Consider the following 101388-nt stretch of genomic DNA (forward strand, 5'->3'; position numbering starts at 1 on the left):
AAGTCCAGCTTTTGGCTAATTTTGGATTCCCTTCCATAGCATCCCTGAAAAATAAATGGTAATCCAACTTGAACTCTTCCAGTGGAAAAAGGCAGCCCATTGCGGTTCTGGCTGACAGTCATGGTGCAAAAGTCCCACTCAGTACTGAATCGCAATGTCTCCCCTATTTTGACCTTATTCCGATCTAGTCTTCACTTCTGTAATTACACAAAGTAAGTTTAATTCTTATGCATTGAAGTCAGACAGATAAGGTTTCCACTTTCCCACGAGTATGACCTTGGGCAACTTAACCTATCTTACCTCCTGCTTTCTTGACTATTAAATGAGGAATAATAACAGCATCTGCCTCGTAGGAATGCGAAGTTTAAACAAGAGAACTTGGCCCAGCGCCCATTATGCTAACGCTGAGCCATTTGCCAAGCTCCTTCTAGCATTCCTTATGACTTCCGCAGTTGACCTTCCCGGGGAGGCTCTCCCAGGCTGTTAGTCTGGTAGCTGATGGCAGCGAGCCTCTTGCTGGAGAGATGCCAGGGGCATCCATGAGGTTTAGACCTGGAGGACAGCCCACACGTGGAGAATTCTCCAGAATTCCCAGCAGCTCCTCACTCTGCTGGGGAGAGTGGGGGCCCAGACAGAGGCAGACTCAGTGACTTGCCCAAGACCATTCGGTTAAGGCAGAGAGAGAAATAATTCTTCGTGGCAGGAGATGAGATGAAGTTTCTGACCCAGTATTTATTTAAAACACACACACACACACACACACACACACACCAGACTTCAGTTAGCCACATACGCTGTTTTTGCCTGAAAGTGTTAGTCGCTCAGTCATGTCCGACACTTTGGGACCCCATGGACTGTAGCCTACCAGGCCCCTCTGTCCATGGGGATTTTCCAGGCAAGACTGCTGGAGCAGGTTTCCATTCCCTCCTCCAGGGGACCTTCCCGACCCAGGGATTGAACCGGGGTCTCCTATATTGCAGGCAGATTCTTTACCAGCTGAGCCACCAGGGAAGCCCACTGTTTTTGCCTAAGGACATGTAATTTCAGAATGACTTAAAGATCTAAGAGGGTATAATCCACGCAGTCTTGCAAAATAATATTAATTGTTATCCATGATGACTGAAACCAGGGCATTGGCACCATGTTCTGTAGAGTAGTTACTTCCCTGGCGGCTCAGATGGTAAAGCGTCTGTCTACGATGCAGGAGACCCAGGTTCGAGCCCTGGGTTGGGAAGATCCCCTGGAGAAGGCAATGGCAACCCACTCCAGTACTATTGCCTGGAAAATCCCATGGACAGAGGAGCCTGGTAGGCTACAGTCTATGGGGTCACAAAGAGTCAGACACGACTGAGTGACTTCACTTTCACTTTCTGTAGAGTAAGTGGAGCAAACGTTTATTTACATGATTTTGGTAAATGTTTTGGGATAGTTTTTAAGACTGCTAAGTTTTGTATCACTGGCTATATTAAACACATATGTTTTATTTCCTATATTCTTAAAGCTCTGGCACCTGGGGACTCCTGGCTGGGGAGTCACGGCCTCTCCCAGGGCTGCTGAGGGACAGCAAATGGCTCTCCTACACAGGCTCACCAATCCAGAGCCCACACTCTGAACCACCTCCTCTGCCCTGTTCGTGTACCTTGGGAGTACTTCCCTCCCTAATCATCCCAGGACCAGGACCAGACGAGAGACCGCCCCTCTGCCCCAGAGCCCACTGAAGTTACTCCACCAGCCAATCCTAACCCTGCTCACCCAGCCGCCCCCTTTCCTTCCTGTGGGAACCATAACGAAAGCTCGTGCACCTGCTTTCCCCTTGCTCCTCTGGCTCCTGACCAACCCTGGGGCTTCCCAACAAGGCCCTGCGTGGCATGTCATGGTGTACCTTCTGCTTCCAGGGACAGGTCTCTGAGTGAATAAACTTTCTCCTTCATGACAATCATTTCCACATCTGTGTATCTTCCCATATCTGATTAAAGCAAATCCCAGGGACATTTGAAGGTACATATACCAATTAGCTTCCTCGTCCTCCTTTCACATGTGATCCAATCCTGGGTCCTTATAGGGAACCCAGCAGGTTCTGGGTCAACCCCCAGGGAGCACAACTTTGGGTATTTCCAGAAATCACAGACTGCTGCCCTAACACCCACACGCTACCAGGAACTGAGGTTGGAGATCTGTTGTGAAAAGGCCAACCTTGAGGTACGGTAAATCCGCAAGACTGGAAGGGAACTTGCTGGCTATTATAAGGGACTGTTCTCTCTTCTGAACCCTGAAATCTGGCTTAGGCTAATGAAAAATGTATCCTGAGGTTTTGGAGCAGTGATCCTGTAATACTTTTTTTCTACAGACATTTTTAAAAAACCAACTTTCAGGAGCTTCCCTGGTAGCTCAGTGGTGAGGAATCCACCTACCAATGCAGGAGACATGGGTTCGATCCTGGTCCACGGAGATCCCAAATGCGCTAGAGCAACTAAGCCCGTGTGCCACAACTACTGAGCCTGTGCTCTACAGCCTGGGAGCCACAGCTACTGAAGCCCTCATGCCTGGAGCCCACACTCCACAACGAGAGAAGCCACTGCAATAAGGCCGTGTACCGCAACTAGAGAGTAGTCTCTGCTCTCCACAACCGGAGGAAAACCCCACGCAGCAGTGAAGATCCAGCACAGCCAAAAATAAAATAAATACAATTAAAAAAAAAGATATCACTAAAGACCTTCTAAACACCTATAGAACAATTCTTTAAACATCACTAATTATGTAATTATTTAATGCTTAATGACCTCCATAGTGATTACATTTGTTGAGCAGTACAGGACATGCACTATATTTGATGAGAATTAAATATTACCTTTAATAGATATGTACCATAAAGCAAATAAACAATGTAAATGTGTAAAAGACATATCATTAATGCACTAGGATTTAGCAAAATAAATATGACAAATTGGGTAATTTTTTTTAATGGTTGCTGGGACGTCCCTGATGGTCCAGTGGTTAAAACTCGGCACTTTCACTGGCAGAGTTAAGATCCCATATGCCACACGGGCGGGGAATCCATATGCCACTTAGGGAACTAAGATCCCACATGCCACATGGGGTGGCCAAAATTGTTTTAAAAATGAATCCAAGAGAAGACCTGAGAACTATTCTCCTTATTTGATGGAAACTTAGAGAAGTTGACTGACTTGCCCAAAGTTCCATACGTACTGTAGCTGGTAAACTGCAGAGTCAGAGTTTGAACTAGATAAATAGATAAATAGAGTTCTATTTATCTCCAAAGTTAATGAACTCTTTTAAGCTATCATACTTTTTTTTTTAATAATAGATTGCATAAAAAACATTTTAAAAATGTGTTAGAAATAAAATGTGTAAGAAGTGGCCCTTCAGGAGATTTACAGGCTGGTGACTACAGATTTCACTTACCAAATTAGGAAAATGATACTTTGTATTCATAAGTATGCTTACATGCTTGCTCTTCTAAGTATGGTATTTGTGACAGTATGCTATTTACATACATCTGAGACTATCTTACATCCCTAGACACCCCATAAACTGGCCCCATCCCTGCGCTATGGAAATAAACTGGATGATCAGCCTTTGAACCACTTTGCTGAACACCTGAAACTAACACAACACTGTGAATCAGCTATGCGTTAGTTGCTCGGTCATGTCCGACTCTTTGTGACCCCATGGGCTGTAGCCGGCTCCTCTGTCCATGGGATTCTCCAGGCAAGAATACTGGAGTGGGTAGCCATTTCCTTCTCCAGGGGATCTTCCCGACCCAGGCATTGAACCTGGGTCTCCTGCATTGTAGGCAGACTCTTTATGGTTTGAGCCACCAGGGAAGCCATCTGAGACTATCTTACTTCCCTAGGCATCCCATAAATTGGCCCCACCTCTTCGCTACAGAAATGAACTGGATGATTAGCCTAGAGTGGAAAAATCTGCATGCATTTTTCAATCCCTCCGCACTGAATTGTATAAGACCTTTTCTACAGGAAATTTTCCCTCGTTAGGACCACACCCAGCACTTGGGACAATATCTAAATCATAGGCATTATTAACAAAAAGTATGCATTTATGGTTTTGTCCTTTTGTTAATTTTTTTTTTTTTTTTAAACTTTTTGGCCACATCACATGGCATGTGGGATCTTAGTTCCAGCACCAGGGATCAAACGCACACCTCCTGGAGTGGAACCACAGAGTCTTAACCACTGGGCCACCAGAGAAGTCCGTGTTAACTTGTAAGTTTTATAGGTATTGATTCAATAATATTTTCAAGAGTCTTGTGGGGAACAGGTAGCTAGCATTAACCCATGCAAGAGACAGAAGTGGAGGCAGACTGGTGGTAAGTGCTCACTGTCATTCAGCTGGTGGCACAAACAAGAACCAATCTTCTTACTCTCCAAATCCACATTCCAGATACTATATCAAAGGTTTCCTGAACAGAATGAAATTCTTAGATCTTTGCAAACACATAATCTTTCCAACGTATGATTGGTTATGTTCTGGATGTTCCTATCTGTACAAACCCCCTTTCCCATTCACAACTGGGAGTGACCAATTGAAATCTCCAGACCGTTTCTTTTATTCGTTTCGTTCAACAGACATTACCTAGGCACTTCCAGGTTCGAGGTACTATGCATTTCCTTCTACTTAAGACATCTGTGAACTGGTTTCACCCTAGTCTCAAAGTTCTTTGAGGACAGTGGAACTTCACCCAACTCTTCTGTACACTGCACAGAATGCCTGACAATACTTGGCACTTGGTGAATACTCATTGTTTCATGACTTGAAGCTTGACCAAAACTCCAATCTAGTCCTATTCCAATTCCAATTGAGGGGGATGGGACAAGATGGCAGAGTAGTAGGACCTTGAGTTCACTGCCTCTAAAGAGCTCATCAAAATTACAACTAATTGCTAAACAGCCATCGATAAAGAAGACTGGAACCTACCAAAAAAGAGATCCTACATCCAGACATAAAGAAGAAAGCACAATGAGATAGGAGAGGCACACTCTTGATAAAATCAATTCCAAATGAATCAATAATGCAAATAAAATCATCCACAGCAGTGTCGAACCGCTTCATTCCTCCTGTTTCCCATTTCTAAGTACCAACTTCCCTGGAATTGATTTTTTAAAGGGCACAGTCCTCATATTGGATACTAGATTAGGGTCATCACAGTAGTCTAAAAAACACACACGAAGAATAACTTGATTTCCTTGTAATTCCAATGTTCTTACACCAGACCATGATGGGATAAGGGGGCAATGTTCTGGACTAGGAATTATGTCAGCATTGCCACTGACTTCCGTCAAAATCTTCCTGGAGTCTCAAAAACCTCTGGCCCTGTTTCCTCAGTTATAAAATATGATGGTTTCACTTAAGAGCCCCTGAGGAACTAAGAGTCTACCATCCAGAATGCCTCACAAAATATGAAAGAAAATGCATCGAATGGTAAGCTTTGTTTAGGCTGAAATGCAAAATATTAACTCAAAAGATAGAATCAGTGATTAACGTTAAAATGTCTCATTGTTACTCTTCTGGGGCTAAATTATTTCTTACCTTGTCATTTATCATAAAGAGTTTGGTATTATTGATTTCTATGTGTCACTCTCATTTACCCAGACTATAAATCCCTTCAAAAAAGGAACTGTCCTTTGTAAAGAGGTGGTATCTAAGTTAAGCACTTGGTATTTTGACTCTGGGTAACAACTCTACATACTTTCGGATTCGTTCATCTGACTTGGAGACATAGGAGGAATCCTCGCTTCCACGTGCGGTCCTTCCCATGCCAGGATGCTGTCTCCAGGAAGGAATAATTAACTGAAAATGATCTTTCCACTCTCAATGTGCCCTAGAACGCCCTAGGACCAAAGACCTTGCAGCCATGGGACCAAAGATAACCAATTATTCCAGGGCATTAGCACTGAATAAACAGCCCCAGAGAAGACAGTATATGTGGCTGTGAAGTCGGGAATCTGACAAGTTCACTTTGGTGAACATCACCTGACAAGTTTCTGGGTCAATCACCCCAGGGCCAGGAGAGCTGGTCCAAAATTTCTGAGTTCAAGGGCAGCCAGTCTGGTGGAAAGAGGGGTTGAAGTCACTGTCTTCCTGAGTTTGAGGGACGGCTGAACTCCCCCAACTCCTAGGTCCTGTGGCGCCACCTCGGGAGCAGGGAACGATGCTGACCCAAGAAGGGTAGAGAACGTTCCTTGGAGAGACCTCCACAGAGGGAGGGCGGGCTCTGAAGAGGCCTCCTCACAGAGGGAGGAAAAAAAAAGTAGGGATTTGTCGGTCCGTTTGGTTCAAAAGGTCCCAATTCTCAGGAATTCATTCCGTGACCAAAGCACTTGTGAAAACGCCAAGGCCCCACACTTCGGTCGGCGAGTCTCAGGACATTTTGCGAGGAAAGCACTAAGAGGTCCACGTTGTCCCGCCACCAGCTCCCAGCGCTCCCTAGACGCAAAATCCTGAAGAGCCGCCCTACCCTTCCCCGCGGCGCGCGCGCCCCATGGCGCGCGTGCGCCGACAGCCCGCGCCGCCGCGCCGCGCAGGCGCCGTGGCCACTTCCGGGAACTGTCAGCCGCTCCCTCTGGGCCTCGGTCCTCCGCCTGCGCCCGCCGGAGCCTGTTCGCGTCGACTGACCAGAGTCCGCGAATTCAACGCTCCGAGCCCGTCCGTACGGCCCCGATCCCAGGTAAGGGGCAGCAGGGGCGAGCTTCGGGCCCTGCTAGCCTCCCCTGGCCCGGCCTCGCTCCCGATCTGAACCTGCGGGGGCAGTAAGGCGGGGGCTTAGGCCGCGGGGCCCGGAGGCGGAGGGGAGGGGCGGACCGGGGGAGGGGGCGGGGAGGCGGTGTTCTCTGGGGGCCTGCCGAGCCCTGGGGTCCCCACATGCCCAGATCCATTTCTCAGCGATTTTCAAGTTCCGATGCTCCTCCAATGCCAGAATGAAAGACTGCTTCTCCTGCGCTTCCTTCGTGGGCATTTATCACAGGCGCTAAAATTGTAGTGAATGGGATCACCACCCTCACCCCCGATCGCGCGTCGCGAGGCACAGTTCATTCCTTTCTTCAGCGTCTAGAATAGGGTCCCTGAGCGCAGTAAGCGCCCCTGGAATGTCTGTCCTGTCTAGGGCAGCCCTGTATCCTAAAGCTATAGGGGGAACCTTTCCGAACCCGCGAAGAAGCCTCCGCCGAGTTCTTTAAGAATCTCCCCGCTTGAGTGCCGCCTTCCCCTAAGTCATGGTCGACCCCTGGCGCTCCGAGTCCTGCGTGCAACCTTTTTTTTTTTTTAAGCACCTTTCTCATTTCTAATCCTCGAGTTGGACTGCCCAGCCTCCCTCCCATCCCGGCACCACCACTGCTTGGATGGCCCTGGGAAGGTTGCTCGTCTGAATCCCCGTTTTCTCATCTACATTAATAAGATCCTTAAGGGGTTTCTGAGGCTCCAGTGAGCTTGTTTGCATACATTGCTTAGGATAGCCCCTGTCCCTTAGTATGTGCTCAGTTAAGTTTTATTCGTGCTTCTTACATTCTCTGTGTGTCTTCCCTTCCTCTTCTACCCTTCTCTCCCCAGATTTGTGGACCAGAGAAGTGTCAGATTTATGTTTCTGGCCCCAACCTGGTATTGCTCCACTGCTGGGAATATGGTAGGCCCTTTAATACATTGTGGGCTTTCCTGGTGGCTCAGATGGTAGAGCATCTGCCTGCAATGCAGGAGACCTGAGTTTGATCCCTGGGTTGGGAAGATCCCCTGGAGAAGGAAATGGCAACCCACTCCAGTATTCTTGCCTGAAAAATCCCATGGTCAGAGGAGCCTGATAGGTTATAGTCCATCTGGTCGTAAAGAGTTGGACACGACTAAGCTACTTCACTTTCTTTAATACGTTGTAGTTTAGAATCTTTTATTATAAAGCCATCTGTTCTCATACTGGGGCTTTGGAATCAGAAGGCAGTGCTAACCTACTTTTATCTAATTCAACTCCTTGCTGAAATTACCTAAATTATCCTAGTTCTGCCCTCTTTCTTTAATCAGTTTTTAAATCTAACCTTTTAGTATCCAATAGACCCTGGGTGTTTCAGGTATCTATAAAAAAAAAAAAAAAAAGGAGAGGTATCATTCAGGAGGATATTTTTGCCAGGTGAGGGAGTAGGTAAATGTAAGTGGCTGCTTCTCCCTCAAAGTATTCGGAGACCTTTCAAGGTTAATTCATCTGCTTATCACAGTTAAAGGAGGGGATCATCTTGGAAAAATAAACCTCCTGCTAGGAGGGAGAGGATCAGTAATTCCATCTAGTTAACTAATCCTAAACAGGTTCTCCCTAATGAGGTTTAGTCTGCTGGTCGAGGCTGGAATTGGAACCTGTCTCTGAACACTGTAGAGGGTGTGGTGACCTTGTCAGAGTACCTGGTATTGCTGGGTTGGGTGATGAGAGCAATTAAAAACTGGATGAATCACAGTCTCAAACACTGACCTTAAGTAGGAAACTGACATCCCTACTGTACAATTACTTTAAAGCTCCAGGGCCAGGAAGGTAAAGCCTGTGTAGGTGTTTCCAATTGAGAGGGTACTCCCTGGGGTGTATTTCTGGGGCAGGTTCAAAAGCCTTGGGTCAGAGGGAGAAAGGGAACTCATTTTTTGAGTATGTCTTTGGGGGTAGGCTTTGAACCACATGTGTTCACGTGTTCTCTCATTTAATCCTCCTACCACTGGCCTTGCTATGTCAGTTCTATGTCCATTTCACAGATGAAGAAAAATGAGTTTTGGAGATAGCAAGTGACCTGCCCATGGTTTCCTGGCTAGTGTGTGTCAAAGCCAGGATTCAAACCCAGGTCCCCTTCGCTCCACCACCCATGGCTAACCAAACATTAGGATGACTCAAGTGATAGGTAGAGAAAGGAACTGAGGGATGGACGGGTCCCCTGGAGTCATATTGTGCTACAGAGAAGTCATTTTCTCCCTCTCCATGCTGGCCATTAAAAAGTCATAAGTAGAAGTTTGTTAATATCATCACCTTTTTTGTCTGTCCCTTTTTCTTCTCTCTATCCTCAATAAGACAAGCTTTCCAGTTTTCACTTAAGTAGAAATCACAGTTTAGAAATGATAATTATCACCCTAGGACAGAAGGTTTCTTTTTCCTAGTGAAAAAAAAAAAAAAAACCCAAGCTGTCATTATTCTCCTTTCACTGAGTTTCATGAACACATGCTGTGTTCACTGGTGGTGTCTTATGAATTGGACGAACATGAATGTTGTCTTGGTCTACAGACTTAAAATAGCCACATGATTATAGAAGTACAGGTCCTGAGTGTAGGTCCAAATATGGAACCTGAATGATACAACAAAATTAGAAGTGCAATTTTAGAAGTTAATTATGCCATTGAGTAAATGTTTACCTCTTTTGAAGGCTTTGCTCCATTGCTTATAACCCTGAGTTTTCGAATGAGAAAGCCTTTATGTTATTTTGAGTAACTGAGTAAAGCCTTTTGTAATGGCTAAGCATCAGAGAAAAAGAATTACGCATTGAGCATCTGGAAATTTATTTTTCAGAAGAAATTTAGGCGGTTTTACTTGAATTCATTAAAAAAAAATTAATTTTCAGTTAGAGACTTCACCTGTGAGTTGCAACTTGCAGAACATGTACAAGTAAAAAAAAAAAAATTAATGATCTTGAGCTTCCCCTGTGGTCCAGTGGTTAAGAATCTGCCTGCCAATGTAGGGGACATGGGTTTGATCCCTGGTCCACAGAGCAACTAAGCCCAGGCACCACAACTACTGAGCGTGCTGGCCGCGACGACTGCGGCCTGTGTGCTCTGGAGCCTGTGCTCTGCTATGACCCTCTCTCCTCAGCTAGAGAAAGCCCTCCTGCAGCAGTGAAGACCCAGCGAAGTCATAAATAAATAAACAAATAATTGTTTGATTAATTACCTGAATATCGTCATTCCTAGAATAGAATGGAAAACACATTTCTCAGCCAGTTCAAGATATCAGATGTTTTATTTAAGGGTATATTTATCTCTTTTTGACCCTTGGATTCCTTAACAATTAGCAGAGGCATTTCCTTTGCTTTCCACTGAGATTGATTTCTGCTTTGTCTGCTGAATTCTTATTGTTCACCTCATAACCTTCTGGTGGCCTTCCCATTCATTTCCTGCTTACATCAGAATTCCTGTCTCACATTTCTGTCTCCACCCTAAGTTGACTTGTACTTAAACCATAGAATCTTCAGTGCTGTGAGAATGCCTCTTAGAAATGATTTTAAGGGGAGAGGTGGTAAGGGTGGGGGGAGGGCACCTGGCTACTTTGAAAACATTTCTCCTATTTCAGGTAAAGGTTGCTTCATCAGTCTCTCTAGATTTGGATGCCTGTAAAAATAGAGAATTTGATAGGATTTTTTATTTAATGAGTTTCACAAACTCTGCTTTTCATTTAGTTACAATAACAAGTTTAGAGGATAAATAACAAACACCTGCCTAATCTTCACCAGTTGTTAACATGTTGCCACATTAGCTTTTATACATCTACTTTGTTGTCTTGAAGGAATGAAAATAAATTACAGGGGACTTCATCCCTAAAGCTTCATCTCTATCTCCTAAGAGTCGGAACATTCTCCTACCTATGGCCAACCATTATCATAGTTGGGCTTCCCAGGCAGCGCAGTGGTGAAGAATCTGCCTGCCAGTGCAAGAGACTCGGATTCCATCCCTGGGCCAGAAAGGTCCCCTGGAAAAGAGAATGGCTACCCTCTCCAGTTGGAGAAGGCAATGGCACCCCACTCCAGTACTCTTGCCTGGAAAACCCCATGGATGGAGGAGCCTGGTAGGCGGCAGTCCATGGGGTCGCACAGAGTCGGACATGACTGAGCGACTTCACTTTCACTTTTCACTTTCATGCATTGGAGAAGGAAATGGGAACCCACTCCAGTGTTCTTGCCTGGAGAATCCCAGGGACGGGGAAGCCTGGTGGGCTGCTGTCTATGGGGTCGCACAGTCGGACATGACTGAAGTGACTTAGCAGCACCCTCTCCAGTATTCTTGCCTGGAGAATCCCATGGACAGAAGAGCCTGGCGAGCTACCTTCCATGGGGTCTCAAAGAGTCAGACATGACTGAGCGACTAACACACACATTATCGTAGTTAAGAAATGGAAAATAATTCCATGTTATGTGATAGGTAGTCTAAATTCAAATTTTTCCTATTTTACAAAATATATTTTTGATGGCTATTTAAAAAATGTAGATTTACAGTCAAGTTTCATTTATAAAATTTGGTTTTTATAGCTCTTTTAATCTAGAACAACCTCCCCCAGGGACTTCTTTGGTGCTCCAGTGGTTAAAACTCCGAGCTTTCAACAGAAGCAGCAGGAGTTCAGTCCCTGGTTGGGGAACTAAGATCCCACGTGCAGTGCAGCGAGGCCAGAGAATTGAAAAACTAAGTGTACAATTCAGTGACTTTTGTAAGACAGCCACCCCACTCCGACTCCAGCTTTTCTGAATGGTCCCGGTCAGTTCTTTTATAGGATGGCACACATTTCTGGTTTTAACTGTTTCCGCTTTATGTTATGTAACTAAGGCCACTCTCCTTTATTTCCTATAAACTGGAAATTAGATCTTGAATGGATTTAGCATAAATATTTGGCATAAATATTTCATAGGTAGGTTCACCATCTCTTTTATTACCAAGCTTCTTCATAGTAGCCCTGTGTCCTGTTTTCATGGCACAATTATTAACAGGGCCCGTTTTGCTCTCTTGGAAGTATTAAGTGGTCACTATTTATAAGCGATGATGTGCACTTCAAACTGCCTCCCTTCAGGAAGCCCATCAGATTATTGTTCCACTACTTAATGATATTAAGATAGATTACTTGGCTAAGGTGGTGACAGATTTTTTTTTATGGTAAAGGCATGTTTCTTTGTTTGTTTGTTTGCAGTTAGTAAATAATCTGTGGGTGGTTCTTTTGAGACTATGACTATCTCATACCCCAGCAGTCCTTAACTCATGGTTTTAGAGTCCTTTGATGACCTTTGACAGAATAAATTCCACATTGGTGGTTACAGTGCTAACTGTATTTAAATGATTAAGATTTGAAGTTGAGATTGATTCTCTTTTAATGAGAGAATAATGTTTTATTTATTCCCCAAACATTTCAGGATCCCCAGACAACTTAAATATGGGTTGCCTACTATTTTAAATGCTTTTTTCTATTTCTTGTTGCAGCTTCTATCCTTTGAAAACACTAAGAATAATGTCCCTGCATCAGTTTTTACTGGAGCCAATCACCTGTCATGCCTGGAACAGGGATCGTACCCGTAAGTATGCCAAGTATCGACTTGGCTCCTTTATCTCAGTACCACTGATTCTCTTAGATGTTGGCATTTTTAAGAATCACATATTTCAGTGTCATATGTAAACAGGGACATAGCTTCAGAGAACTAGGTCAGTCAGCTGGGATTTTGATAAGGATTACTTTGAATCTGTAGCTTCACTATCTCTTTTAAAGCAATTCAGACTTGGTTTACTTTTTTTTTTTTTTTTAATGAATTTATTTGTTTGTCTGGGCATGTGGGATCTTTAGTTGCCACATGTGGGATCTAGTTCCTTGATCAGGCATCGAACCAGGGGGACCTGCACTGAGAGCACAGTCTTAGCCACTGGACCACCAGGGAAGTCCCAGTTTGCTCTTATTTTTGAATAAATCTTTGGCACATAAACAGTATACTTAAGGTTGTTGTTGAATAAAGTGAAAACCTAGATATGGGCCTCTATGTGGATATTTCAGAGAAGGTGATGTTACCCTACTCCAGTACTCTTTCCTGGAAAATCCCATGGACAGAGGAGCCTGGTAGGCTGCAGTCCATGGGGTCGCTAAGAGTCAAACATGACTGAGTGACTTCACTTTCACTTTTCACTTTGATGCATTGGAGAAGGAAATGGCAACCCACTGCAGTGTTCTTGCCTGGAGAATCCCAGGGGCATGGGAGCCTGGTGGGCTGCCGTCTCTGGGGTCGCACAGAGTCGGACACGACTGAGGTGACTTAGCAGCAGCAGCAGCAGCAGATGGATATTTGAACCATGGCAGAATGGTGAATCCAGAGCTTCTACTTTGTGATCACGTCCTAAAGCTTCATAGCTTAGTTTCCTATAATTCTGTCTCTACTGTCCCATCTAAAAATAGGGTTTTAGAATATTTCCAATTATGTTTAATAGAAACATAAGTTATAATTTTTCTCATTTAAACTAGTCGATATACTCAGTATCTTAAAAGTCACATTTTTTTGTTAGGCCACATTCTAATCTGAAACATAGTTTTCAGGTTTAAATTTAGATTTGGATTTTGAAATCCCTACACACATCTTGGAGATTTAAAGAAATATGTAACTGGTTTCCAGAAAGCACTTAAAGTCTTAGAATTTTAGAGCTAGGTATTTATTCCGTAGTTTCATCTTTAAACAGATGTGGCTTTCCTAAGGAGTGAAGAAAAGGGGATATGATAGATGAGGGAGCTGTTAAATGATTGACCTAAAGTTTGGGTCATAGACTTTAATTTTAAGAAATCAATTCTTATTTTTTAAAAATGGATGAACTAGAAAGGAGAAAAATATCATATAAGTTCAAAAAGTCCATTATATATGTATATTCTTAATATTTTAGATTGGTTAAAGAGATTTCTCTTAAAAACAGATTTGTATTTTGTGATTTATATTGGCTTTATTGTAAAGAAAAACTTCAATTTATTTTATCAGTAGAATCAAAGGTATTTTTCCTTAGTAAACGAGTGGTTCCTATTTCGATTCATGATAGCAATAATAAGAACCTACAAGCTATTTGTGGTGTTTCAGAAAGTCTACAGAAATTAAATATTTATCATTCGTAACATCAGACAGTAAACTAAAACGTCAAATATTTTACTGTGGCCCAAAATCATGTCAGTTAAGTATAGCTGTGTTGTTTGTTTGTTACTGGTTAGAATCCTTAATTGATAGTTGTGTATGTTTCTAATAAAATGAAATTTTTAGTTTCTCTTTAAAACGCTTTAAAATATGGGCTCCAAGTAGAGGTAAAAATAATAAAGGAATTCTTTAGGAGCCAAAATTGGAAACCATTTTCTAGAATTGCCTTCCTGTTCCTTCCTTCAATCTGTTTTTAAAATGCTCACTGTAGGAATTCCCTGGTGGTCTAGTGGTCATGCTCCAATTCAGGAGGTGCAGATTCAGTCCCTTCGGGAAACTAAGATCCCACATGCTGCCTGACATGCCACCCAGCGAAGCCAAAAAAAATTTCTTTTAATAAGTAAATAGATAAGTAAAATATCCACTGTGGGAATTCCCTGGTCATCTAGTGGTTAGTACTCCATGCTTTCACTCCCAAGACCTGGGTTCAATCCCTGGTCAGGGAACTAAGATCCCCACGAGCCATGCGGCACAGCCTGGAAAAAAAAAAAAAAAAAGCCCGCTGTAACAGATACCTTTTTTGGTGACAGGTTCAAATATTAACCTTTGACTTTTTTTTTTTCCAGAGATCGCCCTTAGCCCCAATAATCACGAGGTCCACATCTATAAGAAGAACGGGGGCCAGTGGGTGAAGGCCCATGAACTCAAGGAACACAATGGACATATCACAGGTAAAGGGAGTGGGCTCAGTGCGGCATTTCCCAGCACTGCACACTCTTGTAGACAGACAGCCTAGTAAAGAAGTCAGCCACCTACTCAGAGTCGTGCAGCACTTACTGAGCTGTCTATAGAGAATTTGAGAAAATATCCTAATGTTGACCTCGGTCTTGAAGTGTGTCTCTGAGCCCCGCTGGTACACAGAACTCTGCTAGTGTTCCTGAAAACACAGCCTCTGGGGACTAAACAGCTTAGATGGAGATGAGACATGAAAGCCAGAACCAGACAGCACGTCAGACAGCTGGGTGAAACTGCCAGCCAGGCTGGGTTCGCAAGTCCTGAGGGAACACCGTGTCTCCCAGAACTTTCCTGTATGTTGTTTTTGGGGCGAGGAAGACATTCCAAAATATCGAAAAGGACAAAGAGGAGTGTAACCAAATACCCATATTCCTGCCACCCAGAATTAGCCGCTGTTTATCTTTTTTCCTGTGCCAGAAAATTTGGGAAACGAAAGATTGGATTATAAGAAGTGTTATTCTAGACAATGGTAACGCACCCTCTCACCCCCGTGCCCATTCCTGTCCCCCAGAAGGCGGTCTGAAGTTTGGTATGGTACTGTCCCCGTCTGCTTTTTATAGTTTCACTTGCATGAATATGTGTTATCGTTCGGTCACTCAGTTGTGTCCAGCTCTTTGAGACCCTGTGGACTGCAGCATGCCAGGCTTCCCTGTCCTTCACTCTCCTGGAGGCTGCTCTGACTCACGTGCATGGAGTTGATGAAAGTGAAAGTCACTCAGTGGTGTCTGACTCTTTGCGACCCCATGGATTAGTCCATGGAAGTCTCTAGGCCAGAATACTGAGTGAGAAGCCATTCCTTCTCCAGGGGATCTTCTCGACCCAGGGATCGAACCCAGGTCTCCCGCATTGCAGGCGGATTCTTTACCAGCTAGGCCACCAGGGAAGAAGTATGTAGGTGGAGGTAGATCCAGCTGATTGCTTTTACCCACTGGTTAGCATTTCATGCCTCATTTGTTTATTCATTCCTGCACTGAAAAACATTTATTTCCACTTTTTCCTTGTGACATTGAAGTGCTAAATTGAGCGTGCCTAGGAAGATCTCCCGGAGAAGGCAATGGCACCCCACTCCAGTACTCTTGCCTGGAAAACCCCATGGACGGAGGAGCCTGGTGGGCTGCAGTCCATGGGGTCTAGAAAAGTCGGACACAACTGAGTGACTTCACTTTCATGCATTGGAGAAGGAAATGGCAACCCACTCCAGTGTTCTTGCCTGGAGAATCCCAGGGACGGGAGAGCCTGGTGGGCTGCTGTCTATGGGGTCGAACAGAGTCGGACACGACTGAAGCGACTTAGCAGCAGCAGCAGCAACAGGAAGATCTCCGTCCAGGAGCGAATATTTGTCTCTGGGAGACTTGATGCACCCCAGGGCTATACAGATCTCAGCCTTGCCAGGCATCGTCAGCTCGCCTTCATCCCACCCACCCTGACAGGAGAGCTGGCCTTCCCAGGCTTGATAGAGTCAGACTGGCCCATGAGTGAGTGGCGGTCTCTCTCTGAGTTGCATTTCCCTGGTTCATAGAAAGGTTGCTGCTGCTGCTGCTAAGTCGCTTCAGTCTTGTCCAGCTCTGTGCGACCCCATAGACGGCAGCCCACCAGGCTCCGCCATCCCTGGGATTCTCCAGGCAAGAATACTGGAGTGAGTTGCCATTGCCTTCTCTGCATAGAAAGGTTGAGCCACTGTTTATTAGCCACCTGGGTTTTCTTTTTCATAACTTCACTGTTCATAACTCCTAACCACTCTTCCACTGAATTTTTGTGTCCTTTCTTCTTGTCAATTTGTAAAAGACTGGATCTTAAAGCGGTGGTTCTGAGGCAGATTCCTAAGTGTGCAGTAACGTTCATCTTTGACAAAAACTCTCAATGAATAGCTGGGGAAGGTAACATCAGAGCAGTGTTGTTAAGAAAGCGTCAAGTAAAGGAGAGAGAAAAATGGAGCATTTTTACAAAGGTTTTCAGAACTTGGTGAACCGTTTCTTGATGGCCAGATTTCAAGAGAATGTATTACTGTGCTGGGAAATCCTATCTGACAGCTTTTTTTTTAAAAAAAACATACTCACTTATTGCTGTGTTCGGGAAGAACTCTTTATTCTTTGACCCTTAACTACTGTAGTTTCTTTTTTATCCTGTTTTCTGGCTGAGTGATTGAGCCTCTTGCTTTCAACAATTTGGCCAAGCACATCAAAACTTACTCTCCATAACATTTCACTTACAAATTTCTCACGTCTGTCTTGGGTCTCCCTTCTTCTCGAAGTAATTTTTGCACTTAAGTGGGCAGCACAGGGACTGATGGTAAATGTTTTGTTTTTTTTAATTGGGACCCTTGAGTTTTGCCTCTGATTCTGATTAGCATAAAGATATCTTTCCCGCATCAGAAAAAAACAGCATATTTTGACCTTCTGCACCCCTTAGATTGTGTCCCCAGCAAAAACTGTCTCTTCTGGCTTTGACCAGTGATTTGTGTGTGATGCCAGTCAGGGGCCAACTGGCTGTATTACCAAACTAGCATCAAAGACATAATTTCTATTTTGGTTGCTGTTTCTTTCCCACGGCCTTATTTCTATGAGGTTTGGCCTATTTCCATTAAGTCCCTTTGCCGGTGGCCTTGCAACCTAAAAATAAGCACCCTCATATTTTAAATTGGAATTTTAGCATTAGGAAATACTGAAAAAATGAGAAAAGGCCAAGATGAAAGACGAAAGAACTAGCCAAGAAAGTGAAATAGTTTTGTCCTTTCTCTCCCCTGCTTCTCCTTTGGAATCCTTTGTACTTGGGCCTGTTTTCTGTCCAGATGCTCAAATGACATTTTTCTTTTTTAGATCTGAAGAAAAAACTGTTGTTGGAAAAGTCTAAATATAACTCTGTGGCAGGAGACCAAAGATCAGACATACTTTCTCAGAGAGATAGTAACTATGGAAAAAGCAAACGCCCCTCTGAAGTTTTTTAGAAGAAAAATCTGCTCAGTAGTACAGAGGAAAAGAATATGGTGTGCATCAAAGGACAGCAGAGTCTGGTGCTTTTCTTTGACTTTATTGTTGTTAAATATTTGATCACCATCTCTTAAAAAAAAAAAAAGATTTTACTGTGGAGTTTTAAACAGATGGCATATAAAAGAGTAATGCAATGAGCCCAGCCCCTATATACCCATCACTCAGAGTCAACAATTACCAATTGGTAGCCAGTCTTGTTCTCAACTCACTTTCCTTCTTCCTGTTCTGTTTTCAAGCACATCCCAGACATTGCCTCATCTCACATTTTCAGTTCCTGTCTCTAAAAGATAAGGAGTCTTCAAACAGTAACCAGTACAGTTGTCAGTTGCTTTAACTGGCATCCTCATAAGGTACACACATGGTTGGGATTAACTGATGTCTCTCCAGTTCATGGGTTCCTTCTCTTTTCCTTTGCTATTTGCTTGTTAGGAAACTGGAGAGATCGGTTGTCGGTCCTGCAGTGTCTGCCAGAGCCTGGGTTTTGCAGACTGCAGGCACTCAGTGCATCACAGGTTCCTTCATGCTCTGTTTCCGTGACTTGCTGGTTGAGGTTAGGAGATGGCAGGTTCATGAAGGAGGCACGTAATGTCAGGTCATCTTTCTCTCTGTGATGTTAGCAACTGTTGATGATCTTTCCCCTACCCGTTATTTTAGAAGTGGCTGCACCATGGTAAGACTCTCTAGCATTTCCTCTCTATTAATTGGAATGCATTTATAAAGGACACGCTTACCTTCACCTACTGTCTGGTTATCCTGGAATGCAGTTTGTAAAGGAAAAGATGGGACAGACGCTCGAGTCCTTTCCTTTTCTTTTGAAGTCTTCTCATGGCAGGAAAACAGAAAAAAAAAAAGATGCAGCACTAAATTAGCAAGAGATGAGAACTTGCCTTTTACTGACCGTCTGCCTTCCTCACTTTTTAACAAGTATGTGCTTTTGCATTACATTTCTGGGAATGTATCATAGATCATTTTAACCAAAGCAAGAAGGTATGTGCCTTAATGTTCATGCCGATTTTATCTATTCTATTAATAATAAGTGATTGGAAACCAAACATACAACAAAAGGATGTTTTGGGAAATTATTGTGGTGAGATCCGTGTTCTAACATAATGTATAACCACTGCTAATTTACTGAAAGCAGAAGAAAATGTTTGCCATGATATTAGTGTCATTTGAGGGAGGAACATGTGTAGATATGAGATGGAAGTAGAGCTTTTTTTACTTTCCTGTATGTCCCATTGTGATGTGTATCTTGTGATAATATGTGGGTTTGCTGTTGTAGTTAAAAATAAAATTTAAATCTAATAACAAAGGCTGCAAAGCTATCCTGTAATGAATGGTTTTAAATAAAAAATGCACATCACTGAGAATATACTCCCCCATCTTTGTCCCTTTAGTGGTATGAATAATTGAGCTGACTGCTCCGGTAGGTGAATGAATATAAACTCCTCACACTCCTAAAGTCACTGCGATTTATGACTAATGGAGACTTTGATTCCTATTTTTTTATATAAATGTTAAGAATGTTGATTATTTTTAAGGAAACACCTATAATAAAAATTTCTTAGTGGTATTTCTATAACTTTAATGTTAAATTATATTTATGGAAAATACTTCATCAGTAAGTATAAAATGACTGAGTCATAGCAGATTTTACTCTTGGTGTATAACAAACTGCCCTTGACTTTGGGATCCTTCAGAGAGGCTTCCCAGGTGGTGCTAGAGTTCCGTTAGTGGTAAAGAACTTGCCTGCCAATGCAGGAGACTTAAGAGAAGGGGGTTTGATCCCTGGGTCAGGAAGATCCCCTGGAGGAGAGCATGACAACCCACTCCAGTATTTTTGCCTGGAGAATCCCATGGAAAGGGAGCCTGGCGGGCTACAGTCCATGGGGTCACAAAGAGTTGGACACAGCTGAGTGAGCACCGGCAGTACTGACTCTGTTTAGGTCTCTTCCTAGTTTAGATACAAAGATACTCAAAGACTCTCACAGAACCTGTATCATATAGGAAAGGCATTTTGTTTAGTTTAAATAGCAGCTACCTTCAGAAGAATCACAATTTATATTTTGCCCTCTCTATACTGAAGGTCGTTCACCCTGTACATTGCTATATTAGACAATGGTCTTCAGATCAGAATTCTAAAGCCATGGGAGTGGGTGGTGAGAATGCCCCTGCTTGGTTTGGAAGCTCCACAGTTATAAAGCTCTGTTCTGCCTGGCCTTCAGAAGATCCTGAATTACAGAACTTTGCAGAGGAGCGTCCTTGCCTTGGTGATCAGGACCATCGGTGGGGAAGGACGGGCTGGGGAGGAAGGTCCCAGGCCCACCTCCAGCCCGGCCCACCTGCCAGTGCCCCGTCTGTTGCGGCTGGCCAGGCGGAGCTGATGCCCACCATGTCTCACTTGCAGGTATTGACTGGGCTCCCAAGAGTGACCGCATCGTCACTTGCGGGGCCGACCGCAACGCCTATGTCTGGAGTCAGAAGGATGGTGTCTGGAAGCCAACCCTGGTGATCCTGAGAATTAACCGGGCGGCCACTTTCGTCAAGTGGTCCCCGCTAGAGAACAAGTTTGCCGTGGGCAGTGGAGCACGACTCATCTCCGTCTGTTACTTTGAGTCTGAAAATGACTGGTGAGCGCCATCCGAGTATTTTTATTTCTGTCTGTGGAGTTGTGTGTTTGGACTGCTGTGTCCTCGGTGACTTCTTGAGGCGCTGGGTACAGCTTAACTATAACTTGAGCTCTTCCACATCCAGAGATGTTTTTTTCCTTTGAAATTCTCCAATCTCTCTGAGCATTTTTTCCTTCTTCTGAGTACAAGTCCAATCTCACATCTTCCTCACATTAATATCGAGCTGTAGTTTCCATGTTCTGATCTCCTAACTTGTTTGTTCTTTAAGATGCTACGACTCTTTTCACTCTGCACTGTCTACATTGCTGTTTTCTTACCCTGATGTATATAAATCATAAACTTGAAAGAGTCCCCATGCCCTAAGGAATAGTTTTTTTTCCCCTATCTCTATTGACTAAAATATCTAGAATTCCTACAGAGAGCAGTATTCTCCTGTCTTTAAAGTTTGCTAACGAAAACTGTGTCCTGGTATAACATTTTACTTATCTAAACTGCTGAAGTAAAAATTGACCAAAATCTCAGAAATAAATCAGCCTGTTGTACATGCTTTATACTGTAAACCACTCGTAGCTGAGCCCGTCAAAATACCCAGGTGTATTTTATGGCTAAGTAACTGATTTTAGCTACTCCTTCCTGCTCACTTTGATAAGGAAACCACTCTGCTCTACCCGGCACGTGTTCAGAAAGGGTGGTAAATGCCCTCCAACACAGAATTGTCATTTAGTGCGAAACTGGCAGTGTTTGTGTTTGTACTAAAAATAGCCGAGTACACAGTATTCTTCCTGTGTCCCTGTCTGAAGCAAGGAAAGGAAGGGATGGTCATGTTACATTATGTAGTTTAGTAAAACCTCAGAAATTTTGATCATCTGTGAATTTGCAACAAGACTGAATTATGAATTAAAGACTGGTGGCCTTTCTTTCAAGCCCCTGTTAAAATAAGGATAACAAAATACTGCCCGCAAGAAATTGTTCAGAAGGTCACTGTAACAGGAGAAGCAGCTTTTTTCCTGGGTAGCCTTCAACCTCAGTGATTTGGCATTTTTATTCATTGAAAAATAGTTTCAGTACAGGTAAATTGGGCTTAACTGTGGGACACAGTACTGTCCCTTGAACAAGACGTGTGTTCAGTGGGATGTCTCAGCTATGGCACGGTACTTCATTGGTGGGATGCAAGGACTCTTAAAAAACCTCTAAAGGCCTTTAATGTCAAATAACTGGCACAAAACACATCAGACTGCTGTCTGTTTTCCAGAAAGGCCCCTATGAGAAAGATTCTCTAGAAAAGTGACCTAGCATTCAGCTCAAGAGTGAGTCTCCCAGCTCCTGAGTAATAGAACGGGATTGGTTTTTAAGCAGCAGTTTAAGGACAGAAATTGAATTAGGCCAGAATGATGACTGATCTTAGATATAAATAAACTATTTTGGGGTTGTTGTTGTTGTTGTTGTTGTTTGGAATCTTTTTTGGCATGTGGAATCTTAGTTCCCTGACCAGGGGTTGAACTCATGCCCCCAAATTGGCAGGAGGAGTCTCGATCACTGGAATACCAGGGAAGTCCATAGGCTTCCCAGGTGGCTCAGTGGTAAAGAATTCGCCTGCAGTGCAGGAGTCTCAGGAGACCCAGGTTCAATCCCTGGATCGGGAGCAGCCCCTGGAGAAGGGCATGGCAACCCACTCCTATGTATTCTTGCCAAGAGAATCCCATGGACAGAGGAGCCTGGTGGGCTACAATCCATGGGGTCACAAGAGTCAGACACGACTGAAGCAACTTAGCACACATGCACAGAGAATTAGCCAGAGGCTCATATTCAGCAAGAGGTTCTCATTTCTTGACTTTTCTGTGAAAAAATAAATTTGCAGCTTCATAGAGACTTAGAAAGGGAATTAAACTATTTTACAACCAACCCAAACTTAACCCAAAACGAAGGAACAGATCACTGAGTTATTTGTAATAAAAATTTAAGTGATGTCAAACCTCCATTTTTATTCCTAAGGTTAGGAATCTGAAAGTCCATGGTGGGGGGCGGTGGTACCAGAATTAATCTACAAATACACTCCCTAACGAGGATCCCCTGGTAGCCAGGAAAGTTCAGAACCGGCTGTTCTGGTGAAAATGTCAAAGGGTGAAAAGGAGCAGAAGGGCCTCTGCGGGTCCCCCTTGCTCTTTTCCTTTATAGACGCACCTCCTCTCCAGCAGGAGCCCTGTGGGGCTGGTTTCACCTGGCGCACATCTGTGGGTCACCTGGGGACGGTTGCTTGATGCGTGGGTAAACTGAAATGGGTTTTCTCCTTTTGTAGGTGGGTGAGCAAGCACATTAAAAAGCCCATCCGCTCCACGGTCCTCAGCTTGGATTGGCATCCCAACAACGTCTTGCTGGCCGCGGGATCCTGCGACTTCAAATGCAGGTGGGAGCAGGCGAGGGTTGGCAGCAGCCTTCAGCTCCTCGTTCTCCGTCCTTCAGCAAGTGTTTGTGCGGTTCCTTTATTTTGTAAGGGACTGTGCCGGGCCCCACGAAGGACTCAAGAGATGAAAGGAGCTTGTGATCTAGAAAAGGAATGCCAGCATTTGCGGAAATCAGGAGGCAGAAAGAAGAGGGCGAGGAGGGGCAGGTGGAGGGGCTGCAGGGGCCAAACCAGGAAGTGTCCTCTGGCGGGGGGAGGGGGGCGCAGGTGCAGGGTCCCCCACCCCCACAGGTCGTTTCTCATCTCACAACCCTGGCAGGGGACTCGGTGCGTTCCAGAGTGAGGCTGAGATTAGCAAAACAGAGCTGAACAGGGCGCTGCTGGGTTCCTTCTCAGCTGAAGCTCTTTATTTGTCATGAGCATGGGCCTGGAAGAAACAGGGCCACTTTGCTGAGCGCTTTAAGGATCATACGATGTAATTGCTTTTTAAAGCTGTTCTTTATCAAGAAGGCTCCCTCCCCGCCCCGCCCCCCCCAGCCTTTAGCCAAAAGAAAAGCAAATATATGTTGCTTCATTATTCGCTGGTTCGTGGGTTGGGAGATGGGGGTGCAAGCTTTCTTTAGTAAGCTGTGTGAAGACATTCCAGAAAACCTGTCTAATGATTTATATCCAAGAATACCCAAGTTCTTTTGGTTTGTTTTTTAAGGATGTGTGTAAGAATTCGGCTGTGGGATGAGAGGACGGTAGCATCAGGTGCTCTGGGGACAACGCTGACCCTTCTGCTTGAGCAGCAGTGTAGCAGTTAGGGTTCAGAAGTTTTCAAAGCGAAGCCGTACAAAGAAATAGCACTGGAGGGCCAAGGGACTAGAAGGACCGACTCCCAGCTGTTCTCCAGCCCTTCTGCTTCCGTCTGGGTCAGAACAGCTTCCCACAGAATTAAGTCTTGGAATTAGAGAAGGAGACCGATGACCCGAGGCTGTAAAGGACCCGTCTTCATCCCAGGCGAGCCCTGCTACCCAGGCTGGACATTGACACTAGGGAGAGCCTGCCCCCTCAGCCTCCCTGGTGCCCTTGGCTTTCTCTTGGGATGTCCCTTTCATTCTTCAAATGAGTTAGTACCGGTGGTTTCCTGCAGGGCGGCAAATCGTTTCCCCTCTCCTGCTGTTTGTCCCTGTGGGCTTCCTGGACCACTGTTGTTGAGAATAATGGCGGGTAGCCTCGTTTAGCAGAGACCGCCGTGGGCTGGGGAGGGGCAGGCAGGACAGCATGGTCCTCCTCCAGATGCCCTCCAGGAGGGAAGGGGAAGGGCTTCTGTGTCTATCACCTGCAGATGCTGTGCCCGAAGAGCGATGCCTCATGGGCCGTAGGCCACACTTGAACTGACGCGGAGGCAGCCCGCCGAACCTTCTCCTTCTTGAGAGGTGCATGTGGGAACTTGCCTGTCGTCAGGTTTTGGTTTTGCTGAGTTGGTACCTTTGCGTCTTGGGGCGCCTGCCAGCAGCTGCCCATGGCCTGTTTCTAGTAGTACATATGGATGTTTTCATTCCTTTTTCCTTCTCTCTCTGCCCTTAAACCACAGAGTGTTTTCTGCCTACATTAAAGAAGTGGATGAGAAGCCAGCCAGCACGCCCTGGGGCAGCAAGATGCCTTTCGGTCAGCTGATGTCCGAGTTCGGGGGCAGCGGCACCGGCGGCTGGGTGCACGGGGTCAGCTTCTCGGCCAGTGGCAGCCGCCTGGCCTGGGTCAGCCATGACAGCACCGTGTCTGTTGCCGACGCCTCCAAAAGCGTGCAGTGAGTATTAGCCTTTGTCTGGGCTTACAGAGGAGCAGCGTGGGGTCTCTCCGCAGCTGGCCTGAGGCCTCCCAGTCCTGGTGGAAGTACAGGACACGAGCGTAAAAGTCCCAACCTGGCTGCACAGCAGCCTTTAAAGTCACCTTCACACGTTTAGATGGTCCATCTGGGGAGATTTTGAAGATTCAGGTTTCCCTTCCAGAAACACTTGTTAATGGAAATACCCATCATGAATCCTCCGAAGGAGCCTCCTGGTTTGCTCCTGGTCCCAGAGTTCCTTCAGGTGGCAGTTAATCCATCCCTGAGAATCCCTCACAGCACGTGAGCGTCATCCCACAGCTTTAGATGAAGTGGGGGATGTGTTCTTCCTCTCTGTGGTCGGTGAGCAGAGCTCCATTCACCCGGGGCCTTGGTGATGGCCGACCCCTGGCAGCCAGCCCACCCGGGGTGCACGCTGGAGGGGCCAGGGTTGCAGGGACTCGGGGTGAGGAGGCCCCAGCTCAGCCCTGAGGAGGGCGGAGGGCATCCTTCAGAGCTCAGAGCTCGCATCTGCTGCTCATGCCTGGAGGGCAGAGGGGGCGACCGCAGTCCTTGCCGCTTATGAATCTCCGTTCTTTCCTGGCGCATCCTTCCACTGGCAGCTAGAGGGAGCCCACCTGTAAGGGTCTCCTGACCTGGCACCCTGTTCCCGGAAGCCCTCACATCTGATTCCCCCTGCCCCATGGCGGGAACAAAATGACATTTCAAAGAGAATGTCTTTTTTACTACTTGGATTGAACTGGTTGGTTTTTGTTTTGTTTTTAAATTTTTTTAAACATTCCCCCCAATCCTAAATTACATCATCTTCAAGATGATTTTTCTGCACATATATAGACACACACATCTTTTCATTTTCAACGCCAGTGGGATTATGCTGTGCATCCTGTACAGTAATTTGCTCCTTGTCCTTCAGTCATGTTCTGATGTCATGGCTGCTTGCTTTCTGTAGTTTACTATAACGCATAATGAGCTCTGAGCAAATGCTCACAAGCCCCTGTCTACCGTCCTACTGATGTATTATTTGCCTTTTCCGGTGCTGCAAGTCAGATTACATCCTCCACCCTTCTCCATCTCAGACATAAGTATTTCATGTAGTAAGAGCTAGGTAAGCCACAGGAAAGCCTCGGATGAGGTGTTAGGACTTTAATCCAATGCCAGTCATGCTGGCGGAGGAGGCAGTTGGAGGTTGCAGGGGTGACTTTCACATGGAGCCGTGTGAGCCTTCCCTGGTGGCTCAGTGGTGAAGAATCTGCCTGCCAGTGCAGGAGATGAAGGTTTGATCCCTGGGTAGGGAAGAGCCCCTGGAGAAGGAAGTGGAAACCCACTCCAGTGTTCTTGCCTGGAAAATCCCATGGCCAGGGAGCCTGGCGGGCTTCAGTCCATAGGGTCACAAAGACTCAGACATGACTGAGCACAACCATGGACGCATTTCTGCGGCATATGATCCTCCTTCATCAATCAGCACATTTGCTGCTGCATCTATCATTTCTTGGCAGATGACCATGAAGCATACATGTACCCACACACATGGCCCATTCATGTGTGAGGTCCTGGCTGGCTAACACTGTGTTTTGTTCGTCAGTGGCCATAGCTGCAGGCCCAGTGCCTGACGGGCACAGACTAGACTTCCATGAGTATCTGTGGTCCCGGCCCACTAGGAGCCCCTGTGAGCCCAGACGAGGATGGTGTCAGAGAAGGGCCTTCGGTCGTGACAGTGACAGTCAGCTCTAGGAGGCCAGAGAGAGGGGAAGCCCTGCAGGCTGCAGTGGTGCAGGAAAGCTGCTTGTGGGGGTGATGAGACCCAGGCCGAGTTTCAGAAATCAGGGTGGACTTCAGGTGGGCAGGAGGAGGGCATGTGGGTAACGGGGCAGGGGGCCAAGGCCAGGGCAACAGAACCAGGAGAGGGGGCACAGCCAGAGGGGCAGAGGCCCCTGCTGCTGCAGGTCACCTCGGGGCTGGCCCATGCTGGAGATTGCTGGAGGTCACAGGGCTTCTCTTAAAAAAAAAAAAAAGATTTATTCACTTTAATTATTTGGCTGCGCAGGGGCTCAGCTGCCGCATGTGGGATCTTTCATTGCAGCGTGTGGGATCTACTTCCCTGCAGGGGACCTCATCTGGGACCCCCTTCATTAGGAGCACAGTCTTAGCCACTGGACCACCAAGGAAGTCCTCACAGGGCTCCTCTCGCGAAGTGTCTGTCCTTCACGCTGTGACGCCCCTTGAGAACATGTCCTCTGTCACCCCCCGTGTCTGACGAGGCTGCATGGCCCCTTCCAGTGCGTGTTAACCGGGTTCTCGTGTTCAGGGTCTCAACTCTGAAGACAGAGTTCCTGCCCCTCCTGAGTGTGTCATTCGTCTCAGAGAACAGCGTCGTGGCTGCTGTAAGTATTTATCTTATCTTCCCGCACGTGCCCTGCGTTTCATTCTTGAGACCAGAACAGGCCGTGCACTGAGGCTGTGTGCCCTGAGGCTGAGGCACAGGGAACAGCAGCCTCGTAGAAGGAACGGATCCAGAGGCCTCTGTGGTGGGACCGTCCGCTGGGGGAGCTGGTGGGCACCCCCGCAACCCGGCCTGACAGCTCCCCCATTTCAGGGCCATGATTGCTGCCCCATGCTTTTTAACTACGACGACCGCGGCTGCTTGACCTTCGTCTCCAAGCTGGACATACCCAAACAGAGCATCCAGCGCAACATGTCGGCCATGGAGCGCTTCCGCAACATGGACAAGCGGGCCACGACCGAGGACCGCAACACGGCCCTGGAGACGCTGCACCAGAACAGCATTACGTAGGTGCCCCGCCCGGCCGCCAGGGGGCGCCGCTCCCCTCTGCTTCCTGCCAGTCCCGTGATGGTCTGTCTGTGCCCTCCGGGCCCGGGCGACCCTTCAGGAACGGGGTGACAGGAGGCTGTAGCTTCCCGACTGCGGGCCCTTGTTTCCAGCTTGTCACAGAGAGCCAGCTCCACCCGCACCCCGTAGTCAGCCTGTCCTCCACACGCAGAGCACGGGCCCTGCCTTCAGGCAGCCTCTTCTGAGTCTCGCTGTCTCAGAAACGTGACTGAGAACAAAAGGAGACCGTCCTGAACGGCGTGTTCCTCTCGTAGGGAGCATCCGGCAGGAAGGTCAGTCAGACCCTGTCTGAAAAGTGACCGTAGTTGTCACTTCAGTCCTAGATTTCAAGTAATATGTACAAGTAAGATCATTCAGTTAGATTTCTCAGCAGCATCACGGTGCACACGAGGAGCCAGGTGGGTTTCAGCCATGCTTCACGGGGCCTCTAGTTTGTTCAGAAAGCCTGTCCTAACTGTGGCTGTGCCCGCCCCCTGCTCCCCAGGGCCGCGCTGTGTGGCCCGGATCGCCCTGCTTCTCTTTACATCCCTAAGGTTAATGCCCATCCTTAACTTTTCCCTTTTGGCAGTCTCTTTTCTGGATACCTGGTAATAAAATTCATCTGAGCATTTTCTGAGTCAGGGTGCCCCAGACTACTATCCACAGACACCTTAAAGGAACTGGTGGACACTTGGTTTCCTGGAAACGCCGCTGCGCGTCTAGGAAGGCTGCGTTCGCTTCCGCCACGCCCCTCACTGTCTCTTGCTTGTGCTTCCTTTCAGTCAAGTGTCTATTTACGAGGTGGACAAGCAAGATTGTCGCAAATTTTGCACTACCGGCATTGACGGAGCCATGACCATTTGGGATTTCAAGGTATTGTCTGTACCTCTCAGAACACATCTCTTTGGTGCTTAAATTCTTCTTGTGAGAAGACTGTTCCCCGTGCCCTTAACCCAACTGTCACCTGTAACGCTGGGCAGGAGTGTGGTGCGCTGGGCTGCCCCCAGAGGCTATTAGCAGGAGAGAGCCGCTCTGTCTCACTGAGGTGTCCGCACAGTCCCCGACGGGGAGCCGAGCGCTGCTTTCGCGGCAGGCCCGGGGTTGGGTCCAGCCCGGTCGAACTCTGTAGCTATGTTTTTATGAGCCACACCAACTCCTCTGACCAGCACTGGCTGCCGGCCTTCGGGTGCCGGGCCCGGGGGCTGGCCCTGAGGATTGGCCATGAAAGGCCCTGGAAGGGCTCGTCTGGCGGGAGAGAGAGGAGGACAGGGTCGGGGAGCTGGGTGAGGAGGAGTCAGCACCTGTTTTCCCGTTGGGGAGTGTGGGGTTGGGGGGTGCTGCACAGACTGCCTGAGCGGCCTCTTCAGGCGGGGTGAGTTTCAGGTAGCAAGTGGTCTGGGCTGTGGTGGTCACCGTGGGCTGGGCAGAGACCCCTGGAGGAGCCTGGCATGTCTGTGGGCAGTGGGGGCAACTCTGGAGCCCACTTGGAGAGGCGCCCGCCATGATGTGTGGGCGGCCTGGGCTCCGGGCCTAGTGAACAAGTGACCAGGACGTGCCTCCAGCTATGGTGGGGGTGGCCAGGAGGTTCTGGACCAGCGAGACTTAGGGGGCCGGATGGAGGGGTGTTGTGAGTGAGGGACAAACCCCGGAGGCTTCTGCAGCCTCCAGCTTCGGGGTCGGGCGGGTGGCGGGGGAGGAGAGGCGGACCAAACCTCCAGAAGTGAAATGTTCACAGAACTCTGCCTCTGCCTATAGGGCTTCCACGACGATTGATGTTTCTGCCCCTACAAGTCTCTCCCCCTTGTTACTTCGCCGCTTTGGGGCGTCCGCACCTGTGTAATTAGCTCCACCTGGGTGGGTAGCGCCGTCCTCCTTTGATCCCTGCGGCCAACCTGCCTCTCCTTTTGTGCGCTCGTGAGCACGTCCTCCTCTGTGATCCGTCCCCCTGTGAGCCCACGCTCGGTGTTGTGGACCCGACTGGCTGCGTGGGGGTTACAGACGTGGGAGTGCCTGCCATCAGGGCACTAGAGTGCGGGGCCAGCGACACAGATGATATAAGCACATAGGAGCCTTCCCTCCCGGGGTGTAGCTCCCGGCCTGGGGACAAGGCAGCGCACAGCCTGGAAGGACCAGCAGGGGGCGCCCTGTCCTGGCGAGTCCGGGTCTCCGAGGCAGGTGGGGTAATGGGTGAAACGCTGGGCTGGCCAGTCCCTAGTGATGATCCGTGTTCTCCCCGCTGCTCCCCAGACCTTAGAGTCTTCCATCCAGGGTCTTCGGATAATGTGAAGCTGAGCGAGCCTCCAGACCCAGCATGAGGACGGACCGGCTGCGCTGGGGCAGCGCTGCCATTCGCACCGGGAGGGGAGCCCGCCGCCAGGAAACACTGAAGATGCACGTGGCGCAAACCTCGTTGTGTGTGTTGTTTGAATATAATTGGTGAAAATGTTGGTTTTTTTAAAGCAGCAGTGATTTGGGTTTTGTTTGGGGGGTTGTTTTTGTTTTGTTTTGCAATTTCATTCCATTCTTGACCAAAGCTTCTCTTTAAGTAGTTTATTATGGAACGTTGTCAACACTAACTTAAAGGAAGGGGTGGGGAGGTATGTAAATTGTCTGCTAAAAAAAAATAAAAACACTGAATATGTTTTGGGTTTTGTTTTCCCTATACTGTTTGCATTTTTAATAGGGAAATGTGGGTGAATTCTTTGTCAGACTAGTGAATTTGGGGGGCAGAATCTTAGACTTAGTTTCCTGAATCGAGCCATCTGGTATACCCTTCAACCAAAAGAACCATTTCTCTAGTGCAGTCTTTAACCCGGCAGGACTTGGGCAGAGGAGGCACCCTGTTCCCAGCTTGTTTAGAGACGACAGACAGACCTCTGCCGAGCCGCCTCTTCCCTGTGGGTGTGGTGGGGGGCAAGCTGTGCAGTGGGAGAGAAAAAGCACATGTTGTCATTTTGGTTTAGAGATGATTATACCCAAACTCAGTTATCTTCATCATAAGGAGAAGCCAAGTTTGACATTTCAAGGCTAAGACTCCTGAGAGGCGCAACAAAGAAAAAGTGACTGGCGGGGAAAATGAATACAGCATGGCCTTGAGCGTGGCCTGGCCGCGTGCCCAGAAATGAGCAGTGGTTCCCACATGACTCTAGTACTATTAACGTGGGTAACTGCGTTCTCAAAGGACATCGTGATGTTCTGAAAAGAGCATATTTTGCCCTGCTGCTGACCCACGGGAAGCACCACTTCCCTCCTGGAGGGAATCCCGGCCCCTGGCACCTGCCTCTGTCCGTCTGCTGTAGCGTCCGCAAATGGTGCAGACGCTGAGAGCTGGAGGAGGAGCCTGGTTCTCCCCTGGGGCCTCCAGAAACCTCCAGCACCCATTCAGGTACTGAGGCGGGCTGTGGGCCTCTGACCTCCAGCGCTGAAAGAGAAGGCACCTTCGTGGTCTCAAGGACCGCCCCCCTGCCTCCCCATCTGTGTGAGTTCCAGCAGTAACAGAGAAGGAGTCCACAAGGTCCATTCAGGAAAGGGTAGGAAGGAGTTCCCTAGGAGTCTGGTGGTTAAGACTCGCACTTCCATTGCCGGGGGCATGGGTTCAGTCCCTGGTCGGGGAGCTAAGATCCAGCAAGCCGGGTGGCACAGCATAAAAAGAAAGGGAAGAAATAGGATTGGGAGCAGTTTTTCAAATAGGGTCAGAGCCCATTCAGAGGTTGTAGGAGAAAGCATTCTGCACCACGTGGAGTCACTTCTGTTTCAGACACATGGGGGAGTGTGGAAAAGGCCACAGCGTGTACCCATGGGGATCGTGACCACAGTACAATTTGAAAGCCACTAAGGTAGAGTCACTCACCTGAGTGGGGGTTGACGAGGAGCCAACACTGCTGGTTCTTGCTCGGTCCAACACGGCAAGGTGTGCCTCACACCAAGGTCCCCGTGCCAACACCAAGGGGAACGGTCGACAGGCATGCACTCCTCACAGTGGGCTTGAAACTGGGACTGCCACATTATAGAGATGAAAAAACTCAAGTCCAGAGAGCAAGTAAGGGCTGGTATCTCCAGAGCCCAGGGGGGAACCGCCAAGCATGCTCCCTGCTGGGCTGGGGCAGGGAGGGGAGCTGCCTGGCCACCCAGCACCACACTTGGGATATGGGTGCTGTCACTGAAACCAGGAAGGGATCTCCACCCCCCACGCCCCACCCCTGGCAATACCTGTGGGGTCTCCTGGTAGACCTAGGTTTCTCATTGAGCCATGTTGATTGATAGGGACAGAATAAAGAGACACAGTAGGTGATTATTTAAACAGTTAAGCGACCCCATGGACTGCAGCCTACCAGGCTCCTCCGTCCATGGGATTTTCCAGGCAAGAGTACTGGAGTGGGGTGCCACTGCCTTCTCCAATCCCATGAGGAGACTAAGTAGAAAAAAATATGGGACTGTAAGTAGGAAAAAAATACAGCTAGCTGCTGTAAGCTAACGAGCAGGTTTGCTTAACCACAGAACCAAGCAGGCTTGCTTGGCAACAAAACCATGCGACAGACGCACGAGATATGCCCCCAAAACAATGAGACAATGGTGGCACGAGCCCCACATCCTGCCCAGTGAGCTCAGAAAGGTAATAATCCCTCGGACATGCTCTCTGCTCTCATGAAAAACAGTCATTGGTGGCCGTGTCAGGACAAGCAATTCCCCTGCCCAGCCTGGAGGGGGAGCTGATGATGGAAGCATGACGTCTACTCAAGAAACAGGTGTTCTCCCCCTCCCCACTTTTCCTTTGATTATAAACCTGTAGCCCACCAAGTTCTCGGGCTGCAGCAGCCCTTCGCCCACCTGCCTGTAAGCCTCACAAGCCCCCTAATAAATCACTTATTATCTATCACTTTGTGGAATTCTTTCTGCGCTGAGACATAAAGGGGTGGTATCAAACCAGTTCAGAGCCCCCAGATGACACCACATGGGTTCAGCGTGGCTTGGGCCGTGAGCAGGCCCAGGTTGAGGTGCACTCGGCGTGTGTACCTGGCCTCCATGCGGCATACCTCGGCCATCCCAGGCTTACCTTGGAAGGAGGCTTAGGGTCTCTCCTCTTTCTTCCTCCCCACAGGGTACTGGGTGGCATCCTTTGATCTCAGGGAGAGACCCAGTGTCCCCATCTGGGGGTGGGCACGGGCTGAGACTGAAGGAGACCGGGGTGGGCGCTGCTGGAAAGACTCCCTCCCTGGCCTCCTGCTGCCCGGGCCGGCCCACCACCGCCTGAGTCCGGAAGCCCAGAGCGAGGCTGCCCCCTTGTGACCGAGAGGCAGTAAGGCCAGTGCAGCGAGGAGGAAGGCGCAGAGAGCCGGGGAGGAAGGAGTTGGTGAGCCTGAGACCCTGCACCAGGCCTGGGCCCACAGCCCTCCCCAAGTGGGCCGGCCCTGAGAAATCGGCAGGGGCGCGGGGCTGTCTTCCTGGGAACCCTGAGAAGGCAGAAAAGAAGGGAGTGTATCGCATTTTCATCCCAGGGAACCGGGGGAGGCAGATTCCAGGAAGACACACATCTTAGTTCTTGGAATTCCAGGTTCTCCCCACCCAAGGACTTGCTCCACTGGAGGCTTAGAGCACTGTCCCCCAATGGAGCCATTTCAGATAACACCCCCCGTCGCTTCCCAGCTTGAGGTGTGTTCCCTGTCGCTTGGGTCTTCCCACAAGGACTGCAAGGCCTGTGAGGTAGGCGAGCAGGGCTTGTTAGGACTCAGCCTCACTTTACAGATGCGGAAACCCAGGCACTGCAAGAAGAGTGGTCTGAAGTTACACTCCAGGTTAAGCAGCTGAGTCAGAGCTGGGTTCAAGATTCTGACCCCACGAGTTCCTTCATTCATTGATTCATTAGGCAAATGCCTACCGAGTGCCTCCTGAGCAAATAACACAAACACGCTTTCTAGCATTGGCTCATCAAATCAGCTCAGTTTCACAATGAGGGAAGGGGAGGCCTTGGATGTGCATATTTGTTAGAAAGCTGCTGGGGATGAGTAACAGAGAAACAACTCAGAAGTGGATTCCCCGGCTCATGGCTCACGTATCTGAAACCCCTGGAGGCAGGCTGAGCTCAGGCTGCCGTTGGAGGTTGACCAGGGAGGGCTGTGGTCATTTCCTGGGACTTTCTGCATCTCAATCCCCACCACCCTCACTCCCCTACTCCCCGTGTCATCTGCTGCTGCTGCTAAGTCGCTTCAGTTGTGTCCGACTCTGTTCGACCCCATAGACGGCAGACCAGGCTCCCCCATCCCTGGGATTCTCCAGGCAAGAACACTGGAGTGGGTTTGCCATTTCCTCCTCTAATGCATGAAAGTGGAAAGTGAAAGTGAAGTCGCTCATTCGTGTCCGACTCTTAGCGACCCCATGGACTGCAGCCTACCAGGCTCCTCCGTCCATGGGATTTTCCAGACAAGAGTACTGGAGTGGGGTGCCATTGCCTTCTCCGCCCTGTGTCATCAGGCTTCCCAAATTCCAGAAGGTATTGCTTCCTCTCTGTCTTCATCTGAAGTCCTGGGCTTTGCTTTGACCAACTCTTAGGTCACAAGTCCAGGACTAGGTGATCGGGTGAGAGTGTTGCAGAGGGAGGAGGCCACCATCAGAGGTGGGGCTCAGTCCCACCTGGGGGAGTTCCCTGGGCATCTGCAAAGCTGGGGAGAGGTAAGTGGAACCCAAGGATTCAAGTGTCACCTCCGCATTGAAGTGCACTTGTCCTTATGGGAGGGGGGGTAGCCGGTACAGTTCACTTGAAACTTTTTTCTGACTAAAGCCATCACTTATATTTGCCACGGCTGGATGTGGTGGTGTGGAGTTGGGGGTGGGGGTCCTGCTAATAGCCCCTCAGTGTCTGCCCAGAGCCAGGAAGGAGCTAAAGTTTACCAAATACCCTGTGTGCTCATCTCAAAGTGCTCCTCACCTTTGACGCATTTCCTCCTCCCGGCCACCCGCAGGTTGGGATTGTGTAATGGGAGCCCGGACTGGTGAGCCCAGGACTCTGTTGAGGGGGTCAGGGACAAAGTGACCTAAGAGACACTGACTCCTGTCCTGCAAGATAAAGGTAAGTGGGCCAGGTGTGGACATGACATGACATGACAATGTTCCAGGCAGAAAGAACAGCAAGGGTCAAAGCCGGGAGACATGTGGGTGCCTAGAACCTCCTGAGACCCCACACCATCCGCCCATGCCACCTGGTGTCTGGCTGAGCGAACGCTGGGGGAAGGGCCACCTGCCGGTCATCCCTCTTGATGAGGCAGGGGGCAGGGATGGAGAGACCCTCCTGGACCACCTGGCCCAAGACCCACCACATTCAGGCGGCTGCGAGTCCGCTGTAACTTAAGGACCGGAAGCGGTCTGCGGTGGAAAGAGGGTCAGGAAGTGGGCCCTGGGAAGGGGCTGGACCAGCCGAGGGCGGCGCCTCCGTTTTGACGTGAGGACCCCGGCGGCGGGCAGGCGGCCCAGACTGCCCCTGATTGCCCACACGCCCCGCACATGAGGCGACCCGCGGCATCCGCTCCCGGACGGAGGTCTGGTCCCCGCTGGGAGGGGGCCCGAGGCCGACAGAGACGGGCGCCCCTCGCCGAAGCTCCGTCTCCCCGACAGACAGGCGGAGAGCAGAGCATGCTTTCCGGACGGCCCGTGTGGGCGCGGCCCCAGGCCGGGAGGGAGGGCAGGCCCGGGGCTCCCCGCCCGCCGCCCGGCCCCGCCCCGTCCCCACGGGGCTGAGCCCGGAGGCCCCGCCCCCCGCCCACGAGGAAGTGGCCGCGCAGCGCGGCGCCCAGAGCCGGTTCGGCGCGTCGACTGCCCAGAGTCCGCGGCCGCGGCGCCCCGAGGTGAGGGGGGCGCGGGGGCAGCCCGGAAGGGCGGGATCGAGGGGAGCGCGGGGAGGGGGCGCGTGCAGGTGGGGAGGGCGTTGCGGGGGGGTCGCCAGGAGATGGGGGGCCGCGGGGAGCTCAGGGACGAGAAGGGGCACTGAGGGCCCCCCTGGACGTGAGCGGGCGCGCTCGGGGCGCGGGGTGCTGGCGGGTGAGCGACCTCCTTCGGGCGAGGGCGCCGCAGCGCTCCCCACACTCCGTGCCTTCGGGGCGCGCGGGTCCGCGCGTCCACCTCCGCGCCCGGCCCTCTCGGCCTCCCCTCTCTCCCGTCCCCCCACCCCTGACTCTGCCCGGCCGTCGGTGGTCCCCGTTATTTCGAGCCGGAGGGCCCCCACGCCCAGTCACTTCCCCTCCATCCTTCAGCCTTCCGGGTTCCTCCAGCGGGGAAATGAGCTGGCGCCCCCGCCCGCCTCGCCCCTCCCCTCTCCCTCCTTCTCTCCCGGCCCCCAGCCCGCCCCCGACCCCGGGGCCAGGTCGAAGGGGTCCGATGCGGTGGGGGGTTGCCCGGGTCCGGAAGGCGGACCTCCTGAGCTCGCGGGCGCTGGACCGCCGCGTTCCGAGCGGCCCCTCTCTCTCCGGCGGCCCAGGGGCCGCGGCCAGGACTGGGGCAGGGCCGGGACCTCGGGGCGGCGACGGTGACACAGAGGTTTACTGGCATGAAGCAGCCTTAGCGGGCCCGGTGCAGTCGCGGAGCTGGAGGGCTCTCCGTTTCATCTGGGCTGTCCCGGGAACCCCTCCCGCCTGGCGGCCACTGCTACCCGGTGATTAAGAGCACCCTGGCTGGCAAGGTCTTCCAGACCAGAAGCTGCTAAGAGCGCCAGGGTCTTCCTTCACTGGCCACTGACCTTAGCAAGCCGCCTAACCGCCCTGGGCCACAACTTTACTTACCTGGAAAATGAGGAACTTTCAAGCTGGGAGGCTTACATGTGATCATGTGTGTAAGACACTTGGCAGCGTGCCAGACACACACACGGGCTAAATGTGCGCTGTTATTGTCCTTGCTTTTATTATAAGGCCTGCCTATAAGCTTATCACCTCTGAGATTTAGGGTCAGAATCCCACACGGTGCCATTTTAGGCTCTGGGTGACTTGGCGCAGTTTGCTTTTTGTCTGCATCCATTTCCTTCTCTACAACATGAAGGTTAAAACAAACACTAGAAGAGTTCTTGGGCTTCTCTTAGGGCATACAAGAGAATGTATGTCAAAGTCCTGGGTAAATTCTGGGCATTTAAAGAAGCCAAGTAAATTAGTTACGTATGTGTATGTAATCCACATACATCTTATCCCAACGTGTTCGCTGTTTCTCTTTCCATGTTTGTAGTCATCTGCATTTTTCTGTCTTGTCACCATTATAAAGAGAGTTACTATGAACATGTTTGCTTTAAAAAAAAAAAAGGCAGTGGCTGTGTTTTTTAGCATTGAAATGAATTTATGCCACAAAAAAATGTTAACAATTTTTAAGTTCCTGTTAATGTTATTTTGTTCCATTTGTTTCCACCTGGTTGGTTTGGAATCGGATGTTACCAAACTGCCCTTCAGAGAGACTTACAAATCAGCAACAAATGAGAATTTCTCCATAGTCTTGCCAGCATTGAGTTTCATGTGTTTGGGGGTTTTGTTTGGTCTGTATTCTTTTAGCTAAAGTTTTATGGTGCCTTAGGATGATTTTCACTTGTCTTGCTTGACTTGACTTTGCCTGGCTTGTAAGACCTCAGCAGTGGAGTTGGGGAGGAGGGATCGGTTGGTCTGTTGGGGTGACTAGGGTTGTTCCACACACAACAGGAAGTTGAGTAACAGCTCAGCACCAGTGCAAAATGGCTTGCTGGCAGCTCCCTCGGGTGGCTGAGCTGGGTGGGGACTTCCCTGAGTGTCTGTAGAGCAGAGTTCTTTGCTCCAGGCAGCTCCTGCCTAGTTCAGCCTCAAATGCAGCCAAACCTCTGGATGCAGAAAAGGCCGGGCTGGCAAAGCTTCTCTGGAAGCAAGACAGGACGTACACCCAGTGCCTCGTCCAGCCCCAGCCTTTTCTGGACAGAGATGTGGGGAAGCATTGGCAGGGAGCACCCCGTCAGTATCGAGAGAATCGGGATGTGAACCCAGCGTGTAGGGAAGAGACGTGAGGCTTGAGACCCTTGGCTGAGCAGCTGGGAGCTTCACCTGGTTTGCTTTGCTTTGGAAGGGAGCTGTATTCTCCCCAGATCCTCACAGAGGACCTTTTAAATGAAAGATCCCCAAGCTTTTCTGATCATGGACCCTATCAGGAAAAAGCCTTGAGCACATACTCCCCAGTAAATATTTACAAGTTGCATATATGTACCAGTGAAATAATAGGGCTGGTCTGTAAGGAATAAACTAAGATAGATGTGATTCATTCATGCAATCACAGTCAAGGAATATTTACTGAGCACCTACTATGTGCTGGGCACTCTGATTGGTACTGGGGAAGCACTTACAAACAAAACAAATACCCCTGCGCCCATGGAGTGTATGTCCCCACCCTGGTATGTGGTCCTTGGCACCCCCTGCCTGGACACCCAAAGCTCCTCCAGCCTTCAGGCTGCTGTCCCTTCCCTGCACCCTCAAACCCCAGCCCTGGGTGATTCCCCCATCCATTCATCCTGAGCACCACCATATGCCAGACACGGGGGAAGTGCTACCTGAAGCACAGAAAGATCCTGGCTCCAGGTTGGTAGCGGGCAGCTTGGAGCCAGTGGGGTAGCGGTGGAGTAGGGGGAGTCTGTTGGGGTTTGGCCATGCTCCCCCAGACTCACTGTTTCCAGGGTGATGGGGGCATGGAGCACTAGTCATGGGGTCCCAGTTGCAATGCCATCCCCAGGGTCCTCTCCTCTCTCTTTGTCCTCGACAAGCAAGTGGGTCCACAGAGCTGGCTCAGAGGCAGGGTCACAGGGATAAGTGGGTAAGTGTCCCCGGGGCCATGGCCTCATCCCGCCTTAGTCTCCACCAGAAGGCAGCACTGCAGCATTGCCTTGTCCACATCCTTGGGCAGAGCAGCCCCCAGGGCACTTTCCTCTGGGGTGACTGGCGAGCAGTGGCACCCACCCCCAGCCCCTTGGCAGGGCGGAGATTTCCCTGGGAATGATGAAGGCACAGTTCCTATGGCTGGTGGCCTGGTGTGAAGGCTGCTTTCCTGGGTCTGATCACACAGAATGATCCCCTGACCCAGGAGCCAGGAGGCTGAGCCCCAAGGCTACAGTGGCTGGAGAAGCCACACCCCTCCCTGGGCTCCCACTTCCTCAGTTGTAACATGTGGGGGTTGGGAGGCCCTGCTGGCTTCAACTGCTTTGCAGAAGTTATGAAAAAGGGGAAACACGTCTGTCTTCCTCTTTCCCACTCCTTTCAGCTGCACCCCCTCGCTGCTTTAAGGTGTGGGTTAGTAGACGAGGGAGTATCCCATCTGAATTTATACTGAGGTGTGACTCGCTGACAGGTGTGCTCTGAGCCTGCCTGTCCCACTGCGCTACCGTACCTCCCTCTCACACTGAGAAATTTTGGGTCCCAGGAAACAAATGGCCAGGGCTCCCCGAGTCCTCTCAGCTGTGTTATCTGTCCTCTGCAGACCCAACCTCTCCATCTTCATAGCCTGAAATCCTGAAATGTCACTAGACTGTTAGGAGTCCGGCCCACAGGTCTGGACACTGTCACCAAGAGCCCACAAGGGCAGAGGTACCCGGCCACACAGCAGGACTGGGACAGAACCAGGAAGTCAGGTTCTGCTCTGAGTCCCCAGGACGCCTGGGGCTGCAGCCATGAGGCTTCTTTCCTTCTGGGCCACCTAGGGTGAAGGGCTCCAGGATGGTCAGCCTCCCCTGGAGTCAGGGCCAAGAAGAACACGGCTGGCGTTTGAAAGTGGGCATCTAACCTTATACCTCCACCCCCCACCACCACCACTGGTGACCTAGGGGAAAGTAGGGCAGATAAGCACAGCTTAGCGGACAGGCCTGGTGCACCCACCCTGCATCTTGGCATCTGCGGTGTAGACATGGATGACCCCCTGCCTGCCCAGCCCGGATGCAGCAGAAGCACTGGGGAAACCCCGTCTGGCCCGCTGACCTAGGCCTGTGGCTCCCAGGCACCACTTCCGGGGTCTTTACTGTACACAAAAGAGGCCTTATAAGGAGACAGAGGCTGGGGAGGCAGCTGCCCTGGGAGCTGCGTGTTCGTGTTTGTGTGTGCAAGGCTGAGCACACGTGTGTGTGTGGGAGCAGTCATGCGTGTGCAAGGCTAACCATGCACGAACGTGTGTGGCCTCAAGCCTGGCTGTGAGTGTCCACTTTCTTTCTTAGCAAAGGCTGCCCGAGGACCCACTGGGTCTGGGGCTGAGAGACCAGGTGGGCCCTGCCCCGTCCTGTCTGTGCACCTGTGCGCGCCTGGCCGCTGCTGCCTTGGGAAATTTGCAGGACTTCCTGCTATAAATTAAAGTGGGATTTGTGGTCGCTGAGCACCAGAGTCCCCAGCATCACAGTGGGTGACACCGCAGCTCGATAGGCCCCAACTCAGCGCTGTTCCTCCCTCAGGGGTCTTGGCTGAGACCCCTGCTGGGGGCAGAGAGAGACCCCAGGGTTCCAGCAGCAGCCAGGGCCATCAGGGCTCAGGCCTGGGCTGAGAAGTGGCCTTCCCAGGGCCCAGCCTTGGGCCACAAACCTCCCGGTCAGATGGGGGAGGTGGCTGAAGGCCTGGGGACACCCAGACATGGGGGGGTGGGGGTGCTGCAGGTCTGGGCAGGTGGCCTCCCCCCCTAAACCACCGCCTCCACAGCCGTCATCTGGGGTTCAAGTTGAGAATACAGGAGGGCTTAGAGCTGGTGAATACAGAGCGCTCAGGAAATGTTGCTTGGCCTTTTTTTTTTTTTAACATTTAAAAAAATAACTTACTCAGGCTGGATGCTAATGGCAGTAAACAACTGTGTTCATCAAATATTTATCGAGCACTTATATGTGCCAAGCATTTAGGCGCCGGGGATTGCAGTGCGAACAAGATGGCCAGAAGTATATGTCTCCATCAAGCGAGTTACATTCCAGCAGGGGAAAAAGACACCGCAGAATAAAGGAGGACAATGCAACCTGTGCTCAGTAGGGTTATCTGAGGGGAAAACAAGGGACTTGAGAGTCCCTGGGACTGCAAGGAGATCCAACCAGTCCATCCTCAAGGAAATCAGTCCTGAATATTTATTGGAAGGACTGATGCTGAAGCTGAAACTCCAATACTTTGGCCACCTGATGTGAAGAGCTGACTCATTGGGAAAGACTGACCACGGGAGGATAAGGGGACAGCAGAGGATGAGATGGTTGGATGGCATCTCTGACACGATGGACATGAGTTTGAGTAGGCTCCGGGAGTTGGTGAAGGACAGGAAGGCCTGGTGTGCTGCAGTCCATGGGGTCGCAAAGAGTTGGACACAACTGAGCAACTGAACTGAACTGGGAGAGTCTGGGGCTGGGGCGGGCGGCAGCCTGGCTTAGAAAGTGGCCTTGGACCCAGACTTGAATGGCAGTGGGGAGGGCGGGAGCCATGTGGGCATCTGGGATAAGAGCTTTGAAGGCTGAGGGAACAGCCTATGCAAAGGCCTGAGGTGCGTGTGTCCAGGATCAGCCCCCGCTGGGAGGCCCACCCTGCACAGGTGAAGCACGCCGAGGGCCAGCACATCCATTCTAGACCAAGAGTTGCTGTTTCATGAACACCTACTATGTGCCAGGCGTGATGTGTTGTCTTATTTCACCCTCTTAAATCTCCGGGAAAGCGGGGGAGGGCAGGATTCCTATTTCCATTTTGCAGATGTGGAAACCGAGGTTCAGAGAGGGCGAGTGACGTGCCGGGGTCACACAGCTGGCAAGCAGCGTGGCTGGGCTCCACCCAGGGCTCCCTGTGACTCTGGGAGGCTGAGGCGGGGAGGGAAGGGGTTCAAGTTCACTTTGGGTCTTTCCAGATGAGTAGGAGTTTGCTGGACAGAACGGGGGGAGCATTTGGCGGCATGGAGAGGGTTAGCACGTGGAACTGGCCTCCCAGGACCATCAGGCTTGACCTTCCCTGCAGAGGGAAAAGAGCACACGCGAAGGCCAGCAGGCCTGGCGTGCTCCTGGAGGGGGACGGCGCTCCACCCGCAGGGAAACTGAGGCACAGGTGATGACACCCTCCCCCGAGGCCAGAAGGGATGCTGACCTGCATTCCCTCCCTGTCTTGGGCACAGAAGCCAAGCAGCCATGGCCTATCACAGCTTCCTGGTGGAGCCCATCAGCTGCCACGCCTGGAACAAGGACCGCACCCGTGAGTCCCCGAGGCTCCCTGTGCCAGCTGCACCCCTGCTTCACCCCTGACCCTGAGATCCTGAGTGTCAGGAGAGAAGGGACCCCAAGCAGGGCAGCCAGGCGAGCGGGCCTTGAGGGTCAGAGACCAGAGGGCAGCCCCGCCTGTGCTGGGCACTACTGTGGGCGCAGGGCAGGTAGCCTGTCCTCTGCTCGTGAGGGTTTGGGGGTGGGAAATGTGGCCTGCAATGAAATGAGCTCCAAGGGAACAAGCAGAGTAAGGGGAAAGCGAAAGGGTGGCCCGTGAGGCCTTTCGGGGGAGGTGGCATTTGCACGGAGACCCGAAGGAAGTAAGGAAAGTCAGCATGCAAAGGAGGTGAAGGAAGTCAGCGTGCAAAGGCCAGGGTGGGTGCAGCGACCCCAAGGGTCATCAGGAACAGCCCAGAAACCGTGGCTGGAGCCTAGTATCCCCAGGGGGCAGAGCTGGGTGGGGGCGGGGGGAGGCAGGGAGAGCTGCGTGGCTGGAGCCTAGTATCCCCAGGGGGCAGAGCTGGGTGGGGGCAGGGGGAGGCAGGGAGAGCTGCGTGGCTGGAGCCTAGTATCCCCAGGGGGCAGAGCTGGGTGGGGGCGGGGGGAGGCAGGGAGAGCTGCGTGGCTGGAGCCTAGTATCCCCAGGGGGCAGAACTGGGTGGGGGCGGGGGGAGGCAGGGAGAGCTGCGTGGCTGGAGCCTAGTATCCCCAGGGGGCAGAGCTGGGTGGGGGCGGGGGGAGGCAGGGAGAGCTGCAAGACTGCCTTAGGGATGTTGGGGGTAGTGGGCACAGGTAAGGAGTGGCCAAGTCCTGGGGAGGTGTCCCAAGGAGGAGGCCGTCCAGCGGGACCTGAGGCAGAGGAGAGGCCAGTGACGAAGGACAAGGTACTGCCCAGGTGGCCCGTGAAGAGGGGGACTCGTGGCAGGGAAGGGGAGTCTGAGCACGTCCGCCCGTCTCTCCTGCAGAGATCGCTATCTGCCCCAACAACCACGAGGTGCACATCTATGAGAAGAGCGGGAACAAGTGGGTCCAGGTGCACGAACTCAAGGAGCACAACGGGCAGGTGACAGGTGGGTTGGGCTGCTGGGATCACCCTCTTGAACGAGGGCAGGGCAAGGCAGAGCCAGGCCGTCCACCTACTCTTAGGTAGGAGAGTTCAGGTTGCAAGCATTGATGAGAGAACCCTGATTCAGACTGGCTTAAGTTATAAAGCAGTTACATGGATGGGTTCATGTTACTGAAAAACACAGAAGTTTGAGGGCTTCAGGAAAGGCTTGATCCAGCACATCAGCATTACCAGGGACCCATTTCTATTTTTGTCTCTTGGCTTGGCCTTCCGGTGTGTTTACTGATAGCTGAGAGAGCTGTAACACCCCCAGTGAACTCTAGCAGCACTCCCTGATTCAATCCTGATTGTGACCTCGAAGCCCCTCTGTGGATACTGTCGAGCCACCTCTGCTTGGATGGCCCCAGCCTAGTCCTTCCTCCCACCCCACAGGCATTGACTGGGCCCCAGATAGTAACCGCATCGTGACCTGTGGCACAGACCGCAACGCCTACGTGTGGACGCTGAAGGGCCGCACGTGGAAGCCCACGCTTGTCATCCTGCGCATCAACCGCGCCGCTCGCTGTGTGCGCTGGGCCCCCAATGAGAAAAAGTTCGCTGTGGGCAGTGGCTCCCGTGTCATCTCCATCTGCTATTTCGAGCAGGAAAATGACTGGTGGGTGCCTGGGCGGGGTCAGAGTGGGTTTGGAGGGACCTGGGGCTTCAGACCAACAGGTGGTGGGACAGGAGGGTCCCACAAAGCCACTAGGCGGGGAGTCAGGACCCTGTTCACAGGACCCGAGAAGGGTGTCCTCTCCAGCCCTTGGCAGTGAGGCGAGGGGCTCTCTGCACAGCGCCTGGCCCTCCCCGAGCCCCCTCTAGTAATAAGGGTACAAGCCACACCAGGGCCGCCTCTGCGGGCATCACACTAAGCCCTGTACGCAGTGACCCTGCGGCTCCCCGGACTGGGCGTCTGCTACCATCCCTGGTGGTGGTGGTGGTTTAGTCGCTCAGTCGTGTCCAACTCTTGCGACCCCGTGGACTGTAGCCCGCCAGGATCCTCTATCCAGGGGATTCTCCAGGCAAGAATACTGGAGTGGGTTGCCATTTCCTTCTCCAGGGGCTCTTCCCAACACAGGAATATGAACCTGGGTCTCCCGCACTGCAGGCAGATTCTTTACCGACTGAGCTATGAGGGAAGCCCCGCTGCCATCCCCACTTTCCAGCAAAGCCCTGAGGCAAATCATCTGCCCACGGCACCAGCCGTCATGCTCCAGGGCCCACTCACGAGTTCCAGCCACGTCACGACCTTCTCCCCTGGGTCGCTGAGGCAGAGGCCGGGCGGGAGCTCGGACTGGGGTCCGAGAGATTCGAGTTCAGGTCCCACCCTGACCAGTGAGCAGACTTCTCCTTAACCTGGCGGCCCCAGGGTAGTTGCGAGGTTGAAAGGTGACCAGCGTGGTGCTCCTATCCAGGGAGGGACCCAGCTGGCCTGGGCCCTTCCCTCCTGGGACCTCTGTGGTCTGCAGGGCCCAGTGGGAGCCTGGAGCCCGAGGCGCTGAGGTCCGAGGGCGCTCACCTGTCTGTCCCTCTCTCCCCTGACACCTGTGTGACCGCCGCCGTGTCCAGGTGGGTGTGCAAGCACATCAAGAAGCCCATCCGCTCCACCGTCCTCAGCCTGGACTGGCACCCCAACAGCGTGCTCCTGGCCGCCGGCTCCTGCGACTTCAAATGCCGGTGAGAGTGGGGGCCCCGCCGTCAACACAGGACTCATCGGGGGTCGGAGGGTGGTGGGGAGCCCTGTCACAAGAGCCCCGCCTTCCAGACCAGCTCTGCTGCCAGCGGGTGACCTGGGCCTCAGTCCAGCTTCTGTGAGGTTTTGCTCTTTGAAGGATTGTTCCTGGGTCCTCTGTCTGGCCTATGGGGAGTCTTAGAAGGACATACACCTTTGCCACTTTTTAATGTCAGCAGGATCCCTTTTCTAGGCCCTCCTGTCCTCATTAGAACCTCCCACTCCTTCAGCTTCCTGATTTCCATCTGAGGGAAAAAGAGTGGGTGTTTTTATTCACACTGAGATATAAATGACTGAGGCTGGGACGATCTCTGCCTTGTCATCTTAAGACCTGGAACACAGAGACTCCAACTGCCACTGGCTGTTTCTCATTTTGGGCCCAGCACCCCTGAGTCTCCCAAGGCCTCTGGCTCCCAGCTCCAGGCAAGATGGCCTGCGTTTCTGAATCGCCCCTGGGCCGTGAGGCTACAGCAGGCACCAGAGGCCCCGGGCACGGAGCGGATACGGTCCTGAGAGCTCCCAGGACTTGGAGCTGGGAGACGTCCTGGCCCCACTCCATTGCACAAGTGGGCACTGAGGCCCAGACTTCTCCAAGCATGAAGGCGCAGGTCGTGAAAAGCCAGCCCGGGTACCCACAAACTCAGCTAGGTGCTCTGGCCTCAACAGGCCAGTTTGGGAGAGCGGGGCAGTGGGGGGTCCTTCTTGGGTCCCTCTCAGATCCCATCCATCCCCTTTTCTGCCTCTCCCGGCAGGATCTTCTCAGCCTACATCAAGGAGGTGGAGGAGCGGCCAGCACCCACCCCGTGGGGCTCCAAGATGCCGTTCGGGGAGCTGATGTTCGAGTCCAGCAGTAGCTGCGGCTGGGTGCATGGCGTCTGCTTCTCGGCCAACGGCAGTCGTGTAGCCTGGGTCAGCCACGACAGCACCGTGTGCCTGGCTGATGCTGACAAGAAGATGGCGTGAGTACGGGTCACCCGAGTTGGGGTGCGCCCCGGCACCGAGAACCAGGAGCCAGCGTGGCTGACATTGCGCTCTCTCTCTCAGCGTCGCGACTCTGGCCTCTGAAACGCTGCCGCTGCTGGCCGTCACCTTCATCACGGAGAGCAGTCTGGTGGCAGCGGTAAGGAGGGGGCCTGGGAGAGGGGCTGGTGACAGCAGGTCTCCCAGGGGCCCCAAGATGCCCAGGCAGCCCTCAATTTGTCCCCGCTCGTGCCTCTCCTGCCTCCCTCCCTCCCTCCCATCCATCCATCCATCCGTCCATCTATATCTCTATGCGGAATAGGTGGGGTTACACTGGGGTGACAACAAAAATTCCCAAAGGCACCAACTGCAGTGGCCTAACACGGGAAATGTTTGCTTCTTGCTCACTTTGTTTGGTCTGGGTGCTGGGAGCGGGGCTCTGTCTCCCATCTGGAGACAGGGGAAGTGGGGAGATATGCCCTGGGCCAGACCTTCCTGCTTTTACATTTTATTGGCCAATGGAAATGACAGGGCCACACCGCACTCAAAGAATGGGTGTTTGTGGTGGGCAGGGGCGGGTGGGGGTCCTACCGTGTGTCCAGAAAGGTGCCACTCTTCCTCCGTCCCTCCTGCCCAGCTCTGTCAAGTCTCTCTTCAGGCCTCAGCAAACTTACTGGGGTCCCGGAGGGATCAGGCCCACTTTACCTAGGGAAGGGTCCCGTGTCTCCCCCAGAGCACATGTGACTGGATGGAGCGGGGCTGCTGGCCTCCCAGGGGAGTCCCAGACCAGCTTTCTCAACCGGATGCTGGCCTTGCGGGCAGAGGGGGCCGCTCTTAGGTGCTCAGCCCCAACATCTGGCCCCTGTTACTATAGCCGGGGTCCCTGAGCGGGCATCGGCTGCCTGGCGCTACACCCACGCCCTGCCTCCGGCTCCCCCTGGATTGGTGGCCAGGGGTGCCTTAGCCTTGCACCTCCCCCAGGGCCTGGGGTTCCCCTAGAGGAAAATGGGGGCGCTGCGCCTGCCCTGGCCAGCGCTCCAGTGGCACCCCGCCCTGCCCTTCGCCGCAGGGCCACGACTGCTTCCCGGTGCTCTTCACCTACGACAGCGCCGCGGGGAAGCTGAGCTTCGGTGGGCGGCTGGACGTGCCCAAGCAGAGCTCGCAGCGCGGCCTCACGGCCCGCGAGCGCTTCCAGAACCTCGACAAGAAGGCGAGCTCTGAGGGCAGTGCGGCGGCGGGCGCCGGCCTGGACTCGCTGCACAAGAACAGCGTCAGGTGGGGGCGGGGCCTGGGGGCGGGTCCACTTAGGAAGGCGGGTCCGTCTCTTCCGGCGGCGGGACTAGTATCAGGCGGTGGGCGAGCAGGCAGCCTCCCTCTGCGGCCCCGGGACGGTGTGGGACTGTCGCAGGGCCGGGTGTGCGGGTCTGGGGGGTGGCCGGGCAGCGACCCACGGACTCCTAGCGGGCGGGGCCTGAGCCTCAGCGGCTCTGGGGGTAGAACCTGGCGGGGAGGCGCGGAATGGAGAGTGTGGCAGCGGTCTCCTCGAAGAGCTAGGTGGGATCGGAGCGAGAGACCCTGAATCCTGCCAGCCGTGGGTGTCCGACCCGTGGCAGATGAGAGAGCACGGCCAGGCCTTGACACTTGTCTGTTAAGCCCTCCTGTGGCCGCCGGGTCCCATGTCTTCAGACCAGACCGCTTTGCCTGCCTTCCAAGGCTCTCTGGAACTAGCCCCGCCTCCTCCCAGCCCCACCTTTGGCTGCTTCTCATCAACAACACCGTGTTGTCACTGACTCCCTGGGCGCACGTCCCCTGCCCACGCCGCCCTGTGTCCCTTGCACACAGGCTGCTGCTTGCCCCTAGAGCAGATTCGGGAGCCCTGTCCTCTGTGATCCTTCCCAGCCGGGCGCACACACCTCACAGAAGCGGGCTCCCCCAGCAGTCGGGGGGCTCCTGGAGGGCAGGGTGGGATCTGTAAAGCCCTCCTTCTCTTTGCAGCCAGATCTCGGTGCTGAGTGGGGGAAAGGCCAAGTGCTCGCAGTTTTGCACCACCGGCATGGACGGCGGCATGAGCATCTGGGACGTGAGGGTGAGGCCTGCCCTCCACCCCTGCCTCCCCCCAGGTCCCCAGGGCGGGCCCCCTACCCCCCACCTTCTCCCTGGCAGCCACCTGGACACTCCAGCCCTTCGTCCCTGCAGAAGGGCCCCTCAGTGGAGTGAGGACCCCTTGGCACCCTCTGCAGCACCTTCCTTCAGGGCTGGGATTCAAACCCAGATCGCCTGACCCCAAAGGCCAGGTTCTGTGTCTGGCACCAGGTCCCTGCGGGTGGTGGTGGGGTGTCTACAGGACAGCTGAGAACCAACCTGTCTGTCCTGCTTGTCTCCTCCCAGAGCCTGGAGTCTGCCCTGAAGGACCTCAAGATTGTATGACCTGCGAGCAGTGTGCTGCCCTTGGCCCAGGCTGAAGAAGCGGGTCGGGGAGGCTGAGGCCGCTTTGTTGAGTTTCTAGGGTACCGGGTGGGGTCCCCACCGGGGCTGTTCCCGCAGGAGGGGAGGGACGGGAGGCTGCTTCTTGGCTCTGGAAGGAACGATTGTCTTTTTCTTGAAGAAATGCTTTAATTGTAAAAACTGTTCTCAAAGCACTCGTGGTCATGAACTGCTTCAGAACATGAAGGTAATAAAAACGCAACTGTAGACACGCTGGCCTGTGTGTCTGGAGGAGGGGTCAGTCTGGGCAGGGCACTGGTAGCTTCCTGCCGTTTGCCAGCACAGCTGATCTTCACACAGAGGCGGCTCCCCTGTGGTTGCTTCCTGCCGCAGTCCAGCTTGGGAGCTGCCAGGGTCACTCACTCAGCAGTCAGATGCCAAGAGTGGTGACTGTACACTCTGGGCTGGTTCTGGGCTTTAAAGGAAATTACTGTTTCTCTATTTGATGTTTGAGGTTGGTTTCTAATAACTGCTCATTTTTTTAGGACCTATTTTACTGGGTTTTTTAAATCACATGGTTTTTAGTCTAGGTAATGCGTTACATCAATAGATCTTCTAACGGTGAACTAGGCCCACATTTACAGGAAAAATGGTACCTAAAGGTGGCTTCTCTCCCACTGTCCTGGGGCCTCTCTGTTCTCAGAATAACCTCTGGAGTTGGAGGACACCCACGGATTTTTTAAATCAGGAAATAAAAATCAGGCTATATGGTTCCCCATGTGCCTGTGTGATCAGCCGCATCTGACTCTGTGACCCCATGGATGGTAACCCTGTCCATGGACGGCTCCTCTGTCCATGGGATGTTTCAGGCAAGAGGACTGAATGCGGCTGCTATTTCCTTCTCCAGAGGCCCTTCCCACCCAGCAATCAGACCTGCATCTCTGGCATCTCCCACCTTGGCAACCAGGTTCTTTACCACTGCACCACCTGGGAAGCCCCCCAGCTCCCCATTATTCTTGAGCAAACCTGTGCCTGGCACCTGTTCACCACTCAGGAGGCTGCTGTTTGGGAAGTGGCGCCCCTTCCAGAGGGCTGGCCGCATAGTAAGATAGGCACTGTGGCGGAACCCACGTGACTGAGCCAAGCCTGGGTTTCCCGACCGCCACCCACCGCGAACGAGGTAGTAACAAGTAAGGCCAAGCAGTAGTGCTGGGTGTTGGGTCGCTTCCTCCCAGCACTGAAATCCTGGGGCTGGCACCACCAGGGAACACCAGGAGGACAGGACTCAAACCTGCGCGCAGGCCCCAGCCCCTCTGGCTTAAGGTCCCTGGGTGGTTAAAGAAGAGACGGGTGGTTCCTGTATCCTGTGGTCCTTCCTGGCTCAGATGCCCGGGGTCCAGTCCCTGTACCCAGGACTGGTGGCACCGGAACCCCGTGGGGTGGGTCTGAGAGGGACATTGGGTCCTGCTGGGTGAAAACAGCTCAGGCATGGGGGCCCCCAAGAGCGACCACAGAACCAGGATTACGATAATGTCAAGTTTAATTTGCCAAATATACAAGTTGGATTTGTGGAGCGTGTTGTGCCTGGGTGCTGCACAGTAAACAGGTTTCTCGAAGTGATCTGTGGGCAAGGTTACGAACAGGCGAGGGCCTGGCCAGAGTAGGGGGCAGGGAGTGGGGTGGGAGGGGCAGGGGAAGCATCTGTCAGAGGGGACTGGCCGGGATGAGCCGTGACCCTCAGGGACCCATGGGCACGGGCTGCCAGCTGCCAGCCTCTCTGAGTGAGCACCCAGGGAACACAGACCGGGGAGGGGTGGGCAGACAGGCCATCACAAACTTGTCAGCCCCTACTGCAGCCCCAGCTGCCCCCTGCCCTGCAATCTACCAGACAAACGGAAGCTCCTCTTAACCTACCTCCCAGGTACCCCCCAACAAGGGTTCTGAATTCTAAAAACAGCCAAAACATTTGAATGGTTACATATGAAATGCTGTCCTGCATCTTTCTGTCTCAAAGATAGCAGCTGCCCCTCCCCCAGCCCCCCCCCCACCATCCCCCCAAACGATTTCCGTGCCAAGATGAAGAGGAGGTCCCAGGCCATGGGGGGCTCCTTGCCACGAGGGGCTGCTGCAGCGGCGCCAGGGCACAGGGCGGGTGAGACGCAGCAGAGGTCCTGGCAGCACGGCCCAGTTCCCTGGTCTCTCCTCGCACAGGTTCTACTTGTTCAGGGAGAGAGACTGCATTCGTTTTCCTGACAAGGTCGCATCATCTTTTGCTGAGAAATAGGAAGAGAGAGAGTCACAAAAAGACGAAACCACCCTTCCACACACACAGCCCCGCACACCCCAGAATCAGCGAAATGTAGGTTCAGGAGGCCTCAGAGAACAGTCTGTGCAACTGGCTCAGCTGGCAGATGAGGAAGAGACCAAGAAGGGCCCTGCCTGACGCCCTCCCATGGAAGCCACTGGACCCACGTGTCCAGACATTCTTGCTGAGTTTGGGTGGTTACCCTCCTCCACAAAGGCCCACCAACATGCAATCTACTGGGCAGATAGAAACTCTTCTTAGCCTGCTCCCAGAACTCTGTAATTCCAACCTCTCCCTGTGGCTTCTGAAGTCTGAAATCAGCAACATTCAAGCAGTCACACACACAGCCCTTTCCTGCTTGGGGTTTGTGAAACAAGCGACTGATGGGCAGCTGAGATCACCTGGTATCTCCAAAGTGGTGATAATGCCCTGGGGCATCTCTGCTGCTGCTGCTGCTAAGTCACTTCAATTGTGTCCGACTCTGTGCGATCCCATAGACGGCAGCCCACCAGGCTCCCCCGTCCCTGGGATTCTCCTGGCAAGAACACTGGAGTGGGTTGCCATTTCCTTCTCCAATGCATGAAAGTGAAAAGTGAAAGTGAAGTCGCTCAGTCATGTCCGACTCTTCGCGACCCCATGGACTACAGCCTACCAGGCTCCTCCGTCCATGGGATTTTCCAGGCAAGAGTACTGGAGTGGGGTGCCATTGCCTTCTCCGGGGCATCTCTTGGCCTCTAGAATGCAGGACAGCAAGATTCCCAACACTCATGGCTCCCCCACAGATGGAGAAAGGAGTGCACAAGGCCAGAAGGTCCTGAGACAAACACTCCTTTAAACCAGACCAATTCCTCACAGCCAACCTGGCCTGGAAGAACCCTACCACCTTCGGCCCCACTGGAAGGAAGGCATGGGGAACAGGGACACCTGGGCCAGATTTCATCTGGGAAGCCCAGCCCACCACACCCTCCCAAGCCCCTGAGACATACAATGGTGATGCCAAGCAGGTCTCCTGGCTATACAAGGCACCAGAGACTTAGTGGAACCTTCTAGCCTCCAAAGTAGGTGCATTGAGGCCTCCCTCAAATGCTGTGGACATTGCTCTGCTGAGATTCAATTCTCCTTCTGCTGGACCCTTCCAGAATCCTGGGAGGTGGCAGGCAGGAACGCCCACCTCCATCTGACAGAAACACACACACACACACAGCCTCCTGAGCAATCTGGCCCAAACCCACCTCACAGCAAGACATCGAAGTACAGGGCTTCACTCCATCCAGAGCCAGGGTCAGGCTGCCACGCCAGTGGCTCAGACTTACCTTTCCTCTCTTCTTCCTTCTTCCTGGCAGCCTCTTCCCGCTGTTTTCGGATGATCGCCAGCCGGGCAAGGTCAGCCTTGGCTTGCTCTGTCTTCCCCGCTAAATGCATCTTCATGTAACGCTCTTTCGCTTTCTGCTTCTCAATTTCTTCTCTGTTTGGGTAAAGGGGTGTCACAGGGGACATCTTCCCCACCAGTCAGCTGAGCCGGAGGCGGGAGCCAGAATCAAGGCCAAACACTGGGGCCGAGGCCCAAGTGGAGGAGGGGCTGTGGCCAAGTGGCCCCTCCCTGACAGACACTCACAGGCAAGTTAGTAAAGGCCGTCTGTCACTCTGCTACCTTGGGGGGTGGGCGGTCCTCAGTGGTGAGAAGGCAGTTGGAGGGGGAGGGTCTCAGGCAGCCTTCAGTCACACCCCAAGCTGGTGGGCCTTCCCCGTGGGGTTTACAGAGACCCTATTCAGCTCTCATGGGGTCAGCACAGCAAGGTGGATTTAAATCAAAGAGCACAATCAGGAGAGAAATCACGGTGGCTTTTCCTAGTGGCCCACAACCTCCTGTGAGGCCCCAGACACCACTAGGTAAGCATGAAAACAGAGACGAGCCATGTGCAGGGCACTTTAGCCCTCAGGTGCGAGCCTCACACCGCCCACAGGGAGCTCTCTGAAGCCTCATTTTCATCTGAGACGAGAGAGGACTGGGCAACTGGTGGGTCTCCCCACACTGCCCATCAGTACAGGCCCCCAACCCCACAGCCATGACGTCAAGGACGGACGCAGGTCAGGAGGGTCTGATTAGGCTGGATAAGGGAGGTGACCCTGGAGCAGAGTGTCCTGAGGGAGGGGCTGTAGCATGTCCGCATCCCCAGGGATTACCTCAAGTGTAACGCTCAGGTCTGAATCTGCTGTTGCATTTTCCCTATGTTTCCACTGGTGAAAAAAACTTTTTTTTTTTTGTTCCCGAGAAACTTCTAAAGGGCCTTTGGGGAATGAGATCATATAGAAATAAACACCACAACTGGAGCCCCCATCCGGCCACTGGAGACCTCAGGGCCCAGAAGTGAGGGCAGAGGAGCTGGGGCCTCAGCCCCCAGCCGAAGCCACGAGGCTCAGAAGCAGCAGTTACCTCTCTCTCCGTGACAGTTCCTTGGGCCCGTCCAGGTCCAGCTGTGTGACTTTTTTGGTTGTCTGTGCCACCCGGTTGGGGTTTTCAATGTCGATGAGCCCTTCCACGCCTTTGCGCTTTTGCTAAGATAGGACAAGAAGCCGGACATTGGAGAAACTTGGTTCTGCAGTGCCCGAGGGCCACCCCCATCTCCACAGCCTGACTGGACTAGAACAAACTGCTCCTCCCCAGGCCGTGTGACACTCAGATCACACGGTCACGGTGGGAACAGAGCTCAGGCGTGTCTGAACCAGCCCAGGAGATGCAGCGGGAGTACGGGTGACCAAGTCCAGCCTGTGCCGTGTCCAGGCCACCAGGGACTGTCACCCTAGTTTCACAGGCAGCAGAGCAGAGACACAATAAAATGCCTGACATCAACCAAGAAGTAGACAGGAGATGTGAACCCAAGCCCAATTCACAAGCTCTCAGCACAGAGGTACTCCCTCACTTAGAGCTCAGCCTCTGAAAGCCGTTTCCATGGAACCTCACGCCTGGCTGCTAGCCATGCTGGGTCTCCAGAGCAGTTGCTTGCGGGGAAGTGGGACCTGGGAACGAGCTCAATGTCTGCAGGTTTGGGAGGCGGACCTGCAGCTTGCACCTCCCAGCTTCCCAGGCAAAGTGTAGAAAGTAATGAGAGCACAAGTGCTTGATGCAACAGGTTTGATCAAAGTTTCAGGCCCTGTCAACCCAGCTGTTCTCTTTAAGAGACCAGGGAGAGTCTCCGGCCTTATCAGCCTGAAGGCGCCCGATCTCGGCTGATCTCGGAAGAGACCAGGGAGAGAGCTTCCAAACACCTGTTCATCAGAGCACTGCACAGAGCTCCAGGTACCTCTACCCAACCGGTACGTGGACATACCTTACCTAGATACCTGACATCCCAAGTTTAACTCATCTAAAACAGAACTGCAGACTCAGCCCGTTCTTCCCCACAAGCCCGAGCAAGGCCTTGTTTCTCTTTCCCCTTAGTCCCACCACCCCAACCCCGGACAAATCCCAACGAGTTCATCTTTAAAACACAGCTTGAATCTGCCCACTTTTCTCCACTGCTAGGCTTCAGCAATATGTGAACCGTGAACTTCCTGATGTTCAAGCTGGTTTTAGAAAAGGCAGAGGAACCAGAGATCAAATTGCCAACATCCGCTGGATCATGGAAAAAGCAAGAGAGTTCCAGAAAAACATCTATTTCTGCTTTATTGACTATGCCAAAGCCTTTGACTGTGTGGATCACAATAAACTGTGGAAAATTCTGAAAGAGATGGGAATACCAAACCACCTGATCTGCCTCTTGAGAAATTTGTATGCAGGTCAGGAAGCAACAGTTAGAACTGGACATGGAACAACAGACGGTTCCAAATAGGAAAAGGAGTACGTCAAGGCTGTATATTGTCACCCTGCTTATTTAACTTCTATGCAGAGTACATCATGAGAAACGCTGGACTGGAAGAAACACAGCTGGAATCAAGATTGCCGGGAGAAATATCAGTCACCTCAGATATGCAGATGACACCACCCTTATGGCAGAAAGTGAAGAGGAACTCAAAAGCCTCTTGATGAAAGTGAAAGTAGAGAGTGAAAAAATTGGCTTAAAGCTCAACATTCAGAAAACGAAGATCATGGCATCCGGTCTCACCACTTCATGGGAAATAGATGGGGAAAGAGTGGAAACAGTATCAGACTTTATTTTTCTGGGCTCCAAAATCACTGCAGATGGTGACTGCAGCCATGAAATTAAAAGACGCTTACTCCTTGGAAGGAAAGTTATGACCAACCAAATAGCATATTCAGAAGCAGAGACATTACTTTGCCAACAAAGGTTCATCTAGTCATGGCTATGGTTTTCCCTGTGGTCATGTATGGATGTGAGAGTTGGACTGTGAAGAAGGCTGAACGCTGAAGAATTGATGCTTTTGAACTGTGGTGTTGGAGAAGACTCTTGAGTCCCTTGGACTGCAAGGAGATCCAACCAGTCCATTTTGAAGGAGATCAGCCCTGGGATTTCTTTGGAAGGAATGATGCTAAAGCTGAAACTCTAGTACTTTGGCCACCTGATGTGAAGAGTTGACTCATTGGAAAAGACTCTGATGCTGGGAGGGATTGGGGGCAGGAGGAGAAGGGGACGACAGAGAATGAGATGGCTGGATGGCATCACTGACTCGATGGAGGTGAGTCTGGGTGAACTCCGGGAGTTGGTGATGGACAGGGAGGCCTGGCATGCTGCGATTCATGGGGTCGCAAAGAGTCGGACACGACTGAGCGACTGATCTGATCTGATCTGACTGCCACCCCCTTAAGTCAAGTTACAATTTCTTGTCTGGATACCTGCTACCAGCTCTCGGCTTCTACACTCAACACTGTACAACTCACTGTGCAGATATAAGCAAATCTGGCCCGTATTCTTGCCTGGAGAATCCCATGGACTGAGGAGCCTGGCAGGCTGCAGTCCACAGGGTCACAAGAGGCAAACATGACTAAAGTGACTAAGCACGCACGCACGCACTGGTGCTCTCTCGCCCACATCCCACTTTACCAGCTGCCCACTACCTGCTACAATTAAACCAAAACCCCTTCACAACCGCACACGTGCTGCCTTGCCAACTGCTCCTCCTCCATTCCTAACTCCACTTCTTACCCACCAAGTCACAGCCCCACTAGCCTCTCTGTTCCCTGGACCTGCCTAGGTTATTCTGACCCCCGGACTGCACTTGCTAACCTGGCTGCCTCAACGACTCAGCCAAACAATTTTCATGTGACTGGCTCCGCCTTGTTTTTCAGATCTCAGTTTAAAAGTCACCTTCTCACCACGCACCACTCCTCAATCATGTATCCTCAATCATGGATCATCTTATTCATGATATTTCTGGCTACCTGAAATTATACTGTTCACGGACTTCCTTATTGTCTCTATCTTATTTCAATGCAAACCCTTAAGTGTAAAGACTCTGTCTGCATGTACCACGGGGGCTGCGAAACCACTGATGAACATTTGCTGAATGGATGAGTCTAGAACCCAGGTCCCCATCAGACTCAGTACCTGGTAATCATCTTCTTCATCCTCGCTCTCATCTGAATCTAGGGATTTCTTCTCTTTTTTTGGGTCACCTGCAGCCCCATCTCCACCTTCTTCTCCTTGTTCCTCTTCTTCCTGTTTCAGAAATGGGCAATCTGAGGAATCAAAAGATGCAAACCAAACTCCCAAGACCATGATCCTCCCATCCCTCCTGCCCCAGATTGTGAACCTTGAGAAATTAAGCCCCCAGAAGGCTGGGACCAAGTATGGCAAGAGTCCTACTCTGCTGCGCTGGCCCCACGGGGGACCTGGGTCACAGGCAGCCTGTTCACTTGGCTCCACAGCCTAGAAGCCTTTCCCAAGCCTTTGCCAGGGGTTGTGAACCAACCCCTCACACAGCCATACAAGGCCCTGCTCCTCTTTTCAGCCCAGGTGCCTGGGACCGCCTTGGTACACAGCTTGTCTCCCAGAGTCCACAGGACTTGGCTGTGGGGCTGGAAACCACTGTCCCGCTCGGTTTCCCTCCCACTGTCCCTGCTGCCACATGCAGCTGCCAGTTTGTACTCGTTTTCCCAGGCAAGCCTCTTCCCTCCCCCACTTTCCACTCCCACAGTCAGGGGCAGGTCAGTCACTCCAAACTGCCCACAAAGATGCCCTGCTGCGCCGCCTCCCTCTACCTTTCTTGCCTCCCTACTAGAAACATCCCTGACAAAAACCGTAAGCATTTCCACCCCCTTAGCTCCTGCCCACACATCCTCCAAGGTCCTGCTCAGCCGCAGGCTGCTCCATCAGACCCTCCCCGACTGTGGCTTCTTCCTCACACGTCACGCTTCAGTCATCCGCACTGACAGCTCCCTGTGGCCCTCATCCAGGTGAGGATCTAATGGTGTGGGAGGGTCACGGACACCAACGACGGAAACATGCTCTGTTTCCTGACAGTGGGCTGGAAAAAGCACGGAGGGACAGAGGGACCTCCTAAGCTGAGACTGGAGGGGGAAGGGTGGGGAGCACCAGTGAGGGGAGCAGGCAGGAGGGGGTGCTAAGCACGGATGGCACTCTCGCCAGTGGCGGGAGGGGGAAGGCAGGGTGTCAAGTCCCAGCAGGGCTGGCGGAGGCCAGATCACACAAGGTGGGTGTGGAGCGCCCGCGCTGCAGATGTGCAGGGCCGTGGTAAGGGAGAGCCCCCACAACACAGGAGCAGGGACCCACTGCTGAGAAAACAAAGCTCTAAGTGGTCAACCAAAGGCCTGCCGCCCGCCCCCTCCAACCACACCCCAGGTGTTGGCTTCCTCCAGAGGATGGGTGGTCCTTGCCCGGCCTCTCTGGGTGCCACCCTGGGCCACTGGAGTGGCCCGAAGAGTCGCGTACTCACCCGGGCCTTCTGCTTTTCAGCCTGGAGCTGCGCATCAATCTCCTCAGGGCTCGTGTATTGCCGGGCCCGGCCTTTGTGGCCTCCCTTTCTCCCTGCACAAGGACCGGAAGTTTAGGAAGGCAACAGGAAGGCAGCTAGCTCCCTTGATTGCCCTGAACTTCAGACTGTGTCCCGCTTGAGCTGCTCTCAGCAGAGGCTGCCGACCTCCATTGCCCCTCACCAAGACCGCCCACCCACCTGTACCTCCCCCTCACCTGTTCAAAGGGACAAAAGAGGGGACATGTGATCACCTGATGCAGCCCCAAACCGCCTGCTGGATGCGGCTCCCACCACCGAGGCCTGAGGGGGGATCCGGGTGGGGGGCACCACAGGGAGGGACCCGCTAAGTCCCCTGGTCCCTTCATCCACACGCAGAGGACTCAGATGCAATCACGAGAAGGGGTAACCCTCACCCCTGCTGTCACTACAGTGCTCTTTATTTGCAATGCTCTGTCACAGCCAGGGGCTCATTTGAGTCCCAGATTAAACCTAAGGTGCACATCACGGCTGGTCACATTTTATAGACAAGGAGACTTAAAGCTAAAGCAGAGTGGTGAAGAGCACAAATGTTGGGGTCCAATCCCTGGGTTCAAATCTCAGCTCTACCACTTAATAGTTTTGTGACTTTGGGTAGGTACTTAATCTTTGAGTCTCAGTTTCCCTACCACATAGGATTGTTGTGAAGATGTTGGATCAGTGCTCGGCACTAGACAAGTACTACAAAGTAAGTTTGCTATAACTGTTACTCTTCTAGTGTGTATATATATTGGGTTGACCAAAAAGTTCAATCAGGTTTTTTGGTAAGATATTACATACCCACTCACCTCCCAATAATACATGGTGTGGGGGGAAAAGAAAAAACAAAGCTACTGGTCACAATGACAATTTACTACAGATGCAGGGAATATAAGCTACTTAATAATTATTTAAGTGGTATTTATGGTAGAAAGGGAAAACTTAAAACCTATATGAGAAAACTTTCTGTGCTCGGAGTAGAAACACAATTGCCAAACAAAGGTAAAGTTGAAAATAAAACTGACTACCTTCTAAGAGTTAAAAATGTAACTAGCAATTTAAGTTCATCACAGAGAATCAATTTTATAGCCTGACTCTCTCAAACCAAGACACTAGACTGACCCCTGCCACAGGCTTCCCAGGTGGCTCAGTGGTAAAGAATCCACCTGCCAATGCAGGAGACACAAGAGACACAGGTTCGATCTCTGGATTATAAAAATCCCCTGGAGGAGGAAATGACAACATGCTCCAGTATTCTTGCCTGGAAAATTCCATGGAGAGGAGCCTGGCAGGCTACAGTACATGGGGTCGCAAAGAGTTGGACTCGACTGAGCACACACACACAAAGCCAACAGCCAGTTTCACAGCAGGGCGGCACCTTCTCAGCTATTCTGGAGGATGCTGGTGGCTGTGGCCTGGATCCATTTCACCTCTCCTGGAAGCTGCAGCCCACCTGGTTTCTCATGACCCTCTCACTGAGAGCAGAGAATCTATAATGAGGCAGCCAGAGCTGCTCTGAACTCCAGAGACAGCAGCAGAGATACTAGCCTCCTCTAATTTCCTAGACAGCAGCTGCAGAGCCATAATTGGGCTGCTACAGACCACACCACCCATTTTTAATGACTACCTGGGATTCCCAAGGGTGTCTCAGTCAAGGATCATCAAAGTCCTATTGTGAGAGATCAAGTTTGCCATCCAAAACCCCAACATTTCTTGCCCTCTTAATGGTCTAAGGAATAGAAACAGCTCAAAATTGACTACTACAGGCTCTGACCCTGCATGTCTGGCTATGGGACACTGATCTTAACTTGGTCTACAGTAACTTTTATTAGAAGCTCTCCACACCTTTGAAAATGTTTCACAGGTTTCATGACAAAGACAAGAGTTGGTCCTTGGCTCTTAGAGAATTTTACACTTTTACATCTTCATGTTCTCTCTTACTTTTCAAGCAAATTAACACCAGCAAAAATGTAAATGTTATCTGCCCATAAAGCTTTCACAAGCCAAAAGGCCAAGTCATTTAAACAAGTATCCCTATTTAGGATTTTCTAATTGTAACCGCCAACCTTGGCTCAAAGCACCTATTAAGTAGGGCTCTTAGAATTCTGGCACCAGAAGTGAAAGTTGCTCAGTCGTGTCTGACTCTTTGCGACCCCATGTACTACACAGTCCATGGAATTCTCCAGGCCAGAACACTGGAGTGGGTAGCTTTTCCCTTCTCCAGGAACTCTTCTCAACCCAGGGATCGAACCCAGGTTGGTACCCCTAATACCCCTCCTTTTGCAGAACATAAGACTGAGAGACACAGAGGAGACCAAGCTCTTCCTACCACAGAATAAACCACTAGAAAACTACGTTTAAAGAGATTCAGCTCTGAAAACCCCAGCATCTCTGGGAGCAGAGTCAGGAAGTCATTTAGGTTTGAAAAAGCTCCAAGCAGATCTTCCTGTGGGCTGAGACATCTTAACCAACATGTCACAGGAGAGACCAATATTAACTGAACACCTCTTTTGCGCCAGGAGTAGTCAGGCACGGCGAGGGCTCTATGTAAGACCCCGATCCCAACTCTCCAGGCTAAGGGTTATTAGCTAGGTGTTCCAGATGGGGAAAACAGGCTGGGAGAAGTTAAACAACTTGTTCAAGGCCATAAGGCTAGACAGTGTAGGGGAAGAGGATGGAGAACGGTGTACAAACGTACCGGGGACGCCATGGATTCTTTACTTTCTTGGCCAAGGAACTGGCAAAGTCTGAGGAGTAACAATAGATAATGCTTACTGGACACTTAGCGACTATTAGCAGCATACAGCGCCCTCCACGTGGATCGCCTACTTCAAGACTCGCATCAGTATTATGAGGTAGATACAATCATACCCCTATACTTGCAAACACACAGGGAGGTTATGCGGCTGGCTCAAAGGCCCACGTCTAGCCGCTCGAAAAGGGCAGTCAAAGCTAGGTCGGCCAGGCTCAAGAGCATCCAGCTAGGTCGCAACAGGCAAGCCTAGCTCGCCCAGAGCCCGAGAAGGCCCACGTTTTACGCGCGAGGCAGGCGGGCCCGCCTCTGGCGCGGGACGCGGTGACTCAGTCCCCGGCGAGCCTGAAAGGGGTAGGAAACTCCAGACCCCCCCAAGCCGAGAGAACGCGCCCTAGATGGGCCATCCGGGTGGGCGAGGACCCAGAGCCTCCAAATCTCCTCAGCCCCCCGCGGGAGCGGCTCGAGGCCACTACTACGGTCCTCAGTTTCTCCAAGCGGGACAATTGGGCGTCGAGGCCCAGCCCAGGCCCTCAGGCGGAGCGGACGCTCTCCCTCCGAGTCGCTCTCTGAGGCGCCCGCGGGCTGACTGGACGGCGGGAGCCGGACTCGGGCCGCTCCTCGAGGCCCGCGGGCGACACGCGCCCGCCCCTCACCTCCTTTAGGCATCGCGGCTCCGGCGGCTGCGGCGGCGGCGCCTCGAGCTGACACCGGAACCGGAAATTCCTCGGGCTCGACTTCTTCCGCCAGGCCAGTTTCCCGCCCCCCCGCCCCGCCACCCGGGCCCTTCTCAGCGCGCCGCGCCGCCGCGAGAACCGCGGCCCTCAGGGAGGCCGGGCGGGCCCACGCACCGCCTGAGCCCAGGCTCGCCGCGCGCTGCTGGGCAACAGAGCCCCTCCCAACCCCCGCCGCGGGAGGCGCGGGAGCCTGCCAACCCACCCCGCCGGGCAGTGCGGACGAAAGGAGACAGCGGCGCTGGAATTCTACACAGGCAGGGCTGCGGACACCTAAGGTAACGCAATCGCCGCGCTCCATGGGGCGGGGCTCCGCGAGGACCTCATCCTGAAGAGATACTTGGGGAAGCTGAGGCGGTGGATACACAAGGGACGTTGTATCGCGACGGAGGGCCTAGTGAGTGTTTCCCTTCTCTTCTCTAGGACCTTGGTAACGGCTGGGGGCCAGGGATCGGACGTCTGCGTTGGCCCAGAAGGCGATCTGAACAGCCCAACTGGGACAGGTTCGGGCCTCTGGACCCGAAGGTCGAAGTGAGTTCCCGAGACTAGGCGGCGTCTTGCTGGGTCCGCGGAGGGCATGGGAAATTTGGGGGTTCCCTTGCTTCTAGGCTTCCCCGCCCTTACTTTTCGCGCATTTCCCTCCTCGCCTAGAACGTTTGTTGTCTAAATATTGCTTTTCCTTGTAATCCCGGTTCAGATGCCGTAGTCTCCCTGAGCCTTTTTACAACCCGGGTTGTAGCGTCTTCACTCAGCTTCTTCCGAACGCCTTTCTGCTCGCCGCCCCTCCCGAGCGCTACCACTTTTCTAACACCGCCCCACATCTCGTTCTTCCTGACCAGGTTGCTTCTTAGCTCTTACCTCCCATGGGAGGCCTCCACTGACTCCCAAGCTGGGCCAGGCCCTCCACTCCCCGTGGGTCTTAGCAGAGTGGTCATTCCCTTGTCTTTGTCCACCCAGCCCGTGCTCCTTGGGACAGGGACCAGATTCCATTCGTCTCTAGCTTCAGAGCAGGGGAGACAAGTGTAGAGACCTCAGATTTGGGAGTCAGGAGCCCCTGGTGAGTCAAACTCTGCCGGTTCCCAGCTCTGTGCAACCCTGAGTTTGATCTTCTGTAAGGTTGTTGCTGAGAATTCACGATGGGGCGAAGAGGGCGGGGCTTCGTAAACATATCAGGAGGGAGGAACTGAATGAGCGTGGGAGAGGAGTCTGCTCTGCTTAAAGCTAATTAACATGAGTTCTCTTTTAGTGTATTTAAAAAAATATTTTGAAAATATTTATTTGACTGCACCGGGTCTTTGTTGAGGCATGTAAACTCTTAATTGCGGCATGTGGGAACTAGTTCCCTGACCAGGGATGGGACCCAGGCCCCCTGCATTGGGAGCTCAGAGTCTTAGCAACTGGACTACCAGGGAAGTCCCACCCTGAGTTCTCTTTGCTAGCTATGAAATGCCTTGCGGTTTGAAAAATGACTTGCTATGTAGATCTGGGCTGGTCTTTTCTTTGGGCTTTACATGACTTCCTTTATATAGTATGTTTGTTGGGTTTAAAAGAGACCTTGGCAATCCAGTTAATACACTGTCCTCACCTTATAGACAAGATTGAGGACCATAAAGGGAATGTGACCTCTCCAAAGTCGTAGCTGGACAAGAATCCGAGCCTGTAACTGAAGAGACCTGAGATCTTTCTATTATACTCTTGGGAAGCAGACCCTAAGGTACTTTGGTTTCACTCTTTTTCCTTTTTTTTTTTCTCTTTTTCCTTTTTAAACACTCATCTTTGCTCTCCCAGTCAGTCTCCCTCACACTGTGTTATAATTCCCTTTCCACTTTGCATTTCCTTGCTAGAATATCACCTTCTCAGGGACAGTGTGTCTCTTATTCTTTGTATGATAATAGCAAAACCCTACTAAGCAAACATTAAATACCAGGCACATTACATATAATCAAGACCTCACATGGCCCCATAAGTAGATTCTCTCCGTTACACAGATGAGGAAACAGACTTACGGATATTAACGTGCACCAGAGTTGTGGCTTGTGAAGTCCTCTGGGGATCCTGAGGCTCAGAAACCAATTCATTTTAATTTTTTTTCCCCACAGATTTTTGCAGACTATCTTCTGGGAAAAAATGCCTAAAGTCAAAAGAAGCCGGAAAGCTCCCCCAGATGGGTGGGAGTTGATTGAGCCAACACTGGATGAATTAGATCAAAAAATGAGAGAAGGTGAGTTGGAGAGTTTCTGTCTGGGTGGGCTGTGTCCCAGAGATAAATGGGAAGAGACAAGCTGCACCAGCAAGGCTGCCTGACACTGACATGTTTTCTTGGCTTTTTAACTGATAGGAATACCATAAATGCCAGAAAGTAAGATAATACAAATGAGAAGGTCCTCAAAAAAGTTTTTGAGTATGTAAGACCTTTAGGGAGTATAAATCAAATAGTCTACTTAGAATTATTTACAGTCAGTCAGTTCAATCCCTCAGTCATGTCTGACTCTTTTTGATCCCATGAATTGCAGCACACCAGGCCCCCCTGTCCATCACCAACTCCCAGAGTTCACTCAAACTCACGTCCATCGAGTCAGTGATGCCATCCAGCCATCTCATCCTCTGTCGTCCCCTTCTCCTCCTGCCCCCAATCCCTCCCAGCATCAGAGTCTTTTCCAGTGAGTCAACTCTTCACATGAGGTGGCCAAAGTACTGGAGTTTCAGCTTTAGCATCAGTCCTTCCAAAGAACACCCAGGGCTGATCTCCTTCAGAATGGATTGGTTGGATCTCCTTGCAGTCCAAGGGACTCTCAAGAGTCTTCTCCAACACCACAGTTCAAAAGCATCAATTCTTTGGCGCTCAGCCTTCTTCACAGTCCAACTCTCACATCCATACATGACCACAGGAAAAACCATAGCCTTGACTAGACGAACCTTTGTTGGCAAAGTAATGTCTCTGCTTTTGAATATGCTATCTAGGTTGGTCATAACTTTTCTTCCAAGGAGTAAGCGTCTTTTAATTTCATGGCTGCAGTCACCATCTGCAGTGATTTTGGAGCCCAGAAAAATAAAGTCTGACACTGTTTCCCCATCTATTTCCCATGAAGTGATGGGACCAGATGCCATGATCGTAGTTTTCTGAATCAACAGTTGAGCTTTAAGCCAACTTTTTCACTCTCCTCTTTCACTTTCATCAAAAAGTATATTTAAAATCATACGAAATGTATTTACTTGGAAAATCCTGTTTTCACTCCAAATTTTCTGAAATGTTTTTATTTGGATTTTTCTTGTGGGTTTGTTTTCATCATCGCTTTATTTTTGCATCATCTACCAGTTGTCCAGAATGCACAGTCTTCACCTCCCCCTAAGTGTTAAGTGATCTTGCACTTGGTGTATCAGTGTAGTGTGCAGTTTTGGGAAATTTAACCTGAAGCCACAAGCGTTGTTGGCCCTGTTGTTGTTCAGTCCCTAAGTCGTGTCCTACTCTTTGTGACCCCATGGACTGCAGCACACTGGGCTTCACTATCTCCTGGAGTTTGCTCAAATTCATGTCTGTTGAGTTGGTGATGCCATCCAACTGTCTCATCCTCCGCCATCCTCTTCTGTTGGCCCTGTCACAGTGTTAACTACTTACTGAATTGCTTTTTAAAGCAATCTTTTTTTCTTAAAGGTTTTTGGTAATTAACCCTTGTTATTCTGAAGTTATCCCTTCAGCAATAATTAGTAAGTGGATGTTAACTTTGCTTCCTTTTTTTGAAGTTGAGTATATCAGGTAACTTCTATTAACTACCCAGAACTTGCAATAATCAAGGTCATTTGGGGCTGATTTTTTCCTCCAAACAGATCTTTATTCAACATAAAGGAATTTAAAGAGATTGCTGTGATAGAAGAGGTAATTTGTGAGTCCTTGGAAATAAACCTTTTTTTTTTTTTAATTTTTAAATTTTATTTTATTTTTAAACTTTACAATAGTGTATTAGTTTTGCCAAATATCGAAATGAATCCTCCACAGGTATACCTGTGTTCTCCATCCTGAACCCTCCTCCCTCCTCCCTCCCCATACCCTCCCTCTAGGTCGTCCCAGTGCACAAGCCCCAAGCATCCAGTATCGTGCATCGAACCTGGACTGGCGACTCGTTTCATACATGATATTATACGTTTCAATGCCATTCTCCCAAATCTCCCCACCCTCTCCCTCTCCCACAGAGTCCATAAGACTGATCTATACATCAGTGTCTCTTTTGCTGTCTCGTACACAGGGTTATTGTTACCGTCTTTCTAAAGAAAATAAACCTCTTTTTAAGGGATGACTTCTTGAAGGGAGAGCATTTAGATAGATAAGATGTTCTTTACTGTCAAAAGTGTTCTTTTTCTTTAACCATCTAGTTCTTCTTGGCTTTCCCATTTTTAATATGCAGGTTTTAAGCCCCAGTTTCCTGTTGCTTTCACTTCCACTATAAAGAAAAAGAGTGGCTGGCAGGTGGTGGCAGAGCTGATGCAGTGTTGGGGACAGCAGCAAGCTCTGGGGTGGGCAGAAGCTGCTGCCCACCCAGGCCCTTTCTGTCACGTCAGATGCAGCCTCAGCTTTTCCAGATTTGCTGCTTTTTTTTCCCCCCAAGATGAGCAAGAAATCAGGTTTTCTATGTGAACTCTTCCAATTTAACATTCAAACCTAAAAAAAAGCATCTGTGGGGGAACCAAAGCCTGCCTCCAGGCCGGCAGGGCTGCCAGCCTCCAGTTTGTTGCCTTCAACTCACGTTTGCCTTTGGGATTTGCAGCCACGCTCTGGGCCGCCGAGGACCAGAGCTAGTGGCACCGCTGGCCTGTCCCTCTGACTGAGCTGTTCTGTAGAAGAGCTCACACTTGCTGACGCAGTTGGCACTGTTACCTTAGAAAGCAAAGTTGCTGTTTTCTCTTTTAGTTTGTCCCTGTATTTCCTAAGCTCAGCACAACTGCCCAGCTCTTTGTATATCTCCTAGCTTACTACTCAAGTTTTTGTACAGCCACTATTACCCTAGAAGTTCCTAGACAAACAGAGCCTGATTATAGGGACTGAGGAACAGAGAGGGGTGTGGGGGGGGGGGGTGTTTATGTGTGACTGAGAAGTATAGGCACTATTTCTGTGGACTGTAACCAGGACTTGTAAATAACTTTGCTTTTACAAGTACTTTGAACTAGTTGAAAGTCTAATAATGAACATGTATTTAGACTTTTTAAGAGTGGCACTTTAAAAGAATTGTTGCTCAGGTTCTGGAGTTAATAGGCCATTTGGGGCATTAACTAAGAGGCAGAAACCTGAGTCTACCCTGAGCCACGAGGGCCCTACCCCTGGCCTCTTCATACCTTCCCAGGGGCAGGACTCCACATTGCCCACTGCAGGCTGCCTTCCACTGTGTGTGTGGACCTGTCCAAAATGATATCCAAGAATGTTCACACGACCTTGTGAAAACAGGTCCAAAGAGAAATGCTGTGATTATAACCTTAAGAAATGATTCTAAGCACAGGAGCTTCTCTGGTGGCTTAGTGGTAAAGAATCTGCCTGCAATGCAGGAGATGTGGGTTCCACCCCTGGGTCAGGAAGATCCTCTTGGAGGAGGCCATGGCAACCCACTCCAGTATTCTTGCCTGGAGAATCCCATGGACAGAGGACCTTGGTGGGCTACAGTCTATGCGGTCTCAGAGTTTGACATGACTGAGCAATTAAACACCACCACCAAAGCGTGGGAAGGTTCCAATTCTAGGACAGCCAGGCCTGAGGTGCTCCGTGGTCCCCACCGCCACCTCCCTATCATCCCATCCGGCTACATGGCTTTCCACACTAGACTCACCACCCCCTTCCATGTTTCTTTCTTCTCCGTGGCCGTTACCCTGCACCACCAGGGGCTGGTCTGCCTCCTCCTCCCCAGACCTTGGCTCTATGGTCTGTCTTGTTCACTGCTGTACACTGGGTACCCAGAGCATGCTCTCACCCACAGCAGACACGTGGTGTTGCCGAATCCTCGTACCTGCCTTTGGCTTAGATCACAGAATCCTGTTTGTTGAGCTGAGTTATAAATCCCCAGTGATATGACAATACTATATCCTGTGCAGACTAACCCTAGTCTCCAAAACAAAGCAAACACCCATGTTTTCTCCATAGCTGAGACAGAACCTCACGAAGGAAAGAGGAAAGTGGAATCTCTGTGGCCCATCTTCAGGATCCATCACCAGAAAACCCGCTACATCTTTGACCTCTTCTACAAGCGGAAAGCCATAAGCAGAGGTAACTGGCCGAATTTTCTCTTGGCCTTTCCAGCTTGAATGGCGTCCGATTTAAATAATTCTTGAAACCTCAGCAAGTATCATGATGTTTGCTGTTTCCAAAAAATGAAAAGGGGCCAGTGTTGACTCAACACTTTTTCTCAGGGTGGGCAGTGATGGGCTGCGGGCCGGAGAGCTTTGTTACACTGTGGTCTGATGGCCTTTCCCCGTCTTTTTGCAGAACTGTATGAGTACTGTATTAAAGAAGGCTATGCAGATAAAAACTTGATTGCAAAATGGAAAAAGCAGGGGTATGAGAACCTGTGCTGCCTGCGGTGCATTCAGACTCGGGACACCAATTTTGGGACAAACTGCATCTGCCGGGTCCCCAAAAGCAAGCTGGAAGTGGTAAGGCCACCGCCCCCCTCCTGTCTGACAACTGAGTGTGATGCTAGCATAAGCAGTTCAGCTGACCACAACAGGTTTTATGTTCTGTCCTGTGGCTGGGTGTTCTGCTGGCCCTCTCTGTGAGAGGGAGCCCCTCTGGTCAGGGATCCATGCCAGGCAAGTTACTGGTTCCTACCCTCACACAGGAAATGCGGGTGATGACCCCCACCCCAGCGTGGCTGGGAGGCTAAGCCAGGGGAGGGTGGGCCAGGCAGTAGGGGTTCATCCCTCTTTTTTCCCGGCCTCCTGTTGCTCCAGTGACACTTTAACTTGAGCCTCACTGCATTTTGCGCCAGAACTCTCGGAGCGGCTAGGGAACGGTGCTGGGGTGCAGTGGTGAGCTCCGTGCGCAGGCGCCCCTGAAGGGGAGTGGCAGCAGGCGCAGAGGAGGGTCACTGGGCCGTTAGCGGCCTGTGAGTACAGCCCCTCAGCTGCCCATGAGTGAGGTCAGGCCAGATGCCCTCTTTCTCACGGTCCCTTCAGGCTGCAGCACTGGTTAGCTTCTGTGGAGAGCCTCGGCTCTGGCCCACGGGCTTCAGCTCAGCAGGCAGGTCTGTCCCCGAGTCCTCTGGAAGCTCAGGATGGGCGTGCGGAGCAGCGGAGGGCAAGCACAGTCTGCCCTCCGAGGAGGCTCTGTGCAGGTCTGGGGGGGCGGGCGCAGGGCAGAGCTGCAGGAGCCCCACGGTCCACTGCCCAGAACAGGTTTAGTTGAGTTTCACCACTGGATCCTGTTTCCTTAGACCAGTCTTGCTTCTCCAGAAAAGAGGGAAACAGAGAATAAACCCCTTTTCTGTACTGGGCAGGCCCTTGGCCGGACACTAGAGCACACACCTGGGCCGGGGTACAACTGTCCTGCCGCCATACAGATTCAAGGACACCCTGTTCTCCCCACACCCCTATTAGAAAGTTCCCAGCCCAGAGGAGACCGTGAGGCCCCTGGCACTGAGCCCCGAGAGCAGCAGCACAGTTGCCTCCAGCTCATTGAAGGGTGTGTCATGCTTGCTTCACAGAATAACAGGAATCACTCAGAGATTTTTTTTTTCCTTTTTGGGGGCAAGTATGTACACGGAGTTTGTATAAGTTAAATCCTCATAGAAATTTAACTGTCAACAGCAGCTGTTCTCATCGTCACAAGGGAGCTGAATTTTCCCCATCCCACACCATCATGGAGGGTTTCTGAGGAGGGTCCAAGGGGAGTGGGTGTCCCATGGTCACGCCTCCCTCTGGGGGGCTCATGCATGTGGGCGCAGGGTCTCAGGTCCTCTGTCCGCAGGGTCCATGGGGAGTGGGTGTCCCATGGCCACACTTCCCTTGGGGGGCCCCCATATGTTGGCACAGGGTCGCAGGGGTCCTCTGTCCACAGGGCCGGATCATCGAGTGCACACACTGTGGCTGCCGGGGCTGCTCTGGCTGAGCATCAGGCCCCAACCTCCACCCACCCCGGACTCTGGGCTGCGCAGGACTCTGCCCGTCACGCCACCCTTCCTGGGAGCAGCTCTTCCTCAGAGTGGTCCCCAGGCCCGACTAGGAGCATGGTCTCTCTGTGGGAAGGTTTTGGTGTTCATCAGCTGTGATTTGTAGAAATAAAAAAAACTAAAGCTTTTGGGCTTTGCGTCCCTTCTTAGAGCCAGTGGTCTGGCACCCAGGGGACATCACCAGGCCCCGGAGACTAGTTGCCCTTAGGACTCGATCCCGACTCCTCATCTGTGTTATGTGACCTGGAGCAAACTCACCCTCCTCGTTGTCACCCTCAGATGGGGATGGCCTGAGATGACAGACCAAGGCGGCCCATGCTGCTCTGGCGCTTGCCATGACCTTGTTGGGCACCTGGGCCAGCAGTTGTCCTCAGGCTGATGCCTGAGCTGGAGCCCTGACCCTGGACTTGCCCTCGTGCTTGCAGCTGCCCCGGCACGCTCAGTGTCTTTCACGTGAAGGGGACTCGGGGTTCCCACAGAGCCCCATGAAGGCTGTGCACGTTGTTCCGGCTCTGCTGGGGGTCTCCTAGGACCTCCTCCTCACCTGCCCCCAGGGCCTTTGTCCATATCAGCCTCGGTGCTGGTGTCCTGGTCTCCTTTTGGTTTCGTCTGGAACTTCTGCCACGGGTGGGGGGTTTCCTCCGCTGGCATCCCTTTCAGCCACTGCTTGTAATAAGCCCGGAAGCCATCAATCTTCTCCAAGTAGGTGTTTTTCCCTTTGTACTGTAATTGGAAAAACATGGAGTTCAGAGGGGCCACAATGAGACTCACTGCCTGCTACCTACAGCAGACCCCAAACCGCGGCAGGTGGCTCAGGCCTCGGGGAAGCTGTTCTTGCTTCCAGTTAGTCAAAAGGAAAAGGGCAGAGAAGCTGATCAACACAGAGTAGAGACTTCCTTTAAGTCTGTGCTGCTGAGCCCCTCTAGCCAGCGATGGCACCCCAGCCCCCCAAAGCTAGACTCGCCGGGTGCCACTGCTCTGCCCCCACTGCTGAGCACCTCCTGCTTGGCGCAGGCACTGCCACCCTCCTGACTGTCACCTCTGCACTGCTGCAAGGGTCTCAGGAAAGGTGGGACAAAGAAAAGGAAACAAGACGTGCCAGGTAGATACCAAGAGAAAGTTGACACAGGAGCACATAGATAAAAAGACAAAGATGCATGAAATAAACACTGCTACCACATGATGATAAACGAGTTGATTCAAAAGGTTGAGCAATTGTGAGCTGTATCTGATAGAGCCTGAAAGTTCCTGCAGCAAAAATTTGACAACAGACACAAGCTCCACATCATGAGTGAATACAATAAGGTTTAGGCCGGTGGTAATTGGTGACTCTTGGTTGAACCTGAGAAGACCCCTAGTGGGTCTTCCACGGAGGACTCTGCAATATGGAAGGACTAGAAGACACGTGCAATATGGAACCAACAAAAGCCTAGTCTATGGAGTATGTAAAGCACTCTAAGCAATCAATAAAACAAACCATCGGACGGTCAAAGATGCCCAGCCCCGCCCTCTGCCTGGTACACTCTCCATGGCCGTCGCACTAATTCTTACTAAGCCTTCTTTTCAGTGGCACTCAGTGTCCTTCCTGCACAGCCGTCCCTGACCCCAGCCCCATGGCTTGGTGTGTCCTGGCTGACTTGCTCCCTACCCATCAGGCCACAGAGCCTGACGAGGTAGACCTCAAAACCAGAACCCCAGAGCCTGACACCTTCGGAACAGCAAGGAGACAAGTGGCCGCTACAGAACATTCTGTCACCACCCTCCTGCCATCCCCATTCATTCAACAACAGTCTGTGCCAGGCACCCGACGACGGGCAGGGACCCGGGACCCCAGTGAGCAAGACAGACAGTCCCGTCCTCTAGGGGTGTTCACACTCTCCTTAGTGAGGGTCACACATGAGTCCGTGTGAGTCCGTGTGAGTACGGGCCGTGAAACAGGATGAAGAGGAGCTGTGACGTAAGGAGGGGGCCAGCGGGGCCCTGCTGAGGAAGAGCCACCTCAGCTGGGACCAACGGGATGAGAAGGAAGCAGGAACGTGAAAAGCAGGGGAGCCTGCTGGGAAGACCAACCCTGAGGCATGGAAGAGGCCCGTGTTATCTAGAAGTGACCACAGGCCAGGGGTTGACAGGGTACCAAGGGGAGAGCGGCCTGACGGAAGATAAGTCACGAGGACAAGGAGTGGCCAGCTATGGTCTGAGGAGTGTAGGATCCTCCCCAAGGGAAGCCGTGGACAGTTTAAAGCAAGAGGATGCCAACCCCAGGAGGTCAGCATGAGGGTCGGGTGGACGTGAGGGTGACGCTGGCCAGGGAGATGATGGGCACGTCAGAGCCAGGTGCACTCACCCGGTCAAAGCTGGGTGGGTACTGGGCCGCGAACTCCAGCTGGCGGATGACCACTTCATTCACGGGGACTCTGTTCCGCCTCATGTCCTTCAGGATGTCAATGAGATAGGCGTAGTCCAGCTTCTTGACAGCCGCGTTGATGAGGGTGCTGTAGATGTGGGTGTTGGGGCTCATCTGGGACTCCTGCAACATTCAGCGAGAGGATGGCGGTGGTTGGGAGAGTGCGGCCCTGTGGGGCGTCATACTTGGGGAGCCACCCTGCTGCCCAGGCCTGCTCTGCAGACCAGCCCCCAGGGGAGAGAAGGGCAGGCAGGACCTCGCAGCAGCAACAGGCTGTACTCCCCACTCCACACGCTCCATCCCAAGCAGCTGGAGGCCCTGCCCTCTCAGCCCTGAAGAACTTGGAGACAGAGCAGAGGGTTGTTCTGAGATCAACACACTCAGGCAGTAAACCATGGGCAGGAGATGCCTCCTGGGGGTTCACTGCACACCTGTCCCCCGAAAATTCTGGCCCTCCCTGCTTCCATCACGGCCTCCATGCCCCTAGAGGGTTGGCTCCCCTCAATCTCACCCCACGGCCACACTTCAGTGAGAACACCCCTGGCTCAGTGTTCGTGTCTGCGGCCCCTCACCAGGGTCTTCTTTCTCCCAAACTGGACTAATGACCCTTCTCACTGGAAGCTCGAGACCCCACTCTCCCTACCCTGCTCCCCCGTGGCTTACCCTGAGGACAGAGGCCTGGGGGGTTCAGGAGGCCCCCACACCCCCAACCCTCGCTCCCGGGGCCTGCGTGGGCGGGGCCCACTCACCCTCATGTCCGAGAGCAGCCGCAGGCCATCATCTGGCCTGCGACACCCAATGGCCAGGCTGCAAAACGTCTGCAGGTTGGGGACGATGCCCCTCTTTGCCAGGACGGGCAGCAGGGCCTGTGGGGACAGAGGCAGCGTCACTGTGAACTGTAACCCACCAGCCCAGTAAGAGCCTTCTCTGGTGAAGCCCGCGGCTGGATGCTGGAGATGCCAGGGCACGGCTCTTCTCCAAGGCCTCGCGGCTCCCCCTGCTGACCACCCTGGGCGCCGGCCTCGGCCCAGCACTCAAGGCTGGGGGTCCTGCCCAGCACCTCACTGCTCGGCTCCCCGGATTCAGCTGCTCTGCGAGGACACCCTGCCTGCCAGCCTGCCGGTCCCCAACAGGCCATCTCTCCTCCGGATCCTCCATGTTCCTGCCCCTCCTGCTCCTTGACCAGCCACCATCCACACTGCGCTCAGGACTTGGACGTGGCTCGAGCACCAGGGGCCTCGGGATGGTGGTCCTGTGGTCCAGGGCTGGAGACAAAGCCGACAACAGTGTGTGCAGTGCAGGGAGGGAGCCCCAGGCAGGAGGAGAGGAAGAGGATGCCTGCTCAGGCCGGCGGGGTCAGGGCGGGTCCGGGGAGGGGCTCGAGAAAGCTGTGATGGGCACAGAGGGCCTGAAGGCAGAGGCTGCTCTGTCATCTTTGATGCTCGTAAGAGCCCAGGTCAGAGCTTCTGGCAAAAAGGGCAGCACACAGAAACACGTATGAACAGACAAAATACCGTGAGGACCCTGGTGTCCCCATGTGTGAAATGGGTAAAGCCACGGGCGGCAGAGCTTCCTGGTGTGGTCAGTAAAGACACAGATGATGCAAAACTCTCAGGACAGCATCAAGCAAAGTGAGTGTGACAATGGATGATGTCATTGAGGCTGGCGGGGGGAGGATGCAGGGGCTGAAGGGTGGGGACACTCAGGAACCACCAGCCTCTCAGGCCACACGTCCCCGAATGCTGCGTCAGTGCGAGGACTTGTTTGGGGTCTGCCCCCATCACTGGGGGCCCCCCTGGGAGGGCTGGCGGTATGGCTGGTCCACCACTCGATTCCCAGTTGTCACCCAAGCCCAGGCCTGGAACAGGGGCTCTGGGCACTCTGCCCACCTCGGGTGAGAATGACTGACACGCCTGCAGGGGAGAGTCCAGGGAAGAAGGAGAGGAAGGAGCCCTTTGCCTCCTTATCCCCGAGCCCCTCACCTTTGCCCCCTCCAGGTCGCCCAGCTTGCTCTTCTTCTTCATCAGTGTGTTGAAGAAGGTCAGGTCAGGCTCCACCCCGTGCGCATCCAAGACGCTCAGCAGCGAGGACTCTGCGGGGCTCCCTGGCTCCACCACCTCCGCCAGCAGCGTGAGGGTTTTGATGTCAGGGCGAAGCCCATGCTCCGCCATCTTGCCGAGGAAGCCCTCCAGGCCCCCCATCAAGGCCAGTCTGTCGGCAGGGGTGCTCACGGTCCCAAAGGAGACCACAGCCAAGGGGGCCGCCCCCGGGGTCAGGAGGTTGGCCTCCAGCCCCCAGGGAGGCGGCTCCGGGGCCACAGAGGTGAGAGCCACCGGGTGGTCAGGCTCTGCCTTGGTCTCCATCCCAGACTGGGCCTGCTTGGGGGCTCTGGCCTCCTCAGGCTCCTGAGGCCCCTCAAGTGCCTGAGAAGGTTCCAGAAACAGCTGCCTCTCCAGGGCCTCCACGTGCAGCTTGGCTGACAGGCTGCAGTCTGCCCCGACCTGGGCTCTCCTCCTGGTCCGCCGCCCCCTGGCCGGGGGCTGGAGCAGGGCTGTCTCCTCCCTGGGCCTCAGGAGCACCGCTGAGGCCACCACTGGGTCCCCCAGCCCGCAGTCCCGAGCTGCCGCCAACAGCAAGTTGTAGCCATGCCGGCTCGGCTGGAGCCCCAGACTCAGCATCTGCCTCCATACCTGCCGAGGAGAGGCAGACCTCAGCCCCCAGCCCCTTCTCCGACGAGCCTTCAGCAGAGCAGGCATCGGGGCAGCAACCAGTGGGCAAATGGGGCATGGGAAAGACTCCAGGCTCTGGGCAAATGAGGACCCAGGAAACTGAGAGCCCCAGGACCCTACACAGGCACCCTCCTCCCCTCCTTCATATGTGTTAGTCGCTCAGTCATGTCTCACTCTTTGGAACCCCATGGGCTGTAGCCCGCCAGGTTCCTCTGATTCTCCAGGCAAGAATACTGGAGTGAATAGTCATTCCCTCCTCTAGGGGATCTTCCCAGCCCAGGGATCACACCCGTGTCTCTTGTGTCTCCTGCAGTGGCAGGTAGATCACTAGCCCACTTCGCTTCCCCAAACTGTGTCCCACTTCTACCCCTCTGCTTCTCCCAGCCCTTCTCCCTACTCCCCGGGGAGGAACGGCCAGAGAGGCCAGGTTCTGGAGGAGTCCAGGCCAACTTAAGGGTTGGCTTCAGTTGCACTTTCTGAGTGCCTGCTGTGCGCCCATCTGTAAAACTCCAGGAACAGTGTGCTCTGGGAAGGCCAAAAGATCACAAATATAAAAACACCCAGCACAGGGCAGGAGTGGGTGCTCAAGAAGTGCACCCAGCATCATCATTCGCCCCCAGCACAGGCACGGGGTGGCGGGGCGAGCAGCGCAGCAGGGACAGGAAGCAGAGCCGGGGGACGGACCTGCAGGGCATATCGGAAGCCAGTCTTCTTGTCTTGGATGCAGCCCATGAGCAGGTAACTGAAGGTCTCCTCTGTGACCACGTGCCCTTTCTGGATGATTTCCTGGGGGAAGGAACGAAGCGGGCCTGCTGAGACTCTGCAGGTGAATCGAGGCCCAGACTCAGGCCCACTGGGTCTGGCTCAGGACCAACAGACACCCCACGGCAGGGCCAGGGCTGCATATCCTCAGCAGTGGGGCCCGAATCCGGCATGGGCCAGCTCAGCACCAGCCTCGGAGCAGAGCTCCCCGGGGCCTGCACTCCCACTTTCCCAGGCCTGTCTTCCGGGCTCTGCTCCTATCACTCCTGTGCAGCCCCTCCTCGAAGATCTGCCCAGTAGCCACTCAACCCGTGCACATGAGGCTTTGGAACTGACCAGAGCTGGCTTCATGTCCCGGCTTCACCGCTAGCCTGCTGTACAAATGTGGGAAGCATTAAGCACCCATCTCAGTTTCCTAATCGGTTAAACGCCCATCTCAGTTCCCTCATCGGTGAAGCAGGGGCCACAGGACTTGCCTCGTAAGATCTTTGGAACGATGCCCCGGCGGGCACCGATTCCTCTTCAGCGCTATGCATCTCACCAGCGAGTGCCCTCAGCAGGACACAGCACACGGCAGCACACACGACCCCCCCCCCCCCCCCCCCGCCGCCCTCACAGGGCGGGGGCCTTCCTGTCCCACCCAGGACTCTGACCACAGGGACTCCTCGGTGAGTCCCAGAGGCCGACAGGGGGCCTGTCTCATCAGCATCTGAACCTTCCCACACGAGGAACACAGAGGGCAAAGCCTTAGCCCGGCCTTGCAGGACTCACTCTGAGTGGGGAGCAGCAAGGAAGGGATGGCCCCACCTTAAACACATCCAGGCACATCCTGAGGTCCGCGCACAGGGCGGCCATCTTCAGCAGGGCATGGTACGTTTTCAAGTTGAGTTGGAAGTTTCTGGCCTGAAGCTGCTGCCGTAGCTTCAGGGCGCTCTGCAGTGCGGAGTCCTTCCAGGGGGACTCGGCGCACACGTTGAACAGGGCTGTGTAGGTGGCGTCTGAGGGCTCCAGGTCCCGCTTCTTCATCTGAGGAGACAGGGAGAAACTTGGAGGTGGCTCTGGGGTCAGCTGGATGCATGGGACATGGGGATAGGAGGCTAGAGAGGACTCTGCTAAGAGGCAGAGCAGACTGACACACAGAGCTGGGCTCTCCAAACCCGACTCAACCTGAGGGGCCCTGAGAGCTGGCCTTGCTCCCCAGAGGCACCAAACAAGAAAGCATCCTCCCCAAGGCACTCAGCAGCCCACCCTGGGCCTGAAGTGCTCTTACGGCAGGCCGCTGTAACTGTTCCTGCCCTCTGGCCGCCCAGGTTGCCCTAACTGTTAAGATCTGATCTGGGAAAGGGCAGGAGGGGTAATCAAACCCCAGCTCCAATGTTTAGTAACTGAGGGGTTGTGGGCAATCAGCTTGTCATTGGAAAAACGGGGGTGATACGGTCACACTGGAAGGCCGTTACCAAGGAGACCGTCTTGGGAGAGTGGCCCCTGGAGCGGCAGCCGGGAGCACAGCCCTGCAGCACATCTCAGGCCTCCCCAGCCCTCCTCCTGCCCGGCTGACACTGCTTCGCAAGCCCTCCCGGTGATGAAGCTTGAGAAGCTCCTGGTAAAGCCAAGTGCTCTCTATTTCCCAGAGAAGGGCCACCTGACCAAGGGCAGCAAGCAGCTGCCGCAGAGCGCACAGAGCCCTGCTCTCAGGCCGTGGCTGGGCTCAACTCCAAATCAGCACTCGAGACAGGTAACCTTAGACACAGCACTTCATCTCTCCAGGCCTCAGCGTCTTCACTGGAGAAACAAAGACAGTGATCCCAGCTTCGAGGATGGGGGTACGCTCTGTATGTGTTCACATATTCCACAGATGCATACTAAGGACTTAATACAGGCCAGGTACTGGCCACTGGGGTTACCAGGACAGGCAAGGCCTGTCTTCACTGAGCTTACTCTCTGGAGGGGAGACACACGACAGGCAAATAGGTAATCAACAACAATGATAAAGATGTGAAGGACACTCAGTGAAGAGCAGCTGGAAAGGGCACCTTCGTGATGGATAAAACACTCTGGCCTAGGTAATGTCACCTGTGCTAAGACCACAAAACTGAGGCTGGAGAGGCGAAACTGGCCACCCAGGGTAATGCACTAGCAGGGAACACATTCAGGACCGGCATCCAACTCTTCTGGGGCCCAAAGCCCGTGTTCTAGGCTGCCTGGCCTGCCGCCCCCCTGCCCCATGCTCACGTCGTTGTAGAGCCTGAAGGCCTTCTTCAGGTAGCCGGCCCGCCCGCAGCCCCCGATCAGCACTGTGTAGTTGCACTCGAGGGGCTGGAGGCGCTCCTCCTTCAGCATCTGCCTCTCAAACAGGTCCAGGGCCTCGGCCAGCTGGGGAAGGGGTTGGGGAAGGGAGGACACAGGGAAGGGGGCTCAGCAGAGGGAGGGAGACCGAGGCTAAGGGACCCTCCCTGAGTTCAAGCCCAGGCCAGCCCAGGAGCCAAACACGCACCCTGGGCCTCTGCCACCAGCCTCCCAGTCCCTGTGCTCCACTGCAAGGGGACTGCGTGGTGGCCAGGAAGGAAAGCCCACCAGACTCCCACCACCTATGAGTGCTCTTGGCCCCATGACTGTGGGGGAACTCTCTGAGCACAAGGGCAATGCCCAGATAAATGAAGATCTGAAGGAGGTGAGGGAAGGAGCCAGGTGGCTCACTGAGGGAACAGCTGGCGCAAAGGCCCTGAAGCAGGAGTGTGCTTGGGAGCTAGGGGGGTGGCTGCGGGGGAGAGAGTAAAGGAGGGGAGGTGCAGGCAGACAGGGAGGGGAGGGTCGAGCGGGAGAAGAGGCAGTTTTTGCAGGCTTCATATGCTATCATGAGAACTCTGGCTTCTCTTTATTTCTCAACTTTTCATTACGGAAAATCTCAAATACACACAAAAGTAGAAAGCTGTAATTACAACGACTATTAATGTTTGGCCAATCTTGATTCATCAATATCCTGCGCTCCTCCTTCCAACTCAATTTTTTTTAAAGCAAATTCCAGACATTGTATCACTTCATTCACAAAAGCTTCAACATATACCGCCAAGAGATTTTTAAGCCTAAATGGAATGTCATTATCAACACCTAAGAAAATGAACACCACCACTGTCACTGAATACGTGGGGAGTGCTAGAGGAAGGAGAAAGCCCACCTGCTCTCTGCTCACGGTTCCGTGTCTAAGGCCACATCGGGGTAAGAGGTGGAGAGAGCCTCGGGGAGACTAGTGACAAGTGTCATAACAGCTGATGGGGGGTGGGGGGTGGGGAGGAGAAGGCTAGGCCTGGGCATTCAGGGGGAGGGTTGTGAGAAGTTAGGATGGGAGACACTTTGAAGGCAGAGTTGGTGGGAGAAAGAAGACTAGGGGTAAAGGGATTTGGCCTAGATGGATGGAAAAACCAGGTTACCAATTAGGGAGATGAAGAAAGTGTAGAGAAATTGAGGTTGGGAACAAGAATTCCAGGCCACTAAGGGTAAGTGTAACGGAGATGGTGAGGAGGCAGCTGGACACAAAGATGGGGAGCCCGTGGGATGGCTGGGTTGGTAACAGGAAGATGAGAATGGCATCGAGGAGGGGGCACGGGAAGCCAGGGGGCTAGAGGGTCGCCTGAGGCAGCACTGGGGGGAATGAAGACAAAGAGGGGAGAGAAGCCCTGAGCACCCACCAGGACAGCAGGATAGCCCCTCACAAAAGACTGGCACCGCGGAAGCAGGAGTTGGGAGCAGCAGAGTCCAGAGGTTCCCTACCTTTCCTTCCCTGATCAGGCGTTTGCACTGAAAGAAGTACCAGTAAGGGGTGTTTCTGGGGCCCCGCCATGGTTTTGGTTCCAGCTCCCCTTCCTCATCTTCTTCAGTATTCTGTTCCTTGAGCCGCAGGTTATACAGCTGGGCCGTCGATTTGTGGAACATTCTCCGAGAGGAGTATTTGTCGGAGAGAGTCCCAAAGCTCTCTTCCTCCCCTTCCTCCTGGGTGGCCGTGGGGCTGGGCTGGCCGGGGTCAGGGCTGAGGCTGCCTGTGTTCTTCTGGCTCTGCGAGCCGAGGGGCAGCTGAGAGAGAGAGCTGGAGAAGGCTGCTGGCGCGGGCGAAACCCACCCTGCGGCCCTACCTCCAGCCCACCTGGCTCTGAGAGGGTCAAGGTGGCGCACAATGGACAGTCCCACGGGGCAGGGGCTGGACAAGAGCCGGGCAAGCCTCAGGAAGTCCATTTCCGGCGTTCTCCTCGGGGCCTGGCATAGGTCAGCAAAATAATGAAAGTCAACTTCGTTGTCCCAAAAGGCAGAAAGACCGATAAGTGGTACAAGCACGAGTCCTGAGGTCAGAAAGCCTAGGTTCAGATCGCAGCTCCACCAAAGCATCCTCGCGTCCCTGAGCACTGGCTGCTCTGGCCTCAGTCTCCATGCTTGTAAACCAGAGTTACCCATAACATCACGCACACAGCACCATGGCAACGATCCAATCTCAAGATACCAGGGTGCAGGCCCAGGACGGTGAGCACCGAAAAAACTACCGATCTGGACCATTCTGCACCTGGTGAGGCTCCAACAGAAACACAGTGCGAGCCTGTATGTAATTTTAAATTTTCAAGTAGCCACATTAAATAATGGGTTTACACACATTAATCAAAAGACAGCGAATTGTAATTACTGATACTGAAATCGCTACCAGAATGCTTTTAAAATAAACTCATGCTATATTACTATAGAGTCTTCTTTTCCAAGTATTAAGTAACAAGGTTCTGTCGATCTGATGAAGCAGCGATGACTGTAAATGAGTTTGTAGCAGTTGTGGATACTGTTATCTCCATCATTTACACTCATCCCTATTTGCAATCAAGACTTCGTTTTGGGCACAGACAACGTCAGGTGAGGAAATACTTGCTAAGTTTCACTTATAAAGGTGTAATTTCTTCCTCCCCGAGTTCTTCCACCCGCCCGGGGTTAATAATCCCTGAATCGGAGACCCGCTGCCGCCGTCCTCCCCCGGGGTACCCACCCCTCCCCAGACCCTCCCGGGAAACCTCAGGCCGACCAGAGCCCTCTCTCCACCGGCCTACACCGGTCTCCTCAGCAGAGGCCTACACCTCCGACCCTTGCAGCGATCCTCGCAGCCCCTCTGGCCCGCCTTCGCTTGGCGCCCGGGCTCCTGAGAGGGTCAAACGAGAAACTCACTCCAGGAGTCCGGCCCAGTGAACACGCACCTCGGCCCCCGAGCCCGCGCCACGCCCGCCCCGCCTCGCGTCACGGCCAGTCCCGACCCCGCCACGCCGCACCGCGTCCCCAGCTCCGCGTCCCCAACGCGCTCTCCCAGGTGCGACCCGGCCGACTCGCGCACGCGCACTCCGCGTCGCGAACTCCCGGCGCAGTTTCGGGTCGCGTACTGAGGTCGGCGACGGGCCGGGGGACGTTGGCGGGGCGGGGTGCGTTCGGCGAGCGGCTAGTCGAGCCTAGCGGAGCGGCCCGCACTCTGCGCTCCATTGGCCGGGCCTGAACAGGCGAAAAGGACCGGCGCGGGCTCCGGGAGCTCCCGGCATCCTTCGGGCGGCGGCGGCGGCGACAGCGGCGGCAGCGGCTGCGAGGCGAGGCGAGGCTGCGGGGCGCCGTGTGCGGCTGAGCCGGCGGCGGGTAGAAGTGTGAGGGCGGCCGGGGACCTGAGCGGGAGCCGGGCCGGTGTGGCCGTCGCCGCCACCATGCAGGAAATCATCGCCAGCGTGGACCACATCAAGTTTGACTTGGAGATCGCCGTGGAGCAGCAGCTCGGGGCGCAGCCGCTGCCCTTCCCCGGCATGGACAGTGAGCGCGGGGTCGGGGCGGGCGGGCGAGGGCGCGACCCACTCAGCTCCGGGACCTCCCCCACTGGTTCCCGGACGCCTTCTCCCTCCGGACGCCTTCTCCCTCCGCCGGGGAGCTCCTCCCCCTCTGTCCTGGGACTCCTTTTCCCCCCGATCTTGGGACAACCCTCCCGTCGTTATTTTGACAAGGGAGCCCCCGTTCCCGGGGGCTTTTCTAACGCAGGCTTCAGAAAGGCAGGGCGACGTCAGGCAGTTAGAATAACTCTTGAAAGAAGGCGGGTATCCTGGGTTGGAAATCCTGCCCCCACTGGCACACACTCCCCAGCTACAGAGACGTACTAAGATAGCCCGTTTCCCCACCTCCAGCTCCACTTTGAGCGCCGTCTTCTTGCTTTCGTCAAAACTGGGCCGTTGGAGGAGTCTTGCTGCGGGAAGGACCCACCTCCCCGTCTCTGTAGGAGACCCCCTACAGAGACTCTTTCCTTCTGCAGTTCCCGGGCTGTCTCCCGTAACTACCTTGAGAAGACTCAGGTCCATTTTTCTCTTAGGACTCGCGCTCCTGGGAACCCATCCCTCAGTGTTTTTCTGGACCCCACCTTTGGGTCTTTCATCCACCCAGGCAGCTACTTAAGTTCCCTTCACTTCAGTCTCCCCCATCACACGGTGACTCCTGGCTTTCCCTGCCCCACCCCCCAACTCAGGTGGGATGTCTAGCACTTGACTTTTATTTATTTACTTTGGTCACTCCACCGGGCTTGCTAGGATCTTGGTCCCCCACCAGGGATTGAGCCCTGGCCGTGGCAGTGAAAGCGGGGAGTCCTAATCACTGGACCACCAGGGAATTCCTTGAGAGGTCTAGCACTTTAAGAGAAAGGAGCAGTTTCCATTCTCCTTTCCAGACGTACTTGAAATCTAATGCTATAACATTACATCTCAGAGGGCTCTTAAAGATCATTGAATTCAAGCCACAGATGGGCCAGCTGAGGCCTGGGGTTGGGGAAAGGACTTGCCAAAGACCACTGAGCTCCAGATGGAGCAGGTGAGCTCACCAGGGCTCTTGATCTTTCCATCTGCAGTTCCCGGGCTGTCTCCTGTAACTGCCAGAGGACATGGGCTTCAGGGCCCCGTTCTTCCGCCTGTCCCTGGGCTGCTCGAGTCTGCTTGCAGCCTCATTCCCCTCAAGAGGCCACGCTTCCATGTGAGATAATGCTCACACCCCAGAGACATAATCCAAACAGCCTTACTTTACACTGTCTCCACTATACATGGCTTATAAACTGCTGCTCACATTCAGATACTCTTAAACATACTTGTCCACGCACGTGATCGCTTCCTACTTGTACATTCACTCACACATGTGGCCTTTTCCTGGGCCGATGGCACTAGCTGGAGGCCATCCTCCTCCATGCAGGGCAGCTCTTTCCCTCCCGCCCCACTCCAGCTTGGAAGCAGATACTTGACTCTGTGTGAGGGCAGGTGCAGAGGTGAGAACAAACCTGTTCTTAGAGAGGGTCCAGGACACACCTGGCCATAGGTACTGCCTCCGACTGGGGAAGCGCCCTCGGCACTCACACCGCCTGCCCAGCTTCACGGTCAGTGTGTTAGAGTCCAGGGAGGCCACGGCCCTTCCTCTCTCATCCCTACACCTCATTCTGTCTTTTTTTTTTTTTTTAAATATTATGTAGCTGTGTCGGGTCTAGTTGTGGCAAGCAGAATCCTCATTGCAGCTCTCACGCTCCAGAGCACGGGCCTAGTTGCTCTGGGGCATGTGGGATCTTAGTTTCCTGACCAGGGATCGAACCTTTGTCCCCGTATTGCAAGGTGGTGGATTCTTAACCACTGGACCACCAGGGAAGTCCCCATTCCCATCTGATGTGGAGTAGGCATATCAGTTCTGTCCTGAAGGCAAACTCCTTTATGCTGTCTGCCTAAAACCTGACCCCCAGGACAGTGGACTTTAAGGAATGAAACAAACTTAACCTCTGTAAAGGATGAAGGCCCAGCAATACTCTTAAGTGGTACTTTTCTAATGTATTGATAAGACTTCTCAGACTTTCTTGAAATGCAAACAAATGACACCCCTGTGACTCCTACTACTGTAACCTTAAATCTGTCCTAGCAAAATCTGCCTGCTTCCAAGAAGCCAACGAGTCTCTTGCAAGTTAGCAAGCAGAGGCGTGCAAGTGGTCTTTAGAGATAGTGTCGGTGGGTTTCCTGAAATGCCCGCTGATAGAGAAAACTGAGACGCCACAGACGGTTTGTTCTGGTGGCCGTGGCAGGTGAAATCTCGGGCTCCTTGGGACAGCCCTGGACCCCACTGGCTTCTCAGTGCTCAGCTTTTATTCTCCTGCTCCCCTCACCTGAACCCACTGCATCTGTGGGAGCGGAAGTCCGTGCTCCTTTAATTATTCCATGTTGACGTTGCACACCAAAAGCAGTCCTGCTCTGGTATCTTCAGTGACGCTCTTCCCTCCAGAATAGCGTCTCCGAGGCACCCACCTCTTCTCTTGGGCAGGTTCTTCCTGAGAGTCCCCATTGGCTTGTTCTTCCTAGGAGATCATTCCATCCCTCTGCCCTCAGGTTAAAGAGCCCCTGAATCAGCCCTCTGGAAGGTCTGGGCAGGGAGTAATTAATCTCTGTGACCTTGTGCTCCGTCCTTCCTTCTCCCATCCACTTCTGACTCCTGGAAAGCATCTTGCTTATAGGAGGTCCTGGGTGTTACAGTGGGGAGCTTTTCTCCTTGCTCGACCGGGTTTCTGTTTCCTGTACTTTGACTCCTCTGTGGGTTAAAGGCCAGAAGGGTCCCCACCCCCGTGTTCAGATGTCACACCTCGCCCTGTTTGACACTTCTCATTCTTTGTCCAGAGTCAGGGGCTGCTGTCTGCGAATTCTTTTTGAAAGCTGCCTGTGGCAAAGGTAAGAGACCCAGACTCCCCATATCCCACTGAGGTGTCCTCCACCACCCTGTCCCTGGGCAGACCACAGGCTCTCGGATCCCTGGTTTGCCCTGCTTTCGGCAGACTCACAGTGTCCCTAGGTGTGTTTCCCCATCCCCAGTCTTTACTGCACCTACAAATGTTGACATGTCTTCATATCACCAGAACTCTTCTTTAAATTAAGAAAAATGCCCCCCCTTCTCCCCACCTCCCTTAGGCTTCTTAAGTTTCTGTCTTACAGAAATATCTGTGATACCTCGATTGGATATTTTAGATTTTCCCAGTTACAATAAAATCCACAACTATTAAAACCTGAAGCGTGTGCTCATGTGCAGCCTGAAATCACACTGCCTTCTGCCAGGGCAGCTGCCATGTTCCAGGACACGCGGCCCGCGGGCGCACCGGGTCTTCACGCCCGTCTTCCCCGGCAGGGGGCATGTGCCCGTTCCGCCACATCAGTGGTGAGAAGACGGTGGTGTGCAAACACTGGCTGCGGGGGCTGTGCAAGAAGGGGGACCAGTGCGAGTTCCTGCACGAGTACGACATGACCAAGATGCCCGAGTGCTACTTCTACTCCAAGTTCGGTGAGGCGCGGGGCCGGCCCGCCAGCCCGGCTCCCCCGGGGTGGGGGTGGGCTGGGGAGCCCCCCTGAGGCTCCACAAGCACAAGAGTCAGGGTGTGAGCCGTTGCTCCGGCGCCCGTGGCGCCTGCCGACCTCAGTGGGCCCTTCAGTTGTGGGAACTTAGGGTGATTCTCTCATGACCCCCGCGTCTCTGTAGTGCTTCCGTTTTCTGAGCACTCGCGGGTACTTTGGGAGGTTAAGGCAGATCCGGGTCTCATGGTGGGCACAGGACCAGGGCAGCTGGCTGGGGGCCTTGTTTCTGCACCAGTGAACCTTCTCCCTTAGTCAGCCGTTGCTGCCGGAGTGGTGACTAGAGGCCTTCTCTGTAGAAGTGTGATCCCAGGTAGGAGCTGGTCTGTCCTCAGTTCAGCTCAGTCGTGTCTGACTCTTTGCAACCCCGTGGACTGCAGCACGCCAGGCCTCCCTGTCCATCACCAACTCCCAGAGTTTACCCAAACTCATGTCCATTGAGCCAGTGATGCCATCCAATCATCTCAACCTCTGTCGTCTCCTTTCTCCTCCCACCTTCAATGTTTCCCAGCATCAGGGTCTTTTCCAATGAGTCAGCTCTTAGCATCAGGTGGCCAAAGTGTTAGAGTTTCGGTTTCAACATCAGTCCTTCCAATGAACACTCAGGACTGATCTCCTGAAAATACTCTTTAAGAATAGCCGGTGGGGGGCGCTGTCTTCTGGTGGCAGGAGGTCCTCCTCTTTTCATGAGAAACAGAGATTGCTTCCGTCTCTGCTCAAGGGACAGTGGCCTCCGCTGAGCTGAGTGAGCTGTGTGGAGAAGCCAGGGTGGTAGGGCCGGCTTAGGGCCTGGTGGAGCTGGCATGCTCCCTGACGGAACTAGACTCCCGGTTCTACCCTGGGCAAGGCTGCCCAGGAAGAAGCCCTGTTGGTCAGGACGAGGCTGGGCTCTGGCCCCAGAACTGCTGGCCTCAGGCAGGGGGCTGGAAGCCTGCTGTGCACTGTTGTCTGAAGCGACTTAATTCTTTTAGCAGCCCGACAGGTATGCCTGCTGGCTTGTTAATGATAGTTGTAGCTTTTTTTGTAGAGGCAATATAAGCTGGTTTGATTCCTGGCGGGGGGAAGATCCCTTGGAGAAGGAAATGGCAACCCACTCCAGAATTCTTGCCTGGGAAATCCCATGGACAGAGGAGCCTGGCAGGCTACAGTCCACGGGGTCACAGAGAGTCGGACATGACTGAGAGACTAAACGGCAACCAGAGGGCCCCAGCTGTGAGTTCCCAAACCTTCCCTATTGTTGTCCTGAGAGGCAGTCCTCAGACCTTCTTCCTGTCCCAACATGAAGAGCGCATCAAAGCAGACCGGTAATTTCCTGCTGGTCTCAGCTGGTGCGTTTGCACATCTGGACCCCCCCACAATGCCCAGGACACCTCCTCTGGGTGAGGGGTGGAGCCAGGAGCTGTTTGACGAGTTTGATGAGGTGTGTCCTGTGCCCGTCTCTGTCAGTGTCTGTGACCCTTGAGGCAGCACAGACTGTGGGGGAAGGACCATCCCAGCCCAGGTACAGGCCAGGAGACTGAGGCTCCGAGACCCACTGCCCTGGGTCTCAGGGCTTGCTGGGCCGGGACAGGGCACCGGAACCCCCGGCCCTCCCTGCTGTCCTGCGGCCCGGGCCTCCGGAGAATCAGGGGTGGGTCTGGGTCCAGCTCCCCCAGGTGGATGCCTGTCTGGTCCCCGCAGGGGAGTGCAGCAACAAGGAGTGCCCCTTCCTGCACATCGACCCCGAGTCCAAGATCAAGGACTGCCCATGGTACGACCGCGGCTTCTGCAAGCACGGTAGGTGTGGGGTGGCGGGGCCCCCGGCCAGAGGCCTGTCCTCCCTGCCTCTGCCCACATCCTGCCCCTCCTACAAACATCGTGTTAGGCATTTGGGAGCTGGTGAGGCTTTGTCACACCCTCAAGTCCCTCCCCAGGCCAGGCGCCCCTGGAACGCATCCTCACCTGGATTTCTGACCAGGAGACTAGTGTTTGAGAGGCTGTGTGTCCTGCACGCCAGCCCTGCTGAACATGAGGCCGAGCCAGCATCTGAAGCCCTGTTTTTGCACTCTGACCCCCGGGCGGTGGTGTGGGCAGGGCTCTGACCTGCCAGTCAGAGGATGGTCTGAGTGGCCCTGTGCTCGGCTCTGCAGGCCCCCTGTGCAGGCACCGGCACACGCGGAGGGTCATCTGTGTCAATTACCTCGTGGGATTCTGCCCGGAGGGGCCCTCGTGTAAATTCATGCAGTGAGTACCAGGCCCTGTGCTCCCGTGTCTCTCCTGGGCCCACTTGGGCTTTGATCACTGGGCAGTGTCATCAATGGGTCTGGGGAGGGGTGGAAGGCGGGGAGGGGCCACTGCTGCTTCTGAGCCCAGACGTGGCTCTGCCTAAACCAAGGTTTGACCTTTACTGGGTCACAGTCCATCTTGGCCTCAGATAAAAACTCCGGTCCCTGTACTCCAGAAAAACTCAGACACACATGACCTCAAGCCAAGAACCTGTGCCCTCAAGGAAGGGAACTTCAGTTTCCAGCAGGGTCTCCTGCATGAAGACACTGAGCTCAGGCTTCCCTGGACAGGGGTTCACAAACCCTCGTGTGAAAGAATGTCCCCATTTCACACATGGGAACACGGAGGTTCCGAGCCCCGCCACTGGCCAGGGGCAGGTGGGGACGGGTGGGGGCGCTTGGTCTGAGGCAGGTCTGTGGCCTCTAGAGCCCAGTCCTCCTGCCAGCAGGGCCCAGTGCCCCTCCCCTGGGCCTCAGTGCCCATCTGTCACTTTGGGTGGTTGTGGGTGGCGGCACTGGGACCCAGAGTAGTGTCAGCCCACCCCCACCCCTTGCTGCCTCCATCCACACTGCTGACACCCACATGGCAGCCGTGTCCTGCTCGCTGCCACGTGGTGGGCAGGTGACTGGTGCTGCTGACTTGGTCCCCCTCCTGAGATGCAAGCCCGGCAGCCTACAGGTGACCCAGGGGTTCCTCTATATGGGCAGGGGAGTGGGGGGGCATGTCCACCAGGACTCTGTGGGCAGAGGTCTAACGCTGTCCCTGCAGCACAGGGTATGTGCCGGGAGGGCCTCTGTGCCCGCCAGCCCTGTTTCCTTCCTCTCTCTTAGCACCGCTCACCGGGGCTCACAGCTAGGTGTAGGCAGAGCTGGGTCTGAGTCCAGACACCTCAGATCCGTCCCGAGGCCCGGCGGAGCTGAGTGCCAGCCCCCGCCCTCCGTCCAGGTAGCTCGTTGGCCCTGGGCTCGGCGAGAGGCCAGCTGGGATTTTTCTGGGGCCAGAACTTGGGAGCCCCGCCCGCCTGGCTCCTCTCTCACCTCCTCTTCTCCTCTCGTGACCAGCCCTCGATTTGAACTGCCGATGGGAACCACCGAGCAGCCCCCACTGCCGCAGCAGACGCAGCCACCCACGAAGGTACCGTGCCCTGGGCCCGCGGTGCTGCAGGGCCTGGCAGCGCACTCACTGCCTGCCCCAGTGCAGGGTCTGTCTGAGAGCTGGCGGGAGACCGCGAGAGGAGGGTGGGGGCGGGGGCCGGAGCGGAGGGGAGTCACCTGCGTTCCAGCAGAAGCTCCAAGGGGGACAGAGCGGCCGGCACCTTCTCGTGGTGGAGGGCGGCCTGCTGCAGCCAGACGCCTGCTGGGCTCCTCTGCCCGTCTCGCCTGCGGGCCTGGGAGCGTCCTGGGCGCCCCATGTCTGCTGCGCTGGCTGCAGGCCCTTCCCTCCACAACGGGACTCGCCTGAGGGGCCCGGCAGGGCGGGAGCAGACCTGGGAGCAGAAGCGAGGCTGCCTGGTTCTCTGGCCGGGCCCGACCGTGGGAAGGGATGCTGGGCACAGAGGCTGAGGGACCAGATGGCTCCAGTCTCCTAGGTGAGGGGGCCCCACTCCCACCCCGCAGCGGGCCATTCCCCTCAAGCAAAGGAGAGGGAACTGCCCTGAACGCATGGGACTCTGCGGCAGTGCCCCCCAAACCAAGGGCACTTTGGGTTTGGTTACGGACGGTGGGCGGGTCCCAGAGGAAGGCCGGGCGGGTGTCCCCGGCAGGGTCTCAGCAGGCTGATGAGCTGCCCGCTGGTTGTGAAGCCTCACCTCTCACCTGGTTGGACTCTCAGCCCGCTGTCCAGGCCCAGCCTGGCCCTCCATCTGTGCTGGAGGTCGAGCAGCTGGGAGGGGATGCGGCCACCCTCACCACCCTGACCCCCACCCTCCCGCGGGTGTGGGATAAACTAGCAGAGCTGGGCGTTCCCAGTTCCCAGCTCAGGGCTCCTGCGATGATGGGCCCAGAGGCAGGGTCCCACCGGGTTGGGCAGTGGCCATGCTGTCCAGGCCCTGCCGAGGCGCCCCGTCCCCCTTGCTCCCTAGCGGAGGGCCCTCTCAGCCCCTAGACCGCAGGTCAGCGTGTCAGCCTCCGACTCTTTTCTGTGACTGTTGCCCGCCGTGTAGGCTCTAAACAGCTGGCTGAACCAAGCGTTCATCCTGACCTGAAGCTAGAACCTCACAAACAAAAGTAAGGCCTGCTCATGCCCTCGCCCCGCCGCCCCGGAGGCCACCTGTCTCTCTGGTGTTTTGTTTCCACTTTTATTTTTCGTTTCTGTGTGTCTGCATGGTGTTTTCGGGCAGCGGCTCCTGCCATCGTCACCAGGCGTTTCTCTCCCGCCTGCTCTCCTGAGCGGGGCCGCCGCGAAAGCCCTTCTTCGCTGGCCACGGCCACGGTCGTGCGGGAGAAGGCCCGCCCTCTTTTTTCCTCTCCCCATCGGTAGTCTGCCTGCACGTGTTTTCCGCAGTAAAACCGTGTTGTGTAACTCTTTCCAGCAAAGTAACAATCCGCCATTACAAAGGTCGTCCTCCTTGATCCAGTTAACGAGTCAGAACTCTTCTCCCAACCAGCAGAGAACTCCGCAGGTCATCGGGGTCATGCAGAGTCAAAACAGCAGCGCGGGCAGCCGAGGACCCCGGCCGCTGGAGCAGGTCACATGCTACAAGGTGAGTCCCGGGGCCGGCGGGGGCGTCTTCCACAGGCCACGGCCATCCCCTCCTTCCCCAGAGAGTTAGCTCATGTTGAAGAACGAAGACATCTTTGTTTTTGCTAATTGGAAGAGAAAAACGGGGCCACTCCGGTGAGCTAGACCATGCCACTTCCACGACACACTAAGGCCAGGTTAACAACTAAACATCTGCTGTTGAATGAACGGATTGCGCACGCAAGAAAGGGATGGCAGCCTTCCAGAGCCCAGGAACGGAGTGAGCCCTGAACTCTGGGGGAGGCGGGGTCCTCACACCCCACACGGCACCCCCGAGGGAAAGGGACAGAGCTTTAGATCTGCCTGGTGAGGAATCAGATTAGGACACACACACGCAAAATGGGATGTTCAGGGAAAGGGCGCGCTTTTAAAAAACACTTACTAGAAAACTGGTCTCACTCTTGGCTCTGGGTGGAAAGTGGGGGAGGAAAGTCCTTTCAGAGTTGGTCGTCACTGGTGGGCAAGCCCTTCCTCCTTGAGTTTGAGCCTTGGTGAGGGCCAAAAAGCCACAGGCTGAGTTTTCTAATCTAAAACAGCCCCCTGGTAACGTAGCTTCGAGATATTTATTCTCAACCCAGCCCACACAGAATTCCCACAATGAGGTTTCCCTAGAAGAGAGCTGGTGACTAAGAAGTATAGAAGGAAACCAGCACCTGCAAGTGAGCGAGCAGGGACGACCAGCAGAACTAGGTTCACAGAGGCTTCAGATCATCTGGGGGGTCAGATGGAGTACGGAATTAGTGCAGGTTTCTTGTGAAGACTTCTAGAGGACGCAGAAGTGTGGGGGCGCAGTGGGTGCTGTCCTTCATCCCCGCCCTTCCTGAGGGCAGCCACTGTGCTCGGCCATTCGCCCGCCACGCTCCGTCTGCTGTGCCCTCTGCACTCGCAGTGCCTACAGGGGCTCCACTCAGAGACGTGCTCTTCTGAACTTACTCACACAAGGACAAGACGGATTTTAATGTAAATAGGGCCCTTGGGTGGAGTGTCCTCTGATCCCTTTTACCTTACGTTCTGAGTCTGTGTCAGGATAAGTTACTCCAGTGTATTTCACTGGCTGCATAATTTTATCAGTTCTCTGTGGGTAGTTATAGTTTTTGCTACTAAAAACAGCACTGCGCCTGACAGACATTGGTGAGCTCTTGTCTGGTGTCTGGAGCACCCACAAGTAGAAGGGTTGAGTCAAAAACTATATGCTTATATTGTCCCCAGAACTTGCCTTCAGGAAGGGCTGAGCCACTATGGCCGTCACTCACTGAGCACCTCCTCTGCTGTCGCTCCTTCCCAGGAGGGGTCTCTGTTCTGAGGGAGGGCAAGGCAGGTGCCCAGACACCAAAGTTAGGAGTGCCCACGTGTGTAGGGAAGGCCTCACAAATTTATGAGCCTGAGCCCTGACCAGTGAGGAGAATGTGGAAAGGGGGCTGTGGAAGCAGGTGAGTGGAGGGGGGGGGGGGGGAGTTGTCAGATGGCTTCCAACCAGGCAGTTCTCAAGTACAGCGAGGAGCCTTGGGCGTCCTGGGTCAGCTGTGCTGTCACCTCGCCCCTCCAGGACTCATCAGCAGGGCCTCTGAAGAGCCAGCTTCCGTAGAAAGACGGGGCTAGGGGACGAACCTAACCACCCCTTCCTGCCGCGGGCACAGTTGATATTAAAGCCACCTCGGGAATCCTGGAGGCCAGTAGACATGCCAGGTGCTATAAGCGGAGGTACTCACTCCCTCCCTCTGCTTACGATGTCTACCAAAGGCCCAGCTGGTGGCTATATGGGCCACTTGTGCACACAATGTACACCTGCAGGTCAGACAGGCGTGAGAACCTGGGGACTGTGGGGTCAGGGGATAGAACAGGCCAAAGCCCCGAGTTCGACTGAGGAAGTAAGGACTGAGAGAGCTGGTGTAGGGTGGGTGCCCCTACCTGTCTCCCAACCCCTTGTTCAGTGGTTGAGGCTGCCTTTTCCTTCCTTATAATCTCCTTCTGCCCTCTGAGGAGTAACGAGAATGAAGAGAAACTAGGGAAGGGTCTGGATCATCAGCAGGGACAGGAAGCCAGGGTCAGTGCTAGGTTTTTGAGGAGATTCTACCAGATCTGGTGATCCAAGTCTAACCAGTTTTCCCGTCTCTCTGATCCCATGAGCAAACTTGGCCCAGGGGTAGCTTAGGCAAGTACGCAGGAGGGAGAGCCCTTTGGGTGCAGCCCACCCTGTCCTCGCAGTGAGTCCCTGAGTTGGGGGAGGAGCCTGGGGGCTTCTCCCACGTTGCCGCCTCCCTGTCCCTGGGGAGTCCCAGAACTGTGCCTCAGAGGTAAGTGACTGGCCAGTGCAGAGGAGCTCAGTCCCTGCTCAGGCAGGGTGCTCTGGTGCTGTGGGCTTTTCTTCTGAACCCGAACACCAGAGGCTGCCATGGCTATGTACTTTCTTATACCTGTGGTTCCTGGGCCACTTGACCTTCTGGAACTCCCTTTCCACCTGAATGAGTCAGTATACCCCGGAATTTCGGCGTCCCTGTCCCCAGCCTGGGGCTTGGTGGGTGCTGCCTCAGTTGAGAACTGCATCTGAAACGATGTTTCTGTTTGTTCCCTCCCTCCCTGCTGTTCCCAGTGTGGTGAAAAAGGACACTATGCCAACAGATGTACCAAAGGGCACTTGGCCTTTCTCAGCGGACAGTGACAGCAGCTGGACCCAGCTCAGAGCAGCCTGGGGGGCCCCGTGCTGGGGGCCGCCCTGGGCCATTCCTGGGAGTGTGTGTTTAACTGTTTCACACCAGCGCTGGTGCGGCTCTGGCTGGAGCTGGTAGGCAGGCACGCTGGGGTTTATTCTTACGGGCTACGTCTTGTCAGTATCCCTATTTTGCTGTAATGTCTTTTTTAAAAGGGGGACACGTGTTCCAGTCTGGCCCCTTGGGTTGGCATCATGTTTGTCGAGCTATCAAAGCTGCACACCACCCTCAGGAGGGAGGAAGCTGTGGGAAAGGGCTTGTGCTTACAGCAGTTGTGTATGGAGGGCAGCCCTTCCCCTTGGGCCTCCTTAAACTGGGGGCTGGTGGACCGTTTGAAGCTGCAGCTGGGTCACGCCTGCTTCCTCCCTGTCCTGCTGCATCAGAGGCTGTATCTGTTGGTGGGATTTGAACAAGGTGGCCCTTCAGGGCAAGCTCAAGTGTGCTTGCCACCTCAGCCGGGTCCTGCTCCCTGGTGGCCGTGGCTGAGGAAAGGTGCAGGGCCAAGGCTGTCACGTGTGATGGCCTTTTTCTTCTGGCCGTATCTGCCTGACGGTGTTTAAGGTATACCTTAAGCTGGAGCTGCCACCAGCCTTTCCACAGACACGCAGTTCACCTGTGCACCTACCTCCCATGCCATCAAGCATCTGTACTGTCACACACCTTGGGCCCAGAGGAGAGGCCTGTCTCTGAGCCTGGAAATGTGAAGCTGGCACCTGCAACCTGCAGGGCAAATGGGCCTATTTGAGTTTAATTACAGGAACCATTTTTATGAAGTTGATTAAAGCTTGTTTTGTAAGCTGTGTTTCATTACGTCAGGACTCCATGACAAGAAGGTTCTTGCTGCCGGCTGCATAAGCTTTGACGGTGCTCCCTTTTCCCCTTTTAGTGAAAGTAATCTCACGACAGGAAGTGACGCTGGGGCCTCGGGGTGGCATCCTGGAAGCCTAGTCATGGACACAGTTGCCTGGCAGGTGTCCGTCATCTCAGATGTCGGGAGACTGGTTCTTTCCACTTCATATCTTGCAGGAGGTAATCAGCCACAGCATCTCCACCCTTCACACTCCACGCGTGTGTATGCTCACTACACACCCCTTAGGAAGAAAGGTTCTGACCTTGATGCCACTTTACCTCTGGTGGAGTGTAAGGAAGAGGCTGCTGGACACAGCAGCCTGAGCTCCTGTCGGGACTTCTGCTTTCCCTTCCCACCGGTGTCATCCCGCTGACCTTCCTGCAAGTGAGGCTTACTCAGCAAGACCAGACGAGCCCACGCACCTGGTCCCCTGAGACCCCAATAGCCCAGGATGGTGCAGGAAGATGGGGGAGGGGAGAACATTCTTAGGAACTAGGGCATCTGCCTTATACTGTGAGTCTGTCAGCTGACAAAAGACCAAAAGTGAGGCAGAGAGAAGGAAAACACCTTAGCACTGTTGATGGGGCACTAGGTGACCTCCGGGACACTGGGGCAAGATCCTGAAGCTCAAGGTTCGCAGTCCCTTCTGGAAGCGGTAGAAGCACCCCACCCCAGCTCGTGCAGCAGGAGCTACAGGGCAGGCAGTTGGCTGAGCCAGCGAGGCAGTCCAAGTACCAGTCATTTTTTATTGGATGTTAATTCTCCATTAGGATGTAAAAGGATTCAGGGGTGCCGGCAAAGGTGATGGTCAGGAATGCAGAGTGCGCCCTCTTCAGTGGTACTTGCGGAGCCGCTCGTGTTCTGGAGTCAGAAAGGCAAAATGGTAGAGAGTTCTTCACAGGTGTGGAGAAAGCACAGGGCGACAGGGAGGGCAGCGGGCCAAAACCGTGAAGCCCTCCTGAAAACTTTCAGGAGATGCCCCACAGCCTGCTTGTGGAATCAGGAGCTCATCTGGCCCCTGAAGGCATTCCCGCTCAGAAAAACCACCCACGCGCCCACCCTCAGGGCCAGCACTGCTCAGGATGCCCCAGGCTGGCAGGGAGCTGGACAATGGCGCACATTGTCCATGGAGCCCGGTCAGTGGCCACTGCTGACACTTCCTGGCCTCTCCAACAGATAAGACTCCTCTCAGATCTCAGAATGGGAGACGCCATGCTTTGCAGAGCCCACAGATAGCGGACTGCAGCCTGCAACCCACTGCCCTCTTCACACTGGCTGCTAGGAAGATGAAGCCAAACTTCCCACCAACCTGTGGCAGAGCCTGCAGTATCTGACAGAATGCTGCCTAAATGCTTTCACCTCACGTTCATCTTACTTTTCCTTTCTCTTTGCCACAGTTTTCTACCTTAAAACATACCATATTCTGGTAGGTCCCTCCAATTCTTCAGCTGTCTGTGGGGTGACTTCTAAATGAGACGGTGAACCAATCCCACCCTGTCAGGGGAGACCCCACCAGAGGCAAAGCAATCCAGAAGACACTCACTGAGCTCCTTATAAGAGCGGCAGTAGTTTAAAAACACGTAGGCCGCCAGCACCATCGAGAGCCCCGCGATGCTCCCTTTCTTCACGTTCACGTACTTGTTGTAATACCGATAGTAACCTGTGAACGGGGGAGGCCACGCCTCTGAGGACACATTCTAACGGGAGAGGGCAAAGCTGAGGACAGGCCTCAGTGCAGGAGCAAAGAGCATGCAAAAGACAGCAGAGGGTGGTCAGCATTAGAAAGGAAAACAGAATGAGCCCCCCCCCCCGCCCTGCCCCCCGGGGGGCTGGCGACCACACAGGTCCCATGACGTGATGACACAGGACTGATCTGCCTGGTCACGCACTGTGACCTGAAAGGCAGACCACTTCAAATGTCCATCCTGGAAGGCCGGGCTCGCAGGGAGGCGAGCATCGCAGACTAGCATCCCCTGTGCTTCTAGCTCATTTTCCTCTTAAGGCTTAATGACATTTCTTTAACACAGAGGCAGTGGTACACATTCCAGACAAGAGAAAACATATCCTTATCTGAAATATTTACAAGCCAGCCTTTCACAGGACCCATCAAATGCGGAAATTCGAGGCCTAACAATCTGATTCTGTCCTCTACATAACTTATAGGTCTAAAACTGGCCAAGTTAACTCAGGGCAAAAAAAAAGACCTGAAGACCCAGAGGCCTGCTCTTATTTACACATGCCCATAAGGCTCTGACCTCTTTGAAATGCTCCAGCGATGCCTGAAGGGGTGAAATCCCGCATCAGTATCCAGCTTGGCAACTCCCCTAGTTTGACTTCCAGGAGCTTCTTCTCCTTCAGTGGTACTGAAAAGGACAACACAAAAACACACCCAGTGAAAGGGTCTCCCGGGAACACAAACAGCATCTGTCTGTGTCACGTCAACCACTCAATAATGATGCATTCAGTAACATCACTAAACAGAGGCTGCACATAAGTAATACTACAGGTAAACATATCACACCAAATACATTATCTTAAGCTAGAGTCTATATATCGCAGAACAAGATCCTGAATAACAGCCTGCTAGGAATAACTATAAAGAGAGAACTAAGGGCCATGAAGAAGAGATAAAAGTGGAGGATGGATGCCTTTATTTTATGAGGAAGAGTGGGGAAAACTGACTCAGAGAAGCTGGCGAATCCTGAACAAAGGCAGAGAGCCTGCAGGCCGTGGGGGCACAACTCGACCTCAGGTCTGGTTCCCATGCTCCTGAAGCCAATCTGACTCCTACCTCAAGCATCCCACCTCAGACCACAGACGTCAAATGACTTAGTAAAAGCCATTCCCGAGGCCCCATGGGCCCCAGATCATTTCCCAATGAGAATCTGGACACAGGAAGGGCTCTTGTTTTAGGCCATACTGTATTCATATCTGGGCTTAAGAGTAAAACAGGAAAGTGGCCAGGGAGAGGCTGGCCCTGTGAATGCTCATAAAAGGAGGGAATGGCCTCTCCGCTGTCCTCTTCCCAGACGTCAACTTTAAAACATTGTTTGACAGGCGCACTCTTCAGAGCAAGGAGTCAAGGGCGCTGCTGCTTCTTAAAGATGACCAAGAGGAGCTGGATTTCACCATTCCAAGGTTTCTTCTCCATTTTCAGGATCTAAGGAAAGGCTTGGGCTCCTTAAGAACTAACCTTGAGAGTTCACTGGGGGAGAATCCCACCGTGAACTCTTATCAAGGGCAAGGGCCATCATCAGGCTTAATGGCACATTCACACAAACTATGAAAACATTCACATTATCTTGCATTCTCGTTCAGGGGCTGACAAGTGCCTTGGCACATCACGGGAGAAAAAAGCCAACCATTAATTTTTCTTCATATTCATGTCTCTGTGGTAATGGTTTAGTCACTCAGTTGTGTCTCTCTCTTTGCAACCCCATGGAGAGTAGCTCCAAGAGTTATGTATCTGTACTATGAAGAAAAGAGCATTTCTGTAACCAAAACCAAGAAATGTATAAACACAGAAACACACACACACACACACATTAGCCTTAAGGAGAGCCAAGTACAGCACCATCACAAAACTCCAAGAGACCATCAGATTCATCAGAGATGCATGTACACTCCCTCACTCCAAGAGTTTCTCTCTCTGCAGAACACAAAGGCCTTAGTCCTTGGCTGCATACTGGCTCTCCCCCAACACTCCTCTGCAGTGGCTGGTTCATACCAGTAGAGCGTGGTGATGAACAGAGCAGACTCTACCATCAAGTATCCTGGGTTTAGTGCCACTTTGAAGCTGTGTGCCCTCAGGCAAGTTACTGCCCTCTTTGTGCCTCAGTTTCCTCTTCTGTAAAATAAAGTAGAAATAGTACCTACCTTGCTACTAAGCTCCAGGTACTATGTAAATAGGAATTATTATTATCTGTCTCCCTGACTGACTGTGAGCTATCTGAAGGTGGGAGTTCCCCACACATAGTTCCTGGTCATGACAGAATTTCACTGAAGGTTAAGAAAGGACCACAGGTTCTTGGGAGGGCAGGTGACTACCTGACTTGATTTTATGACTTCAAAAAGCATACTGTCCATCTATACGGAGGGACACGGAGAGACACAAGTGTCTTCTGTGTGCTAAATCCAACCAGAGAGTGAAAGGTTTTGTTTTGCAGGTCACACAAGGTCTCTGTAACATAGTCTTAAAAAAAAAGAAAAAACAAAAAACAACTATTCATGCACACATGCCACACTGCAAGTCAGGCAAGATCTTAGTTCCCTGACCAGGAGTGGAACACAAACCCCACCCCTTCCCCACAGTGGCAGCACACAGCCTTAACCACTGGACCACCAGGGAAGTCCCTGAACAAATATTTTTTTAAAAACATAAAAACTATTCTTCGTTCACAGATCATACAAAAAATAGGCCACAGGAAATCCAGCCGAGTGGCCACTCTATCAACCCAGATCTCATCTATCACTCTTGGTACTCCCATCACTTTATCTGATACTGAATTCGTGGCTTTATGCTCTGGTGACAGATATCACCTAAAAGCTCATCAGTACATGAACTCCAATTCCTTCACCTGGGTAACACCGATGGGTCAGATGTGACATGACCTTACCCAAAGGTCACGCAGGGAAAGCTGGATGACAGCACTCAACAGTGGCCCAGGCAGTGTTCCGAGCACCTTACAAACTTCAGGTGTTTAACCCTTAGTTCACAGTGCTCTCCACAACTCTCTGCTACAATAAGAAACCAAGACTCAAGGTTTCCTTTTCACACGCTGTCCTGTTTACACAACACAACCACCCTGGATATATATTCTCATGCCCGTTCTTACAGATGAAAAAAAGCATCGTTATCATCTTTTTTGACCCCCCTTTACACGTCTCCAGGCTGAGATTTAAGAATATAGAAACTGAGGGAAGAGACAGACCCGTGAATCAGAATTCTGCCATTATCATGCAGTGTGACCACAGGCAAGCCATACCGCATCTCTGACCCGTTACTTTCCTCACCTTTAAAATGGGATCAAAAAATAAATAAATAAAATGGGATCAACGTTCCCGGCACTGACCTCCTGACAAGGTTACTGTGAGGATCCAGAGCTAAAATACGGTGGTTTCAGTATTTCTTAAAAAGTCAAAGTGGACAGTCTGGTAAGTGTAGAGATTATACACGCATATCATCGAAAAGGCTGATGGTCATACGGTCACTTGTGTGATTAAAAGCTCAGTTTACCACAAGACCCCAGAAGCCTAGGCTTGAATCCCAGCTCAGCCCACTCACCCCCAGTGACCTTGAATAGGTCACTTCACCTCTCTAAGCCTATTCCACACACTCAAGCGTCGACCCTTCCGTGGTGTCAGGCTCTGTCCCAGCATAGCTCCTCTGGGAACTGAATTTGAGCTTCCGCTTAACACTGAGGGCTCAGGTGCAAAGAAACTGCCAGAGCATGGATAAGAGTGCCATTCCTCAGCGAGGAGAGGAGGGTGGTCCGAGGCGCGCATTCCCAGGCCCCGAGGCGCGTCGCTGGGATGCCGTCGCCCTCCCCGCCGCAGCCGAGCGGCGCCCGCTCTGGGCAGCCAGGAGGCACCGCTGGGCGAGACGAGGAGGGTCGGGCGGCGCTGGACCCTGAACAGAGGGTCCGGCAGGCCTCAAGTGAGGGCGCGGCGAAGGTCCTGAGCGAAAGGGAGGCGGCTCCTGCACTCTGTCCCTCTCTTCCCTGTGCGACTCTGGTCACTGGGCCCCAAACCCCGACTCCTGGCTCCACCCGAGTAGCCCTAAATGGACCCGGAGACTCACCGACTGACGCCATCTTGGAGTCCTGGCTGTCCGCTCGGCCGGGCCGCGCAAGGACTGCTGGGTAGGGAGCATGCCCTCTGGGGACCAGAAGCAAAGGCTCACGGGAAGCAGGTCGAGACTGGGAGGAGGCTGGGCTTGCAAGTGCGCCATGAGTCGAAGGGCGAAGTAACGAAGGCAAAGCCCAGCGACCCCGCAGTGGGGAAGCCGGGCGGGAAGCGGGCGCTGGTGACGGGGTGGGAGTGGAAGTGATAAGGCTCACCTTGGGCTTCCAGCCCCAGGAGGAGATTGGAAAGGACCAAAAAAGGGGGGTTGGAGGAATAGGGGGGTTGGAGGAATAGGGGAAGAGCATCTTAGCTTTCTTGCTCTGTCGCCTTAAATTTGTTGTGAAGGATGACAGGGGCATATTAAGATCTTTGTCCCAACTGTGCTTGATGGGAGATTCAAGGAATCCCCGGTTACCAGGAAAAGTCGGTGTCCAGGCTTAGATTCCAAATACGTTTGATTACCTCATAGCTGAGTCGGTAAAGAATCTGCCTGCAATGAAGGAGACTCGGGTTTGAGTCCTGGGTCGGGAAGATCGCCTGGAGGAGAATCCCATGGACAGAGGAGCCTGGTGGGCTACAGTCCAAGTGGTCGCAAGAGTGGGACACGACTGAGTGACTTTCACTTTACTTAGGTTTGATTCCAGAGTAACTATGTGTCCACCCTCTGGGACTGCACCCTAAGGTCGGAAATAAGCAATACTCTCAGATCAGATCAGTTGCTCAGTCGTGTCCGACTCTTTGCAACCCCATGAATCACAGCACGCCAGGTCTCCCTGTCCATCACCAACTCCTGGAATTCACCCAGACTCACGTCCATCGAGTCAGTGATACCATCCAGCCATCTCATCCTCTGTCGTCCCCTTCTCCTCTTGCCCCCAATCCCTCCCAGCATCAGAGTCTTTTCCAATGAGTCAACTCTTCTCATGAGGTGGCCAAAGTACTGGAGTTTCAGCTTTAGCATCATTCCTTCCAAAGAAATCCCAGGGCTGGTCTCCTTCAGAATGGACTGGTTGGATCTCCTTGCAGTCCAAGGGACTCTCAAAAGTCTTCTCCAACACCACAGTTCAAAAGCATCAATTCTTCGGCACTCAGCCTTCTTCACAGTCCAACCCTAGGGATACACAACTCCTTCTTTCTGCCCCTTCTCCAGGGGCAATGATGATGCCTCACCACCATCTTGTTCTTTCTGGAAAGGTGGCGATAACCCTTTCTGGTTAAGCAATTCTGACTTGGGCAAGATGCTTCAGTGGCCTGAATCCTAGTTTTCTTCTCTGTAAAATAGGGATATAATGCTTACCTGGCACCATTGTAGGATTTAAATTAAACAATGTGTGTCAAAATAAAAATAAGAACTGAGTGGATAGGAGGCATTGGACCAGGGAAATGATAGCTTCCTCAGGAAAGTGACTTGGGAGGAGTTGACTATCAAACTCATTTTTATCAGTCACTTATTCATTCACCAAATGTGTATTGCTATGTACTGAGCACTAGAGACACTGAAGTCAGACATGGAACTTCTCCCGTGGTCCAGTGGCTAAGACTTGGAGCTCCCAATGCAGGGGGCAGAGCACAGAAGATTTTAAGGATTTTAAAATATTCTTTATGCTGTTATAATGATGGATATATGCCATGATACGCTTGTCCCAAACCCATAGAATATACATTGAGTGAACTCGAAGATAAACTGTGTACTTTAGGTGATCATGATGTGTTGGTGTAGATGCATTCTTCATAGAAAATGTAATAGTCTGCTGAGTGGTGTTGAGAATCAGGGACGCTATGCATGTAGGGTGGGCAGGAAGTATTTGAAAAATCTCTGTACTCCACTCTCAGTTTTGTTGCAAACCTAAAGCTGCTCTAAAAAATGGCTTTAAAAAGATGCATCACTCATAGCCTGTGCTCTGGGACAACCCAGAGGGATGGGGTGAGGAGGGAGGTGGGTGGGGTGTCCAGGATGGGGGGACACATGTACACCCCTGGCTGATTCATGTCAATGTATGGCAAAAAACACGATATTGTGAAGTAATTAGTCTTCAATTAAAATAATTAATTTAAAAAGGATGCATCAAGTGCCAGCCACAAGGTTATAGCTTGTAGCATCTCCCTAGAAAGAACTTGAGCTGCAACATAGAAGCCATGGTTTTCTTCCTGAGTTCAGTTCAGTTCAGTTCAGTCGCTCAGTCATGTCCGACTCTTTGCGACCCCATGAATCGCAGCACGCCAGGCTTCCCTGTCCATCACCAATTCCCGGAGTTCATTTTCTGGTACTTATTTTTTTTATACAACTTCACCTCCTTTGATCGTCATTACTCATTTTCACCCCATTCTTTGTTATGGAAGGAGTCTTTTGCATGTTTCTCCTCCAAAAATGATTTTTTTCTTCTTTGACTTCCATTAACATTCCATTAATATTGTAAAGACCTCTTGCAATTCATGGATGTATTTTGAACTAAATGCTAGTTCCAGTGTTCAGTTTTAATTGGTGTCTTCTCGTCTTGAGAGGTAAGTTCCTAAGAATAAACTAGAGTCCTGGAAAATTTCAAGTTCAAATTCTGGCACAGAACAGAATCACCCCTCACCCTATCCTACCATAGCCATTAGCCTTTGAGTCCATCTTACCATGTTTCCTTAACAGAAAAATCTTCACTTTCCACACCTCTAAACCTGGGGCTCTTTTCTAAGCCATGCCCTTAAGTTTTAATGATTCTTAGCCAACACTAAATCCAACAGACTGCCTCTCTGCGCCTGTGAAAACTGTCTCTAGACATTCATAAGACGTAGTTTCTCATTCTCTATTCTAATCTCCCTCTGTGACCTGCATTTCCTTCAGTCACAGTTATCTACAATACTGGATGGCTTTTTTTTTTTTCAACATGGCACAGTATCACTTGATATAAAATGATTGCATGAAACAATACACATTTGCAAAAACTATAGACACACAGAGAATGACTGTCACATTCAGGATGGCTTTAAAGCTGTCTTTTGTTCATTTAATCTCAAACATTATTCTCCAATTTTTCAGAAGTCTTCATTGGGACACCTTACTTTTCAGGAACACCAAGGCATCGGATACACACCTCATTTCTCAACCCTA

The 101388-nt window shown here is 52.8% G+C and overlaps 7 protein-coding genes and 1 long non-coding RNA gene across 22 annotated transcripts; 4 read left to right on the forward strand and 4 right to left on the reverse strand.

Moving 5' to 3' along the window:
* Positions 1-6562: 6562 nt before the first annotated feature.
* ARPC1A (actin related protein 2/3 complex subunit 1A) lies at positions 6563-30010 on the forward strand. Of its 2 annotated transcripts, XM_027526839.1 has the most exons (11): positions 6577-6706; positions 7585-7657; positions 12223-12314; positions 14522-14626; positions 20085-20307; positions 22604-22711; positions 24288-24500; positions 26845-26920; positions 27133-27326; positions 28149-28239; positions 29614-30010. In XM_027526839.1, exons 3-11 carry the CDS (start codon positions 12251-12253, stop codon positions 29650-29652), a joined length of 1113 nt encoding a protein of 370 aa, XP_027382640.1. In that variant the 5' UTR covers positions 6577-6706; positions 7585-7657; positions 12223-12250; the 3' UTR covers positions 29653-30010. The 2 variants fall into 2 exon arrangements, with proteins under 2 accessions (XP_027382639.1, XP_027382640.1); XM_027526838.1 differs by lacking the exon at positions 7585-7657 and having other exon boundaries at positions 6563-6706.
* On the reverse strand, positions 29870-32612 carry LOC113883261. 2 transcript variants are annotated; one of them, XR_003508607.1, is made up of 3 exons: positions 32420-32612; positions 31217-31362; positions 29870-30284 (listed from the first exon to the last, which is right to left on the reverse strand). It is a non-coding gene; the product is annotated as an uncharacterized LOC113883261 (long non-coding RNA). The 2 variants fall into 2 exon arrangements; XR_003508606.1 differs by having other exon boundaries at positions 29870-31362.
* A 2498-nt stretch (positions 32613-35110) lies between these two features.
* ARPC1B (actin related protein 2/3 complex subunit 1B) lies at positions 35111-48020 on the forward strand. Its single transcript, XM_027526440.1, has 10 exons — positions 35111-35201; positions 41446-41522; positions 42496-42600; positions 43029-43251; positions 44205-44312; positions 45120-45326; positions 45412-45487; positions 46397-46602; positions 47323-47413; positions 47716-48020. The coding sequence occupies exons 2-10, from the start codon at positions 41459-41461 to the stop codon at positions 47752-47754; spliced, it is 1119 nt and encodes a 372-aa protein (XP_027382241.1). The 5' UTR covers positions 35111-35201; positions 41446-41458; the 3' UTR covers positions 47755-48020.
* Positions 48021-49273: 1253 nt separating this feature from the next.
* On the reverse strand, positions 49274-60471 carry PDAP1 (PDGFA associated protein 1). The gene is made up of 6 exons (XM_027526446.1): positions 60371-60471; positions 56909-57000; positions 55561-55671; positions 52491-52612; positions 51370-51521; positions 49274-50024 (listed from the first exon to the last, which is right to left on the reverse strand). The coding sequence occupies exons 1-6, from the start codon at positions 60381-60383 to the stop codon at positions 49966-49968; spliced, it is 549 nt and encodes a 182-aa protein (XP_027382247.1). The 5' UTR covers positions 60384-60471; the 3' UTR covers positions 49274-49965.
* A 17-nt stretch (positions 60472-60488) lies between these two features.
* On the forward strand, positions 60489-68720 carry BUD31 (BUD31 homolog). Of its 7 annotated transcripts, none has more exons than XM_027526448.1 (7): positions 60489-60726; positions 60872-60979; positions 62041-62162; positions 62548-62669; positions 66570-66692; positions 66912-67078; positions 68481-68720. In XM_027526448.1, exons 4-7 carry the CDS (start codon positions 62576-62578, stop codon positions 68529-68531), a joined length of 435 nt encoding a protein of 144 aa, XP_027382249.1. In that variant the 5' UTR covers positions 60489-60726; positions 60872-60979; positions 62041-62162; positions 62548-62575; the 3' UTR covers positions 68532-68720. The 7 variants fall into 7 exon arrangements, with proteins under 7 accessions (XP_027382249.1, XP_027382256.1, XP_027382248.1 ...); XM_027526453.1 differs by lacking the exons at positions 60489-60726; positions 60872-60979 and adding exons at positions 60759-60845; positions 61406-61505; XM_027526450.1 differs by lacking the exon at positions 60489-60726 and adding an exon at positions 61406-61505 and having other exon boundaries at positions 60857-60979.
* Positions 68121-79877, reverse strand: PTCD1 (pentatricopeptide repeat domain 1). Of its 5 annotated transcripts, none has more exons than XM_027526439.1 (9): positions 79779-79877; positions 78256-78735; positions 76720-76860; positions 75295-75513; positions 74410-74511; positions 72979-73686; positions 71746-71862; positions 70937-71119; positions 68121-69315 (listed from the first exon to the last, which is right to left on the reverse strand). In XM_027526439.1, exons 2-9 carry the CDS (start codon positions 78712-78714, stop codon positions 69133-69135), a joined length of 2112 nt encoding a protein of 703 aa, XP_027382240.1. In that variant the 5' UTR covers positions 78715-78735; positions 79779-79877; the 3' UTR covers positions 68121-69132. The 5 variants fall into 5 exon arrangements, with proteins under 5 accessions (XP_027382240.1, XP_027382239.1, XP_027382238.1 ...); XM_027526438.1 differs by having other exon boundaries at positions 79764-79864; XM_027526437.1 differs by having other exon boundaries at positions 79707-79861.
* Positions 79878-80005: 128 nt separating this feature from the next.
* CPSF4 (cleavage and polyadenylation specific factor 4) lies at positions 80006-92407 on the forward strand. 3 transcript variants are annotated; one of them, XM_027526441.1, is made up of 8 exons: positions 80006-80298; positions 83163-83213; positions 83665-83817; positions 85566-85661; positions 86015-86108; positions 87212-87284; positions 88681-88851; positions 91480-92407. In XM_027526441.1, the coding sequence occupies exons 1-8, from the start codon at positions 80196-80198 to the stop codon at positions 91546-91548; spliced, it is 810 nt and encodes a 269-aa protein (XP_027382242.1). In that variant the 5' UTR covers positions 80006-80195; the 3' UTR covers positions 91549-92407. The 3 variants fall into 3 exon arrangements, with proteins under 3 accessions (XP_027382242.1, XP_027382245.1, XP_027382244.1); XM_027526444.1 differs by having other exon boundaries at positions 80025-80298; positions 88759-88851; XM_027526443.1 differs by having other exon boundaries at positions 80026-80298; positions 88756-88851.
* A 595-nt stretch (positions 92408-93002) lies between these two features.
* Positions 93003-98350, reverse strand: ATP5MF (ATP synthase membrane subunit f). The gene is made up of 4 exons (XM_027526445.1): positions 98248-98350; positions 94703-94810; positions 93991-94107; positions 93003-93308 (listed from the first exon to the last, which is right to left on the reverse strand). The coding sequence occupies exons 1-4, from the start codon at positions 98258-98260 to the stop codon at positions 93280-93282; spliced, it is 267 nt and encodes an 88-aa protein (XP_027382246.1). The 5' UTR covers positions 98261-98350; the 3' UTR covers positions 93003-93279.
* Between the last annotated feature and the right edge of the window lie 3038 nt (positions 98351-101388).

Source organism: Bos indicus x Bos taurus, chromosome 25, assembly GCF_003369695.1.
Source record: "Bos indicus x Bos taurus breed Angus x Brahman F1 hybrid chromosome 25, Bos_hybrid_MaternalHap_v2.0, whole genome shotgun sequence".
Classification (NCBI taxonomy): domain Eukaryota; kingdom Metazoa; phylum Chordata; class Mammalia; order Artiodactyla; family Bovidae; genus Bos; species Bos indicus x Bos taurus.

What these genes read in the sequence shown, in the direction of transcription:
- PDAP1 (XM_027526446.1), bottom strand. An exon ending in CTGAAAAGCAGAAGGCCCGG is followed by an intron (nt 55,672 to 56,908) that starts GTGAGTACGCGA and finishes TTTCTGAAACAG; the next exon opens with GAAGAAGAGGAACAAGGAGA. An exon ending in GAACTGTCACGGAGAGAGAG is followed by an intron (nt 51,522 to 52,490) that starts GTAACTGCTGCT and finishes TTACCCAAACAG; the next exon opens with AGAAGAAATTGAGAAGCAGA.
- ARPC1B (XM_027526440.1), top strand. Translation starts at nt 41,459, where the DNA reads ATGGCCTATCACAGCTTCCTGGTGGAGCCCATCAGCTGCCACGCCTGG. An exon ending in GCACAACGGGCAGGTGACAG is followed by an intron (nt 42,601 to 43,028) that starts GTGGGTTGGGCT and finishes CCCACCCCACAG; the next exon opens with GCATTGACTGGGCCCCAGAT. An exon ending in CTGCACAAGAACAGCGTCAG is followed by an intron (nt 46,603 to 47,322) that starts GTGGGGGCGGGG and finishes TTCTCTTTGCAG; the next exon opens with CCAGATCTCGGTGCTGAGTG.
- CPSF4 (XM_027526441.1), top strand. Translation starts at nt 80,196, where the DNA reads ATGCAGGAAATCATCGCCAGCGTGGACCACATCAAGTTTGACTTGGAG. An exon ending in GCCCTTCCCCGGCATGGACA is followed by an intron (nt 80,299 to 83,162) that starts GTGAGCGCGGGG and finishes TTCTTTGTCCAG; the next exon opens with AGTCAGGGGCTGCTGTCTGC. An exon ending in CCGCGGCTTCTGCAAGCACG is followed by an intron (nt 85,662 to 86,014) that starts GTAGGTGTGGGG and finishes TCGGCTCTGCAG; the next exon opens with GCCCCCTGTGCAGGCACCGG.
- ATP5MF (XM_027526445.1), bottom strand. An exon ending in CGCTGGAGCATTTCAAAGAG is followed by an intron (nt 94,108 to 94,702) that starts GTCAGAGCCTTA and finishes CCCCGTTCACAG; the next exon opens with GTTACTATCGGTATTACAAC. An exon ending in CCGCTCTTATAAGGAGCTCA is followed by an intron (nt 93,309 to 93,990) that starts GTGAGTGTCTTC and finishes TTCTGACTCCAG; the next exon opens with AACACGAGCGGCTCCGCAAG.
- ARPC1A (XM_027526838.1), top strand. Translation starts at nt 12,251, where the DNA reads ATGTCCCTGCATCAGTTTTTACTGGAGCCAATCACCTGTCATGCCTGG. An exon ending in TCCTGCGACTTCAAATGCAG is followed by an intron (nt 22,712 to 24,287) that starts GTGGGAGCAGGC and finishes CTTAAACCACAG; the next exon opens with AGTGTTTTCTGCCTACATTA. An exon ending in TGACCATTTGGGATTTCAAG is followed by an intron (nt 28,240 to 29,613) that starts GTATTGTCTGTA and finishes GCTGCTCCCCAG; the next exon opens with ACCTTAGAGTCTTCCATCCA.
- PTCD1 (XM_027526435.1), bottom strand. Translation starts at nt 79,029, where the DNA reads ATGGTCCAGATCGGTAGTTTTTTCGGTGCTCACCGTCCTGGGCCTGCA. An exon ending in CCTTCAGGCTCTACAACGAC is followed by an intron (nt 75,514 to 76,719) that starts GTGAGCATGGGG and finishes CTGTCTCCTCAG; the next exon opens with ATGAAGAAGCGGGACCTGGA. An exon ending in TGTGCCTGGATGTGTTTAAG is followed by an intron (nt 74,512 to 75,294) that starts GTGGGGCCATCC and finishes TCCTTCCCCCAG; the next exon opens with GAAATCATCCAGAAAGGGCA.
- BUD31 (XM_027526448.1), top strand. Translation starts at nt 62,576, where the DNA reads ATGCCTAAAGTCAAAAGAAGCCGGAAAGCTCCCCCAGATGGGTGGGAG. An exon ending in GCGGAAAGCCATAAGCAGAG is followed by an intron (nt 66,693 to 66,911) that starts GTAACTGGCCGA and finishes GTCTTTTTGCAG; the next exon opens with AACTGTATGAGTACTGTATT. An exon ending in CCAAAAGCAAGCTGGAAGTG is followed by an intron (nt 67,079 to 68,480) that starts GTAAGGCCACCG and finishes CTCTGTCCACAG; the next exon opens with GGCCGGATCATCGAGTGCAC.